We start from the raw sequence: 114,293 nt of genomic DNA on the forward strand, positions 1-114,293 counted from the left end.
CCCACCCCCCACCACGCCTCCACCATCAGGACACCAATGACCATGTTGACAGCATGATGAATAATGAACTAATGCTGCTGGATTACTCACCCAACCGCAACACTCACGCAACAGTCATAATGAATTCATTTAGGGAGCCACGTCTACAACAGCCAGAGCATCAGTTTGGCACGCGGCTGCAGGAAACTATAAACTCACAACTCAAAACGCTCACAACACACAACACAACCGCCCGTGCACTGAAAGACACGTGTCAGTGAGCCGGCGCTTGAGAGCGTGCACGGCGATGTTAGGGGGGTAACTTCCAAATAAAAAAAAAAAAGTAAGAATTACTGCTGCTGAGTTGGCAACTTGTGAATAACTTCCTTCAATCGTGCACGTCTCTGCGAGCACGCAAACGCACCGCCGGGTGTTTCCTCTTCTTCTCTCCCTCTTTTTTTTTTTTTCATTTGAAACTTCGCAGGATTGTTCTGCAGAACCGCGAGACGGGTTGTCACATAAAGTGTCAGAGTGTCTGGTCGCTTTTCTTACCTGGTGGAGTTTCACCACAGCGGAGGAGAAAAAGCAGACTGCCGGTGTCAGGCGGAGAGGAGGAACAACTAAGGAGAAACTCACTCACTTACTCTCTCTCTCTCTCTCTCTCTCTCTCTCTATCCCATACACACTCTCTCCCTCCCTCTCTGTCTTTACACACACACACACACACACACACACACAAGAACATCAAAAGTCAGTCTCTCTCCCTCAGCTCCCCCACAGTGTCCCCCCCCTCCTCACTTCTCTTTCTTTTTTCCTCCTGTGATCATCTCCTGTACTTCCCCCCCTCCTTCCCCATCCACCCTCTCCTCAAAACTCCACATCCATCACTCTTACTTAAGAGAGTGCCGACTCCTGCACCTTCATCCCAGAAGTTTTATGACGGAGAGCTGCATACATGTGGCACAGAGGAGCTGTCGCCACCCAAACACAAATTTAGGTCGACTCTCGCTCTTTTCTCAGCTTGGTCCACATTTTTTTTTTTACTTCACAGTGTCCATGACTCAGATTCTGGAAGAGGAACTAACTCCTTTTCCTTTCATTTGTCCCATGCCTTCCAAATCCTGCATGCCAGAAATAACCACATTATATCACTTTCTCATAAACTCCCACTGTAGTTCTTAAATCACACCGTGGAAGCTGCTTTTATATCTGCTGTCATTCACATAAACCTGCCACATTTTCTCCGCTCTGTGTCTCTCTGTTGTAGTGTAAAAGCACAAGAAAAATCTGCTTGTTAAAGTTAATGTTTCACTCAAATATCTCATCTGTAAATTGAAGGAACAATCCACTCTGAAAAAAAAAGAAAAGGAGTACATGCTCTTCTCCAGACGTTCTCGCAATGAATTCAGCAGCTGCGGCTCTAACATCTGGGTGTCACGGGTGCCCAGAGGACCAGCCTGCCAGTGGGGACATACATGAAATCATGGCTCCATGAACAAGCATTATCATTCTTTGGCAAAGCCTAGTTACTAACTGGTGTGAATTATAAAAACCAGCAGCACAGAAAACTGCCTGCATGCTCATTTTAATTAGTATATAAAATTAAAACTGAACAACTTTTGCGAAAATGACAGCTGTGATTGATTTATTGGTTAGAGCCCAGGTGCAAAGAGAGGGTGTGTAAATTCAGGTTCAGTATGAGAGGAGGAAAAAAACAAAAAAACAACATCTACTGAGAGGGATCACACAGCTTACAAGCTGCATGTTTGGGCAACTTTAGGACTAAAAATAGAAGGGCACAGAGAGGTCTTACTAAAACAGGAAGCGCTAACCACTTTTCTCAATGGACCATAGTGCATCGTAGCATTAAATAATTATCTTTCCCGTCTTTTTGTTATTTCTGTCTCAGCCCAAAACAAGCCCCCAGGAGCAGTCGTGCTGGGCTGCGAGCCTTATTGTATTATCAGAATTTGATGCACGAAGACCAACAAAGTTTCAGAAGTTATTGCACGGGATTCGAGTGTGCAGGGAGTCAGCAGGATGTTTGCTCACATCGATATGTTAAGATAAGATAAGATAAGATAATGGGACGCCATATTCATTTTGGGGTTTTTTTTCTATCTATCTGTGACGTAAACCAAAAACCTCAAATATGTAGGTAACAACTTCCTCTGACAATCTGTTGAAAGGCAAACTGGGGAAATGCAGTAGAGAGTTCTGCTGCAGGAATCATCAAAGTAAAAATCTTCCTACCCTAAGGTATATTATAGTTTAAGATAAACCGAGGGGGATTTCCATTCCTTACATCCATAAGCAGACGTCTGTGATCTTATGTCAGTCTGGAACAAAGTCACTCATTGCTTTTTGGTTGCCTTGGCCTGGAGCCACCTTGTACTTAGCGCTCTCATTGGTTGAAACCCACACAGAAGGCCGGCTGTGATGGTTAAAACTGCATCGTAAAAATCATTTGTTACCAGCTGCACTTTAGCTGCCTCAGAGAATTCCTGCAGCATGCTTCAGCCTGGATACAAGTCCTCCAAGTCCATCCGCCTAATGGACTAAAGGATGTTGTCGAGGGTTGTTTGTGGCAGGAACTAACCACATTTCTGTCGTCTGTCTCTTCTAGCCTAGAAACAGCAGCAAGAGAGCAACAGGTCTATATATTTGTGGTTAAACACAAGTTTACATGTCTGCATATACTTACACTTCCTCTCCCAAATTTCCCACTTCACCCTGCTTCCACATCCCTCCCGCTCTCCAGTCTAGCTATCCATCACCTGGGCTTTCCTCCTTTCACTCAGGGCTTTGGCTGTGTCCTGGCTGTGTTCTGCTTGTTCTGTTTCCTGTCGGCCTGCTCAGCTCGGTGAGCAGTCAGCCAGCCAGCCAGACGCCACAGAGGTGAAAAGACAAAATAGAGCAAACACTTGAAGAATAACAATGAAATCCCTGTGTGTGGTAGGAGCTTGTATTTCTCTAGTGAGGACAAAATGTCCTCACGGCACTTGAATTATTAGGAAAAACATCCAAAGAGAGGATATTTGTCTTCGTCTGCTTCTCACTGCTTTTATGGATTAGTGTGGAAGAAGCTGCCCGAGGCCTATAACCATCAAGAGCCCTACAATTTCTGCAAATTACTTTCTATACTGATGCAATGGCCCTCATATTATATATGCTATTAGCAACCCTGTAGATATGAGGGCCTGTATTGATGTAATATATCTAAAGTGACACAGTATTATAGGAGTTTTATGCATTACAAGATTACATACTTAAACTATATCATAGGGTACTAATTGCCATGATTTTCTCTTCTTTTTTGCAAGAGTTTTAGGGTTAGAATTTATTCAAGTGTTTCATCACTTGAAGCTCAGACCAGGTCAATTTCCAGGTCAATAAGGGGCCCGTCATTTGTTAATCAGGTTGTGTTTGAGACTTGGATTGGTGTAAGAGTGGTGTTTAATTTAATGTGTGTGTAATGCATGTGCAGATCGAGGTAAAGATGTGTACATGTTTTGCAGAGCTTCAGTAACTCTACTCCTGTCAGTCGAACAGCAGTAGATGAAAACAGATGGTTTATATTAGACACATACACACACAGCCTTGTTTTACTGTAGTTGTGGGGACCTGGCATTGACATACTATATTCTCTAGCCCCTTGCCTTTACCTTAACTGTCACAACTGAACGTCTGACCCTAACACTAACCCTAAAACCAAACAGCCATTTAAACTTGTAGGGTCCAGTCTCCCTGTTTCTGGAACCCATGAATATAGTAAAACATGTCCCCACACAAACACATGAACGAGCACACACAAACATGTACTATTGATCGACAGGATCTGTATCTCTCTCTATGGGGGGTAAACCATGGAGGAGACCACCTATGAACATGGCCTTCAGTGAAACTTAACAACACAATACAGCTGACATATGCAATGACTATATTGACTGTGTGTGTGTGTTTGTGTGTGTGTGTGTGTGTGTGTGTGTGTGTGTGTGTGTGTGTGTGTGTCTCTGAGTGCGCAAAAAGAGTAGAAGTTGCAATAATTCAGAAAAGACTTTGGTCTCTTTTGTAAAATGAAATATAAGACGTGTCAAATTTCACACAGCAAATCACTAGACCTCACACACACACACACACACACACACACACACAGATAGATAGAGGAAGTTAAAATCCAATAAAAACAGTGAGATACATCAAACACTAAATATAAAGTGCAGACAAAAAGTGAGGGCATGACATTAAAAGTCTGTCCGTCTCAGCCGAGCAGGTTTACAGCGCTTGGAAATGTGATTTTCACACCATTTGTTTTAGTTTGTGGTTGTCTGGGCCTTTGATGTGAAGGGAGTGGCTCGTGTTCTCCTCACAAAGGGTGACCAGGGGAGAAACTCTGAGCTCTGGCAGTGGTCTTTCACATATACACAGTTTCTGATTCACTTTACAACCACATGTCTGCAGCTGCAGGCCACTCAGCAGCTGCACTGGTGCAGTTAGGGCTTACGCAGCATTTTATATCAACAGGGTTTGACAGAAAACAACCCGGCTTCATCGTCATGCTTCAGCCCCACTGGCAAGATGGGTACTTGATGAATTTTAATTTTTTATTAATGGAGCATAAGAGTTACTTTTTACTTTTTTATTTTATAGTAATGAAAAAAAAGATTAAATATTCATTTGTAACCCCTTAAAAAAGGAATAAATTTGATTCATTTCTGACACAAACAGGAACATTCAGTTCAGGAATTCAACAGCAACTCAAAAGTCACAAAACTTCAGATGCTTTTTTCCCCCACTGATGATTCAAAATGACAGGAGACTAAAACATCAGAACAACCATAACACAGCGTGCACAGGGTGTATTACTTAAAGGCAGCTCGGTGCCTTTTGAGGGAAGGAAGGCTGCACTCACTCACTCCTGATTTAGCCATCTAACTCTGCAGTCACTAATCTATTGGCTCACTGACCTGTTGTTACTAGAGCTCCAGAGAGAAGCCTGAGAGAAGAGATGTAAAACTACATTGTAATGAGTTTTGGTTCTTAAAACCACAAATATATCTTCTTATGCATCAACACTTCAAATGTTACACTGTAAAAGTGTAACATATGAGACCTTTAATGCAACAAAATGATCAAATAAACTAATAATTTCATGGGTTGATGAAACCTGGTGTACCTCTCCTTTAACATCCTGTCTTGTGCAGCTGTCCAGCTACAGTAGTAAAAATCATTACTGAGAAATATTCAATATTCACGTTGTAATATCAAGTTTCAGAGTGATGTGAGTGAGGCTGAATGTGTGTTCCCCGGAGCAACTCCACATGTCAAAAGTATTCACAGTTCATCTGGTACCTTGTTGAAGGAATATAAAACTTTCATAGTGCTTCCTGTCTCTCTGTCACATTGTCTTTTGTTCTGCGTCTCTGTCTCTCTGCTTGTCTTTGTCTCTTAACATCTTTACCAGAGTTTTTCTTTTTTTTCTTCTCTTTTTTTTTTCTTAAGTAGTTGTGTCATCTCCCAGCTCGGCGTGACACCGTTGGGTCCCATCTGTCGAAACTCAACACGGAAGAAGATGAGAGAGATGGCGGGAGAGACCTGAGAGTGAGCAGTGTGTGTGTGATGAATACAACTCAAATTGTGTCTGCAGCCTCTCTCTCACTTTGTCTCTCTTACACATCTCTCTTGCCTGCATGTGTTTGTGTGTGAGAGAGTGTGTGTGCATGGCTGAGAGCAATACACTTGTTAAAAGCTAAGAAGTAATTCTGTGAATCCGAAAGCAACAGAGGAGCAGCGAGAGCGTAGCTATAGGTCTAACTTAAATAGACACAAACACACACTTTATTTATGTAATTTTTTGGTTCCCCTTGACTTTATACCAACTCTCTAAAATGGTCTGTTACTTAAATTCTAAAATATATAATCTTCTTTAGCTTCTAAAGGTTTTTAAGGCTTTTAAAGGGAAGGTGTTCAAATATAGAAATATAGATACACGCACGTAAAGCCAGGAGATTCTGAGAATATGTAATGCATAAAAGTGGCATCCACACACACACACACACACACACACCTGTTTTTATTTGCCCATTGTTCACATTATGTCTTTCTCTGTTTCACTTTTTCTACCTACGCCCCTTTATCTTCCTTCCCTTTGCATCAGCTCAAGCTGAATTGTACTTGTATTTTGTTTGGATGATTTTGCAGCACGCAGCTTGAGTCCAATGCCAGTGCTCATTGTCAGTGCAGGAGGAAGTTGTGCCCTCCATTTAGCGAGATCACCTGTACTAAGTTCAGTCATTTTTATGTGCGTTTGGTGCCTAAATCGAAACCACAGATGGGAGTCTGGATGTGAACCCTGGTGTGACATTTGTGCGCTTTGTACTACAGCCAATAGCCCGACCACCTCCTGGCAACACCTGCTGTTAATAAATGTAGCGTCGCATTCATTAAAAAAGAAAACCTTCCCTCTGGACACAATCCAGCCAGCGATTATGTTTCCAGCATGTATTTGCTGTTGCAGCTTAGTTGTATAAAAATATAATTTCTAGGCGATAAAGTTGGACACGGTGAGCGGGTATGAATAAGTGAGCCAACCAAGAACAATATCAGGGTAGCACATTTATACGGTGGGACAGACAGAACGTAAGTACCGCTGGGATCAATGGGGTAAGGCAGTTTTTTATTCAGATGCTGGGGTCTGCCGTACAACTTACACTGACAAAGGGAGTGATGAAATCAAGGGCTTTGAAAAGGAGGAGGTAGGAAGCAGTTCCCAGATGAGACCTGATTATCACCTGGTAGAGAGAGAAGTGTTACTCTGGGGTAGAAAGGATAAACCAAAGAACTGGATTGTTGTTATCAAGTCTGTGTTGATTAAAAATGTGTTGTGATTCTTCATCATATACCTGCAACCGGTTCTCCCAAGATCCCTTGGACCGGCTGTTCTGTTAATATTTAAATACCCCTCGACCTGACATTGTAAGTGCTGTATAGATGAGAACAGACGGCAGATGGAATGAGGTCGTTTTTGCAGTGGAGCCTCACAGAATCATTGACTGTAATCCAGGGTTTTGCAGAATTATCCAAACTCAAAGTCGTGTCGAACAGTAGGCTTTCTCTCCGTACCTCAAACAGGTTGTTTCACAGCTAGAGTTTCGGTTTGCCACCATGACGCAATGAATGACTCTGATTAACTGCTACAGTCTCAGATTCAGCCCTAACTGTGTACTGTATCGTCTCGGTGACTCTGTTGGTTCTCATCTGTCCTCTGTTTGCTTCAGCAGCTTTATTGGTTCACATACCTGTGGTTTTCTGCAAATAGCCTCTCTTAAGTTGAAGTACGGCAGGATCTGCGTGATCAATGCATGAAAAAAGTGTGTCCACCATGACTGATCAGATATGCAAAACCTGCTGATCTCACCTGCCACTTCACAGCATGGAATAAAGTCAAAGAATAAACCTTTACTCAGGACAAATCATTAATTGAGGGAGTTTTGTTGTGCAGAAAGGTTTTTTTTGTGAATTTTTAATCTTCATTTGTGAAATGTGCTTGAAGGACAACACAAATGCATTACTCTTAAATCTCGTGTTGTGCTTTAAAAGATCATGAACGTTCTGTAGACATCATCCACACATCCATACTAAATACCTTCTACTATTTGTGGCTTAGAAACAGACTTTTTGCATTAGATTCTGTGTCTCATTTCATGTAAGCTCTGTGTCAGTGTCTGTCTATGTCTTATTCATAACGCTTCTCTCTCCCTCTCCCTCTCTCTCTCTCTCTCTCGCTCTCCCTGACGAGTTTCCATTGCATTGAACACGTTCTGAGGAAAGGGAAGTGTTTTGTATCCCCCCCGTCTCCAATAACTCTGCGTTTATGAGTCAGACACATAAACCTTGGAGCAACCTTCTGTGCACCGCTCTGCTAAAACTCCATTAGCTCAGGCCAAATTTGGATAGATACATGAAATTAAAATTTTATATACTTCACTTTTGCCCTTTCACTTTAGTTTTAATTAAACTGTAAGTCTTAGAGGAATATACACTGAACTGGGAAATGTGAAAAGGGGGTTGAAACCATGCATAACTGCCCTGGCAATCTTCCCTGGATGAGTAGAGGTGAGATAACTTGATCACTTTAAATTACAGTTCTCATTTTGACATGCAGTATTTTCATTATTTAGCTTTCTATTAGAATTATCTTTAAGTTAAAGGTAGAGAGTAATGTCGTGTAGTCGTGGTTTGTTTTGTTCCCCTTCCAAATAAAACCTGTTAAAAACAGATTGATCAGTTGCATTGTAAACGCCAAAACTACAACAATAAGAATGAGGTTGCAAAAAGAAACAGACTTCTTTTTATTTCTCGACTGTTCTGAGGTCTCACTCAACACTGTGTAGCATGTAGCACTCTCTCATCCGGTCTCTCTCTCTTTTCACTGTCTTTTTACACCCGGCATTTTCCTTCTTCCTTCTCGTTCTCACTCTATTATCTTCCTCACTCTTTCAATCCAATTTTCTCCTCTTCCTTCCGTCTGTCATCTCATGTCCTCCCTGCTCTCCATCCCCACTCCCTCACATCATTTAGGTCTTTTCATCTCCCGGTCATGCTGTCTATTTGATTGGAGCTTGCCTTGATGGACTTTTTCCCATTCTGTGGCTTTGGGGTCATTTTCAGTCTATCTGTTTCATTCCCATATCCTCCTCTTATATTCCTAATTTTCAGCTTTTTTTTCAAGTAACTTTGAATCCTCTTTCCTCTAGGTCACCCTCTTCCTCCTCTTTCTCTCGGTTTTCCTGCCTTTTATTCTTTTTTGTGCGCTGCTATCTACCTTCTCCCTCTTGCTGTGCTGTCACCGTTTCTTTCTTCTCTTATTCCGACTCATATTTCTGTTCCCACAGCTTTCTACACTTTTTTGTGCTTTTGCCTGTTTTTGTATTCCTCAGCCTCCCACTGCTATTCTCTCCCATGACCAAATGCTCATATGTCACTCTCCCACTCATGTTCATATAGCCTACTCTTTGCATTTTATAATAAGAGACTTGTCAGTCAGTCTGTTTCACAACCGATGGCATCATCACTCTTCTTAAAATTGCAAACTGAAGATAATTTTATGAGTCCTGCAAGGGTAGGCAGGAAGCATATGTTGCATTAGCTTTAATTAGTGTCAAAAGAAGTGAGGAAATGATCTCATGTTGCAGTATGCCCCCTGTCTGCTGGTCTAAGACTTTGGTCTGGAGTGACTCAGCAACAGTTCCAGGTAACGGCAGCTCAGAGTTTCCACTCGTCAAAAACGAAGCATTTTTATCATATTAACACGCTAAATAAAAACATGTTAATGGGCTACTAGTATGTATCAAGGCCAGGTCTCTGAGGAGCGGTTTTGAAGCTCAGAGCGGGCTGCCCCGCCGTTGCCATTTTGGCAGTACCTGACTGCATCTAACTCTTGGGTAATCCAAATAGGGGCAAAGAGGTAGAGAAAGCATACACTCACACATGTCAGGCAAATGGGCACACCCTAAATTATGCATAACTTTAGGCCAGTGAGTTAGTTTAACCCCCCCCCCCCCATACATTCGTCATGCAGAGGGAAATTAGTTGTAGAGACCAAAAACAGTTTTTTCTACCAGGCTGTAAACATGTTTATTTCTGCTGTAAAGTTGGGCATTTTACCATGAAAGTCTGTGGGGATTTACTTGGTTTTGGAGCCAGCTTCAAGCGGTCATTCAAGGAACTAAAGTTTTTGGCACTTACATGTTGGCTTCATTTTTCATCCCCATATTGCCACATGGTGGGAAACTCCTCTTCTCTCTCTGGATTGTGGGACAACAGCATCTATAAACACACACACACACACACACACACACACACACACACACACACACACACACACACACACACACACACACACACACACACACACACACACACACACACACACACACACACACAGAACTAAAATGTTGTATTAGAACAAGAAAATTCAGAAGACTTGCTCTATTTTGTTTCTGTATTCCTGTATTAATACTTTGTCTAAAGCTCAGTTATTATGATGCAGCACAGAGCTGGTACTCAGACGTATTCTTCCTTTTTCTAACCATCTGCAGCCTCATCTGTATATCCCACATAAGCCTCCAGTTTCTCTAAAGCCACGTCCACTGATGATTAACCTGACAACTGTTTTTTACTCCATGTATTTTTGCCTCCCATCCACTGTATACAAAGCTGAGCAACTTCAAACCCTTTGGATTGCCATGTAATTACACATATGTGATTATCATAAGATTTAGGATCTAGGACCAGTAAACATTTCAATAAATCCATTGTTATTGCTTTTAGAAAAAGTCTGAAAATGCTGCAGCCAATGGGAAAATGTTTGCCATGTAAAGTTCACTTACTAATTGATCCAAATTAGTGTGTCCAACTCCAAAACATCAAGTCCCTTTGCTTTTCCTCCTCCACTTACTTCCTCTTTATAGTGGTAAACAGCAGGCAGTTACCATGAGCTGCGGCTCTTCAAAGCCTTGATTAAATGTCAGTTTCAGAGGGAGTGGATGTGGGTCAAGCTAATCAGAGCTCTTCATGCATTCGTAAGAAAATATAATGAGGTTTCTCCATCTTTGCCTGTCTCTTATTATCTCTCACTCCTTCTCTTTTGTCGGCTTCTCTCTCCTCTGATGTCTCTTTTCCCTCTTCGTCTTTGTTTTGGTTTTTCTTGTTGCACCAATTGGAAAAGAAAACGCTTCCCTAAATATAAACATAACAAAAAAAATGTGTTTACTTCCTTCAAATTTCTGACTTTCACTGCTGCACACAAACAAAATTACAGTGCTCTTTTTATGAGTCACCCATGTGCCTGTGTTTCTGAGTGTGTTCAGTGTTAGACTGTGATTTTCCGCTGGCTAGTTTGGGTCATGTATTTGATTTTTGCATGTGTGTCTGTGCTGTGGTTTGCTCAGGGCATAAAGCCCACGCAAGTACTTTAAAGATCTCTGGCAAAGTATCCATTCCTTCTTTTCTGTTGTCATTGTTCTCTCTGCTCACTCGCTGTTTGCGCTTTTATTATATTGGCATGACATGCATACATCAATAAACTCCCCTTTTCTTTTTCTAGGCAGTACAGGAAATTCAATGGCATCATGGTCACCACGGTGGGTCTCCAGTGCCAGTCAGTAGACGGAGACAGCTTGGGCAACGACTCACACCTGATCTCCATTAACCTGGTTATAAATACACAAGCTGTGTCCCGTTTGGGGGGGCTAGGCCTCCTCCTCCTTCAAAGTCTTCATTTCAAGGCTGAAAATGTCATAATTGCTTTACAAGGTTATTCCATACACAAGGGTCCTCCAAATGGTTCTGAGAAATGCAGCCTTGTTTTGAACTTGTAGGAGACACCCAGAAGAGGCGCAGATCCAACTTATACTGGCCCTGAAACGCAGCTACAGTCTTATGTCACTTACTATTTAGGAAAGTTTTTAAGCTCACGTTAGAAAAATGCACAGAGCAGCTCATCAGAAAACCATCCACAAAAACACTAGGGACACTAAACCCTGATTAAAAGAGCTGTAGTGGCTGAAGGTTTATGGTTTCACTTTACTTTCCTATGGTTACGCCATGTTCAGACCAATCATAGTGAAACATGCCTTCACCAACACGGCCCCTTATACTGATTTCATGCTGGACTGTTTTCTTTCTGACTGCGTGCTTGGCTTGTATCTTGATCTATGCTGAATACTTAACCATCTGAACGGCCTTCAGTGTCACCTTCACTAAGCTGTTAATGACGTGTCGCTTGTGCTGATGAAGTTTCTATCAAGATTTCCTGCTTCTTCACATTTTTGTAGCTAGCTACGAACTTCAGTAACTTCAATGGGTTTCACCGCTCAGGGTTCATTTCTACAGAGCTACAACAAGATAATAACATATAACTATCGTATAGACATGTAGATATATTTTGGGGTTGTAAGCTACAGCTTCTAAGGCGATGGTGGCTACAGCATAGACTGTGTAGCTTTGCAGTGACCCCTTAGTGGACACTTAGAAATCCCCCTTTAGCTATTGGGACACTGTAAAAGCCTCAGGGGAAATGCAGTTATTTATTGCCAACAAAATTAGTGTTTTATCTTTGTGTTAAAATCTTATTTAAATACATTTCAAATTTAGTCTCATATTTTAGCTTTTCAGGGAAACAAAACTTTCCACCAAAACTTCTGATGCGTTGCAGGAATTTGTTGGAGGCTAGCTGAGACAGAAGGCATGACTTCAGGTCTTTATGAGCACAGATATTGTTCATAGCCTGTGGGAAATGCGTGCTTCAAAGTCCTGCCTCTTTCCCCATCCTGTCTTTAGTAATACTTTTGTTTCTCCTTCTGTTTTCGTATTTCCTGCTGGACCTCTGCACACACTCAACACCCACCTCCCACATCCTCCCTCTCTCCTAGTGTAACCACTTCTCCCAAGATAAATCTCAACCACAATGAAAACACACAGCCTTCAGCTGTTTAACCCATCATTGCAAAGCAGGAGTGGGAGAGGAGCCCAAGGGAGCAGTGGAGAGATGGAGGAGGGGAAGGAAAAAAAAAAAAAGCAGAAAAGTTTTTTCCCCCTTTGAAGAATTATATTTAAAAAAAAAAGCTTTTTGGCTGTTTTTTTTTTTGTCATGGCACCACAACAGGCATTACAGTAGTGAGTCAAAAGTAATGTGATTTGACAACAATGGTAAGTCCAGTGGCCTAAAATCACAACATGGAGGTTGCAGCTGTTGAAGGTCTCTTATTCCTGAGTACACACAATCTTACAACATTTCATCTTTGTCAAAGATCATCTCAGTGATTCAGATAAAATACATCTCATGTAATGGTAAATTCCAGAAATGAAAGAGCAAATGAAAACTACCCCTGCTTGATGGTGTTTATCTTTTCATCGCAGTCAGATTTGACCCTTCAGTAGATGTGGACAAAACATGGACATAATATAGATATTTCTGATCAAATATTACTCCAATACAAGTGAAAGTTATTCAGTCAAATCTTTACTTGACTTTAAGTACTAGAGTACGCTTTTTTTTTTAAGGACATTTTCTCATGTCAACTCATTGTTGTATTATTCCACAGTGTACTACAGAACCTAATGACTCTGAAACAAGCCATTGAATGCACTGATTTATTTGTAGAAGTACAAGATACAAAGCCAATAGAAATGGCCATAAAAACACAATTGAACCAACAAAGGGACAAACATTGACATTTTCATATTTCTTATTATTTTGTAAGTGTACTGGGGTCAAAGCCAAAAGTTTCCAAAAAAAAAAAGAAAAAAAAATGCAAGTAAAGTACACATACATGAAAAACATATAAGTACAGTACTAGTACTAAGTAAAAGTACTTAGTTACTGTGCACCCCCGCCCATCAGGTTGTTTGTGTTCCATTAAATTAATCGAACTGCTTGTGTGCGCCATTGATCTTGAACAAAGCTTTCCATTTGACGTACAGTCTCTGTGTATCCCTGACAGAGTTATTAGGTTGTATGAAAGACTTAATAAGGCGGAATAATATGCCGACACTGGAGTTTCACAGCTGTCAGTTTTGGAGAGGGCCATTAACCTTAATCAATCCAGCGAAAGTTAAATGTCTATCTACTCCATGGATGGCAACGTCAGCTGGTTAGTTTGTTTTTTCCATTGCTGCTGTCCACAGTGTTACATCTTCACAAGTATCCGATTGATTGCCATGAAATTTGGCTCACACATTCTTCCCCAGGAAATGAGTCCATGTAAACATCAGAGGCTCTGGATTGATGCTGACATAGCATAGCAACATGCTAAATGTTTGCATAAACAGAAAGGAGGCCAGCAGCTCATGTTTTGCCCCAGGTAAACCCTGCACAGGTCACCAGTCTATTACTGGGCTAAATGACAAAAACACTCCCATAAAACTATGACCTTCTTGTGAACACAGCTGTATGAGCTGCTTTGTTGTGACTATGAATAACAAACAGGAAGTTCCGAGACGACCACAAACACAATCACACAGAGAAACAAGTAGGCCTACAGCGCAAACTGTTGATGAGTGGAAGAGAAGAAGAGGCAGCAAAGACAGATTTGACCTTCACCACTTCAGCAGCAGTAGTGGAAAAGAATACTGCAGACAATTAAATGATGCTTGTAAAGTGCACTTTACAGGAATTCTCTGCTCAACACCACAAATCTAAAACAGAAGACTGGTAATTCAATAACAGTAGTACTTATCAACAGTGTTAGAGAGGGGAAGAGCCTAGTCAGCATTGTGCTGGCACAGCCTGTCGCTTTGTTATGAAGTGCCTGGCCAAAAATGAAAAAACAAATACTTTCTGTTTGTTTTTTGATGCTTCAATACAAATCAAATTTTACGCTGGCACCTCCGAAACCATATGCTCACATGACATGAGCTCTTGCCTTCTACCACCCAATATGTTACCAGACTAACTACCAGCCGTATAAATGGAAACATATACAATCTTAAATAGTATTGCAAATTTACTTGATTAAACTGCATTAAAAAGTTTAGTTTGCTTTAAGCTGTATATGTACATGCACTTGTTCAGCTCTGTGTGTTTTTGTTTACTTTCCAGAAAACACAACCCTATGTGTCATGTCATTTGATTCAGTTACTTAATGGAGATTTGTTAATTGTCTTTTCTTCCCAGATAGCAAAATGAAACCTCTGGCCCAACATACACCTGGGGCCTCGGCCCGAGTCTGGCCCATATACTTCCACATCTGGGCAGACTGGTTATTTCTCTGTGTGTGCCTCAGAATTCTTCCAGATGTGGAAGTAGCATCTTACAATCATGCTGTATATGGGCCAGATTTGGGCCGTGGTACCAGGTGTATACTGGGCCAGAAGAAAACAATCATGTGGCACAAGTATGGGCCGGATTTATTTTGCTATCTGGGTTACGTTTTCTTAGATGAGGTAACATCTTTGCTATGATAAAAAAAAAGGAAATGAGTGCTATCTGCAATAATGACAGGAGCACACTGCTGTACTGCATAGTACTGTTCCTCTGCTTATTAGCAGTGCTTTGCAAATGGCTGCAGACATTCTAGTAGAGAAATGATCACAGAATTGTTTCTGTACGGGATGAATGAAATGTGCCCCATTTAACCTGATATAAATGACCAAGCCGTTGTTTGTACCCAGTGTCAGAACCTCAGTGAAATTATTTTTAATAATATGAGCTTACTTATAATAGTCGACTTAAATCGTGTTTATTCCCCTTTCTTTAGAAAGCCCTAAAGTTGCTACAACATTAAAAGGCCAAGTAATGAGATGCCTCTTTTCCATGAGTTGGAAGGGATGCAGAGTTTTACAGTGTTTTAAAATGTATCCATCACATCCTGGGCACTTGAACATCTTCTTAGTAGTGCTGCAATATTTGCATCTCTGCTGCTGTTGTGATCACCTTCTTGTTTTACCATTTAAAAATGTCTCGTGTTGTGTTGTGCATGTGCTTAAATCATGCCTTACGTTTGCCAAATTAATTGGTGATACATGAAATCTCTTCAGAAAATCTATTCAGATATATATATATATATTCTGTATCACTGTAAAGTGCAAATTGTATGGTCAGATTTATTATATTTATAGGTTACATGCAGCCATGTAGAATTATTATGGAAAACGCAGCACCAGGATCCTTTGTACCGCATGTGCAAAGGTGTGGTGAATGTTGATCTAGGAGGTTTAAATTCCCATTTTGTAAGACCGTGTACTTAGCACTAGAAATGTTGCATTTACCCAGTGAACCCAAGGCTCTATTACAGACAGACTCCTATTCGAATCATTTATATATCTGCTCTTTCTATCTTTCTCTGCTCTTTTATTCTTCTGTTACCAAAGAAATCCTTGAAAAAAATGTTCTTCTTAGCTAGGTTTTTGTATCAAGCTGCACTTCAACCAGAGCATGTTGTTGTAATTCCTATTTGATTAGTGAAGGTGATAAATTAGTTGATAAGATAATAAAACAAAATTTCCAAATAATTTAACAATGAATGCAACTTGTGCCACTTTCTCAAAAGCTTATGGTCATGGTCAAGTAAACAACAGCCTCCCTTTACGCTCCCGTGTCTTTCTTCGAGTTATGATGATAAATGCACTACATCTTAGCCTGCATCCATGGCATGTACTTAGTTGTTCCATGACTGTGAAAAATTTGTCTGTAAATCCTATTGTGCATGAGGACACTGCTTTACAGTACTGCAAGGCCAGTGTTCACGGTTCAGCAAGTGCAGTGAAGATGTTTTAATCTAGCAGCCCCGAGGACAGCAAGTAAACTACTGGATGGAGATTAAGTGGATTTCATTTTGCTGTGGACAAAGTTATTACCACACACAAACACTCGCACACCCACACAAGCACTAGCTGTATCTGCAGCGTTAAGACTGGGCAGAATGTATTCTGTGGTCTGACCGTGTTGATGAAGACGCATGCGATGGGGTTAACCGCCGACTGTTTCTGAGCAGGTATAAAATGCACGTGGAGGTCAACACAGTTTATGCACTGGGCATTTCACAGAGCATGGCTGGATATTTTGTGTCAATGTTCATTTATTCAAACCAATTATAAAAAAAAAAAAAAAAAAAAAAAAAAATCAGATTTGAATTCTTCCCCAAAAGCACTTAAGTGTGTTTGTTTACTTTGGACCAGCTGTTAAGAGTTTGATATCGCTATTTCAGTTGTGCAATGCAAAATATGTTTCAGTGTCCAAGACCTACTTGGTCGAGGTTTTGAGGTCAGAGAGGCTGTTTAGAATCGCCAAATACTTGAGGGCGTCTTAGGGCGTTTTCAGACTTGGCCTAAAAACTTGAATGTTTTCTTGGAAACGAGAGGTTTGTTCTCCATGCTGATTGGAAATTAATGTTCAGTCGTCCCCTTATCGGCAGCTATGATTCATACTGGGCAGAGTTATGCGTGACACATTCAAACAATCATGCTACACAGCTATGTAGTGGTAGTGTAGTTTGATTTGGTAAATGGATTGCACTTACGTAGTGCTTTTCTGGTCTCACTGGATGTGGACCCACAAAGCCGTCTGAGGTGAGGGTCAGGTTCAGAGGTTTAATCAGTCCAAAATCGATACACGGGTGATCAGTCAATCTGGCATGCAAAAATCTATGGTTAAAAAGCAGGCAATATCACATAAACACGAGGGACTACACGAGAGAATGCTGGGACGCTCACATGGGGGTAAAGACGATCTGGCTACTAATGATGGGAAGATGAGGACTAATATACTCTTAAGGCGGGTGAGACAATGAGACACAGGTGAAACACATTAGGGCGGGGCAGGTAATCACACAGGAGGGAAACTTGACAGGATGTGGGATCTGAAACGAGACAAGACAATGGTTACCAAAATAAAACAGGAAACACAGGGAAACATTAAAGACAAGGAACCATGAACTCAAGTCACTTGACCGGTCATGACAATCGACCACTCAAAGCGCTTTACAATGGCAGCCACATTCACACCTTTTTCTACCTACCGATCATACAAGTTCTTTATATTCATGCAACATGTTAGGTCTGTTGTGTGTGTATATAATAAATATTAAGGATAGATATGAACATGCTAAAATAAATACAGTATTAGGCAATGGATCCTGAACCCGCTGGTTCTGGAAAGAAAAACACAATGCCGGGGGCATTCATCCGTGTTTTGCTTCTTTGCCGTTGAATGCGGTTTCTTGTCGGAGAGGTTCTTCAGGATGGAGATAAACTTCTCTTTCTAGGCGCTTCAGACGTCTCTGCCTTTCTTTTTTTCTTTTTCTTTTTTTTAAGTTGGGAGCTGTAGCGTAACTTCAAGCTCAGGAGGAAGCTCTTCTTCTCTGTGGGACTGAGCGCAGACTAGACGCGCCACTGACTCACACAGCATCTAGTGTGTGTAGGTGGTATTACAATACGGTCCGGGGTGCGGCTAGTTGGTTAGCATGCTCTTCAGTAGATACCTCTGAAATACAACAGATGGTGGTCTTGGTCATGACATCATAAATGTGGCTCCTTCACATACTCTTGATGGTGTTCGTTCATTTTTTTTGAACATTTTAAACCAAAATTCTGGGCAGATCTTATACGTTGCACTTTTAAATTGAATGCTGCAGCCAGTTCGTTCAAAACACGCAACCTTTACTTTGAAGACGAGCTGTTTCTGTTTCCGGCTCACGCAAAGTGTTAACAGCGTTGAAGCAGCATCGGCTAATGAAGAACGAGCTCACAAATGTCAACATACATTTACATGAAGCATAAGTAGGACAATGAAATTAGGCAATAACCCTCCAAGCTGGCATTTTTCATTATAAAACGTGCAACTGTAACTGGTGACTTGTGCCTAAAATTGAAACTTTCTTGGTTTCCAGTCAAGAATAAATCACCTTCGTTTTATTTTACAAGTCAAATTAATACATGACAACTCAGTCTGCAATAAACTTTTAAGAAGCAGTCTATGAAACAAAACTGTCCTGTGGAACACTTAAAAGAAACATATAATTTTGGTAATACCAGCAAGTGCTTTACTGCCTACAATCATTTTCCAATCAATTCCTTCAGGCTACAATAATAGGTTAGGTTAAAATCACTATTTAACTACTTACTTAAGAATGTGAAATGTCAGAATAATTGTAGAGAGAATGATTTATTTCAGCTTTCATACAATCCCAGGGAGCAAGAAGTTTACAGACACTTTGTGATTATGGCATAGCCTTTAAATTGTTTAACTTGGGTCAAATGTCTCAGGTAGCTTTCCACAAGCTTCTCAGAATAAGTTGCTGAATTTTGGCCCATTCCTTCTGACAGAACTGGTGAACTGAGTTTGGGTTGTAGGCCTCCTTGCTTGCATAGGCCTTTTCAATTCTGCACAATTTTCTATTGGAATGAAGTCAGGGCTTTCTGATGGCCACTCCATTGCCTCCTGTTGTTCTCAAGCCATTTTGCCACACCTTTGGAAGCACGCTTGGAGTGATTGTCCATTTGAAAGAACCATTTCCGACCGCGCATTAACTTCCTGGCTGATGTTTTGAAATGTTGCTTCAATATATCCACATAATTGTCCTTCCTCATGATGCCATCTATATTTATGAAGTACACCAGTCCCTCAAACAAACAATTGTTGGAAAAATTACTTGTGTCAAACTATATGCCCAAAAATAGATGCCCTTACAGATGTGGAAAAACTATAGATAACATGAAATCTTCCAAGTGGTTACAAACGAGTTTTAAGTTTATGCAAACGTCTGACTTCAACTGTACATGAGGGGTTGAGTGTTTGCAGAGTGCTCTTTGTTTGCTCTGTCTGAGCTTAGTGTGAGATTTATGAATTTGTGAAACTAAAGGCTGGGATTGGAATAGATTGGGTTTAGTGTTTAGAGAGAACTCTTTTCGATTTCTCTGCCTGAGATCAAAAAGAGGCACAGAAGTTGAGAAAATCTAAGAATTATTTCAGAGCTTGACAGGAAGTCATTTGAAATTTAAAAGGAGAGTAATTTTTTTTGTGAGTCTTTTTCTCCTGGAGAAATAAAACTGAGGACAGGAGAAATAAGCTATGGCCTCATTTTAGGTTTCTCTCAGATCTCATAGCTGTCTAGGAGAAATAAATGAAACACCTTTAAGATCTCTTTTCTGATTTTCCTTTCCTCTGGGCAGTCTCCCCTTGTTATAATGAATCCAGTATTTTGATATTAGATAAAAAAAAGGTCTTACTTTCTGGACTTTAAACACCAAATGTACCAAAATGATTGGCCTTGTGTTAAGAAATGTATGGGTGTAGCTCAGTGGTAGAGCATTTGACTGCAGTTCAATAGATTCCCAGTTCATTTTCTAAAAACACGCTGTATAAGGCTTTCGTAGTTCCGACCTCTTTGACTTTTCTTTGACTGGACACTGAATGCCATAATTGCTCCCAATCAAGTGTTCAGCAAAAATTGAATTGCTTCAGACAGTAGCCTCTGTGGCGTAGGTTTAGTAACAACATTTGCCAATTGTGAGTCAGAAGACAAAACAAGTCTAATAAAGGTTCTCAGTCAAGACGGGATAGAGCTAACTAAAAGGTCAAAGTCAAATCTGATATAATTTTGAGCGCAGCAGAGAGGTGTAAAATCCAAGCAGAGTGCAGCATCTCAAGGTAGCACTGCTATAAGGTCCATCGTCTTTGCTTTCTCTGTTGGAAAACGATGACTCATGCAAAGTGATACTGCAGCTCATCATGTGTAAAGAGATGCTTGCTCAGCAAAAAGTATAAATTCTTGGCTTGGCCTGTTCTTGGCTTGCTGATATTTTCTGGGTGTTTCTCTAAACATGACAGGATTGGCCCCTATGTCTATTGTCTCATGCTGCACCACAGTTATCAGAGGACCAGTGGCTCCAAAGCTATTTATCAAGTCTTATCTTACATGGATAATCACAGTGATACATTACGCCTTCACCAAATGTTTCTGTTTGATACGTCTCTCGCGACTATAAAGATATAGTGGCGTTTTCTTCATAATCAACCTTCAACTAGTAGGTCACCTCATGTCCATTCATTTCCCAAACAGCTGACTGACCAGAGAAAAAACATCTGTGGACAATCATCAGTGTCTCTGGCCGAGAAAAGTCGGTCACAGCTTGTTTTTTTGCAGCTGGCAGTCACTTCTCCACTCTCCATAGTTTCCCTACTGATATAATGTTGTTTTTCACATAAAAATTCTGCCAGTTTAAAATGGAAGAGAAGTAGATTCCAGACTTCCAAAGACATCCTCAGATTTTTTTTTTTACTTCACAGTAATAAACATCTCAAAAACAATGTATGGAGATGGTTTCTGCCCATTACTGTAGTCAGCTGCAAGCTTTTTAAAGGATTTTTCCTTAATTTAGATTATAGCTACTTGATTTGTGCCTGTAACAGTAGCTCATCATGTTAACAAAACAATGAAATATTGTGAAATCCAATGCAAAAAAGTCCCTCCAGCATGAGTTTTACTGTTCTTTGGTTTCAAATCATGTCACTCACACAACAAAACAAAGAATGTGGGGAAATATTGCTCTGGAAGGGCTTTTAGATGGCGATGATGCTCCAATGTTTCGTGTTTGTTCATATCGATTGTAAATATTGAGGTCACTGTCTAAAAAGATTTGAGTAAAGACAAGACATTATTGTGTTCTGTTGGCTGGAATGAAGTCCGCTCCATCTGTCATACTTACTGTTTTCATAGGAAAAGCAAAACATAAGGGCAGCAAGATGGCCGACGTCCATAATTTAATCAACATCCCACGCCAAGTCTGCCGCCCTTATTCCTTCTGGCTCTCTCCTCTGCACGATTTTTGTAATCCCTTCCCTGCTTTGGACTGCACTCATTTTCCTGATAAATGTACTGACTGATGGCTTTACTGGTCCACAGTAGCCTATATGTGGATGGATTGCCGAATTGTTTGACTATAACTGATTAGCTGACTGGAGAAGAAGAGATTAAGGAGGCTGCGGACCATCCCTCTGTATACATCTTCTTTCTGGCTCTCTCCTCTGCGCTGTCACTGGCTGTCAGTCAGTGACCTGAAAACTCCTCCAAGGCAGTGTGCGGAGACTCAGCTCATGATGCAGGGAAACAAACCGAGATACTGCATCGTTTCCGTTTACCTCCAAGGGAAATAATGTTTACGATCTTGCAGAGTTGATAGTGACACGTTTTCAGAGAGGCGTCATACTTTAAGAGGGTAAACAGACGGCAGAACCTTTTTTAAGAGCTCTGGGGATATGTGAGTGTTGTCGTCTGGGAGGCAGAGAAAGTCTGAATTTTCTTTTCTTTTTTATGTTTTTAAATACATCCTACGACTTCAGCTCAGTGGCCCAGTTTGATACACTTGTCATCTCTTATAGACACGCTGGAAAACCACATACAACCGCTTCATTCTTTGTACATCTCTGTGGACTGGATTACATTTGCAGGAATCAAAATGGGGCAGTCCTTTGGCACTTTGAAATTCTTTGTCTGACAATGTTTTTGTATATAATTCATCATTTTGATTTATGATTTCTGACCCAGTGGCCTAATGGATAAGGCATCAGCCTCCGGAGCTGGGGATTGTGGGTTCAAGTCCCACCTGGGTTGAAAAGCATCACATTTAATGTTTCGATCTCACATTAATATCAAAAAGTTGCCTTACTTGTCACTTACCATTTGTGTTCACCGGCGCCCTCAGATGGTTGCCAAAGGGAAGAAACCATTTGAATTTCAAGACCGAGCAATTTCATTTAATCCTTTGGATGTTTAAGAAATGAACCTGCTATTTTGGAATCTAAAATGTCGCTCACAACATTCTCCGTATAAAACTGTGAAGGTCATAATAAGCATTGAACATTACTAGGTGGGCTACTGCCATGATGGATGGTCTCTGTGGCCCCCAGAGGCCAGTTTGAGCACTGTAGTTATGCTTCATAGAGCAGAACTGTCATTATGGTTTACAGCCTAATAAAATATCAATTACAGTGAAAATGGGAACTTCCAAATATTGAAGAATCCCCTGAGGATTTGGGCTCATTTCCAGAGTGAAAAAGATGAGCAGGAGAGAGGAGAAGTTAATGAGACGCAGAGGAGAACAGGGAAGATTGGAAGGAATACTAGATAGATAGATAGATAGATGGATAGATAGATAGATAGATAGATAGATAGATAGATAGATAGATAGATAGATAGATAGATAGATAGATAGATAGATAGATAGATAGATGGATAGAGCTAGTTTGTAGAATCTAATCAGACTTCTAAGAATAAACCCTCTTTGCCCCATTTTTGTTTACAGATCACAATGACTCATGAGCATCCAGCCACAGGGAGGGATGCCAAGGTCTGGCACCTGCTCCCAGTCCCTTTGAGAATATTGCTGTTGATAATAAAATCAGCTGAAAAGAAAAATTGCCTCTCCTCGGACGTGGTGATTCATAGACCCCAAAAGTAACCAGTTACACTCTGAAAAGCGGCTTTTGAACAAGAACATTAAACCTTATACCTGCAAACCTGCGAAGGTGTCTCCTGAAATCAGGTGCCAGAGGACGAAGCGTTACCTCGGCTGCAGCTACTTATATTTCCACAAGAGGGAGCTGTCAGTTAGAGATTGATGCACTGTGTAAATGGAGCAGTTTTTAAACATGCTGGGATTAATGGCACTGGTGATACAGACTGAAATAGCTCAGCAACCATTGGATAAACTGCCATGAAAGTTTGTAGAGACATTTATTGTCCCCAGACGTGCATCCAATTTTCCTCTAGTGCTACCTGCAGGTCAACTTTATCCCTTGTCCTCAGAAATTTCTTAACATGTACTTAATTTACTGGCACAAAATTTGGTGCAGACATTCATGGTTCCCAGATGATGCATCCTACTGATTTTGGTGATCTCCGACATTTGCTCTTATGCCACCAGTAGGTTGATATTTGTGTTTTTTGCTACATATCTAAGCAATTATTAAATGGATTGCAGTGACATTTGGTACAGATATTCATGCCAGGAAAAACTGTAATAACTTGGATGATCCCTGAACGTTTCATGGTGTCATTACCATTACCTAGTATCGTTTCAATTACTATGTAAAAACTACAAAAACTAACGACGTTCCCATCAGCCTTAGCTGCAAAGTTTTTAGTGCTAATTAGCACTAACGTGTTGAACTAAGATGGGGAATACAGTAAACATATAACAACTGTGAGACATCAGCAAGTGGGCATTGTCATTTTGAACATGTTAGCAGACTGACATTAGCATTTAGCTCAAAGCACTGCTGTGCCTAAGTAAAGTCTCAGACAGCTGCTAACATGGCTGTAGACTGGTCTTGGTGTATTTCATACTCACTCCCTGCCAAACATGCCAACGAACACTGTACATTGCAAATTTGATTATTAAAACAAATGCATATTTTATTATGGGAAAGTGCTTCAAGTTCAGTATCTTCAAAATTTAGATGATTCAATTTGAAAAAGGGTGGATTACATTCATTTTGTGCAAAGTACCTCCTATCATTACATTTCAGTCAATTCTGAAAACGGAGCTTTTCTTAATAATTTCTTAGAACATTTGAGCTTAATTCTTTTACTTGAGTCCTGTTATCATTATGACTAATATTTCATTTTTTATTTGTTATTTTGGCATGTTTCCTGTTACTGTATGCTGTATATCACTTTATAAAATCAGTTATGAAAGGTGCCACATAAATATTATTTACTGTATCACTTTATGACTTTAGAATGAAGCCTTTCCAACTTTACCATTTTGCTGTACGGCTGAGAAGCAATCTCCAATCATCTTCCAGTGCCTTTTATCCTCATTTGGATAATGTCTTGAGTTTGCACCAGGGTGACGAGGATATTGATGTAGCAGAAGATCCTCAATGACTCAGGGGGTGCTGATGACGTGCTTGATCCAGTCGGTGAGTCTGGTGATGCGAGTGTAGACGCCATAGTAGTCTGGACGCCCACAGCCTTTGCCCCAGCTCACCACTCCGGCCAGGAACCAGCGACCCGACGGCTCCTGGCAAACCAAGGGGCCACCGGAGTCTCCCTGACAGAGACAATCAATGTTAAAGGAGCAGGGAGTGAGACTCTAATGGCTCCACAGCAGAAAATGACCATAATAATTGACAAGGCTGATGGTCAATAATGGTGACTCAGCTATGACATCACCTGGTGCTTGGATGTCTGGCTTTCAAACTCATTCATGACCTTTTTCTGGGGAACATAAATTCACATTTACATTTAAATGCAATACCTGCCAGGGTCTGTTGGATGGTTTAAAATTTTAATTTCTTTCATTAAATCAGTTTTAATTTTGCCTTCTGGCAGATTTAAATCCAAAAAGATAAAGCGGGACACATATACCCTGAGTAGATCATTCTACTCATTACACACACTGACATTTAAATTTCAGTGCATTCATTTACTTTTTTTGGACACTTGGTGGCAGCACAACAACCTCTAAACACAACACTGACAGACAGTATTGTCACCTTACGGAGGTGAATGTGTTAGCAAACAGCTGCCTTTTTTAGGCACCTATCAGATACAGAGCAACATTAGCATATGGAGTTGTGTTTGTTTTCACCCAACAAATACAAGTCCAATACTCTCCATCTATTCAGCTCTATTTTGACTCCCAATTTTTCCTGCTGGGTGCTCGTTTTGGCAAGTGACTTTTTAGAGCTTTTTCACTGAAAGCAGGTGTCTGCTTCAGCTCCTGAGACCCCGCATCCTCATATGAGGACATGCTTCACCTGCACATCGCTGCACCTTGTACTTCATTCTGCTTAACTTAGACCTGTTGTCCTCATTCATAGACACTTCTGCTACCAACTAGTGGTAGCAAAAGCACAATACACTTATCAGTGAAAAAACAAGATGGCGGCCATCTCAGCCAAGTCACGCTACAGCCGATCCCGAAACAAAAAGTGAACAGAGTACAAAACCTCATCAAATTTTATGGTTAAAACTTCATTATTTATACTCAGTAATGTCTTTAGTTTGATATGGCATGGGAATTTGACAAATCTTAGCAATAGTAAGAAACTACAACGCTGTTAAACATGAAGTACTCGTTTGAGGACATTGGTAATTTATTACTGATCATTCAGATCATTAGATGTAAAAGTAAGGAAACATAGCTCAAGATTTGTGAAGAAACCAACAGTTTACAAGAGTATAAATAGTTCTTGCATGTCCTACAAATTAGTATGACATTGATTTGTATTTCTCTTTATCTAATGTGATACATTTCCAGGGTATTATTTCATATTGATTCATTCATATTTCATATGTCAAGAGCAGGACAGTTGCTGAATGCAATATTAGGTGACAACTTTGAGGTGGAGGATTTGTCTGATGGTGATGCTGATGATTGTGTTGTGGATGAAGATTACATTCCACCTGAATATATTCACCCTGACCCAGAATCTGATCAGCAGATGACAGTGACGGTGAGGCACAACTCCGTCCACATGCACCTAAACATGTACAGAGATCTAAAGGACATATTCTCAAAGGCTGGGGTTTGGGAGCCTTGGTCGGCAAACGTCTAGCTAAAACTCTGGTTGCTGGTATAAAAGTATACTGTGACTGGTTCTTTACAAGCATGAAAGCTGTGGATTCTATCCTGAAGAAGCAGGTGTACCTGACCTACTAGTGGTGAGTTTTCCTTGCTCCATACTCCACACTAGGAATGTGCTTTTGTCTGTTACACCTATTGACTGTATGAATACGTCGTATAGATCTCTGTAAATGTTTAGATGCATGTGGACAGAGTTATGTCTCACTGTCACTATCATCTGCTGATCAGATTCTGGGAAATTAACTATTTTATCATTTGCTACACATTGGTGATTTTACTGTATTATACAGTACAATCAGTAAAACCATAACAATAGATGTGCAGGCTGGAAAAACAAAAAAGTGAGTTTTATGATGCTTAAAAAAAATGGGATGGAATAAAAGAGCATTATATGTTTTGTTTGTTGTATGTATTGTATGTGTTTTTTCTGTACCTGACAGGCATCTTTCTCTCCACTGCGGTAACCGGCGCAAAGCATTCTGGGAGTGACCAAGTGGCCATAGGAGCGAACACAGGCTTCCTCGCTGACCAGGTGAACATCCACCTTCTGAAGCACGTTACTGGCACTGCCTGGAGGAGGTCAGAGGGGAAAGGTCAACAGGATCATCCTCTTTTCATCCTTTATTTGTACGTTAGAGACGATGCATTTACATAAAGCCTAAAGACTGCATTCATCTGCCCTGCATTCATTTGATTAGTCTACAACAAGCCAACACTGATGTCTTCACTGCTCAGTTTTGACTCACCTACTGAATGTCATTTCCATATTTCCACAGTGAAATGTCACAGACTGCAGTAATACAGAATTCACAGCTTTATCTGAACTCAGTCTGTAGTTAACCCAGAAAAACATCCTCTAAAAGTCATGTCAATTTCTACATGAAACTTTGGGTGCCCGAAGATATGATTTCAACACATGTTGGCCTAAAGCAGCCTTAACCATTAGGTTCGTCATGATACCAGATACCAGAAACCACAACCCACACACATCACTCTATCTTCTCCTGTCTGTACAATTTTAATTAGTTAATGTTAGCTCCGTTGTCATAATAGCATAACAGCACCCACTCTGCTCCACCATCTGTAACATCACAAAAACTCCCCACATATTCCTTTCAGAGTGACTCTGAATAAATTGGGCTTTTCAAAAACTGCACAAATCATATAAGGTCACTTCCTGTGAAAATAATGCAGTGGAAAAAAGGTTTTACACTCCCCCTAACTTTATATGATAACAACATTCTTTGTGAGTCAAAAGCACCAAATAAAAGGGCACTTTCAAATTGTAAAGACTTGTAAAGACTACATAGTTATTTTAAGTGTCTCTTTACGAGGCGTGATGTTGTGTTGCCTTATGCCTACACATACCAAAGCCTGAGGTTAAATGGAAATTATTATAATGCAGGGTTAAAAAAAAAACTAATTCCTTTACCTTTTGCAGATGCCAGCTTTGTAACATTGCAAGTCTTTGCAAATAGTTTGGGGATTTGTTGAAGTATTTACTGTGAGCATAGAAATATAAATTATCATGATGTAAATATTAGCATTTGAACTAAAAATTTAATTGTGCTGAAAAACCAAGCTAGTTTGTTTCTTCAGCTAAAGTGTTAAAAAAGAGTTCTGATAACTAACTTAATTACAGTGTTACTGTGCTGGTCACACTTAGCCTTGTGTTTCTTAATTGGAAACACTTTACACATCGCTAAATTTAAAGGGTTGGCACTACACAAAGTAGTTCTAACATAGAGATGTTATTAAATTAAATATTTACACCCACTAAATGGTAGTTGTAGCTGTGTGTAGCTAAATGAACTGACAAAACTTTAGCTTGCTAATACAGGCTTACATGTTACGATAGAAAAGTAAAAGTGCAAATATGCTTATAATCATGTTAAATCATGTTAATGGTTTTAAATATGATCTTACAAAACTAAGAGTTTAAAAAACTGCAAAAACATTATGCTAATAACATCAGACTATAACATCAAAATAAATAACTCAATAGCATAGGTTAGCATAATAAGATATTTGTGTCTTATTCTTAACAGCATGAATACTATTAACTCTGAAACACATATTTGTTCACGTCTGCCAATATAAATAAAATTGTAATTGGCTTTTAAGTCTAATAAATTGTTCAACCTCTAAAAGTCTTAATGTAATTTTGCTAGTTATGCTTCCGGTAGTGACGCTACAATGACTTTCTAATTACACAGTTGATTGCTTTTGATTGGACGGCACTAAAGACGTTTCCTAGCAACCGATTTAGATATTAAGACAGTCTTTAAGTTGTAATGGTGCGACCTGATCAAATAAATCACTAGTTTGAAGCTAGCTGGTAGATACTAGCACTGCTAGTAGTAATTGTGGTTTTAATACTAAGACCGCGTGTCTATCCTCTCTCCACATCACCCAAAGACCCCCATCTCTCTCTCTCCCTCCTCACCCCCCTCACGGAGAGCCCCCCAGCCAGTGACCCAGCAGAGCAGGCCCGGCTCCAGCTGGTGGGTAGGCGGGGGCAGGCAGGCGGGTCGGGCATGTCCAGCCAGCAGCACCGAGGCGGGCCGGTCCAGCTTCAACAGGGCGAGGTCGTAGTCGTGGGACTCGTCGTCGTAGTATTGGTGAAGATGGATCCGCTGAACTCGCGCCACCTCCTCTGTGGAGCCGCTGCGTCTGAGGAGGAGTTTACCCAGGTAGACTGTCCACATCGAGGGGGAGTAGAGACTGTAGGAGCAGGAAGAGAAAAAAGACCCACTCTCTATTTTACAATCAAAGGCCTCCTCATCCAAAATTGAAGATTCACTGAACGCTGCACAAGCTTTTAATCGCTGCACAGAAAAAATGAAGTAGAAAAGTCTTGTTAATCCTATACAGGATGTTGCAGTTATAGTTTTGGCCGGGATCCAGCCAACTGATTCTGGCTTTGAGCCAGACAGGCCTGGACAGCAAAGGCACAACAGCAGTACTGAACATAAAGGAGTTTTGGAGGAAAGAGAAAGGCATACATGATTTATAAAAAAAGTGCTAATGTGCTAAAACTGCTTAATCAGATTCAGTGAAGAGAATTAAAGGCTTTTAATTTTTGCTCGATTAAGTGCCTCAGCTTATGTTTGTTTTGGAAGCACTTCAGCCACAGTCATCCAACCACTTCCTCCTCTCTCTTCCTGCACCTACCGGTCGTCATAGAAACAGTGGGCGGCAGACACCACCCACTGGCTGGAGATCAGTGCCCCCCCACAGATGTGGGAACCCCGCACCTGCAGGCTGGCCTGCCATGGCCACTCCCCCTCTGAGGCGTTGGTCCCCCCGACAATACGACTGGAGAACTGCCTCAGGCCGCAGTCTGAACACACACACACAGAAATATTAAAACACACAGATGCTAATATGGACAGCGAGTATTTGCTAAATGCAGAATATGAACTGTAAATGAAATCAGCTTAGTTGTATTGAAATAAAATTAGAAAACAAGACCAAAATGCTTGCGAGGGTTACTGAAAAAAAGTTCACGTGTTATGTGTGTTGTTTTGTGTGTGTGTGCATATTTATCATTATTATAATTATATTATATCTAGTATGTCTAATTCTTCTTACACCCAGCGGGGATACAAAAGAAAAGTAAATAAAAACACGAGAGAAAGACTAATCTTATCAGATTTTGTTAAATTATTTAATTCCATTTTTATTAAAAAGCAGATTGACTTTGAATTTAAGAAAATCTCGAAAGAGAGCATGAAGGCATCTTAAAAATAAAAAAATGTAAAGTCAAAATACAGACAAAATTGAATGAAACCAGTATAAAAACAAAAACTCAGTGTGTGTGTGTGTGTGTGTGTGTGTGTCTCACCACACTGTTTTTCATCAGAGGCGTCCGGGCAGTCGGTGACAGAGTCACACTCTGGGTTTGGCTTCTTCAGACACGTTCCATCAGCACACACATAGGTCTTATCTGTGCACTGCACACCTGAACACACACACACAAATCATGAGACAAGATATATAGCTCTTCCATAAAAAGAAATCTGCTCCATTGCAGCTGTAACAGATGTCTTTGCTGCGTGTCCCAGAGCCATGACCTCTACAAAATATTCTGTACAGTAGATCGTGATAAAGTTACCATTAGTACAGTTCATCTCGTCTGAGGCTTCAGGGCAGTCCGGGTGTTGGTCACACACCTTGTAGTAGTCAACACATTGGCTGTCCTCTGGACACTGGTACTGAGCCGCACACACTGAAACACACACACGCACGCACGCACACACACACGCACACACGGAAATGCATCAGATTTTACACATGTAATACATGTCCACATATTTGATAACATTTAGTCATATGAACCAAATTATTGGGGGAGTTGTCAGTGTATAAATGGGTAACCAGATACAGTGCATGCTAGCACATTAGCAAAGAATTCTGAGGTGTTTATATCACATGATAAATGTTTTTAATACATAGAAATAGGCCCATCAAATCAGATTAGCATCAGCATAAGGCAGCTTGTTTTCATGAGCAGCAGCATGGTGACAATCCTCATGTTACATGTTTAAACAGTTCAGCCCTTAGCCATTTCTGTTACATAAAACTGGATTAGGTGTCACAAGTGGTATCACAAGTGGCGTGGTGGAACACTGTGGTTTGGTTCACCCCTGAAAACCCTGTGTTGTTGAATCACAGTGGTCACAATTCATCCATTATGGAAAAATCTAAAATAAGCTCAGCATTATTTGACTGAGTAAATTGCTTTAACATATAAAAGCACCAGGCGCCACTGACTTTAGGTGGCTGCCGTTCTACTGCACCACCATGTCTCAATTTTCTGTCTCAACAGAAAACAATGTACAACAAATTATGTGTAAATCAGTTAATTTAAAGCATAAAATAAATACCACAGTTTCTCTCATCAAGTCCATTGGGACAGTCCTTGATTCCATCACAGGCAGGAACACATAGGCCATTAATAGTGCACAGAAACTGGCCTGGGCAAGCTACGAAACATACAAACACACACGCAATCAAATAATATGCTCATGAACAGAAGTGAAACAAAGTAGAAACATTAACTTAACAGTTAATTTAGCCAAATGCCTTGGCTGTCTCTCTCTCCTGCATCCACATCTTACGATCTGTAAGGTTGAAGACGCTGAAGCGCAGCTGAAGGCCCGGCCCTGTGAGTGACACCTCGGACGTCATGACAACAGTTGCTGTCATGGAGAGCAGGTAAAGGCGTTCGCTATATGGCTGCAGACCCCTGGTACCACACAGTCTGAGAAAGGGACAGAGACGCTGAAATCAAATGGAAACTCCAGTTATGTTTCCCTGCAGGGGCAACAGGAAGGCTGTGGTGGAGGACCACAGGTGTCATAAGTGTTGTTTAAATAACTTAAGCAAAATATTGGACTCTCTGTTTGGTCAAGGCTGCCATAACAAACCTTTCCTGAATAAACAGAGGTTAAAAAGCACAAATTTATCAGTTTGAAAAGAAATAAATAAGTAAAATGCCTCTATTGAAATAAAGAAAATGGCCACATATGGAATGCTGCTGCCCCCTGTTGATCAGTATGGAATAGAACAACATGATCATATGAACTTAACATTTTGAACACAGTATTTTTTTTTTTTTTTACTGTTAATTAAGTCATTTTGTGTTTTTTTATATATGATAAAACCAACTGAAATGTCTGCACATCATGACCTGAATTTTAATATGCACCAATTTTTCCTGTCAGACACCAAACCACATACAGGTGACATCTATAAATACACATTTATTTTGTCGACAATTTTGCAGTTGATCAATATCTTGTCTATATATTAAGTAAGTCGGCACATATTGAGGGATTTTTATATATAGTTTGTGTCGGTTGTTCTCTTTCAGAGGTTTAGCACCTGTGCGCTACACAGATAAAAATCCTCAAAAACATGTTTATCAGTGAGTCACACAATTATGTGCTGGTACAGAATTAAAATAACACTGGACAGATGTATTTTCTGGTGAACGTGTGCAACTGTGCAATTGATTAGGTTTTTTAATAATTGGAAATTTGACCAACTGGAGTCGAGAATCTACTGAGATAAAAATGTAGCTAAAATTGACTTCTAATCTGCTTTGCTTTTATTTTCTGCCCCCTTTTCCCATTTGGCTGTTGTCAGTGTTGCTCTCAGATTTCAGTCTCAGTGAGGCTCAGGATTCTGCTCAACCAAACAATTAGGATTAATCAGACTGGACCGAACAAAGATGCTCGACAGCCGACAGTTCCCACGGATCAGCAAGACTCATCATGGCAGAGCCTACCTGCGGTTATGGATGAGCCACTGTCCCTGGGTACAGGCTTGGTTGTAGCTGGCTCTGCTCAGTTCGTAGCCCTCAAACTCCAGAGACAGGCCCATCCCTACACTGGGCATCTGACCACACACACACACGACAGGAAATGAAAAATACAATGAGGAGCAAACACATGCAAACACCTTCACACACACAACTCTTATAACAGTTGTGCATCAATGCAACAATCATTGAATCAATCAGGAAGTGTAAGACATATGGATGACGGAGTGTATTACGATAAAGCTCCAGGTGCAGTTGGTATCAGGGGGGTAGTAGCTGGGGAAAAAAGGCGTCCTCAGTGTCCCCTGGACCCCTGATACTGGCTTCAGCTCTATAGTGGAGTTACAGTCTGGGAAAGAAATAAGCAGAGAGAAATACTTCAATCCACAACACAAATCCATTCTACAGGATGGAAAATATAAGATACGAAATCAGAGGAAAATGTTAATCTTGAACTCTGTGGCATCGAGGCCTGGGATTGACCGATCTCCATTTGCTACTGAGAACAGAGCCTGCTTGTTTTGCTAACTAGGCTATATTGTGTTTTTTTTGACTAGGCTGTATTTATGGCTGAGTTTAGTTAAACTTAAGTGGGTGCAGCCACCGAATAAACACTAAATGGAAAGATTTACAGCTTTCCTCCAATCCAAAACAGAAATAACATGCACGACAGTGATGGAAGGTCAGCTCAGCTGGCTAGTTTGCAAGCTTCCTTACACAAGGAATGTCAGCTGGGTAAACTAATGGAGATATCTTGGTAGTCAATTGCAAGGTAATATGTTTAACCATGCTAGTGGCATGATCTCAGTGTTGGTCTTTTTCTCAGTCTACCACTTTGGTCCAGCCCGAGTTATCACAAAAACCACTGAAGTGTTTGGCACAAAATTTTGTTCAGATGTTTGTGTTTCCCAAATGACGTATCCCACAGAATTTTTTGATCCTGGGACTTTCCCTCGATTGCTTCCATGTGATATACATTTGTAGTTTTGTGGTTTTCCCTCTTACACCTTTTACTTGGCTTAAATCTAATAATAGAAAAAAATCTGTGGTCATATCCCACTGAGGTTGAATTTAACAAATTTTCTCTCTCCTTTCAGTCTGTTCATGCAACATCGAATGCAACGTTTTTGAACTAGTTAAGAAGGCCTGAGCGTTTAGGTGGTCTCACCCTGGCGGTCCCAGGCCTGTGCAGACAAAGAGAAGGGGTCCTTGTAGTTGTACAGACCCTGTTTCCAAACCACCGTCATCCACTCGCCTGAAGACAGGACATTGACCACACGCTCATGTCTGCTGCAGCCATACACACTGAAAGGACAGAGGGAACGATGGACAACAGGAGAGACAGTTGGTGTGTTTAATAAATAAACAGGGTAAATTTATCCCTTACACAAGATGAGAACATTTCTTTAAAGGTGGACAATAGTGGCCCATCAATATTCAGCAGCGGGCAGGTATTGGACTTATATAGTAATTATCTAATTCTGTGTAGGAAACTCACGATGTGATGAGATAAGTATCAGTGGGGGTGAGGGAGTTGTACACCGCCAGCCTGTCTCGACACTCTGGCAGCAGCCACTCCATTTGAAGCTCCAGCTGGGAGCCGGGGGCAGCCTGGAGGTGCCACAGGCAGGAGGAACACTGTGTGTCCGGGCCACGGAGAGCCATGGGGCTTCTGGACACCACCTTCTGGTAGCGGTAACAGTCTTAGGGAAACAATGCCAAAGAAATTATTGTAAGCACTGAATTGGTCTTATGTAGGATCTGAGTTGAGGATTAATAGCATCACGTTACAGTACATTTTGCCATGATTTTATATATGTAGTTACTGAATTGTTCTTGCTTTCAAATTTATCTGTATGTTGAAGCAGTGTGCCAGGGCTGTAGTAAGAGAAATATTCAATATATCAAGAGTTTGGAGGGTGGTGTCTTTTTAGAATAAATTGCATTTGCTATATAAGAACACAAACAAAAGTACAAGGAATTTATTAAACAGTGCGTTTGTCTACTCAAGCTGTGAATTTTAGCATACTTGGCTAACTAGCTTATTCCCTGCAAACCTATATTTCTTTGAAGGCCAGGAGGTAGCTATCATTGCCTAGATTTTGTTTTCTTTCATTCATTACGTTAGAGGGAGTCGTCACTATGAGGGAGCTAGTACCAAAGGTTTAAGCTAATGATAGCTTTGGTTTAAACTGATGATAGTGGCTCTGCTTTGCTGTGTATTTGATTTGGGTAAATTTGCAAATTATACTGAATTTAACTTTATGTAACTTTAATGTTTGTGGCTTAGTGATTCTAACTTTCTACCTATAAACGCCATCTACCATTACCCACATGGCCAAGAGTTAGCATATCTTAGCTACCTATGTCTTTTTGTAAGTTTTAGGTGACATTTCTAAAAAGCCTAGCTGAGGACTGACACATGCACCATATGGGAACAAAGATGCTAGCATCGGAGGGCTTAAGCTATCACCTGTCCTGCTTTACCACACGCCAATAGTGTAGTCTACTTTATTTTAGTGGGTATACTGCAGGTTTGCTACCACCCAGTTTTGGTGCAGTTCTCACCTGGGAACTGATTCACCTGGTACCCTAAAGATTTTCTTTGATCCAATAGTTCAATCATATGTCATCAATATGTTTTACTCCTTCCGTTTTAAAAATGTAACACGTTTACTCAGAGTACATTTTCACTGACTTACTTGCTTTAGTGACTTTCTTCATTTCAGATGTTGTTTACATGCTATTCCGATCTGCTAGTTTCTTTAGCTTAGCATTCAGCGCTAGCTTCTCTCTCTCGCGCGCGGTGTGTCTTGGACCAGCAGATTAACTTGTTCATCAGAGTGTGGTGTTGTTGTAACTTCATTGTAGAAGATTATGAAGTTTATTACAACTTCCTGGTGTCTGCTGTCTTACCGTCGACACACAGCTCGGCTAGCTAACCTGAGCTGCTCTAGTCTGCGACCGTCTGTGTACACAGCAGCCTTCAGTGTGATAGGCTATTATTCGTGACGTGGCACCAATCAGATGGTGCCGTGGGCGGGACGCCGCGAAACATGTTTGTTGAGTTTACTGTCCGATCTCCGACCCGTTTTTTACAGAAACGGAATGCAGAAGTGCAATTTCTGTCACAAAACTATGTTGTTTCGTATCCTTGGGCCTTTTTAAGTGATTAAACGGATATTCTGGAGCCTTCTTAGTGGGTATACGGCGTATCACGTAGACTACACCACTGCCACAAGCTGAAATTTTCATAGTGAATTTCACCAATAAGTGATATCCTATTTTGAAATGCAAGATAATGCCATTAATTAATATATAAATAACAGTTTTAAATGTCTCATATTGTATGAAAGTGCTGTCTAATGTATTTATTAGAGTTTCTCATCTATCATCTTATAATGAAATCAAACATAAATGCATTCTAGTTTCTGCAGTTGCTTCCATGCATTCAAGTTTTGTTCAGGGAAATATATATTGTGGTGCATGCTACAGTTTAATCAAGATGAAGAAATAAAAAAGAAAAAAAAGAGAACTCATGAACAAGAAAGAAAATGAAAATAAAGTGTGATACCAAATGAAGCTTTCAAAAGTTCTATAACTTTGGAGTCGGTTTCTGTGGGGAGAAGAACAAAAACACAGAAAAGATGAATCGAAGCAAAATAAATATCAAGCACTAAATCTCTCTTTGTATCTCACTGTTTTTCTTTTTTTCTTCCCCTTATTATTTAATTTCTGTCTTACACATATACATACATATACATATACATTACACACACACTGTCTCTCCCCCTGGTCTCTTCTATTTCTCTCACCACTGACAGACAGCGAAGGGAGGTGGAGGAGGTATCCATCAAAGCTTGCCAGCTCCTGCTTCTCTGACTCTCTGTACCCCCTAAGGTCCTCCTCCAGGCTCCTGGTGACCTTCTTCAGTGTGACTCTCCCCACATGGCTGCTTGGCACAGACATCACTATCCAGAAGTGAGCCACAACACTCCCCTCCCTGCAGAAGAAAAGGTCATGATGGAGGACCAACAATCACATTTTCAGTCTTATTGAGGCGATTTGGTGCTTTGGTGCTTTACTGGTCTATTTGGTCAAAGTTATGACTGTTGCAGACTTGGATTTTACTTGAAAAAATACAGCCCACAAGCACAGACCTGAATATAGGGTACAAGCCTTCAACACAGAGTTTACTAAACTAAATTTTCAAGCATATCTTTTTCATTGATACAATACTCTAAGTAAGCTCAACCGAGTTCAAAATTATCTGCATGAATTTTTCAATCCAATCCGGTCAGAAAGTGAGTTCAAACTAAGTTTGAACCAGGGACCACTTGATAAGCTATACCCACTTATAGAACATGGTCATCACACTTATTAATTAGCAAAGCATTGATTACAGAGCATAATAAATTAAATGAATCATCAAAAAATATGAGAACAAGTGCATCTTACTCGTCTATCTCTGGCTAAAGGCATCCACTATCTGCCAAGATGTTAGCACACCTATGCAAGTTATGTCACTCCCACTTTGCCACTACTTCCCACAGTTACTATTCAACTGTACATGAAAAAGTTTGATCTGTGTACCCGAAAGCGAAGACGGTGGTGTAGTTGAAGTATCGAGAAAGACTTGAGCCTTTCATTATCTTCTCAACCTGAAAGATAGAAGAAAAAAAAACAATATCACCTTCCCTATCTTTTTGTTTTTGTGTTTTTCCAGGTAGTTTAATGTAATTTGTTTTCAGTGACATCTATCTGGAAGGATAGAAAACCTTCTCCACTCTGCAGTCCCTACAGGATGTGAGCCAAGTTATTTAGTGTACTGTACCAGTATCAAAGGAATTCATGTCCCGTGCTCACCATGGCCTTTACTCCCCTGGCCTCTTTCTTGAAGGCAGGGCTGTTGTGAGAGGACAAATCAGCAGAGAAGTTCCTGTTGAGGATGGTTACATGGGCTGTGTACTGCTGCTGGACATGAGGCTCCAGCATCCAAACCTTGTACTCTGTTGGAGAGAAAGGTGTAAAGATTAGCACAGCAGTAAGTAAGAAGACTAGTGGTTTACAGCCATCCTAGTCGCTCTGTGGGGCTAATGTCAATGTGCCAACAAGCTCACAATGTCAGTGGTAACATGCTGATATTTAGAACATAACATGTTCAACATCCTCTGTGTGTTAGCATGCTAACATTTACTAATAAGCACAAAACACTATTCAGCTGAGGGTGATGGGAATGCCATCAGTTAGGCAATATATTGGAAAAATTTTAACCTGATGATGGTGCTAGATGAAAAGTTATTACAATTCATCCTCAGTGGAACAAGAGTCCAAAACTTGTTGAGATGTTGAAAAAATTGTACAGTTGTTAAGCTTGTGGTGGCTCAAGTGGAAAAACTAACAAAACATCTAGTAAACATGAATGTCTGTACAAAATTTCATAGTAATCCACTGAACAGTAATTGAGATAATGAAAGTGGCTGAGAACGAGAGAGAAGTGCTCACCCAGGAAGTACCAAGCCAGTGTGGCTCCTGCGACAATGAGGATAATGATGATGATGATGAGGAAGGCCAGGAGACACTTGCAGGACCGAGTCTTGCTAATGGGTGGAGCCACAGCTTGTGTACCAGCTTCTACCTGTGGAGAGAACAAACTAAAGCTCACTGCGGCCTCTAGAGAATTTCTGCTTTCAGTCAACACACAGTATGGCCTCTAAAGCTGCTTTTGAGCTAAACACACAGGTGACTTTTTAGGGTTAGGAGTGTTCATATCTGCAGTATATAAAATCCAATCGGAGGTGTTTTTTTTCATGCAGTGTCTGAGTGAGGGCACATCAGGGCAAACAGGGCACTCAGTCGATGGTTTCCCAGTGGGTCATGTTTAGCCACAGGGTTGTCAGGCTGTACATTTTCTCTCCCAGGGTGAACTCTATCCTCAAACACAACAATATGCTCTAACAAGGAATTACATTTCTCATTTCCCACAATTAAGCAACCAATGATTTAGTTATGGTATATTTTATTCCTTATTCCTATTATTCTGGTGTCTGTCCTTGTATATGTTATGTTATACTATTTACAACTGGGATGGTCCAATACAAAACAGCATTTTAATGTAAAAGTATGAGTTTTGCAGAAGGGAGTCCCTACATACTGAACTATAAAAGACATTCTGAAATAATTTGAACCACCGAAGTCGATGACAGGGACAGATGTACAACAGATGTTGACAGATGTACTCTAACAAAGCAGACATTTTATAGCTGCAACCTTTAGCCTTGAGCTAACAACTTTGAGCTTGAATCAACTCTAGATACAGTACCTTTAGTTTTGGTTTATTTGTCATTCAGTCTGTGAAGCCATGATGAACCCAAAGCCGTATTATTGCAAATTCTGTACGGAGGTTTCAGTCTCTAGCGGAGTCTATAATCAACAGTCAATCAAAACAAGCACTCCATTTGGCCTGCTTACATAGAATTCTGTTAAATACCGGTTTGCCCTAAAAACTTGTTTTTTCATGGAGAAATCTAAATTTGCTGGGTGATAAATCAGACTGCAAATGCATTTCTGTATTAGCATTACTGACCCCATTCCTCAGAGAAGCACTTGTGACCTCCTGTCCCTGGTCACATGAAACTGACTTCTTAGAGCCGTGTCCGAGCGCCATTGGATCACTCCACATCCTTTGTTCCTTGAGAAACCATCTTCATGAATTTCCAACTTAATAGCTTTTATCAAGCATCTCTAGAAGTCACGCAACCTGACATGTTGCTCTGACAGACAGAGAACGGCTCCCTCTCTGTTTGTAAGTCCAAAGGTAAAAAGAAAAAAACAGTCAATATTTCCCAAAGCTCATTTGGATCTGCTCAGTAGTAGGTTAGGAGTTATCTCAGAATACATCCACAAACTCGCAACTGATGGTTTGATCATAAATGCCGTGGAGCACTTTCACGTCTGCAAGGAGCAGCACTGAGTCAGGTAGGCAGCAGGTACACTGATGTCACTAACCATCACCTAGCAACAGTGATGCTCCGAGTCAACTCCCCTGCACAGATAAATCTGATGGGAATAATGCGGGGTTTGGCTATTTACGTACCCAACTCATTTCCCAGAGTTCATCTCACTTTCCATGCAAACATGAAATCCCAATGGGCTATAAACAGAGACAGAGAGAGAGAGAGAGAGAGAGAGAGAGGGAGCCTGACTTTGAGACAGAGATTTGGGTATTGTGTATGTTACCTGCAGGTTTTGAAAAGTCTTGTAAAGACCGTATACAGTTCCTTAAAAAATACTGTCTGTAACGAAGCGTGTCATTGTCACTTAATGGTAAATATTTTGAAGATTACCATAGAAGTAATTTTTAGATACTTTTCCTCTATAGCCTACTGTACATTTGATACGTTTACTGTCAGTTCAGAAAAAATAATCCCGATACTTCAACCATGAAGGTGAAACGTGAAGATGTAAAGGTAGAACAATGGACTGTTAGCTCTTAGCTTTGACGTTAGCTGAACATCTCGTCTACCTGCCTCACTCCCATCAGTGGCTCCTGTCCTCAAGTCTCTTTGCCAGCGGTGACGCTGTAGATAAATGTAAGTAGCAGTAGCTAACTATCTAGCTTGTTCAATACACTTTACTTTTGTACCTTATGAGTTTCCTAATTAGACTGTGTCAAGTATCTACAGATGAATAATAATTAAACAGTGTTGGCTCGTTTCCAACTTTTGCCTTAAGTTACAGTTTCGCTAACAAACATTAGTTAGCTAAACTGTAAATTAAGGTAGCTAGCTGATAGCACTCCCTATCATTTCCAGTGTTGGCTTAATTGGCATTTCATTACCAATATAAACAAACACTGATGCTCATTAATGAGCATTGATACAATGGAGGGTTAGTTATTGTAGAAATACGTTTTCACGTCAATATAGAGTTTATTATTTCATTTTAATTTGTGTGGCTGTGGTGGTTTGGTTAGTCTTTTACCTTTTTGCTATTAGCTTCTATAATAGGCACCCCTTTGTTTTCACTCAGGAATTCAGTAATTAAACAATATTAAAAATGTGTGCTGAAAGCTAATTAGCATTGGTGGAAAGTAATTAAGTACATTTATACAATGTCCATTTTATGCTACTTTGTACTTCTACTCCCCTACATATCAGAGGGAAATATTGTACTTTCTACTGAACTACATTCATTTGACAGCTAACGAGATACTGTAACACTTCAGTTCACTGATTGAAAGCAGGTAGATAGTTTATTTCCATTTTATGTTGAATTCAACTACAGACAATATTATAAGGATTATGGCTCACATTGAGCAAAGTTGTCTTCTTCAGCATGTACATTACATTACTGCATACAGTGTAGAGTGAAAACAGCAACAAATCAAGTGACATGGCAGGTGAGTGGCAAAAGGGAACTTTTTGACTGTTCATCCACAAAAACCTTTGTCCTTTTATTGACATTTGCTTTTATTAAGAAAGAAATAAAGGGTTAAAAAAGATTTTTAAAAAAAAAAAAAAACAATGTTTAATATAGCTGCCACACCAATATAAATCAGTAAAATTAATATTTATGGTGACCTTATAGCTCTCCTTTAGAGTTTCGGACCTTTAGTGGTGCAATGAAGTATGAGTAGGTCTTTGTATTGTTTATACATCTTGTTGAACACACACATGAGCCATGAGCACAGGAGAGACTCAATAAAACAATTCTGTTGACTGCAGCCTGTACTAACAGTCAGCCAGTGGGTACAGTATCAATGCACTGTTAAAAGAGGAGAAGAAGAATACTGCAAGCCTGAGTAAAAAGGTCTCTAAACATTCAAAAATAAATGCTGTGCAAAGGCTTTACGAGGTAGGAAATACATTCAACATGTTTGACAAGATACCTTAATGATTAAAAAACATAAAAAAATAACCTAGCTATTCTTGGTGGTCTAAGGTTAAGTAACAAATAACACTAACATTTTATGGTTCGGTATAGCTTTTTCCATCAGACACAATCCTCTTATATCTACAGTCATCAGTGAGTCTGACCTCTGACCTCTGACCCCCGATCCCGCTGATGGAATTTAAAAAAAACAGGAGCAGACACATAAACTAATGTTGGTCAAATCAGCATCATTGTACTTACAGAGCGGCCATTTTAATGTTCACCAGTGACATTTATGGATCCTTATAAAACAAGTAGAAAATGCCTCAAGAGCTACAGTAACAGTTGATCTTCACGATATTAATCATACAATATCATGGTCTCTACGGCTCTCGCAATGAGCAAAACGAAATACACATATTTTTCATTTTTTTCCCCCAATGTTTAAAGGGGCTATTTGTCAGTTTTCTCTGCTGCCAAACGTGGTTTCTTGCCAGGAGCAGGTTGTGGTGATTGTCGCATGACAAGAGCTTCTGCCATTATTGTCTTTATAATAATATGAGTCATTCTCATTAAAAAATGAGATGGGCTGGGGGTAGCTGGTTAGCGTGCTAACTTCAGTAGAAGACATGATAGAGACAAGACAAGAGATAGAGGCAAGGTGTTGATTTCCACAGATAGAGAAAGCTCTTGGAGAGTAAAGTAAGTAGTAAATGAGGTTTGATGCTGAACTTGCAGATTTTCTTCTAGACTGGAAAGTAAACAGCTGTTAATGCTAAAACTGCATATGTAGCAATAGCAAAACTAGCTAACTAATTATGTAATATTGTCATTATTTTTGTTTACTTATGTTGTCTCATCAAGCTAAGGAACTCAGCATGCAGGTAAATAAATGATAACTATTCATCATAAATATGTTTTATGAGAGTACAGGGAAAAAAATCTAATCATTAAATCAAACCTTCTTTCAGGGACATTGAACACTTAATAAATGTATAAAATGCTATGATGTTACGTACTGCTGAGAATGATTAACAAGCATGAGGTAACTGAATGAATCCAGCTGGTCAATAATCCTCCGTGTGCTTCATATCATATTCTACCTCATTTACCGTTTACTACATACTGCAGAGATATCTGTTTTTAACTCTCTTCCTGTCTCGCTGGCATATATCCATCACCAGAAGGTTCCATTGACCTGGACATTGTCATCAGAGCGATCCCCTCCAGTTTGTGACTTGGACTTGAAGGTTGTAGAGGTGGACTCATATCTGTCCCAGAGAACTTCAAAGGTAGTTGTGGGAAAGAAGACAAGGCGCATGGTAAAGTACAGGGAAGAGTCAGAGGAAACTGGAAGCTTGTGGATTCAATGGACTTATCAAAGTCCTCCAGGCTCTCCTCATGACTCACCTGCTCTTCGCTCCCACTACAAACCCCTGAATCCATGCTGGGCAGCTCAGGGCTGCAAGGAGGCATCCTCTGGACTTGCTCATAATCAGAACAAACCTGAATACACTGCTGACCAAAAAGGCTTCCACTGCCTCCAAACAGCATCTTGAAACCTACTTTTCCATCCCCTCCCTCTCTCTCCTGCTTTTTGTCCTCTGACCCCTCATCATGGCTGTCAGTCGCACCAATGCTATCTGCTTCCAGACTCTCTTGACTAACGTCTTCGCCACTGCACATACCTGAGTCAAGACTCTCTTGACTAACGTCTTCGCCACTGAACATACCTGAGTCAAGACTCTGGAGCCTGAAGCGCTCGACCGGCGGTTTCTCATAGTCTGAAATGACCTGCACTGGCTCACTGTTGTTGTTGCCTTTGGAAAGCAACTGCTGGATCTCCAGTTCTTTCTTTCTTTCTTCCTCCCTAACCTCTTCTGCAGTTTTACCATCAACCTGACTACCAACAGACCCATTAGGTGTATCAGCGGCACAGGGCTCCACATTCCCTGTGGTGGACGAGGAGACCGGAGGAGTAGCACACAGGTGGGAGTAACTGGGATTGGAGAAGCTGGAACTGGTCGACTCATAGCCATTCTCGCTTTTCATCTTCTCCAGCAGTGCCGCCTCTTTCTTGCACCGTGTGACAGCATCCGCAGTGGAGGTTACCTCTACAGAGATGATATCCTCCGGTTTCAAGGAGAGAAAGAGTTTGCTGGTCGAGTGAGGGCTCAACCAATTCTGGAGGGGAAAAGATAAAAGGTGGGAGATGAAGAGCAGGAATTGGAAAGATTAAAAATAAAGAATAAATTAAATCTGCACTAGACAATAAGATTGTAAAACTGGGTAAATATTGTTCCTTTGGATTATAAATGTGCCTGATGATTAGTTTTTCTGTCTGGTTTCACATCTCACGTTGGCTGTAAATCTTGCTGTTTCATGTCATGATGTTCTCTAGTGTGCTACAGTGAAAACTGCACTAACTGATATTTTCATATTAACAGCAGATCAGATGATAATGTGTAATGTCAGAGCATGTGATGATAGTGACGAACCTGCAGAAGCACTGTACAGTTCCCCTCAGCTTTATGGAGCATTTTAACGCCTTTCAGCTCATTGTTTTGGTTTTCTGATTTGCAAATTTAGAGACAAATTTTGGTTCACTCTCATTGCTATTATTGCAGCTGTCAGGTGTTTTCATGATAGAAAACTCTGGTAAGCCTTAAAGAGCTGTTACCGACTGAACGGAGAAGAAAATTGAACATCTAGCTCAAGAGTCAGATGCTTTTCAAAGAAGGTCTACGTTAATGCTATTGATGCACTTTGTCTCCTAAATGCTGCTTGTGCCTACAACTTACAGCAGCCTTAATATGTTGTAATTGGCAACACATTAAAACAAGTGATGAAAAATAAGAAAAATATTTCATAGGCTCACCTGGAAATTCATATTCTTCAGGGAGGATTTTCTTGGGTCTGGTATGGGCGAACCTTTGATCTTCTCGTAAACCCTAAAAGACAAAATAACATAAACTTTAATCAGAGCTGTCGGATAAAACATATTTTTCTTGAACACAAAAGATCAGAATAGAAATATCTCTTGTCTTCTCACCAGGTGCCTTTGTCATTCCTCAAGAGTATGACAGCCAGAAAGAAGGCAAACCCTGCGCCTGCGATGATCATGCCCCATATCTTCGCGGCAACACCTGACAAACACAGGACAGAGCACGTCACCCAGATTAGCTAAGAGGTAAACATTCTGTATTTATACCACTGTAAATGACAAATGTTGGTTTTATTCATTCAAAATGCAAATAAGCTTATTTTCCATGTGATATAAGATAAACATCTGTTCCTGTTTGAACATGTATTGTTCATCCAACTGGTTTCCTTCTCAGGAATTTAAAGCAGAGCCATGAACAAATCTCCAGATGTAAAAGCGTATGGTATTGGTAAAATGTTGCTTTCCACTGATTACATTTGTAAAACTAAACCAATTAATTTTGTTCATATTTAACAACATTTACCTGATAGTGGTGGTGGTGGTTTTGGTCTACCTTCAGGTGACACCCATGATGCAGTGGGGCTCCAGTCACTCCAGATTGATCCGACCCGTTCTTCAGCCTTCACTCGAACACGTGCCTCGTACCTCTCTCCTTTTATAAGCAGGTCGGGGTCCAGCTCTATCTCGCACTCTGTCTTGTGCTCCAAATTGCAAAGGTTTTTTTTTTCCTGCACAGAGGGATCCTGACAAAGGAGACACAAATGTGGATCTTTAACAGGCTGATTCACACAAGACACAGATTATGTGTATAAGTCATTTAACATACACAACACACACTCATTTCATGTTCAAATTGCATTCTTTGTATTGGGAGGGATCCTGACAAAGAAGACACAAATTTAATGGCTGATTGTCATGTCTGTTCTTTTACTGCTGCTTGTGTAAATCATTTAACATACATACACACTCATTTCATCAATTCATATATTTCATGTATTAAATTTGGGGTAGGCACATGGCAAAAATAAATCCGGCCCATACTTGGGTTCCAAGGCCCGAATATGGCCCATGTACAGCATGATTGTCTAATATTTCTGAGACCAGAGCATAACAGCTGGACTGTGCCCAGATGTGGAAGTATGTGGGCCAGACTCAGGCCTAAGACCAAGGCATATGTTGGGCCAGAAGTTTCATTTTGGTATCTGGGTTCCTTCAGCATATTGTAATTCAAGTGGTCTGAAAGCAAACTAGATGTCTGTACTTCCTCTCGATTTTTTTTTTTCAGGCTTTATTAAATCTAGCACGTGATGGACCAATCAGAGATCTTTTCAGAGAGAGAGAGCATTCATTGGCTGCTCCATAAATGTTTGTGCACATCCCCTCAGATGGAAGTGTGCGTCATTATTGGGGAAGCGTTTCATTGATGGAGAGAAATGGCTGTACCTCTTCCGTACAGGTAACAGGCTGCTATCATCATTCTCCTCTTATAAATAATTATGTTGTAGTAGTTGGTTGTGTTGATAGATTAAAAGCAGGTGATGAGTGGCGATGTTGAATGTTGTTAATAGTTTAGCCTTCTGCTAACCGTAGCCAGAGGCTCACAGCTATGGCTGTGTTGCTTCTTTTCTTTTCTTTTCTTTTCTTTTCTTTTCTTTTCTTTTCTTTTCTTTTCTTTTCTTTTCTTTTCTAGATTTCTATGTAGCCCAGTTTGAACACACACACAAAATGTATACACACACTCCATGACTGATCCTCTGTTTTCCACTGCAGCTGCGAGGCGTAAACGTTGAGTCTCGAATAGGGTGCAACTTGGGGAAACCAGGAAATGGTGGTAAAGTTGATATCTGGTTTTACTGGAGGGTTCAGCTTTACTGCAGGATCACACAAACATAGTTTGTTTAAGTTCAAAATGAATATCTCACAAGTTATGTCACAAAAGGTCAATATATCATTCAGTATACTCACTGTGGCAAACTGGCTTGTAGGAAATTGTATAAATTTTCTTCACATCCTCACAGATCAGATCAATGGACAATACATGGAACCACTGAAACTGAGAAAATATGAAGAAAACAATATTGCACTTAGAAAACATTCATAAAACAATACAAAATAAAGTAAGATATATAGCCAATGATAATGCTTGATTTAAGACTAGAGATAAGAGAGTTACATAGAGTTAGTTTTTCTACAGAACTTCTCAGACTCACAATGTTATCTTTGTGGAAGTACAGGGAGCACTTCTTTAGCGCTGGTCTGGAGATGTCAACAGGCTCTAGCTTACAGCAAGTGTAATATTCACGTTTCCTGAAAAAAAAAAAAGTCATGTTCAATTTCATTTTACTACTTTTGTGCACATACAGTATATTTGCATCTGCTGTAAGTACATGACTAGTTTTTCTTTTACTGACTGCTGTCCTTACTTGTTCGAAATATTCCTTTTAGCGTGTAGTGTGCACACAGCATCCGTGTGGTCGTATGCACTGTTCCACACACAAGTGATGTTACGATCGTAGTCATTGTAGCAGGTGAGATCTGTGAGAAATAATAAGACAGAGGTGAAATGCCAAGTTAGAGCTGCGACAGTGTGTGACTGTCATTTTTCAGAAGATGTTGAAATCAATTATGCAACACAAAATAACGATATAAATCAAGTTATCAAAAAAGATCACAAACTTTTATCTGGGTGGCTCGGACAGTCTGCAACCTCCATTCTGACAGTGCAGACATGAAGCAGAGCTAGAAGTAGAAACAGGAGAAGGCTTTTCTTGTTTCTCTCCATTTATCGTGTCATCAGTTGTTTTTCTTTTCTGGGAGAAATCAAATCTTCAGGATAGTTGGTTTCCAAAGCCGGTTGACTGCTTCAAGGTGTAACTCATTGCTTTCCCCCTCTTCTCATCCTGGGCAGATGGAAAGATGCAGTTGTCGACAAAATGTAGAGGAATGACATACAATATGGCTCTGCTTCTTTATTTAGTATCAATGGCCTGTTGTTTGTCAGTTTTTATCTGCACAGCCCAAAAATACCCCTGACCACAAATATGCCGAGAAACAGTAGTGACACCAACAGGTGATGGCAAAAGCAGAAATAGAAATGTTTCACATCCTGTGTGCTCTGGTTCCATATACACAGACTGAAAAACACCTGTTAGGATGTGACAGATTAATAATAAAATGTTATGCAATACTTTGGAGGGAAATTCTCTGTTAACTCAGGTTAGACCCATGTTGGAGTCAACACACATTTAATTAAATCTTTTTATCTGTAACTTTTATCTGATTTTATTTATTTCATTTCATTGACATATAGATTGAAAACAGCATCTACCTAGGTGAGATCCGGAGCCCTGCTTCACAGCACTTTGATCCACTGTGCTTAGATTTATAAAGTGTGTTTTGCTGCCCTCCATACTTAGGTTTGTCAAACCTGCTTCACCCAGCATCCCTAATTGTTACAATGTGAGAAGTTGAACCACTGGATGTCATCAAAACAGGATTAGATTCTCAGCGGGTATGTAGTTATTCCTAGATCACTGGAAGTCTATTCTTGACTTTTGGCAGCAGTAGACATACTAAAGTAATCACTTTATATCATCTTAACTAACTGCATGGCTTTAAGTGGGGCAAAATTCCACTCTTCGTTCCATACTAACCACCTACCCTGACATACCTACTACGCTTTACTTAATGTGCATGTATCCTGTCACCTCCACGCTTCTGCTATTACAGGATCTGACTGGAAACAAGGGCAGTTAATCAAATTACTTTTTTACTTTTTTTTTCAAAATTCAATTTTTGTCTCCCTAATATCTCTGTGAACACTGTCCTGTTGCTGTCAGCTGCTGAAATCAAGAAGAGAGAAGATCTAAGATGATAAAAAAAAAAGTTGATTTGCTCAAAGCAATAAGCTTAAACAGCATGTAATTTAATCTAGACTTTTTGCCCTGGGTTTTGCCTCTCAGGCTACACAGAGGTTTCCCTGCCGAGTAAAGGCTGTTGGCGCTGTACACAGCCTAAAGGAAAGACTACTTTCATCTCCTCCAATCCACAAAGAAAACTAAACAAAACTAAAAACTAAACATACGGTATGGTGAGTCCCAGCAGTTGACAACTGAAGAATGCCACAGTTAATGAATGACATCATATATCTATTAGATGTGGGTATAGAGCTCTGCTGATGACTAAGTGATGAAACTGAACAACCTAATGTAAAACAAACAGAAAAAAACAGGAAAATTCCCCCATGTTTAAACAGAGCAGCCCACCTGTTTAGGTATCACATCTTATCTTAGCACCTAGTGACATGAAACAGTGTGTGATATGTCGCCGCTTGCATGTTTTGACATTGACACACTTAATCTAAGAAATAAATATGAAATATGAAGTCAACAAAGACCTCGCTTTAGTATCTTACCTGTTGGCAAAGCTGTTCAGGATCTGCTTCAAAGCACTGGTTTCATTCCACTTGATGCCCTGTAAGAGAATATCTGGTAAATAAAGTTTTTCCTCAGAGGAAATGGCAAACAGCCACCCCCATAAAACAAAGAAATATAGAAGATAATATTCATACTCTGAAGGTAACTACTAAGAAAGTGAATCATTCAAGATCAGTCTTTCATAGGTTTGCATCCGCCCCCACACTTAAACTTGATGGTGTAAAATTACGTTTTTGTGGTAAGCATTTTAACCCTTCAGAGCAGTTTCCTCTTTTATTTGCCTTTGACTAATACATTCTGTATTTATACAACTGTAAATGACAATTGTGGGTTTTGTTCATTCAAAAAGCAAATAAGCTTATTTTCCATTTCATATAAGATAAACATCTGTTCCTGTTTGAACATGTATTGTTCATCCAACTGGTTTCCTTCTCAGGAATTTAAAGCAGAGCCATGAACAAATCTCCAGATGTAAAAGCGTGTGGTATTGGTAAAATGTTGCTTTTCACTGATTACATTTGTAAAAATAACCAATTAATTTTGTTCTTCAGAGCAGTTTCCTCTTTTATTTGCCTTTGACTAATAAATTGCATATCTTAATGGCTTTACTTGTTGTGCAGCTGTTTCTATAACTAGAAACAAAGGGGAAAAATAATAAATCCACAATGCAGTCTCGACACAGGTAGATACTTGCTACTTTGGTGTGAATACAGTCTGATGTGTGTCTCTTGTCTTTCCCAGTAGCTATCTATCTATGTACACCACAATGACATTTAAACACTGTCAAAAACAGGATGAAAAATAACTCTCTGTGTGTGTGTGTGTGTGTGTGTGTGTGTGTGTGTGTGTGTGTGTGTGTGTGTTTCATGTAGGATTCGTGGTACGTGGTTATCGCAGCCCACTGCAAACTAAACCACAAACAGCCACAGACCCACTTACAAAAACTGTCACTCTGCACAATAACAATAACACTACAATATCTTATCTTAATATATTTATCTTTTTAAAGATCTTTAGCATTTAATAGAATATATTTCTATTAAAGCAAAGATTTCTTTTTTTTACATCGTGCATACAACATTTATGTTAACAAAATTTTTTTCTTTTTCCATTTCCGTGCACGGGCGAACGTGCAAGTTTTTACTGACTCCCCCGGTCACCTGTTTATGCAATTAAATAAAGGTCAGAGTGTTTTTTCTGAGAACCAAAATGTTCCATTATTCTGACAGGTGCACTTCCTGTTCTCAAAATGACATTAATCAGATTGCAAGTCATGACCTCCTTATAATCGTTAACTTGTGTACCTTCCCAGTTGTAAACTTTATAGGAAGCAAGCAAATGTGTCAGTAGCCAGGAAGACATATTTAACAAGTCCACTTTTATCTTTGCTATGGATAAGTGTTAAAAAAGTTCTCTCTTGTTAAAAAGGTGAGAAAAGGGAAGATGAATTGAATAGATCCTCTTAAAGTCACAGTACGTATTAGATTCAGGCCTCTCTCTATTGTAAATGCTGCTTATAAGGGTCAAAATACTTAGTCCAGTCCAGTATCAATAAAAGTAGTTCTTTGTAGTTTCTGTAAGAGAAAGTGTAAACTGTAATATCAAGTCCATCCTATTGTACAGTTCTGGGTGTCTCAGATGTTCCTCAGTGGGTGCTTGAGAAAGCAATGTGGCATCTTGTGGCAGAACAAGATCAAAACCCTGAAATTTTAAAGACAAAATGGCAGTTCACACCCCAAAGGTTGCATTTAGATGGAATCCTCAGACAATCTAGCCAAGATATACATACAAGGATAATGAAAAATGGAGTAATGTTATTGTGGTGACAAGGATTACTAACTGCCTCGATAATAACAGATTACATATGATTGGATTATATTGAAAGTTATACAGGCATCACTGCCACCAGATGTTGACCAGCATCTCAAAACCAAAACAAGTGCTTCGTCTGCCACACCTCCGGCCTCAGTTCTAGTATAAGCGGCCATGAAACACAGCAAAAAGACCAACTGAATAAAGTTACCCGGCATACATGAGAGCAAACAATAAACAATTTAGCCACAACCAGTCCACGGTTGCGTTGCCGTGATATGCTCCTCAGCAATGCTAGCCGGTTCAAAAGCCAGTTCCGAGTCAAGCTAGAGCTCCTTAGCAGCTTGTAGGAATCTCCATCTTGGGAAATCCAGACCAGTATTGGCTCCACAGTCAGACTGGGAAAGAAATTCATCCTTACTTATCCGCTGGGACTGGCCTCATGAATGACACTGACGGAGCTGGCAAAGACACTGATAGAGCAGGTTGAAACCTTATGGATTTTTTGACTGGCCACCAGCCGACTGGGCCTTTTCAGCCAAAAAAAAGTGGTTTCTTCAGTGGAGAAAAATTTGGAAGGTCGCTTTTACCTCAACGCTGCTTACGGCACTGTGCCATGTTACATGTGGGTGCTGCCTGTGTGTCTATAAATGTGGGGACGACCAACAGTTTAACAGGGGGGACTAACACATACACACTGCTGCACCAGCGACCAAAACAAAAAACAGAGAGACCCACATTACCACACAAACAGGGGGTGTGCCTTCGTTCTCTGTTCGAGACGCCATTACTCCACTAAATCTTTGCATAGAAAATAGTTGTTTGCTGTTATATTATTGTTTAAAATCTCATTTACAAAACTTTTAATATTATTACAAGATCTTTGATGTGAGTGTATTCATCATGCTATGGTTGAGCAACAGTTTCATATACCTTGTGAACTGGTTCACAGCAGTGGTTAAAACTTAGTGGAAGCTTCTTTGAGGTTTCCTGTTGCACAATTTCTAATGATACATGCCTTTGCATCAGACATTAGTATTTTCCCCAGCAATGCATAGTCTAAAAGAAATTTCTGTGTAACTTGAAAACCGATTGATGATGCTAATTTAAGATGTAGCTTAAACATGTGCATGTCCTGAAATCCACTGAAATTTGTTCCAACTTGTAAATTACAATTAAATCTCAAGTGTCCACAGTCACATCCAAAGTCACTTTGTTGACCAACAAAAAAAAATCTTATCTCAAAGGAGCAATGCACCACTTGTGTCAAAAAGTCAATATACTAGCCGGAGAGCACTGCTACAATGCCCTGGAGGAGCTTTGCATAGACAAACAAATCAAACCGGGCACATGGAGTTTGAGGTGTACAGAAAGAGTCTTGACAAAAGACACAATCAAGTACCATAATGGGAAGTGCAGGATCCTAGATCCAAACCCAGGACTAAAAATCTCAGCTCCTACTTTGTCAGTTTTGACTATTCGTTTATGAATCTCCTTTTTGCAATTTCATTGGACCTTAATGGTGGTGCAATTCTAAATTGCTCAATTTCGCCTTTAACGTCATTTCAAAGTGGTAGCCTCCTGTTTTGGGGCAGTTTCTGTGCTCTGAATCAGATGGCTAAATGCTAATGCTGCAAGCTCTCTATTCTAATCGGATATCTGCCGAGACATGTTGACTATAACTTACCAACTTGTCAGTAAGCTTTTGCTCAGTCTCATAATATGATGCTGACTATAGTCAGAATTGTTCTGCTTTGGTGAGAATATGTAGCTGTTGTATAGTCAAATCAAGTCTGATGTCATGAGATTAATGACACCATTCAAAGTCATTCTGTGGAGTCCACCACCTACCTTTCCTGCATTTCTTAAGTGACCATTAGAAATTTGAGTGACTCAGTTCAGTTGACCACATCATGTAACTAGCAACTTCATAGTGGGAAAAACCTCACTGCTAGTTCTTGGCAGAACTAAAGAATTAAGATGTCTTGTCTCAGTTTGTCAGATACTATCTGCTTGATGGTTCTTTCTATTTGTAAACTCTTATCACTAAGGTGCATTTTGGTTCAGTTTATATTTATCTGTTTTCTTCTGACATTTGGACTTCCCCAAACCTAGTCCAACAGCGAAATGAAAAAGCTAACACTGTTCTCGGCCTCTCTCTTTCTGTCTTTCTTCTCTCCTTTTCATAGAGATAGAAGCAAACAACCACACAAATGAACACACACACAATAAGCACACACACAAACCACTTCCTAACCCCCTTCTCTTCCCAGAAAGCTACTGTTGTTTCTAATAAGAAGGGAAAAAAACATTTACTATCCAGTAAGTATGGTCCTCTTATCTCTTATCTTATGCTTTTCTTGGTGGTCCTGGTGCAAAGATTTCTAAAGTCACAGCCTCTAACAGCTGCCATATTGCCAGGCTAGTGTCAGTCCTTTAGATGCATTTACTTGATGCATTATGTAAGACTGGCTGCTGAGGGTGGTAGTTTTTACATGTCATACAAACATTTCAATTCATTCAACTCTTTTCTTTTTGAAAGCTACTCATGTTAGTTGAAATCATAGAATCAGCTGGAGTTTATTGACCTTCCTATCTTAATCAGTCCCTAATGACGCTTATAAGAATAAAACTAACCCACAATCATGTTTGAGTTAAATGTAGTCTGCAGGATGCAATGTTCAGAACAGCCTCAGCGTGGGAATTTGGGCATGATTGTTAACTGGGTCACCAGATCTAGACCACACAACCCAACCTTAGTCCTTTGTGATAAAGCCGAGATCCTCACTGTATGATACTAATGAACACAGTAGACTGTCTTGTTATATGGTGCTGCGAATGTAATGCATGCCAACACACATCCCTGGCAATTTACCTTGTAAGGTGAATGTTGAATTTACCTTGTCATGACCGCTACATCAAAGTTTCTACCGTAACAACAAATAACAACAGATTTGTAAAATCCTGTCACAGAGTATTATAACCCACTGTGCAGTGTTTTGGCTTCTGGTAAATCTCATCAGTCTGCTATTCCTACTGGACTTCCTCGATCATATTTTATATCTCACAAATACCTGAGGCAACATGCTGCTACCAACGCAGCCACCTGCATCGTTAATGTGCAGGGCGGTTTTTGGTGTGAACACCCACTTGTCTATCACCAAGCAAGTTAGCTAAGGTTTCAAGCAGGTATGTGAAAGTCAAAGGGCAAGAAATTTTGTTGCTCATTTAGTTATAACGCTATAACTGAATCAGTGTGGGTTGTCTGTTAAGAAATGTACATCTACTGCAACAGCAGCACGTAGCATGTAGGAGTAAGCAACATAGTCTGAAACAACAGCAGGGACAAGGCTGATCATCAGAGAAACCGTGTGGGTTTGTCAGATTGTTTAGTCAACATGTACTAGGTAGACTGCCGCAAATCTTTGGTGCAGATGTTTATGGATCAGACGTTGTATCCCAATAAATGTGGTGATTGCCTCATTATTTTACTCCAATGCTACCAGTAAGTTGACATGTTTGGAGTGAAAACTGTTGGATGGACTGTCTTGAAATTTGGTGAAAACGTTTACGGTCCCCACAGAATGAAACATACTGACCCATGACTTTTCCTCTATTGCCACCAGGTCAAAATTTCAATTTTGTGCATTGCATTTAAGTGCCATTGTGAGCATGTTAGTATGCTGACATTAGCATTCAGCTCAAAGCACAGCCTCACAGAGCTGCTAGTTTTACTGTATAGACTCTTTTTTATTTAGCAAAAAACATTTCATTTGACCTTTTAATGCCTCATGAAGTCTCTTTTGTTCTCCTCACTCCTCTGCTGTGTGACTTCTCTCAGCCTCTTACTTCCTCCATCTTCTCATAACTGCCCACACAAACCACATCTCTCATTTTCAAACAGCTTGTTGCCCACATTTCTCCGTCTCTTTGTTAACTGTTTGTTATCTTTTCCATGGGCCAGTAGTTCAAAAACACAAAAGTAGACGGTTTTAAATGGTTACTGAAATGAAACTTCTCAAATGGTATGACTATATCTCACCCTGTGAAATGTTTCTTATTGAAATTTGGCTGACATTATAAAATACAAGGTTATCTTCTGGGTTTAATATCAATCATGAGAGGTCTAAAAAGTTTGTTTTCACAATAATATACTTGTGTTTAGGGTACGTTTACAATAACAGGAATTTAATCAAACATCCAAAATATTTCATGTCTTGTTTCAATGGAAGACTTGATGATGTGACGTACAGTGACAGCTTCAGAAAAAGCTTTTAAGTTTACTTCGTAACTTCGATGTAATCATTCTACTCAGAAAAAAACTATGGCTGTGTCCTCACCACCATCACTGATGTCATCATTATCAGTTTCATTGTAAGACACGCACACATGTGTAATCTGTCTTCAAAAATACATCATGAAGAAACCGAACTCGACATTATCATCCTCTAAATCTTCAGTGTCACACCGTAGCACCATTTCCCGCCACAGACTCATTGATTCATTATTCCGGAAAAAAAGTTTGACCTGCATTAGAAAATAGCTCTTGACGAGAATTAATTCATATAAGAACCTACCTGGCTCCCGTTTCTTTGGTTCTGTCCATTTACGTTAAAAATGATTGATAAGTTGTTTCCATGTCTGTAGCCTGAGATTGTACTGAAAGGTTTTTGTTTCATGGCTTCTGTCATGATCTAAAGTGACGTATAGGGAAGCTTTCTACATGAAAAAAAAAGGTCTGTGGTTTGTGTGGTTCCCCTAAAGGTAGTATCTGGGTGTCATGTTATCCGTGTTTCAAGAAGTATGAATCAACAGGATGAAAAAACCCTTGTTAGTGTCGGTTTGTTACTTTCCGTTCTCTTTTTCCTGCTGTTCCTGTTACTCTACATTTACATATTCTCTTTAGTTACAGGCACTCCGAGTTAATCATTGCCTCTCAAATTGTTACAATCACATTTGTTGAGAAGTAACAGAAGTGTGTGCTTTCCCAAACTAGTCCTTAAAATGCCCGTAAAAATAACTCTTAAAACACCCTAACACAAACCTCTGCCTCTGCCATGTAGGGATCTTGGAGTAGAGCCAGTTGAGGTGGTTCGGGCATCTGATCAGGATCCTTCCTCGAAGCCTTTCGTTGGAGGTCTTCCAGGCATGTCCAAGTGGTAGGAGGCCCCAGGATAGACCCAGAACACAATGGACTGATTATATATCTCATCAGCCCTGGGAACGCCCCCAGGAGGAACTGGAAACATTGCTCAGGAGAAGGATGTCTCGATTACTTGACCAGACCTGCCACCAGGACCCAACCCTGCATTAGCAGCAGAAAATGGATTGATCCTTGATTTCATGCATCCATTTCCCCTTAGTTTTCAAACTTACAGGATAGCTTAAAGGTTAAGTCTATTTTAAAAGGAATTTAAAAGTGTAATTTAAAGGAAGCTCACCAATAAACACATTATATCTTGTTTGTTTGACAGGGGCCATGTGTCATGAGGAACTATTTCTTGGCTTGGAGTTTTTTTTTTTTTAATCATGAGAAGTTGCCAGACAACCAACTAATCCTTTCTCCTCCCATCACAACTATACAATGTGAGAAATGGGACATCAAATCCAGTCCACAGTGTTTCATGCTAAAATTACAAGCAGAGTAAATCATAAACTTTGTATATAAAGAAGTTATGTTGGACTTTACAAAGATGATGAACTCATAACAGTTGGACACAAACCAGCAGGAAGCAAAGACGCACACACAGGGAAAGGCAGGGAGAGAATTATGTACTAAAAAGACCTTTGGAAGACCAACTTGTTTTGTCTAAGGCAGACTATTGAAACATCGTACTGACTTAGGCTGAACTTTAGAATTAATTGTTGCACAGAATGAGTCCTGTGGATTGTGTCCGCCGTCACTTACAGTGGAGTTGTGCTATAGGAAGGGATCACTTCGCAGCCAATGTGGACAGGAGAAATTATTACAATGGCTAATAAATCTTTCACCATACATATGGGTATGTGAATGTTGTCTTAAGGTAGACTTGAAAGAATCCAAGCCCTTCCTTTTAGAAACGGGTTACGTTAACATACCTTCAATGCAATGATTAGCCCTCAGGTTGCACTTTCAACAGACTATCTTGTTGTACTGCATTAAGTTAGCCTATTAAAAGTTAAAGCGATTGTTAATAGAAAATTGGTCTAACTTCTGGTTTAATCTAAGATCCTACATGTAGTATCAGATTTTTAAATTTGCCGCCTCCTAGTGGCAGTATAAATGACAGACAGCAATGCACACTGCTGAGCCAAAATAACCATGTTGCTGTTATGCATGCTCGTGTTCACTGATAATTTGTTTTCCAGAGTTGATTCTGTGGTTAAAAAATGTGTGAACTGCGTAGTATCACATTATATATGTACCTCATGCCACAACACATTTAACTTTTTGTACACCAACATATGCAAATGGAACTTCTGCTCCAGCAACAGTAGTGCTCACATTGTGTGCAGCTGCAGCATGGATTGATTTACTGAATGGGTCTACTGCACCCAGAGCCTCTGTATGAAGTGACTTTATTTCTTGTTTGAAAGTCATAGTGCTCAAATAAAAGACATAAAATGACCAAAAATGCGAAATGATTATAAAGAGACAAGAAAATTAACTTAAAGAAGTGACCACAAGTCAGTCAGTCCATTGGTCTTTTCGTACATGAATGTTCGAAATATTTCTCAACACCCTGATTTGTATTTATATACGATATGTTGTAGTTTGACCTAATTTCCAGACAGTAAAAAGTAAATAAAGCATTTGTTATTCCGTAGGCAGGGCAATATAAATTAGATTAACTGGCAGTGTTCAAGACAGACCAGCATCTTAAGTAACTTAAATATTGAAGTTGAAGAGAAACTAACTACACATGTTGTCAGACTAGATGTCATAGAGTTCATACTACAGTTGTACTGTATGCTATGGTTAGAAAAACCGCTCTGAAACTTCACTGCCCTCAAGTGGAAAATGTTTGAATTTACCATCAACAACATTACATTGGTGCCTTTTTATCAGCTGAAAATCAGTCATTAATTGAATTTGTAGTGATAGAATAGAAATACCTTAATACAACAAGGAAAAATAAAATGCCTATAAATTAAGTTATTCTCAATGTTCTTTTTACAGTTAATTAAAAAAAATATATAAATAAAAATTTGAGACTAAATAACAAAACTGACAGTGCACTGCCCCCGTATGCTACCTCCAACTGCTCCAGTGCACTTTATGTTCACAGTAAGATAACAGAAATAATTTACGTGTCGGGTAAGAACACTAACCAGCTAGGCCAGGTCAAGACAGTTATTCCTTCTGACTGGAACAGCAGAGAGAAAAAAAACCAAAAAAAAAAACCAAGTTAACTTGTCAAAACTACACAGTAAAGACCTTTACTAAATAAATGGCTGCTTTATTAAAAAGAGGAAGGCAGGAATTTCAGCAGTGTCACTTCCCTTTTACTTTAAGATACGTCAAACAGCTGGTGGTAAAATAGTCACTTGACTTTGTGTGTCTATGTTTCGAGCAGCAAAAGTAAATAATACAGCAACTATCTTTCACTTTCAAAGGAATCAAGTTGTTTTTACGTGTTGAAATGCATGTTGATACTTCAGAAACATATCTCAGCAAAATGACTAGGTGCGAAAGTGGGTGTAGTTTTGGTTTAAAAAAAAAAACCAAATGTGAAGAGTGTTTCTCTGTTGCTGATTACCTGTTTCCTTAATTGGCTGTTTAGCTGCTCTCGATCTTCTATGTTTGTTTGAATCAACAACAAAAATGATAGAAATGTTTAAATGTGGCTGTCCTTCAGTGACAATACAGGATCTAGAGATAGATACTAGAGTTTGTGCTTTTCTAATTTGTCTTATGTACTTACCAATTTTAATGACAATGAAAACAATAATTCATCAAAGTGACCTGTTATATTCATCATGAGGCAGATGGGGTAAATGGCCCCTGCTCTGCCACAGCAACTTCGGGCCACCTTCCTCTTCCTGTAAGCTCTGGTGCTGGGTACACGTAGTCCAGGCAGAGGAGGTGGTTGAACAGAAGTGGGGGGTGGCGTATGAGCGAGGGGAGGACCAACAGCACTGGATGAGGGTCCAGGCTGCTCCTCCGGGACATTGAAGTTTAAGAGCTGTCCTTGTCCCACCTGTACCAATGATAGACCCTTTGCTGAAGGGAGAGTCTGGCCAGCACCTGGAACACACAGACAAACACAGACTGTTTTAGGATTTTTAGCTTTCATTAAAAGATAAATTACAGAACAGATTACAACACACCAACAGCTTTATGACAAACTCTTACCACTGAGTCCTCAATTTAATTCAAAGAGCTGGATGTGAATGAATGACCACCGAGTCCTCATGGTCCCTCTGGACCACATGGCCACCGGATGAGGACGGCAGAGCTGGTTGCAAATGGCCTCCACCAGGCGGCTAACACTGGCCAAGTTTGCAGGGCCCAAGTTCAGTCCAAGAAGACAACTGAAAGATAATCAGAGAGCAGTGTGTTAATACAGATCTGATATTCATTAGAGGAAACAGTGATATTTGAAGTGAATCTCACCTCTGGAGACTCTCCTTCCCAGGACAGGAGGTGTTGTTCCCCGTCGCTGCCTTGAACTGTCACCTGGGCTGCCTCTCCTGGTATCTGGTAGGGAAGACAACTCGCTATTCCTCCTGCTCTGTCTGGCAGGTGTTGCCAGGAGCTTGGAAGTACTTGGCACTGGAGCTTGAGGACAAAGGTCAAAATGGATCAAAAATTAATTTTATGTTTGCATGAAATGATAATACACAATATACTTAACCACAAGCTACGGGACACACGCATGTACCTGGGATGAACTGGTTAAGGTGGAAACCACAAGGCTGACTCCCGCCCTTTGTCAGTCTACCAGTCTCTGTGTACAGCTGCACACGTGGTGGGTCCTGAATGCAGCTGAGGTGGCGCCTCTGTGTACTCCATATGTCCTGGATGCAGAAAGAATCCAGCAAAGGAACTTCCGGGGTGACATGGAGATCCTGGACGAGGAGGGCCGTCTCCTGTTTCCTCCTCCAACAGTGGAGCCTCCACTCCTCCCAGGAGATCCTCAGGATCACCTTGGCAACAGTCAGGCCGAGCATCCTGTGCTTCCCCTCCACATTGCAAACTACCTTACAGTTTTGACACTTAAGTTAAAACAAAGACATTGAGCTTAACTTGACCGATATTGACACATTTGATACATACAACACAGATGCTTTGACAGTATATATGTTTATATATGCATGGGATATAAAGCCCCGGAGACTGCGTCCATTTTTATAAACAGTCTATGGATTCAGGTCTTTACCACAGGGCGTCACTGGCAGACATTCAAGGTAGGAACTTATCTTCGACTGTTGCCCAGCCGGCTGCTTTCAATCGGTGCACACACGAGGCGCTCACCGGATGTTGATGGATTCTCATGTTACTGTTCAGCTGTAATGGCAACTTCTGATTGATGTAGCTTGTAGATAATTAAACAAAAGTTCTTATTATTAAATCGAAAGGCCAGTGTCGTTGGTTAGGAGAGGACCGGAGCTGCTTAGCCATGATTTTAAAGGTCAGTTTAGCCGCTTAGCTCGCTAGCTAAACAACATTAGCACTGGACATAAGTGCCCTCCGACCAATGTTAGTGATTCTGCGTGTTGTTCCTAATTTCCCTCCTAGGGCCTAAACCCTCAGCCCTCAGACTTAATTGACATCAACTGCTAAGTGTTAGAGGCTCAAAATGGTCTGCAGAGAAATGGGACTGTTTTACATGTCACGTTACTTTGAAGACAGCGGTTAATGGCGGTTGTTTACCCCTTTTTTACGCTTCCGGGCGTCCCATGGTAACCACGGAAACCCCTCACAACGTTATGAACTTTGAATAATTCCCTCAGGGAAAATCAGCAGAAATGCGGATATACGGAAAGTGTGCATAAAGGGTCCAAATGGTCCGCTAGAGATCCCTCATGCCGTTGATGGTTTTACAGTGGGAACTCGCCTCAAAGTCCGTGAGTCCGTGAGGGGGGACATTGAGACTGGACCATGGCACTTCCTCGCTGCTGCGCTCTTAAAATAGGAAACTGGTGACCTGTTGCTCATTTTGCCTTGAGAGGAAATTTCAACGGATTCACATCGTCAAGTAATTAAGTTTTATAATTACCTTAATTTAACTTAAGTTAATTCATTTTGTAATTAACCAGTTAATCGAGTATTTATTACTTTATTCTTAAGAAACAGAGCAAAATCTATCTGACAATTTTATGATACACTAACTTTGATTCAAATTACAGTAATGATTAATTTATTATCTAAATTACATTGTTCATTACATGTTTTAGAGCATTGGCACCCATAGAGAAATATTCTAGGGGCTATTTACTAGTTTGTTTGTTGATTTTTCTAATATTTATTCATTTGTGATCACTTCAATTATTTTGTTGTTATTTCTTGGTAATAATCTCTTTTGTTAAGTATTAGCTAAATATATTATTTGCTTGTTTAGCGTAATTAGTATTTTGTTCATTTGGGTAACACTATGGGTACTTGGGGTTATTTAGGTAGACAGACAGGTTTAGGACCAGCATGCACCTGGGTTGGCCTTTTTTTTTTTTTTTTATCAAAGTAGCAGAGGCAGCAGGAAACATGGTCCCCTTTGCTATTCTGTTTGCTTGCTTGTTTGGATAAATAAATTAAAAGAAAAATGCAATGGCCTTATTTGGACAATGGATTCTTTTGCCTGTGTAAACCACATCCTCATGGTGCATCAGTGACCTTTTGATTTTTATGTTGTAATTAAATTAGTTTGAAGACAAATCGGCACTACAAATATATTTCCTTGTTTGAATTAGTTTGAATTTTGCTATGTACTGTTCTCCCTGCCAGATGTCAGTAAAGTGAAGAAGAAGAAGCAGCAGCAGACCCCCAGCTCAGCCACTGTGATGGAGCTGGTGAGCACCAAGCAGCACGGACTCATCAAGCAGGTCAATCGGCTGCAGGGTCGCCTGGGTCCCGGCAAAAACAAAGCCATTGTCAAAGACAAGAGGATCAAGTCTGCAGTGGGTCAGTCTACTCGTAGTCCTGCACAGCATCAGGGTTTAGAAGGAAATACATCCAAAAGTAGAATTCACAAACAGTGCTCACCTTTGCACTGTTTTATACCCATCCATGCACATGTGCTTCACAGAGACAGCACTATTTCTATGAGCTTCACATTTACAAAGACATTTTGCACTACCTCTATGAATGGTAACACTTACAGTAGTAGTATTTGATCATTTATGCCTATTTTACTCTGTTCCGTACCTTCTTATTTTTTTTCTATTGTATGTGTTAGTGGGTTTTATATATGTGGTGTAATCTACTGGATATCTGAATTTCCCCGCAGGATTAATAAAATATCTATCAAACATTATTGAAGTAGTGTGCGGCTCAGTTTTATATTAAGACTGTCGCCTCACAGCAAGAAGGTTCTGGGTCCGAGCCTGTTGGCCGGCCCCCTGTGTGTGGAAATTGCATGTTCTCCGTGGGTTCGCTCTGGGTACTCCAGCTTCCTCCCACAGTCCAAAGACATGCAGATGACTCTGAATTGCCCATAGCTGTGAATGTGAGTGTGAATTGTTGTTTGTCTCTATATATCAGCCCGGTGATAGACTGACGTGTCCAGGGTGTACCACGCCTCGGACCTTTTCACTTTTTCTTTTCAAAACCAGGGTTGTAAGCAGGTAAATAGTTTAGTTCCATTTCTGTTAAATTCAGCCTCAGACAATATTATCAGGATTATGTCGAATAATGAATATGTTGAATAAAGTTGGCTTTTTCAGCATTTACATTACATCATTGTGTGTCATCAGTGTACAGTGAAAACAATGCCCATCAATGGGGCATCCACAAAAACTTTCTGCCCTTTATTAATATTTGTATTTACATTTATATTTGCTCATTATCCAAAGCAACTTACAAGTGAGGGACATCACTAAAGCTTCAGTGCAGTACGAGGCGTTGGTGTAAGTATAAATACTAGTGCAAGAGCAAGTGTTTCTTAAGAAAAAATAAAGAGATAAGAAACAATTTACTTATTCATCTTCACAGTCAGTGCATTTTAATATAGCTGCCATACATATATAAATGAATAAAATGTATAAATATATATATATAAATTAAATATGATACATCATGACACTGAAGTTCTCCTTTGGATTTTTTGACCTTTAGTGGTGCAATCATGAATGATTGAATCACCGTATTGTTCATATGTCTTGTTGAACACACACATGAGCCATGACCACAGGAGAGAATAAAACAATTCTGTTGACTGCAGACTGCACTAAGTCGGCCAGTGGATACCAGTGCACCAGTAAAAGAGAATAAGAATACTGCAAGCTGATCAACAATCCTGCGTGTGCTTCATATTATATTCTACGACATTGACCGTTTACTACATACTGCAAAGATTTCTGTCTTTTTTTTTTTTTAACTCTCTTCCTGTCTCGCTGGCATATATCCATCACCAGAAGGTTCCATTGACCTGGACATTGTCATCAGAGCGATCCCCTCCAGTTTGTGACTTGGACTTGAAGGTTGTAGAGGTGGACTCATATCTGTTCCAGAGAACTTCAAAGGTAGTTGTGGGAAAGAAGACAAGGCGCATGGTAAAGTACAGGGAAGAGTCAGAGGAAACTGGAAGCTTGTGGATTCAATGGACTTATCAAAGTCCTCCAGGCTCTCCTCATGACTCACCTGCTCTTCGCTCCCACTACAAACCCCTGAATCCATGCTGGGCAGCTCAGGGCTGCAAGGAGGCATCCTCTGGACTTGCTCATAATCAGAACAAACCTGAATGGACCCTTTGCCAAAAAGGCTTCCACTGCCTCCAAACAGCATCTTGAAATCTACTTTTCCATCCCCTCCCTCTCTCTCCTGCTTTTTGTCCTCTGACCCCTCATCATGGCTGTCAGTCGCACCAATGCTATCTGCTTCCAGACTCTCTTGACTAACCTCTTCGCCTCTGCTCTGGTGCTCGACCAGGGGTTTCTCATAGTCTGAAATGACCTGCACTGGCTCACTGTTGTTGTTGCCTTTGGAAAGCAACTGCTGGATCTCCATTTTTTTCTTTCTTTCTTCCTCCCTAACCTCTTCTGCAGTTTTACCATTACCCTGACTACCAACAGACCCATTAGGTGTATCAGCGGCACAGGGCTCCACATTCCCTGTGGTGGACGAGGAGACCAGAGGCTGGGAGTAACTGGGGTTGGAGAAGCTGGAACTGGTCGACTCATAGCCATTCTCGCTTTTCATCTTCTCCAGCAGTGCCGCCTCTTTCTTGACACGTGTGACAGCATCCGCAGTGGAGGTTACCTCTACAGAGATGATATCCTCCGGTTTCAAGGAGAAAAAGAGTTCGCTGGTTGAGTGAGGGCTCAACCAATTCTGGAGGGGAAAAGATAAAAGGTGGGAGAGGAAGAGCAGGAATTGGAAAGATTAGAAAGGCAGAAGCCCCTTTTACACTGGAAAAAAAGTCTCCCTAACATCTGGCTTTCGTAGTCAATGTGAACGGGTACAATCGGCATTCAGTCCCAGGTCAAATGACTCCGCAATAGTCGCTGGGATTTATCGGCTGCGGCTCCAATCAGCCGTGATGTCTACATGACCCTCAGTTGAACACGCTACTTTTTGCCCCTTTTCCGTACAGTGACGTCTCTCGGAGCTCACAAACACTGTAGACAGACTTGTCACTTTCCCACCACAGCTACACTGTGCTACTGATGCTCTTTGCTTAATGTATAAATAAGCAGTTTTCTGGCAACATGTTCACCACAATAATACCACATTTAAAAATGTCAACGGCGTGCTTACATCTTGTTCTAATGTTTTGAAGATGACCAACAATATTGACTAATGCAGCTTTAATACGTTGTAATTTTGCTCTAACGCATTTTTACAAAAAGCAATAATCAAGTCTATCTTTTTGAATCAAGTGATGAACAACAAGAAAAAGATTTCATAGGCTCACCTGGAAATCCATATCCTTCAGGGAGGATTTTCCTGGGTCTGGAAGGGGCGAACCTTTGATCTTCTTGTAAACCCTAAAAGACAGAATGACATAATCTTTGAAAACATGTTTTTGTGGAACACAACAGACCAGATCTGACGACAAAAGTGACACAAATATCTCTTGTCTTCTCACCAGGTGCCTTTGTCATTCCTCAAGAGTATGACAGCCAGAAAGAAGGCAAACCCTGCGCCTGCGATGATCATGCCCCATATCTTCGCGGCAACACCTGACAAACACAGGACAGAGCACATCACCCAGATTAGCTAAGAGGTAAACATTCTGTATTTATACCACTGTAAATGACAAATGTGGGTTTTATTCATTCAAAATGCAAATAAGCTTATTTTCCATGTGATATAAGATAAACATCTGTTCCTGTTTGAACATGTATTGTTCATCCAACTGGTTTCCTTCTCAGGAATTTAAAACAGAGCCATGAACAAATCTCCAGATGTAAAAGCGTATGGTATTGGTAAAATGTTGCTTTTCACTGATTACGTTTGTTAAACTAAACCAATTAATTTTGTTCATATTTAACAACATTTACCTGATAGCAGTGGTGGTTTTGGTCTACCTTCAGGTGACACCCATGATGCAGTGGGGCTCCAGTCACTCCAGGTTGACTTGACCCAGTTTACATCAGCCTTCACTCGAACGCGTGCCTCGTACCTCTCTCCTTTTATAAGCAGGTCGGGGTCCAGCTCTGTCTCGCACTTCAAATTGCATTCTTTGTATTTTTTCTGCACAGAGGGATCCTGACAAAGGAGACACAAATGTTGATCTTTAACAGGCTGATTCACACAAGACACAGATTATGTGTATAAGTCATTTAACATACACAACACACACTCATTTCATGTATTTATGTATTAAGACGGACACAAAATGTATACACACATTCCATGACTGATCCCCTTCTTTCCACTGCAGTTCGGAGATAAAAGATTTTATTTTTCCACGGGTTATAACCCAAGAAATGGTGGTGGAGTTGATATCTGGTTTTCCTGGATGATTCAGCTTTACTGCAGGATCACACAAACATAGTTTGCTTTAGGTCACCACACATAGCTGACAAGCCACAAAAGGTCAATATATCATTCAGTATACTCACCGTGGCAAACCGGTATGTAAGAAATTGTCAAAATTTGCTTGGCAGGTTTACAGGTCAGATTAATGGAATATACATTGTCCTCGGAAAACTGAGAAATTATTGAGAAAAGAAAATTGCAATTAGAAAACATTCATGACACAATATGGAAGTAAAGATTAGAACAGGTAACTGGTTTAATGATGTGGCAGCTGATTGGTATAAATATATATATATATATGTGTGTCTGTGTGTGAGTGTGTGTGTGTGCATATAGTTTATAAATATATATAAAAACTTAAAGATCAACTGATAGTACTTGAATATCACTCTAATTTGATGAATCCTGATATTAGGTTTTTCTGAACAGGGTCTAGTAGCAGTTTTAGTGTTTGTTTTGTACAGAGTTCTTCAGACTCACAGTGGCTCTTCTATTGAAGTCCAGGGAGCACTTCTTTAGCGCTGGTCTGGAGATGTCAACAGGCTCTAGGTTACAGGAAGTGTAATATTCAAGTGTCCTGAAGAAAAAAAAAGAAAAAAGTCATGTTCATTTCATTTTACTACACTCAGCGTTACTTGTGCACATACAGTATATTTGCATCTGCTGTAAGTTGTAAGCACTAGTTTTTCTTTTACTGACTGCTGTCCTTACTTGATTGAAATATTCCTTTTAGCGTGTAGTGTGCACACAGCATCCGTGTGGTCGTATGCACTGTTCCACACACAAGTGATGCTACTATTGTAGTCATTGTAGCAGGTGAGATCTGTGAGAAATAATAAGACAGAGGTGAAATGCCAAGTTAGAGCTGCGACAGTGTGTGAACTTTTTCATTGTTGTTTTGTGTAACAGAAGATGTTGAAACCAATTATATTACAGTGAATCCGGAAAGTATTCACACCCCTTCACTTTCCCCACATTTTGTTATGTTACAGCCTACCACCCTTAGACAGGTGTGTGCCTTTCTAAATCATGTCCAATCAATTGAATTTACTACAGGTCGACTCCAATCAAGTCACTTTTGCGTGTCATAGCAAAGGGAATGAATATTTACAGTGTGTACATGCGATATTTCAGTTTTTATTTCTAACAAATTTGCAAGAATTTCTAAAAAACCTTTTTCACTTTGTCATTATGGGGTATTGTGTGTAGATTGATGAGGGAAAAAAAGGAATTTAACCCATTTTGGAATAAGGCTGTAACATAACAAAATGTGGGGAAAGTGAAGGGGTGTGAATACTTTCCAGATCCACTGTATATAAAGCAGGTTATCAAAAAAATCACAAACTTTTATCTGGGTGGCTCGGACAGTCTGCAACGTCCATTCTGACAGCGCAGACATGAAGCAGAGCTAGAAGTAGAAACAGCAGAAGGCTTTTCTTGTTTCTCTCCATTTATCGTGTCATCAGTCTTTTGTTTTCTGGGAGAAATGAAATTATCAGGATGGTTGGTTTCCAAAGCCGGTTGACTGCTTCAAGGTGTAACTCATTGCTTCCCCCCTCGCTGCTTTTTCCTCCCTCTCATCCTGTGCAGATGGAAAGATGCAGCTGTTGACAAGTTGCAAAGGGATGACAAACTCTTGCCCTGGGTTTTGCCTCTCAGGCTACACACAGGTTTCCTGAGGCTGTTGAGGTTGTAGACAGCCTCAGATAAAGACTACTTTCACCCCCTCCCTTCCTCTGAAAGCAAAGCAGTTTCTTTTTTATCTGGCGCATCAGAAACGTTTCGTGGACGCTACCTAGGTTTTTTTTTTTTGCACCCAACAGACAGCTGCATGTTGTTTCGCCTCTACTGTGTCCCCCATGTAACACAGTACAACATGCTGAAGGTGCTGTACAGTGTTGCCGGGGAAACATACCACTGTAAAAGTCCAAGAATAATGCAGCTGTCTGTGGTTGCTTAAATGAGCCTCCAGTTATGTTTACAATATACATATAGACGACAGAACACACTCTTTAGCTTTAACAAACTTGCCAGTTGACTCAAAACTCACTGTTACAGCTGTTGCCACAGATGGATTTAAAACTCTGATATACTGCTGAATACAGAGAGATATACCTGGGGCTGATAGGCTTAATCAGCACTCTACCGTTAATCTAAGAAACAAGCATGAAATATGAAGTCAACAAGGACCTCGCTTTAGCGTCTTACCTGTTGGTGAAGCTGTTCAGGATCTGCCTCAAAGCTCTGGTTTCGTTCCACTTGATGTCCTGTAAGAGAGCATCTGATAAATAAAGTTTTTCCTCTCAGGGGAAATGGTAAACAGCCACCCCCATGAATCAAATATATAGAAGATAATGGTCGTACTCTGAAGGTAACTTCTAGGAAAATGAATCATCATTCAAGTGGAGTCTTGTGGTCAAGTATGTTAACACATCAGAGCAGTTTCCCCTTTTATTTGCCTTCGACCAAGAAAAAACGGGACATTTATGGCCTTTTTTTTGTTGTGCAGCTGTTTCTATGACTAGAAACTTCTCAATAGGGAAAAACAATAAATCCTCAAGCATTTAATAGAATACATTTCTATTAAAGCAAACATTTCTTTTTTTAAAACCTGCATACAAAATTTATGTTTTTTTTTTGTATGTGTTATGTATATATTTCCATGCACAGGCGAGGTTTTTCTGAATCCCCTGGTCACCTGTTTATCAGTTTAATAAAGGTCAGAGTGTGTTTTTCTGAGAACTGAAATGTTCCATTATTTGGACGTGTGCACTTCCTGCTAACGACACTTCCTGTTCTCAAAAAGACATTAATCAGATTGAAACATGACCTCGTTATAATCATTAACTTGTGTACCTTCCCAGTTGTAAACTTTATATGAAGCAAGTAAATGTGTCAGTAGTCAGGAAGTTGACATATTTAACAAGTCCAATTTTATCTTTGCTGTGGCTAAGTGTTAAAAAAGTTGTTAAAAAGGTAAAAAAAGGGAAGATGAATTGAATAGATCCTCTTAAAGTCACAGTATGTATTAGATTCAGGCCTTTCTCTATTGTAAATGCTGCTTATAAGGGTCAAAATACTTAAGTCCAGTATCAATAACAGTAGTTCTTTGTAGTTTCTGTAACAGAAAGTTTAACTCTAACATCAAGTCCATCCTATTGTATAGTTCTGGGTGTCAAGGCTGATAGGAAAAGGACTGAGAGAGAAAGCAATAGGTCACCTTGTGGCCAAACAAGAGCTCTTATCACCAAGGTGCGTTTTGGTTCAGTTTAGATTTGTCTGTCTTCCTCTGACATGTGGGCTTCCCCTAACCAGGTCCAACGACAAAATGAAAAAGCTGACACTGTTGTCTGCCACTCTCTTTCCTCTCTTTCCTCCCCATCTTCTCTCTTTTTCATAGAGATACAAGCAAACCACGCAAACTAAACAAGCACACACAAACCACTTCCGAACCCCGTACTCTTCCCAGAAAGCTACTGTTGTTTCTAATAAAAAAAAAAAAGCCCTGTCTACTATCATCCTCCTATCTCACGCTCTCTCACACACATTTATCTTGATGATATAGGTGCAAAGATCTCCAAAGCCGCAGCTGTCCTGCAAGCATTTACATACACTATGTAGACGTGGTACATCATCATTCGTTTGTAAGGTGAACCCTGAGTTTATCTTGTGATCAGCACCACATCAAAGTTGTTCCTGTAAAATCAGATAACAACAGATTTGTCAAATCCTGTCTCAGAGTATTATAACCCACTGTGCAGTGTTTTGGCTTCTGATTAGTGTCATGGGTCTGCTACTCCTACTGGACTTCCTGGATTACATTTTATATCTCACCGATACCTGAAGCAACACATCACTACCAACGCAGCCGCCTGCATCGTGAAAGTGCAGGGCTGTTTTTGGTGTGAACACCCACTTGTTTGTCACCAATCGAGTTAGCTAAGGTTGCATTTAAGTAAAAGGGCAAGAAATGTTGTTGGTTTTGGTAATAACACGTCAATTTTAGCTTTTTGATGTTTCATTACAGAAAGTGTTTGAAACCCATGACCAAAACATACAGCCACAGTCATACATTCTGTCATTGGATGACATGGACAGAATTTTAGTGAAAACAAATTATTCCCATTTTTGCTGGGGACCCCAGGTTACCTCTTCAAGGTCCCCTGGTCCACTTTGAGAACCACTGGTTTAGTCAACATGTACTGGATGTAGATTTAGAGAAAATGTAGCGCTACCATGTATGGAGCTGCTAGTTTGGCTGTAGACTTTATTTAGCAAAAAAAAAAAAAAAAACATGTTAAAATGTTGATAGCTTATGATCTTTTATAACCCCATTAAGTGTTATCTACTTCCCATTTTCTCGCCCTGTGCTTCTCTCTCTATCTCTCTCCCTCTGTCTCTTTCAGTCAACCCAACCTTTTCTAAACCTCCCCCACAAACCACATCATTTTCAAACACTTTTTCCACACATTTCTCTGTCTCCTTCTTGTTAACATTGATATCTGTTTGAATGAAAACCTGACTGAGCATGTATGACTGTACAGTCTTTATGAGCGCATTGCCATTTTGGGTTAGTTTACCATACAAGGACTTTTATTACCTGTCCAAAACACCCAAAGTGTTTCATAACTGTCTTGTTTTAGAGGAAGACTTGAAGACGTGACGTGTAGTGACAGCTTCTCAATAAGCCTGTAAGTTTACCTCGAAACCCAAACGTAATAATTTTAATCAGAAGTATGTCGTCAACACATGTTTCTTCGATGTCATAGTGGTCATCAGTGTTGCTGTAGGACACACACGTCTACAGCTATCTAATCTGTCGCATCATGAACAAACCAAACTCGACTTTATCATCCTCTAAATCATCGTTGTCATGTCTGCTGTGGCAATATTTACCACCACGGACCCGTTCACAGAAGTTTGATCAACATCAGGTTAATTCATATGAGAACCTACCCGTCTAGCGTTGTCCTGTGGAGAACTCTTTCCATTTCTCAGCGTGTACTGATAGGGTTTGTTTCAAGACTTTTAGTCAGGATCTAAAATGACGTATAGGAAAGTTTGTCTTAGTGTGAAAGTCTGAGTAAAAAAAAAAAAACGTGGTTTCTGTGGTTTCTCAGACGGGAGTGTGAAAGTCGAGTGTGTTATCTACATTTCATGAAGTTTGAAACAAGATGAAAACCCCTTTAGTGTTGGCTCTTTTTTTTGTTGTTGGCCTGTTCTGTTACTTTACATGAAGTGCTTTAGTTTCAAGCATAATAGGAACTCTGAATTAATCACACCGTCTTAAAGAAAACGCATGGTTGGTAACTGTAATCTCCCCTCCTCTTACCACAGCTACACAGCATAAGAAATGGGAGACCAAGTCCACTCCCTAAATTTCAGCTTAATCTAATATGAGGATCAAGCAGGGTATAGTCAAAACTTAAAGAGTCTTAAAACAGATGGTCTAAGCAGGTCCTCTATTGCTGGAAAAGGCTTAGTACTCAAAACATACAAGCCGAGTGAATCTTAAACTACTTTTATGTTGGACTTTACAAAGATGAGGAACTCACAACAGTTCAATCCTTTTAGAAACAGGGGGCTTTAACATACTTTAAATGCAGTGATTTGTCAGTAATTAAAGCACAGGTGCAAATTTTAGGACTGTACTTTGTTCAACAAATTATGTTTTTCTACTGCATGAAGTTACTTTTCCATGTATTTTTATGTCTTAAAACTAGTATTGAAAAATAAAGGAAGTGAATTGTACAATATCTGATTTAATCTAACCTGTAGTGTGAGATTTTTTTGTTTTTACTTTGGCTCCCCCTAGTGGGAACGTAAAAAAACACACACACACACACACACACACACACACACACACACACACACACACACACAATAGCAGGCAACAATGCACACCTCTGAGCTAAAAGTTGTAATCTGAAATTTCAAGTTAGATTGCAAAATGAACAGTTACCCTTCACAGTGTGGTAAAAGATATATATAAATAAACAGGTTTCTGTTGCAGACTGACCATCATAAGCTGTTATGTATTTAACAAAGTTAATTAAACTCTCATTTTCATTGAACCTTTTTTTTCCGGAGTTGATTCTGTGAAACATCAGTGGGTGAAAAGGTGTGAAATGCATAGTATCACGTTATGCACGTACCTCATGCCACAGCACATTTCACTTTTTGTAAACCAACATGCACAAATGAAACTTGTGCTCCTGCAACAGCAGCGCTCACATTTCTGTTTGTGTGCAGCTGCAGCTACACTGATTATACAAGACGACCACAAAGAGATGCAAAATGACCATACATCAGTCTGTCCACGGGTTTTGATTTATTATTTTTTTTACATGAATGTTCAAAATATTTCCCAACACCCTGATTCATATTTACCTACACTTGAGTTTGACCTAATTTCCAGTGAGGAAAAAGTAAATTAAGCATTTGTTAATCTGTAGGCAGAGCACAAATTAATGCAAATGAGATTAACTGGAAGTGTTCAAGACAGACCAGCATCTTAAGTAACTTAAATATTGAAGTTGAAGAAAAACTAACTACACATGTTGCCAGACTAGATGTGATAGAGTTCATACTACAGCTGTACTGAATGCTATGTTAAAAACCGCTCTGAAACTTCACTGCCCTCAGTCGGAAACTGTTTGAATTTACCATCAACAACATTACGTTGGTGTCTTTTTATCGGCTGAAAATCAGTCATTAATTGAATTTGTAGTAATAAAATAGAAAAACCTTGATACAATGATGAAAAAAAATACTAAGTACACGTTACTAGTTCCCCAACATATATTGTCAATCTTGAAACAAGACTGTGGGAAACTGAACTTGACGGGATTCTCAATGTTCTTTTTACAGTTGATTTAAGGAGATAAGTGATATTGATTTTTGACAGTGCACTGCCCCCTGTATGTTACATACAACAACAGTTCCAGTGAGATAACAGAAAATATTTCCTTGTCGGATCAGCACACTCACCAGTTAGGGCCAGGTCAAGACGGCTACTCCCTCTGGCTGGAACAGCAGAGATAAAGAATCAGGTCGACTCCTTTTTGTGTTGTTTGTACAACATCTGTAAAAGAGAATATCTGGGGAAAACAACTCAGCAAAGACCCTTACTAAATGAACTGCCACTTTATATAAAAAGAGGAAGGCAGGAACTTAAGAGGTCTCACTTCCCATTTGTTGGGGCTGGTGGCATTTGACAAGTCATAGTCACTTGACTTTGTGTATCTACAGCAATATATGTGTGAATTTCCCAGTTGTGGGATAAATAAAGTTAATCTAATCTAATCTAATAACAACTAGCAATACAGCAACTCCCTTTACAAATTGGGTTGTTTAATTATTTATGTGTGTTGATACTTCAAAATGTGTCACAGCAAAATAACTTTTGCTGTCAAGCGGGTTGTTGCTTATTGCTTTAAAAGCAATTCAAGACTATCATGTCTAAGATGTGTTCAATGACCTAAAATATAAGAGGAATAACAAAAGGTATCATTACAAATAACATTGTTGACGGTTTGTTTTAGTTTATTTATTTATTTATTGGGTACGAATCATTTCTTTCACTGGCGGATATCTTATTTTGAAAGGAAAAGAAACACTCTTGAGGCTGTGTGTGTGTGTGTGTGTGTGTGTGTGTGTGTGTGTGTGAGTGAGTGATCATCATTGTGAATACTCAGTTTACAAGTCTGAAGTCTAATAGTCAAACTCAAAGTGCATTTTTCTACTAGCCTGCCAAATTAGACTCTGCTCTCAGATCAGTTTCGGGTCCCATTTATCAAGCCTCAAGTCTTGACAAATATACTCACATATATTTCATATTTTTTTGTATGAGACATTTCAGCAACTTTCAACTCATAGTGAATCGAAAGTGCAGCTGTGTTTTATTGCAAATGTAAACAAACCTTTTCCAGTTTCAGAACTGATTAAAAAGTCAAGTTTATTGTTCTCGTATTGCTTGCTCTTCTGCTGAGTCATCTATTGTGTGTTTGGAAGAAAGAAAAAAAACGTCCCTCAGTGATCTGTGTTTTGATTATGCATTGCTTTTTTTATGTTAAAGGAATAGTTTGACATTTTGGGAACATATCGGAAGCTAGTTTGTTTTCTTGTGGAGAATTACAGTAGATGAAAATACCACTACCACTCTTTTCTGTGACGTAAATATCAAGCAAGAGCAAACCACTGCAACACATCATTCATATGTCTGCGTGTGCAGCGTGTTTAAACGAGATATAACACGCTAATTAGAGATCCTGGTAGGTGGATTTTATCACTCTTGGACAGTCAGGCTAGCTGTTTCCCCTGTTCCCAGTCTTTGTGCTAAGCTAAGCTAACCAGCTGCTGGCTGTAGCTTCACATTTAGCGTACAGGCATGACAGCGATATCACTCTTCTAATGTAACCATGGCAAGAAAGAAAATAAGTAGTAAGTATTCCCCAGAATGTCAAACCATTCCTTTAAACCTTAACACACTTTCCCCAACAACAACAAGCTAAGAACAAACATCCTTCTTCTCTTGTCGACCAGTCCCAGTCTCATCCGGTCTTAATCAATCAAACACACTTCCTGTAATCCTCAGCCAATCACAAATGTTTCCCTCGTCCTTCAGATATGACGTGCTCGGGGGCAGCGCGGGTGTACCACTCTGACCACCCGCCGTCGTACACCGACACCCCCGGGTGCCCGCACTCGTGGGCCGCCAGCGCCACGTGACACGCAGTCACAGCCGAGCCGCATGAGACACAAAGCGGGCGACTGAGGTCCACACCCGCCCGGGCGAACAAAGCCTGGAGTTGCTCCTTGGGCAGGAAGTGACCTGATGGGGACAGGAAGGAGTGGAAGGGCAGGCTGATGGAGCCGGGGATGTGTCCGGGCTCCGTGTCTGTCAATTAGAGAGAGAGAGAAACCAGTTAGAAATGTTTAGAGGGTATTTTTTATAATTAAGGTCACTTAGCTGCCAATTATTTAGAAAGTTATTTGTGGACAAAGAGAATCTTAAGGTCTTTGACGTGCAGTTTGTGATTTTTAGATAAATCTTGATATAGCCAGGAAAGAGTCTCACTGAAATTACAGTTTGTTTCTTTGTTTGTTTTTTTGTTTGTTTGTTTTTGCAACTGCTAACTCACATTTCTCTGTGCTTTTTCACAACTCTCCATACATTCACATTGTGGACTAATCTGCAGATCACTCTTCATTACTATTACATAGAAAATGCACACAACTGCCACATCTTTCAAAAATTCACAAACTGTTTTCTCACTCAAACTCAACCACATCCAAACTTCTGTGTATTTACAGTCCATTTTTCTACATTTACAAACTATGAAAACAGTGAAAACTGTTCAATTTACATTCTAAACCCAAAATAACAAAATTACTGTAAATTAGACTGATTTGCTGCATTCTGCTGCATCTATATCTAAAAAGGAAAAAGAATAAAATGCATAAACCCCTAAATGGGACTGAGCACCTGTTTTCAGTCCCTGACGACCTCTATGAAAGACTTGTGCCAGATGAGTAAAGGGGGCGGGTACAGGCAGAATCCACAGGGTTTTGTGAATGAATGGGGCGATTCACCACAACACATGAATTCATTTCCTCACTGAAGTAGAAGGTTTATGATCAGAAATCCCTCTTGGTCACAACGAATGCTGAATGTCAGGACATTTCTGCAGAAGCTCAGGCATGCAAAAATATTCTTTCCTAGGGTTATTGCAAGAAAGGGTGAGATGTAGATAATGACATATGAATGTTTTGTGTTTTGGTTGCATTAATGCATTTTGGATGTGAGATTAGCTGTTGAGCTAAGCTGCATGCTGGTAAAGAAAACAGTGCAAAGGTTTTTACAGAAGTGTCCTGGTCATGATAGCAGCACCACACCCCAGCATCGCTCATAGTTTCTCTCTCGCACTGTCTCCTAAAATAGATCAATTGTCATCCTACTTCCCATTTCAATCTGACAGTAAACTCGTGCATTGAAACACAACTTGCAGCTGCAAGCGCTGCATGTACCAGAGCGTGCAAGAGGTCGGAGGGCATGAGAAGTGTTACATCATTCCAGCTGCAGCTCATACTCAGTCCGAGTGAACCTGTAGAAAGGGATAAGACTATGTTGAATATAAACAGAGAAAGCATGTGTTTCTGAAGTTGCATTGCGTTGAGCTTTCAGGCCCAACGTGAGATACTTACTTACTGGGACAGACACCACATCTGGCTCTTAATGTATTACTCTGTCATATGTTGACTATACTCTACCTTCAGTGAGTGGGGCTGAGCCTCATTTGAAATGTAGCGTGAGTTTTAGTACCAACACTAAAATAGTTTTTTAGTACTTTACTTTACAGAAAACTTTTTATTTAACGAAAGAAGACAAACAGAAAACATTTCTATTCAGTGGCAACAGCCAGTCTGCCAGAGGTCAAAGTTCACTGCTGACGCTGTGTTCACATGTGGACGGGCACTGTACCAGCACATCAAAGCTTTTCACTAGGTGTGTTATTGTGTATGTATGTGCAGCATGTGGGTGTGTGTACATGTGTGTGTGTGTGGGTGTGGGTGTGTGGGTGGGTGTGTGGGTGTGTGTGTGTGGGTGTGTGTGTGTGGGTGTGTGTGTGTGAAAGCATATGGGTCAGTGACTGGAGATTAAATGCATGGTTATGCAAGCATGTTCTGTCTGCTCGCTCTCCTTATGTTTGTGTTGTTCAGTGATTCAGGCCCAGCCCTTTGCCCGTGTGTTTGTCCAGAGTAAACTAGAAGCCATATACAAGGAAGTCATGTACTAAGTGGCTCATTATGGTTTTTCCATTGCATGCCAGTCCTGTGCTGAGCTGTCAGCATACTGCATATATACACATATATATATATATATAGAATAGTATACAACATACTGTCTATAAGAATGGCAATGGCAATCTTTTTTTTTCGATATTTTCATGGGCGATACAATAATTCCATTTCTGTCTCATTTGTTTGTTAAACCACCCGTCTGTCTTTGATGTGTGAAATTTCAGACAACATCGATTTTAATAAATTTTAATAAAGGTTGATCTAAATACTGTAATTACATTTTTTATAATGACACTAAAGGAGGGGCCACAAGAGATGCAATAACTACAATAAATGAAGATGTAATTATCTCCTGTGGCTCCTTTCCATCAAGTTCCTGTTAAAATAAAGTGACTGGTCTAATAAATGATTTGATCTCTTTCTCTAATGTGAATTTATAGATATTTATTATATGATGATATGATATATAGCTTGTTTTTAGAAACAAATATTGGACAGAAAATTAAAAGGCGACTTTTTTGATTCGTTTAAGTAATTTTTTAAGCCAAAATGTCAAAATGCCCTTTAAAAATACTTCTGGCTTATTGTGATAATGTGCTTTTCTTTGTCTCGTGAGAATAAATGACACATCTTTGGGAATTTACGAGTGCCGGTTGCACAAAATGAGCAATTGGATGACTAACTAGACAATGGGTCATGAACCTTTAACCAAACATGGAAGGTGAGTGTGGAATAAAATTAAGTTTCTTACCTCTAAACTTAAAAAAAAATTCTTCTCTCATTTCTTAGCAGATATGGGGCCCTCAGCCTGGGGCCCCAGACTGATGAGACACATTGATGTGTAGGCTATAACAACAACCCAGGCTGCAGTTAGCACAGGCCCCTAAACACATAAGCACTGAGGATGACGGCAATGACGAAGATAACCTGAGAAATTAGGTCTATTTCTCCCATCAGTGCTGGGAAACAGTCAGAGCATGACGCTGGATTCTGTCATTGTTTAATATCTGATTCATACACTTGTGGTACTTCCTGTCACAATATTTAGGATCGCCCCCAAGTGAGCTCATGCAGTCATGTGGTGATAGGCAGAAGGAAAAGAAGGAGTGATTTTGTTTGTAAAGCTTTTATCTCTGTCATTCCAGCAGAAAACAAGCTGAGCTGAATCTTCCAGCTGAAGTTTTTGGGTTTTGTCCATGTAATTTAGCGGTTGCCCTAAGAAGAATGAATCCAGCCTTATTGATTCCATTGATCAAGTGACATGTGCTCACTGATCACACTGTTCATTCACTAATCACATCAGAGGACGTGATATAAGAGCAGAGATGATGTCATCATACAGTGAATCAGAGAAGAAAACTGTCCGACCTTAAGTGAACCCAGTGGATGTTGTGACACGTGAGTCTGCTGGTTTTCGATGCACACAAACGCCACTGCAGCTGAATTCCTGAAAGTTGATTAGATTTAAAGGAAACCTGACAGCAACCTGGAAAATGGTTGGAATGAATATCACGAGTAATTTTTTTTTTATCTATAAAATTTCAGAATAAACTGAAAAAGCCTTTAAAATCCAAAAGGTTAATGTTCAATTTTTATTTGACTAATTTGTAGGGATCAAGACAGTTTTTGCTGGATAGGTCTCGATAAAGTGGAACATACAGGACTAAAATTGGGTTTAAGAGCCTGTATTTTTTTATTCTGATTTGATATTATAAGCCTATATACTATTATATATTATAGTTGAATCGAGGTTGCAAAAAACCTAAACAGAACATCAAGGACTTTATGGTAAACACTTACTGTCTCTGGGTTCAGGGTCCAGTCCTCTGAACCTGCCTGCCGGTCTAGCATCGACCACCTGGAACTTCTTGGTGTCCAGGTTATCCAGGATATCCTCATAGCTCTTGATCCAGGAGCGGTTCAGCGATGCCTTGAACTCGGTCGGTGCTGGTCTGACGTACTTGTCACTCACAGGTCGACCCTCCAGCTCCCAGTTCCTGAGCCCCCCGTTGAGCAGCGTGACCGCGCTGTGCCCGAACACCCGGAACATCCACCACACTCGGGGCGCTGAGAACGCGCCGAACTCGCTCGCGTCGTACACCACCACGTGCGTGTCACTGCTTATTCCCAAATTTCCAACATAATCTGAGAAAATCTTCTGTGATGGCAGCATGTGGTCCAGGGGAGAGGTTTTATCACAGCACTGGCCTATGTCAAAGAAAGCAGCACCTGGTATGTGTCTTTTTTTGAACTCACTCTTGGCGTTGCGCCGCAGTTTGGGCAAATACCAAGAGGTGTCCAAGATGCGCATTTTCCCCTGCACCTTCACGGCCTCTGCAAGCAATTTAGAGGTGACCAGAGCCCTCGCTTGAAGCGACATGGCTGATTCTGAAGAGAAAGGCAGACCTCAAAGTTTACGCTACTGTAGTTTAACTAGAGAGACCAAGTCCTGTGCCAAAGGTTGGAAACGGTAGAGAGAGCAAGGGCATTAATGGTGGAGAGAGGGAGCAAAGGAGAGCGACAAGCAACACGCCCCCTGTTCAGCCTGCAACAGCTGTATGTGAAGGGAGGCGGTGACCGTTTATAGTAATGCGATTATTCTGAAACAATCATTTAGAAATAGACCTACAGGTGAACCCATCATGCCACATTAAACTTTACCGCAGACAGGAATTATTAGTCATTAGCCTTCTAGTTTCAATTTAACAGACAAAGGAGAATCCTCTCAGTGCATTCATTCTGCTGCCACATACAGTACCATGCAAACTCGTTTCACATTGGTCGTGACACTGCAGGTCTGAGGCCCAATTTCAATTCAATTTTATTTGTATTGCACCCAATTATAACATGCATCATCTCATAGCCGAACTGCCAAAGTTTGCCCTACTATGCAGATGTTTTGCACTGCTTATGATGCAATCCGGGTTTTTGAATCTAATAAAAAAAAACTGTATCGTATTTTTTTTAATTATTATTATTATTATCATTATTATTATTATTACTATGTGCCTGCAATGCAATAGCTTTGAAGAGAGTATGAGAGCAACTCCAAGGTAAATCAACAAAGTGTATTTGCGTGTATTTGTGTACGTGTGCTGTTGTTTGATTCTTTGTGTGTGTGTGTGTGTGTGTGTGTGTGTGTGTGTGTGTGTGTGTGTGTGTGTGTGTGTACATGTCTTTCTATAATTGTGAGGACAAATTAGGTTTAAAAAACATTTTTGCGAGGTCATTTTGGACGGTCCTGACAACTTCAAAGGGCTGTTTGAAGGTTAGTAGGTTTTGGCAGTTTCTAACACACGCACACACATTACATCTCCACCGTATAGATATTAACTGTTAAAGTGGTAAACTGGTAACACAAGCTTTTTGGAGGGTCTGTGTTAGACAGCTCTACTGCCACACACAACAATACACACACGCACATTGACAGACACACACAATCAGCTGCTGCCTGAACTTTCACACAACTGACTGTGATTGGCTAATTAGACTAATTAACTTTTTTTTTTTTTTTTTTTTTACTGTTGTGCACGTTGTTCTTTTTCTAGCAAGAGAAATCACAGCAGCTTCATTGCAGATCATCTTCTGTTAGGACATGTGTGTACATGTGTGTATACATGTCTTGCTATGGTTGTGAGGACAAATTTAGGTTCAAACCATCATTGTGAGGTCACTTTGGCCAGAGTTTCAAAGAGCTTTTTGAGGGATACCAGCAGTGACTGAGGTCAGAGTCAGGATAATTCTCTACAACATGAATGAAACTCAAAGTAAAGTAAGTCCTCTGTAGAGATTGAAACGTGTGTGATGGACACGCACCAAGCAGCAGGCACATTCAACATTTTTCTAGTTATTATTATTATTATTATTATTATTATTATTATTATTGGTAGTAGCAGTAACAGCAGTGACAGCCGTTAAAAAGTAGTCGGCTCAGCGGTTAACGGCTAATAATAGCTAGGTAGGAACTTTTCTTCGACTGTTGTCCAGCCGGCTGCTTTCAATCGGTGCACACACGAGGAGCTCACCGGATGTTGATGCACTCACATGTTGCTGTTCGTCTGTTAAGGCCGCTTCTCATCGATGTAGCTTGTGGATAATTAGAAAAAAAAACTTATTATTAAATCAGGATGTCAGCGTCGTTGCTCAGGAAAGGACTGGAGCTACTTAGCGATGATATTAAAGGTCAGTTTAGCCTCTTAGCTTGCTAGCTAAGTAACGTTAGCATTGGATGTAAGTGCTCTCTGACCACTGTTCGTGACTCGTGTGGTTACATCGTTACACTTTGGTTCTAACTGTCTTAAAATAGGAAACTGGTGACCTGATGCTCATTTTGCTTTAAATTATTATCAGAATTACACTCAAAAAGTTTTAGCTCATTGGCTAACAGTTAACCAGTCACATAGTGGAATATATTGTCCTGTTTAAATTAGGTTTTCTGCCTTTCTCTATGTACTTTGCACCCTGCCAGATGTCAGTAAAGGGAAGAAGAAGAAGCAGCAACAGCAGACCCCCAGCTCAGCCACTGTGATGGAGCTGGTGAGCACCAAGCGGCAGGGAGTCACCAAGCAGGTCAAACGGCTGCAGGGTCGCCTGGGTCCGGGCAAAAGCAAAGCTACCGTCAAAGACAAGAGGATCAAGTCTGCAGTGGGTCAGTCTGCTCGTAGTCCTGCACAGCATTAGAGTTTAGAGGGAAAAACCCCCAAAAGTAGTATTCACAAATGTAATAAGCCAATTATAACTAATGTTTAAGGTGGATTTTGCACTTAATGGATGACACATGCTGTATTAAAACACCGTAAAGCTTCTCAACATTGTAGAATACCGTTGGCTCTGTGTGTGTTCTTGCTCTCTCTTTGCAGGTGTACATCAAAACCACAAGGTGCTTGTATTATAAAGCTAACAATCTTGCAGTGGCTGAGCAGCACATCCCTTTTAAAATAATAGTATAGTAAAGAAAACATTGCCATAAGACTAATTTCATCTGACAGTATTCATAGTTGATGTGATTGGAGTACTAGTGTACCTCTGGTGTTTTTTTATTATATTACAGCATCTGTTGTACCGTCTGGCACTAAACTTCCTCATCTCCTTTGGTGTTTATTGTAGAGGAGTTCAGGAAGAAGCAAGGGAAGAGCCAGATGAGTGCAAACCTCAAATACTTTATGGCTACAGGCTACAAAGCAACAGATTCTGACACTTTGAAGGTAAGAAAGGTGTCTCTGGCTTTTTAAGTAGTGTCGTTTTAAATCAGAAATTGTCAATTGGTCAAAAGTCTTATACTACAAAACCATGATTGTTTTACTTTACTTTTACTTTATATTTTTTCTGCTCTTCTTCACTGTCACTTTGTTCATTTGAGTTTGTTGACCTGCTCCTTTTCTCACCTAGATCCTGAGTCACAATTCAGGGAGACAGTCCAGGAATCGCCCTGAACGACTTGCCAAGAAGCCCAAGGAGCCGAAGTCGTTGTTCACAGAGAAGGAGTTCCAGCAGTTCCAGAAGGAATACTTTGGCAGGACTGTGGAGGAGAAGAAATAAAGTGCACACACAAAAACAAAGACACTGCAGCATCAGAGGAAACACCATGGCTGCATTTTGTGGCTCAAAGTGGATTTCTGGACCAGGTTGTGTTCTGGAGGTTGGTTTCACTTCACGTCTGAATGGAACAATAAACTTTGAGGAGAAATGCTCCTATAGGCTGAATCTATGCTGGTTGTAGGACTTTGAACACACACAGGGAATATTGGATTTACCTACCTGGGTGATAAAATGCTGTAATTTAAAACTTAAATTAGATTTCTCAAGAAAAGATACAGACACACGCAAAGTTCATTGAATTTGTTCAGTTTCTTCTCCATAATTGTAATAAATACAGATATACTGATTATTCTTCTTATTGTTAAGATGGTCTCCTCCAGTCACAATTCCAATCAGCACAGTCTATTTAATTGTTTTTTTTTTTTTTATCTTTATGTTGACATTTAAAAACACTGTATTTTTGTAAATTCACGTGTTTCTTCTGTTACTCACATCTTCATTCTGGTTGTAGTAGCAATAAACTAACTTACAAAAAGGGTTTTTGAAAATGTTTGACTTTGTATGAGTTTAGCTATGGCCACGACTCAACACGCTATTTCCAGAAAAACACTGTACACGAAGACTCTGGATGAAGTTTCAGTGGTTGAAGTTAAAGTTTTTCAGCTCCCCCTCACTTCTGTTTGTCATGACAATAACACAGTGTTGTGTAGTGCAGCAGAAAATAGTGAATGAATGAACCGTAGATGCCTTTTCCCACAAATTCAAATTAATTTGTTATTTGTTACATGTAAGCAGATGATCACATTGTCCGTTCACTGTGTGTTTGTGTGCATGATGTATGTATGCGTATGTATCAGCTTTGTTGACTTTGGAAAATATTTTTTCATTCAGCAGAACCTGTTAGAGGCGTGTTAATAACAAAAATGCAGATGCTTGACTGACCAAAAATGAATACCAGTTATGTCATAAGATGTTGATGGCTTTTGCATCTAACTGGTTCAGTATTTAAGATCAGCATTCACACCTCGATTGTGAGCGTCAGTGTGAGTGCAGCAAAGCAGAGAGACTGCAGGGTTACACGATGTCACGGGTAAGAAATTACATATTGTCATATATGTCACTTGCTTTTTCAGAGATTATGAAAGTAGCATGTGTAATACTGCTTATCTTTTTGGAGCCATGTTTATCTATATGGTCCCTGTTTCTGCTTGTAGTATAAAATGTGCAAGATATTTTTGGTGTGTTCTGAGATTTGATCAAAACTTTAAAATTAAAAAGTCAACAGCAACATGTTTTTCCAGAAACAATGCCCCTGGTCGCTTATTCATTCAAAACAAGCCATTGAAATCAGGGTGGTGCGGTGGTTAGCGCTGTCGCAGCAACAGAGTTCTGGGTTCAAACCCCGGTTGGGGCCTTTCTGTGTGGATATTGCATGTTCTCCCTGTGCCTGCGTGGATTCTCTCTGGGTACTCCGGCTTCCTCCCACAGTCCAAAAACATGCACATTAGGTTAATTGGCAACTCTGAAAAGTGCCCATAGGTGTGAATGAGAGTGTGAGTGCTTGATTTCTCTATATGTCTGCCCCGGGATAGACTGGCGACCTGTCCTGGGTGTACGCCGCCCTCGCCCAATGTCAGCTGGGAATGCCTCCAGGTCTCCCTGCGACCCTAAAAGGATAAGCGGTATAGATAATGGATGGATGGAAGCCATTGAAATCACAGTCCTATCCCTACCCATCCTACTATATACACTGATGTGCTTGGATATTGAATGTTTTTGACTATGTTGCTTTAGCAGATTAATTGAATGGTTTCCGTTGCTGTTGTTTAATTTCTAATGTTATTTCTACTGTCTAGTTATTGTGCAGAGTGAAAGTGAAACGAGATGTGAGTGTGCAAAGATGTGATCCGGCTTGTCCGACACGCTTGGCAAGATTATTTAAAATCAACCTCAGCAGACAGTGTTTACCATGATAGATACTGTAATATGGATGACTGCTCAGATTAGGAATGCAGATTAATAATGTTTTGTCTGGGTCATATTTGTGCTTCTCTAAAAACACTACAATTAAATTGATAAGAATCTACAAAGTAGTTATTTTGAAACTTTTTTCTGATACAAAGTCAGGCTTGGAACTGGACTCCAGTCTGGACTAAGTTTAATTACATAATGTATAGGCTTATCTGGGAAAATACTCATTACAGTTGTAAACTGCAGTTTTATTATCTGGATAAATGTCAAAAAAGGAATTATGAATATGGAATAATGTCCTCTGATTGGTTAAACATTTTATAATATATGTTACGGAATGTGTCATCAGATACTCCAACAGCTTCAGTGTGTAGATGAATTATGCCTCTTCTTCTTCAGGATTCAAAGCAACCAGTTCCAATGCCAAGGAACAAACTTGACAATGAGGCATCCACTCCTCAGTCTCCCACAAGATATATGAAGGTTGGTGCTCAGTAATCTATACTCTGCAAAGAGATCAAACCCACAAGTCAACTCTGTCATGTAAAGGCACATTTGTAAATCAGGATTCAACAAACTATATGGTTGAATTCTAATGATTTCTATTTATCTGATACTTCTGGATGGAATAAAACTATATCTGAAATTTGATTTCTTTAAATTTGACCAAGATTTCCTAATTAAGATTCTAACAAAAAAAATTGCATAAATAACACATTATCTATGGTCCTGGCACATACATGTATCTTCATTACAATACTTATTTGTATTTTTTAAATTCCATGCGGTACATCACAGTTTCAAACCGACATCTACGGATGTAGAGATTCAAATTGAGCAATGAAGTGTGTCTTTTACATTTCAACAGTCAGCTACTGTGACTGATGACGTATTTTGTTTTTCACTCAGGGAGGCTCAACTCCTCCACCAGTGTTGCCAAAGAAGTGGACTGTTAAAAAGAGTCCGGGAGGAAGTGAAACTGAAAATGGCGGCCCGAAAATAGTAAATGTACTGTTGTTTTAATTCAAAGCATGATGTGGGACAAAATGTACACATAAAGTAAAAAAAGTAAAAGTTAATGAAACATCTTCACATCTGAATTTGTCAGAATGCGCAGTAGTGACCCAAAATCCTAAAGGTTCGCCCTTAGTGAACGAGGATAATTTTAGGGTATTTGGGGGAATCCCAATTTGGGGAATTCTTTTGGGAAGTTGGAGAAACTTTGTACTTAGTCATTCACATATTGTAGCCAAAATCAGAAGACCATGAACTTCCAGCCACAGTCAAAAAAAAAAAGTAAAAGAAAGTATGTACAAGATCAAATTTCTTCAAACTGGCTGGTCAAGGTAATGTAGAAAAACAACCGTTAATGTTTCTGTAGTGTGTGTGAGCATAGCAGCTAGCTAGCTGGTAAAATACACAGCTACAAAATACTCTGGATTATGGATTATACTTCTAAATGTCCATTTTGGGAAAAACTCTTACTCTTCTGGAATAAAGAAAATAGTCTAATCTTCTTATTGATGTGTGTTTAAAAAATATATTTAAATGGGTAAACAAATTACTCAAATATACCCCTATTATTATGCAATAAAATCTATTCAGATGTTATAAAAAGACCAAAATCCTTAATCACATAATGGAATCATGCCCCACCAACGCCATCAAAACTGAAGGCCCTGAATTTAGATTTAAAACTACACCAGAAAAAAGGGGGAAAATTAACCATCATGTCTGTAAAAGTGAGGTAGAACAAAGACCTGTAGATTTGTAATAATAAAAATCTTCTGAAGCTCATGAGATGAGGCAGAAACGTCACGTAAGGCATGAAAAGAATGAAAATAATCCATCAGACTGCCTCTATCAGATAACTGATATGGGAAGAAAAAAAAGATCACACAGATCTAAAAACATGTTTTTGTCCTTTCACTTGGTATGCCTGGATTGTCATTTATTCTCAGGTGATTGCTGATCAATCAAATACTAATATCCATCAAGCAAAACAGTTCCGGCTGCCTCCCATGCCTCCAAGACGAGACCCTGACCATGGAGATGAAATCTTGGTAACTTTCTTTCACAACAATTACTTCACTAAAACATTATCCAGGAATACGCTGTCTTTTTAGCTGCATTGTTAATAAATGACTTCTCATCTTCTAACAGGATTCAGGCTCTCTGTTGGTATGGTGGAAGGAAAAGAAATGTGAGTAAGAGAACCAGTTTGAAAATATTAATGTTCCCAGTGAGCGTGGCATCTTTATGTTGCTAAAGTACAGTTTTATTGACTTGCAGCCTGGGATTCCCTGTGCGATGACATCATCTCTCCAAGGAAGTAAGTGCACCTCTTCAAAACACCAGATAACACCTTTTCTGTTTCTAGCCTTGAGATATAGCAGTGCATTGAACTAAATGCTAACATGTTCAAAATGAGAATTCTGACGTGCTGGGGTGTAGCAGAAATAATGTTTGCCATGTTCATTATCTCTGTATAGCGTGTTAGCATGCTAATATATTGTAATTGGCAAAGTGCCACCGAGGCTGATGGGAACATTATTATCTTTGCAGGTATTTTGGTTATAAACTCAAAGTTAAGGGGTTTCCAAGGTGATAACAATTCATCCTGAGGGTTTCATGAAAATCCAACTAATCAACCAAGTCATCCCAAGAGCCTCTCTGCTAGCATGACCAAAACACACATCAGCTGTGAACTGCTCTCTCAAACCTTCACACTTATTGCTCAGGTCAAAATTTTATACATGAAAGGTCATTTAAAAGCCTCAATACTATCCCAGTCTGGACACAAACTCAGTCTGGCTTTAGATTCAACTGGATGGATTCCTCTAATTAAAGCTCAGTTGTAATGATCCGATACAATGTTCTTATAATACTTCTCAGGATCATCGAAGTTAAAGCTGAACACCTCTATAAAGCTATCAAGACTTACATCCTTCTGCTGACTGAACACGCTGCCACCCTGAAGGAGTACACTTCGGAGCTGCAGTGCACCGCTGACAACTTAAACAAGGTAACAAAACTGATTAAATTACTACCAGTTAATTTTAGGTATGTTTGACACACAATTCAGTTGAAGTATATCAAATAAATTCCCTTTTCACTCTAAAGTATTCAAAAGGGACCAAGATCGCTGCTATTACCGGAGGAGCTACAACTGTACTGGGAGGTGTGGCAGCAGCAGCCGGAGTGATACTATCTCCTGTGACACTGGGAGCCTCACTGGCCCTGACTGTAGTCGGCGTGGGTGTGGCTGCAGCCGGTGGCGTCACTGGTGCAACAGCAGCCATCACTGACAAGGTGACAACAACAAGGTTATTTAAAGTTTGTGGTGTGGAAATAATTGTTCTGCACCCATCTATTTGAACTCGATCATACAGCCTTAAGCTCATTCTCTGCAACTGCATTCCTCTAAGAAATGTCGTCTGGCATTGACATTGCTGCACACAAAGCGATCTCAGTCCAGACTGTACTGGTCTGTGGTTCCCTGATGGTGGAACAAGCTACCAAATGCTGTCAGAGCAGGGGCGTCCCTTCTCTATCTTCAAGAATCTCTTGAAGACTGATCTCCTCTGAGAGAACCTCCTCTCCTAACACTTCTAACACCCTAACCTGCCTAACTAATACTTACTATGCATTTTCAGTGCACTTCCTTTCTTGATCTCCACGCACTTATTAAATAGATGTAGTACTTAGTACTTACGCTAAAGTTTCCTACTGCACTGACGCTTTAGTGATGTCCCTAGATGAGTAAATGTATATGTCATTTAAAGCCACTAAGTGTCAAACTTTCTCTACTTTAACGCCCCCTAATGGTATTATTAAAAAAACACACACTGGCAAACAGCAGGCCGTAGGATAAATATGCTCAGTTAATTTCCCTCAAACACAATTTTAAGCGATCAGAATAATGAAAAGGTGCTATAAGCAAACACAAAACTAACTAACTTTTTTTTAAACTTTTTTAATTAACACATCATGTGTTTAAAGCAGCTGAGTAACAGATTATGAATTCTGTTCTAACAGGTGAGCACCTCTCTCGACAAGAAGAAAATGAAAAAGATACTCCAAGAGTACATGGACCTCATGAAGGACATTATCAGCTCCTTGGAGTTTGTCAATAAGGGCATGGAGCAGCTAAAGCAGCACGATCTGTCCCTTCTCTGTAAAGCCAGGAGGGATTCGGCAAGGGTGGCCAGCATGGTAGACCTTTCTACTACAGGAGGGGCAAGTGCCGGGACAATTGCCGGGGCAAGTGCCGGGGCAAGTGCGGGGGCCTTAGAGGCTAACAGTAAGGCATTTGGGATGATTGAAGGCTTTACTCTTGCCATGGATTCCTACTACACCCAAGGAAAACATGGGGAGAAGATGAAAAAGGGCCTTGAGTCGAAGCTTGCAACTAAAATCCGCAAGCTAGCAGAAGGGCTCAATAATGGATTAGATGAGCTAATCCACATCAAGGGCTTGTTCAGTAAGCATTGTCAAGGGGTGTGAATGTTTTTTAACTGGTAGACCGTCCCCTGCCTGCTTTCATGTATGGGTTACGGTTTGATGTGATTTTTGGTTGATTATTCCAAGGGGAAAAAAAAAAGGTGAAAATGATTAATTAATGATTAATGATTAATTTTGTTAATTTTGTTTACGTGTTTATTTTAAAGACATGTTATATACTTTACAGCCCACCTTTTTTCCAGCTTTACTGCTTGTAGCTTCAGACTGTTTACTTTGACTAGATATAACTGAGATTGTGTGTATCTCTGTGGCTTTTAAATATTTGTTACTCTCACTTTGCATGATGCTCTTGCTAAGAATTTTTTCTTAAACTAATCAGTAGTAAAGTATCATATATTCACACACTAGCCTCAATGCTATGTTCATCATTTGTTCATGTGTATACAAGGAAATGTGTGCAAGATTGTAAAAAATAAAACTTTTAATAGCTGAAGATAACCACCAGAGGGCAGTCCAGTTCTTGGCCCTGTGAGCTATAGCCGGGTTCATTAAGTTTGTCCACAAGCTGCTATGAATTCACAAGAGACTGCATGTTGCTTAGGCTATACGCGGACAGATCAACAAGTAATATAGCACTATGGTGCAGGGACAGCGCCCACAAAACGAGAAAGACTGAAAATACAGTGTAACTAACTAATCTGATTATGATTTTCTTACTAGTGAAGGTTGTTTGTTAGGAACTCCATTGTCCGCAATATGGAAACTTACTTTTGCCTCACTACACAGTATTAAAAACATGACAACAGATGAGTTCCAGACAACAACGTGATTGTATGACATGATTAAAAATTACATTTTGATAAACAATTGTAAAAAAAAAAGAAAAAAAAAAAAAATCACTAGAATTAGGGTCAGGATGCAGGATAAGGTCGGCCTAAAAGTCAACACGGATTAAAATAATTGTTTTGTTTTCTTTAAGTAAGTGAGTTATGTATTACGTAATATATGTTTGAAGTTGGTATTTGCTTTCAACAGGCGCGTAAAAGACCCACAATAGTGTTCCCTTACTCAATGTTTACATTTTGCATTTGACCTATATTTGACGTAGGGAGGAAGTCGTGCTTAAGGCTCCATATGGATCTATCTTGTCAACTGTCGGGTGTAGATATGCATCTAGCCAATCAAAAACAAGACTCGAGCGGAGTAATCGCAGCGGTATGCGCGTTTGGCTACTACTACTACTACTGCTCGGCTGAAATGGGCGTTCATTATTGTTTGGAAATTCATTCTTTGAAACGGAAACTCCTCTCACTCGCGCTGCTACTTACACCGCAAGCAAACGCCCCCGTGGAGTGACACAGCGGAGGGATACACTCGGTGGTTCTTCGGCTCTGTATAAACCAGTGTGACTCCCTCCGCTCGTTCTTCGTTTCCACAACAGATCAAGTGACTATCAGCTCTCAGTAGTAGCTACCACGCGCTAAAATGGCATTGTGAAGGCGTGCGGCGGCTATCCTTGCAGTGGCAACAACCTGGCAGTGCAACGGCTAAGTGCACTGGCTATTTCTGGCAAAATGGCGTAAGTATTTTTTCCGATATTTTCCATACCCGTTCATGTCTGGTTTCTGTCGGCGTAAATATAAGGTCGACCGGCTAGTCTTGATGAAGTTAACATACCTGTTGAGTAACGGTTAGGCGCGCTCAAAATGGTTTATTCTTGAAAACAATGGGCGAATCTATAAGTCGATCCCGAGATGAGGGTTTACAGTTGGTGTGTCAGTGTCGAATTACAGTGTCAGCTGAGGTAGTCCCAGCCGGCCAACAGCCTGTGTTGTGAGCCGTTTTTGTTTTTAAATCATCGAGGCCTATCAACGGCTGTTACAGTTGTGAGAGAAACGTTTTGTAGGCAGCTCGGTTAAAGTTAACGTGTATTTCACAACAACAGTCAGGCTGTTAAATGTCTTTCAACATTGGTTGTGTTTGTGTATATTAAACTCTTGACAACGTGGCGTGTCCAAAATGGCGCGCACCGTCCTTCCCACTCAGCCCTGGGACAGATGGCTCTGTTGTGAAAATGGCGGTTGCCCTCCCACATCTCCTCTGAGGAGGGCGGAGTTACGAACCAAAGCATGACCAAATTAGGAAATGTTATCCCCCGGTGGAGGGCGGGTGTTAACCATCAACGGCGCTGTGACACTTCAGTGGAACGGATTAGCCAAAATTAGCCTCCCCTCCCCCATATGAGAGGAGTAGAAAGTCTTCACAGCGCAAGCGCACACCAACAAGAAAGTTGTACTGTTTGCATGAGGGTTGTTATAATCTGGAATTGTGTTGTTGTTTCAAGAAATGTGTATATACACTATGGGGATCTTTCATGCACACATAAGGTTGACCCACTCAGTGTTGTGAACCACGTGGCATAATGGTACTTTGGTCCCAGCTCTTTATTTGTGATTAAAGCTTGTTTGTTGTGGTGTTTTCCTTTTTAGCTGTGGACATTCAGCTCCCAAAATGTTTCCACCAATATTTAACCTCTTAATAAAGTAACACTCAAACTGAGTTGATTCCTCATTCTCTCCCCATGACATTGTTTGCATATCTGTTATCTCCTTCATCCAGGTCTCTCTCGGCAACCACCCTCAGCTTTGCTGCCGTCGACAGCAGTACCGAACCCCTCGACTTGCTAACGTCATCGGACTCGCCTTTGTTTTTATTCACCCGTTCACGGCTACCACTGACCAGCAGCAGCCATGACACTTTCCCAGCTGGCCTTGGGGGACGTGGAGGCCCTGTACTTAGGTTGGTGTTGTGATGACAGATGTTTCCAAAGCACTACCACAAATATTAGTCAATACAGGGAATGCACAGTATGAATAAACAACTGCAAAGTTTGGCTTCATGGACTTTAAGTATGGCTTTAGATGCCTATACTTAGCAGGGATGTGATCTGAAAAACGCTTTTGGTTAATCAATCTTGCATAAATAGAATAATTGTGTATTTTGTGCATAAAGTTAGATACTTATTGAGGAAGTCCTTGTCCACAGGGCCCTCATTTCTGATGGCTGACCCCATGGGGCCCCTTCTGGACCAAGATGAAGAAGAAGCTCTTTCTCCCTCCTCCTCTCTAGAGGGGAAGGCACCAGCTTCGCCCCCCCTCTCTTTATCTTCCTACGTATCCTCCCTGTCTCCCTTTCAGACCTTGTCATCCTCCCCACTCTCTTCTGCTTCCCCACCTCCCTCTCCTCCTCCCACACATCCCTCCTTGTTTCTGGGAACCAAGGCTGGAGCGGACTCGCTGTCCCTCCCCTGGCTGGGTGCCAGCGATTTGCTCCATGCCCACATTGGAGCAGATGATGGCAAAGGTGAGAGTGACTTTAAATTTTAATTTCTCACATATATGAAGAAGATAATTCTTAACAAATGTCTCAAAAAGGAACAAAAGATTGGAAGCACAGTTGAGTTGAATTAAAAAATCTATGAAAAGATGAAGAAGGGAAATTGGTGACTGAAAGAAAAGTGACTAACTAAAATAGCAGGTTAAGTAAGAAGCACATTCTTGGCATCAATCAGTTGTTCAATGAAAGAAATTGAGGGCTAGAAATGTTTCCACTGTTAGAGGTGATTGTTAGAGGGAATGTTAACTGCTCTAAGGCTCCCAGTAAATGTTTCATATGGGCGGTTTTGTGTCAGTAAAGCATTTACGGCTGCCCTGCAGGCAGCGTGTCCTAGATGCTACAATTCTGTAGTATTGGGTCACAACACAATTCCACATTACATTTCTACAGTAAAAATGGAAGTTGCCCAAAACATTAAGGACTAAAGTGTTAGTGAACATGCAAACCAAAATGTGCAAAGTCTTTGTTAAGACACTCTACACACATCCAGCACCAAAATTAAACACGTGAGTCAGTAAGTGGTAGGTGTGGTGGCCAGTGATGAACATTTATTGGTTTGCAGCCCAGGTGTGGCTCTAAGTGTGTATTTGAGCATTTTTTCACAATGACTATCCTCATTCATGTGTATAGAATTCATTGCAGGTCTTGGCATCAGTTGAAAGAGTCAAGTTCCTCCCTTACTGAATGTATTATCAAGTGTTTATGTGTCACAAACCTTACTAATACAGGGTAGGATTTGGAAAGATTAAGTTGTGCTTGGGGTCATTATTCAATAAATATTATAAATACACTGAGTATGATGTTAAAAACATGTTTTTGTATTTACTGGCAATCTGATTACCATAAAGCACCTGAAGTTATTGTTTGTATTTGTATCCCAGTTGCTATTTCATTGTGATGTTAATGAAATATTAATAAGTAAATCCTTTGTCAGCAGATGATGCCTTCACAGGCATGGATTGGATGTCAGAGAAAATTGACCTGAGTGAATTTGACTTGGATTCCCTCATTGGCTCCTGCTCATCTGAAGATTCTCCCAGCTCCCCCGAGGATCTCCTGGCCTCGCTCGACTCCCACATGGATCTGGATCTAGAGTCCTTCGACACAACCATCCCCACCTCACCTGACAGCCTGGAGCTGGGCCTGTCACTGGCCGGTATCCCCTCCCTCCCTCTGGATCTCCCTCCTCCTGGGACAGCTGAGGCCAAGAAGACAGAGATGGTTCCTGATCAGGAGGTTGATATGAAGTCTGAGCCTCCCTCCCCAGCTCCCGCTCTGTCTCCCCCCTCTCCTCAAGCCTACACATTGGAGCTAGGAAGTGAAGTGGATGTGCTGGATGCAGAGAAAACGGCTGCATCTCTCACCACCAACACCACCACCACCACCACCATCATCCCAGAACCCAGTGGAAACATTCAGACAACTACCCCCATCGTGCTGTCCATTCCCACATCTCACATTGTAGTGGTGCTCGCCAACAAAGACGAGCCTTCCCTCGTATCTCTTGCGGACCCGTCCATTAAAACCTCTCCTCGATCAAGCGACTGTGAAGACGACTCTGGAATCGAGTCAGTTGCTGGCTCACCAGCTCGCCTCCCATCTCCTCCTCCCACCCCCTCCCATACAGCTGGTTCCTCCAGGACCAAACCCTACTCCAAGCCGGAGCCCTCTACCGCTTCCTCCCCCTCGGCCAAGGTCCCCAGGGTCAAATCGGTGTCTGGTGCTCCTAAAGTGGTGGAGAAGAAACTGAAGAAGATGGAGCAGAACAAGACGGCAGCCACTCGCTACCGACAGAAGAAGAGGGTCGAGCAGGAGCTGCTGAACTCAGAGTGCGAAGAGCTGGAGAAGAAGAACAATGAGTTGGCAGAGAAGGCAGAGTCCATCAGCCGAGAGATCCAGTATCTCAAGGACCTGATGGAGGAAGTTCGTAAGCACCGCCGCGGCAAGACCAGCTCGGTGGCTTAAACACCAGGATGCTTATGTGGTACAGTCTCGCTGTTGCAGAGTAGTGATGGGGTTGTGTTTCTTGCTCCAGTGCTCACATGCTATCGCAAAGAAATGTGTTCTAGTGTTAGAATTGTATGTTTTAAGAGATTATTAGACAAATGGCATGTGAGGGTGGATGTATGAAACGCAGCATTGAACAGAGAGAAGGGAATAGCTGAAGGAAAAGTGAAGAGCCTCTGAAAGTTGAGATTATTAGTTTAGAGCAGGGGGCTGGGAGGTAGTCAGGTGAAGCATCTGTACATGCTTGTCTCTCAGTCCCCTGTTAGATCCCCATGTGTACTCCCTGCCTCACTAGCAGTACTTGTACAAACAGGCAGGGTGTATATTTGTCTTTGTAGATTAGGCATGCAAAACACAAGTCACCATAGCTCCCGGTAGTGTTGTAGACTTTCAAACCCATTGACGAGAGATTTCCCTCACACTCCCAGCATCAGACAATAGCCCGATCCCAGCCCAGCTTCAAGAAAATAACTCCTGTATCAGTAAAGTGAGAAACCACTTCAACCTTGTTACCCACCCACTCCTTTTTAATCCAGTCTCACCCCATTTTGATCTTCCTCTTAACAGCTTCAAGTCCAGAAAGGGGCCTCATGAATTCTTGATGTAACACTGTTTTCTTTTTTTTTTTTTATGTGTATATAGTTTTCTTCTCCTTTGCTTGCCGATCGTGGCTTTTGTTATTTAATGCTGGATAAAACTTGATAATGTCTCAAGTAGCTCAGTCTCTTAGCGCAGGTGTTTGGCTTGTAAAAATGCATTGCTCTTTTTTCTAATAAATATCTATCAGTACCCAAGTGATATGTGTAATGTTCTTTTTCCAACGACAATAGTTTTCTTTAAGTAGCAGAAAAGTAATGATTAGTGCTTAAACTTTTTTTTTTTTTTTTTTTAAATCTGTTAATGTGCTGACAGTATTTTAGACCTTCTACCCTGATAGTTTGACATGCTGCTGTAAGAAAAGCACAGGTGTAAATCAAATTCATGATGGTTGAATTCCATTTAGTTGCTTTGAAATGTCTTTTGAGAATATTGAAAAATGTATCCCAAATGACGTCTTTAAAACTGTCCAAAATCCAACTACACTCAGGTTACATTGATGTAAAACAGAAACACTGCAAATCTTCATGGGGGAAACAGGAATTTGTGTCATTTCTGCCTGGGGAAAAAAAACAAGATTAATTTTCTGTCTATTAACTAATTGTCTCAGCAAAAGCGAAGTCTCATCACCGTCACTAATATTTTCAGGTTTTGAAAACCACCAGCCATCACTTTTTAAATAAATAGGGTTCCTAGGTTTGGGTGAAGTAAATCTACAGGGTAGCACTGCCACCAACATTCAAAATGCTCACGTAGCCTAATTTATTATCAATACAAACATCAGTAAAAAAGGAAAGAAAGTGGTGTATCATGTTGCAATAGTTTCACAGTGCTCAGCAGAGTTGTATGAGTCACTCAGCTCCTGTCTCTTAGCTTTGTTTGATGTGTCATAGAAATTAAACACACAAGTTAAGCTGGTCTGTCAGTCACAGGGAAAGGGTGTGATCAGAAACCTGATAGTTGAGAAATGTTTCAAAAACACCTACGAACATATTTGGAGTGATTTATACTTGTATCTTATTTATTTCCAAATGCTCTAAGCAGGTGTATAAATCCACACACTGTCACTGACAGAGTTTACGTTGATGTGCTCAGCATTTCCCCAGACTTAACCTGCCAAACGAGTTCAAACTGGTCCACGCTCAGCTGCAAGAAGCTGGTGGGAGGTCGCTTGTTACCACCTGGAGCAAAAACTACAGCTCTCTGTCAGGAAGTGAGAGACGAGGGGGAAGAAAGCAAGAAAACAGCTGGGCAAATGTTTTATGAGAAGGTCATTGCAATTGTGAAACCAGACTCCAGTCTCGGGCCTGTGACAGACAGAGAGGGTGGAGGGACGGGAAGTTTTAGCGACAGATGTCTGTACGGTTTGGTCTGAGGCTCGAGTGCCACACGTGTTAACATCAACTGCCCTGTGTGTGTGACACATATTTTGGACATCAGAGCAGTTGATTGCCTCTACAACTGGTTTGAAAACTGGTTCATGAGGCATGACTGAACATAGTTTCTGTCTAAACTGTGAGGACACTCAGGCGAGTATTGGTTAATAGGATTAAAATGATGCCTGCTGGGATTGATGGGGTGGTGGGTGTGTGTTGTTCGGAGGCAGCTCAATATGATGACTAGTGTCAAGCAGCTGTGTAAATTTAGTCCTGGCAGTAAAACCACTTAAACACACACACACACACACACGCACACATACCGACAAACACCCCTCCCTGACAGATTCCTCAGTAGTGAGGCCTTGCCCTCCTGAGAAGACAGATAAGAAGAGCAGCCTGAGCTGTAGACTTAAAGGCAGATGATAAAGGCTTTTTCATTATGACTTTTATAATGGTTGCTGCAAATTAATTGCTTGGAAAATTCATTGTTATATTGAAAGTAATTGTCGATTATTAATAGCGTGCACGTAATTTCTGCTCTCTTTAATTATATATTCAAAATTTCTTCAGAATTTTCTCGTTACAGATGTACGATGCTATTTTTGATTTTTTGGTTATTTTATTTCTTAGATACGTGTCTGGACAAAAAGGGTAGATATATGAGATATGTGTTAAAGTGCCACACACTTCTCAGTGTTGAAACCTGCATTTTCACTTTGCATGAAAAGCTCAGGTGTCACTCGGCTTTATTTCATCTAAATGACTCAGGAAGACTGTGTCCCAAATCCATATTACATAGTGTGAGCTACAAACAAATTGTCATTATATACTGTTTTAGCAGGGAGTTCTTTTCAATGTGCCTTCCAATTAAATTTTACATGTCTTTCTTTGAATTTAATACTATTTTTTTGTTTTCATAAAGTACATTTAGTTTTAGTTTTTTCTAGCCTCTCAACAAAACACTCAAAAATCAAGGTTTTGACTGTTTTGAATCAACCTTTCTGTTAGCTTTCGACTGTGGACACCCTGCGACTACTTCCTCAAAACCTGCACAGCATTAGTTTGTAGTATGCATTTGGATTTATGAATAAGTACTGGTGCACATACTGTTAGTATGAAGAACAACAAAGCTAAACTGGTTGCAGCCATAAATAATGTGACTGATTACACCACTTGCCATGACATGTCATAATGTCTGTGCAAAATTTCAGCTCTGTGCTTTAATTACAACCTGTGAAAAGTGAGTGTTTCTCTTTGGTAGTAAAAAACGAAGGTAAGCATTTTCCTTGACTGTGTATGGATTTCTGAGACTTGATATCACCTGTGGCCATGGTTACAGCTTAAATTGTCTTTTCCACTTCCTCTGCTCAGCTAATATTTTAAATATTATGACATTATTGACCCTGGTGTGTGTGATGTGCAGTATATGTGCAGTGGGGTCTGAGGAGCCCCAGACGTCCTTGAGGATGTTCCGGGGGGGGGGGGTCCCCAGCAAAAATGGGATTCATTTATTTTCACTATAATTCCACTCATTCGTAATTCAATAATAGAATATAGGACTATTTTCGTCATGGGTTTCATGGGGGGGGACACACACCACTGGTCTAGGAGTAGGGAGAACATATTTTAAAAATATGTTTGATCGCCACGTGAGATATGACCTCAAGAGTCCAGGTTAGTGCTGAGGTTTACACGCATGTGGAGTCCGGTTTCTGCAAGCGACACCTCGAACATGCTATACACACACACACACACACACACACAGGTTGTTACAGAGGCTGAGAAATCTGTTTAAAAGCACTGACAACTTTTTTAAAAAAAAATTTTGACAGGAGAGATTCTCTCTCACATGAGTGAATTATGGGTGTGGTGGCTCCGAGCGAAGCAGCACAGATTATTCTTGTCACATTCTTCCGTGCTCCATAATAATCAGGATCATGGCAGTTTCATTCACTTCATTTATTCACAGCACAGTGGTGGTGAGTCATTTTGTCCCAATTAGACGAAGACAGTGTAAGACCAGAATCTGTGCATGTTCGTGTGCAGTCATGTGTCTCACTCCATGAGGGTTTTCATGACTGAGTTGGTCTGAACTAAAGCCTTGTTTTACGCACAGCACACAACAGGCTGCTTTGTGGCTGTGAAACTTAAAAGAGGAGGTCTGTGTGCTTAGGAATGCCGGAGGGGTAACACTCTTGACACTCACACCACCATGCCTGATTTTGGGTGTTGCACTCATATTTTGAAAAGAGCAAATCACTTTATTTTCAATTGAACCAGATGACTTTGTGTACTAAGCTGTTAACTAGCCGTACCTTCAGACCAGCAGCCGAGTGTAGACTGTATGGTTTCCTCTAATTTCGTTTCCTGTTCTGTAAAATCACATCTGTGCGGACGACTGCCTGGAGCCAGTCCAGTAAAACCGGTTTGACAAGGCTACGAATTGACTTGTATCCTTGTACAGTCTGCAGGTCAGTGCTCCTGAGACAGTCCTCAACTCTATTTCACACGTTACATTATAAGACTTGATGGCATTTGGCTCACCAAAGCGATGAAACCTAGTAAGGCTGTAAGGCTATTCATAGTTTGTCTACTGTAAGTCAGTAATAGCCAAGCAATCTGACACGTTCAGATATTCTGACCTCAGCCTGTTGCTAGTCTATCTCTGGCTGATATTATATAACACAACTATAACACATATACATCACGTGATGTGCATTCTTGTATAAATTAGACCTGCGGACACTGTCACATTGATGTGATACATTATGGTCAAAAGTTGCAGTTGTTCAAGTGTGTAAATGATTTTTAATTTGAATGTAAAGTCAAGCATAAAGAGCTGGACTGTGGGATTTATTATTGCGTGCAAATGGCTACCGCACGTGTTGACACACCCACGCTGCAAAGCAACAAAGTGTGCAGAGCTGCTGATTCCACGTTTCGTGTTGATGACAACCTTGACATTAAAACAACAAGGAAACACGCCACAGTCCCGGACATTGTAACAAAACAACACAGAAACACATTAAAATACACGTTCTTGATTGTTTTAAAAGCACTTCAGACTGATTTTGTCCAGGATGTCACCTTCCTACAGATCAGTTGTTTCGGGAATACACACCGTTGCAGTTTACAGTAAATGGATTTGTGTTTGGGGGTGAAGACATTTCACAAAAAGCTTAAAGTGAAAAAAAAACTGCTGAACCTCATAATTTTTTGCCTTTAACTTATGAACCATTGTCTGTATGGTTTTGATGCTACAGGTGACCAAACATTTTAGCCAATAACATTGTGAACAGTATGGCAAAGATAAATATAGTAGGTAATAGATTAAAAAAAAAGATTTTAGTTATGTACACTGAAAAAAAGTGCTGGGTTGTGTCTGTAAACACAGAGTTGGGATGATTATACTGAGTCGTAATTCTGTTATTTTCACAAACATTAGCTGCTAATGTTTGTGTCAGTTACACCGCAACACTGGCATCATTTTTCTGATGAGATGACGACGTGCCAGGCCGTCTTCGTTATTTCAGGCCACACGGTTGAAACCGACCCTTCTGTAAGTGGCTGTAGATGTTTGCTTCAAGGCTTTTCTTCGTGTTACACCAAGCGCTGTGTCCCCGCCTGGGAGTTTCTCCAACAGTTGTATTCATGCATAATAACAAGCAAATGAGTAAAATGGCATTACAGTGGCATCTTTTCTGTATATGTGTGTGCCTCTATGATTATGGGAAATTAGTACACAACAATAACAATCATTATAAAATACCTTATAGTAACCAAGTCTTTTTCAGTGTAAGTTAAAAGGAATACAATATAAGAAACACTGTATATAAAAAACTCAAATAAAACAGCTCATCTCTTCAATAAGATTATGTTTTCAGAAGATATTTAAAGGATACTGCTGACTTTAAACATTACAGCAGCTGCTACTTGAATGTGTGATTCTGAAATGTTTGATTGTACAACCAGGAACTGAAGCAGAAGATTTATATGCATAAACCTAATTAGGCTACACTGAACATAAAAGTTTGGATTAGCGCCTCTGTTTTTACTGTAAGATCAACACCAAGAATATTACTCATCTGGTGTTGAGTGGGTCTTAGACTTTTGTGAGCATTCAAGTAATGATTCAGAAGCTTTCCCACTCATGACATCATTTCTCTCTGCAGCAAATGACTGGGTCTGAATGAATATTGTATAAAAAAAAACATGGTAGTCCGTCAGACTAGTTTAAGATTAGCAGATTTGTTTCCTTTGGGGGAAATTGGTGACAGCAAAACTAATGGAAATCAAAAAGAAAATGAGTTGATATAGAAACGATGTATGCGGCAGCTCTGTCAGGCTCTGTTTGCTGACTGTGTCGGAGAAAAGGTGAAGGATGGGTTACAGGAGCTGAACTCTTTATGACACATATGCTGCCTTTTGTTAACATAACCCAGTGGAGTAAACTCATAAACGACATGTGGTTAAAGCATTAAACATATGTGGGTTTTGAGGTTAGTTATTTACAGTCAAACTAAACGAAAGGAAAAGCCCAGTCCCTTAAGATTATTTCTTTAATCCTTTCATGAACCAAGAAGCAGCTTGGGGTCTGTCTGTGGCCAGTTTTGGTTTCATCCACATCTAAGAACCTGATTCTTCCTACAGTCAGAATTTGTGTGTCAGTTTGTCATCGTTTACACGTCTTGGCTGAATTATTCCTCAGAGGTTTGTTACATCACATCCTGCATTAGTAAATGCTTTTATCACCAGTGTGTTTCTCTTCACACTTCTGTCTGGCACCAGTAAATGACACTAAATTTGGAAAACCTGAGGCAAGACTCATTTTCCCGACTGAATACACGTGTGGGTGGAGTATTTTTTTGTTTCACTGTCTTTTTTGGACATTCATTTTTATTAATTTACATAAGCTACGTCATCTCAAGTAGATTTTTACACCAGAAACACTACCTGTGCTTCGTTAAAACTGTATAAGATCACTTCCATGCCATCTAAGGAAAGATATTTTGGTATTTTTGGTACTCCACTCCTGAATTTCACCCAGTCTGACCCTCTGGCCCTGAGTGAATCATCGTGCTGGTCTTCAGCTGATATCCTCCACAGAGGATCTTTGAGCAGCTGAGCTCATTACTGAGGTCACGGGCTGCAGATTAGGAAGACAGATTTACTCCCAGAAAGTGGGACGACACATTTTCTTTCACTGAACCTCACTGTCTTTCATGTGAGACCACATACAAACCAAAGTGAAATGAATATCTAATTTTTGCCAGGTTACTGTAAATCATTTGACTAAAGAAAAGATCTATATTTTGCAGTGATGTTCCTTCTCTCTTTCTCTTAGTTCCTCAATGAGCCAATGACCTTAATGAAGATTAGGTTTACGAAGGCAGTGAAAGCTTTTGGCAGCTTGGCGTACATAGTAGTAGTAGTGTGTGTCAGCTTATATGTCTATTTTTGTGGGGACCAATGCAAGTTATTTTAGAAAGTGAGGACATTTTGTCTGGTCGTCATTTCCTCAAAGTGCTGTTGACGGTTACTACTTGGTTTGAATGTTAAAGTTAGAATTATGGATAAGTTCAGGTTAAGTGTTGAGTTAGACGGTAGTTATAATGAATGGTTAAAGATAACATTAATGAGGGTCCTCACAAGTACAAAAGTTCAGATGTATGTGTGTTTGTTTCGAGTCATTTCAAGCGATAGTAAGTGGAGAAAAGGGTGGAGATAGAGGAGAAATTGTCTGGGGGTTTTTATATAGACATTCTGCTGAAAGAGGAAGTAGCTCCTCTTCTGAGAACAAGCCAAAGATAAGAGGAATTCACACTGCTGACACAGAAAGTCTGATTACTTTGCGTAGATGAAAGATGTGTTCAACAGATATTTATGAGTCAAAAGGTTTTATTTTATCGATGGTGGTTAATTTGTGTCTGAACTTTTTCTTATTCTACCAGTGAATGATTCACTGCACTTTTGTCTGCAGCTCAAGGGCGCCCTCTGATGTCACTTCTTAAAACTGCAAAACTGCACAGATTTTGTAATTATTATATGTATATATATATATATATGTCACATTAAGAGTTTGTGGACCCAAAGCCAGAAAAACTGTTGAAAGTTATTGTTATTGACATTTCTTATTGAAGGGTGAAAATGTTGCCTGTGAAGATGTCAGAACCTTTTATCAGAATGTTATTGCACCTGTGTCAGCAGGTCAGGCGTCCTGACACAGGTCAAAATAACCCTGCAATAAGTGACGAGTCCTGTCAGGTCTTATTGATTTGTTGTATTTTTCAAAGCATTCACACTGATATCCTCGGTCAGGGGTTTCCATTAATTCTCTCATGGTTTTAGAAAAATATTTTGACCACCAAAATACCTGTTTTGTTTTTAAGTAATGTTATTGTCATGTGATTACCACTGCAGTGCAGATTTTTCAATCAAATTTCACTTCAGTACAAACACTATCATTGCACTGTCACACAATGAAAGTGTAACTTTGACAAAAATTTAAAAGACACAAATGTCACTGCTACTGAAGGGGACGCAATGGATATCCACTGTAATATAATTTTTTTATGGTATCATATTTTAGTTGCTAAATTACAAAAAATGCAGTGACTCACTTCATTATTCACTTGCATTGATTGAAATCCATTGCGTTTTATAGTCTGAGATGGTGAATCATGTCTTGTCACGTTTGCAGGCTCCTTACCACTACTCAAACAAAAAGCTGCACAGCAGTCTCAGTATGAATCATGTGTTATTATTGAACTCAGTGCATGGATCAAAATATAGAGACAGATTTAGACAAATGTATTTAATGGACCCTGGGGCATACAAGTTCTATGATCCCCAATACCTGTTACTGTAGGTCTGTGTATCAATTAATGTTTTCTTTTTTTTTTTTCTATCTTTTGTATTATGTTTAGACTATATAGGCTATTCTAGGCTATCAAGTTAGAGATAATTAGGTAAATGATCTTAGCTATTCGGCTTAGGAGGCCATCAAACTGTTGTTTCAATCAAACATTTATCAGCCAGAGGGCTAGTGCACCACTCTAGACTGCAGAAGAAGAAGAAGAAGAAGAAGAAGAAGAAGAAGAAGAAGAAGAAGAAGAAGAAGAAGAAGAAGAAGAAGAAAAAGAAAAAGAAAGGAGGAAGGAGGAAGTAGAAAGAAATGGAAAGTTGTCAGGCTGGATATGGGAGGCATTAGCTAACAGATAACACACCCATGACACATTCACGAGTGTTTTCTGTCAGCCCATACTTTAAAATGTGGCAGTTTGGTATCTGTCAGCAGTGACGTATGTGGCGAACCGGTAACACCAGAACCGCTGTCACTGTTTTCATTGCTGTTTGTGCTTATTACGCGAAACTTTACTACGAGCCGAGGGAAGCAGAAAACAGGTCCGTCTTCCTCCCACTTTCTACGTTACTTTATGCTGTTCACAAGGTTCATTATTAGAAGGTAGGTCAGCTCAGTATATCTGAATTCATAACATTAACTTTAGGTTAAAACAAAAACAAAAAACAACCCTGCACCCGGCAGTTTCTTGGGTGGGTTGGCTTTCGTGCCAAACTCCATTCAAAAAGTAGGTATTTTTAAGGTAGCGCCATTGTTTTCATGGTAAAACATTTGAGTTTCTTCATTAATCTGACTTTTCTCTGCGTCGTTTGAATCCACACTGTCCTTCGGGATACATAGGTTTGACTTAGTGGCTCGTATTTCACTGCAATGTCACCTTTTGATGAAGTTGGTCAACGTATGAACACAATACAACCGCATTAGCTTACTTTAGTTTTTATTTTGGACTGACTTAAACAGACCATGAATTTAAGGCAAACAGCGTGTACCAAACTGTCCAACGTAGAACAGAAAAACGTAGTTAGTAACTGAGGTTAAATTTGAAGACTGCCTGAAACCAATCAGTTTAGTTATTGTGACTAAAGGAAGCTTTTACCCATTGTCACGTGCCTGAGTCAGATGTGTGATTTCAACCAGTGGAGATATCAATCCTGAACTCACTCTCTAAAACACCATAATTGTCACTAAAGCTGGAATGATTAGTCAATCTACAAAGAATTTTAATCATTTAATAATTGATTTAGTCATTGTTAAGCTCTCTCAGATATGAGGAATTGATACTTTTCTTTGCCACACATGATAATAAGATGAATATGTTTGGGCTTTGGGATGTTGGTGTGTTTAAATAATTTTCTGGCATTTTATATACAAAATAAATGGTCAATAAAAAAATAATCTGCATATTAATCGATAATGAAAATAACCATTAGTAGCAGCCCTAATTTTCAATAGATGTTCTTGTGCATGTGCAAGATAAACTCTGCCTCATGTTGCACAGGTTTTGCAGAGAAGTTTGAGAATCTGCAGATTTGACAGATGAAGCTGTGGACCGTCTCAAAAGTGCAAAAGGATGCAATTTAAAATTACATCACATCTATATTTTCTGTAATACAACCAACAGTATTTTTTTTTCATTATAGAAACACTTGAAGAGAAGTGTCACATGATTTTTACTCAGTAGTTCCCTGTTTCTGTAAACATGGACGTGCAGTCCATCAGATTAAAGTTTTAATAAGAGATGAACAAGAAAGGCTTTTTTATCAAGCCTTGAAACTGAAGGTGTAGAGATTTCTACTTATTGTGCTAATACAGTTGTACGTCTTATAATATTAATTAAACTTCAAATTCATAGATTACACACAAGAGGTTATTGTAAAAACATAGACTTTTAAAGCCTGAATACTAAAATCAAAACAGATATGTGTTGTTATTTCCCTAAATAATTGAACTGTTATCTTACTTCTATCTCTCATGGTCTTCTCCCCTGGCTTCACAGAATGTCTTCCACTCTTTCCCGTCACGTCATCTGGGAGTCCGAGGGGCTGGTGGCGTACCTTCACCCGCGGCCCTGGACCCCTGGCTCTGTTATCCTGGAGAGCAGCACCGCTGGCAGCCCAGGAGGAAGCATCTTCCACCTGCAGGAGCCGGAGTATTTATCCTGGCTGCTGGGGGCGAGAGCTGTCGCTGAGCTGCTGTGTGACAGGTTGGGGGTTCGGAGGTGTGCGCTGGTCAGCAGACCCCACAAAGACAAACCTGCCCAGGTGAGGGCTTCTTTGACTTGTTGACAGTGCAGTGGAATCAGAGCAACTTTTTGAAGGTTTATAATGATATTTTAGGATTAAAGCTACTTTTTGCCAGTATTGATCTATGTACATTTCTGAAGCTTAGAAGTCAAGCGTTGCCGTAGAGTTTTACCCCTGTCATTTAGAGATTTTCCCTGGTGAATCATCAATAATGTTCTCACTAGGAATTACAGCTCCCATGAATCTTAGGTAGGGGTGCCCGCTCAAAGCCTTAAGGCAGATGCAGTTGTTAAAAACATTCATCCTTGTGAGAATAAGAAATGCACATATGTACTTATGAATTGTCCTATTAATTAAAAAAATATATATATAAAGTTTATTTAAAGGAGAATTATGTGGGAAAATGTTTTGATGCTTTGATTATTTTTATAGTTTGTTCATCATTTAAATTGTTCAACTTTCTGAGTAGTAAACTGCGAGCAAGAAAATAAAATAAAAAAAGTTTTGATATTTTACCACTTGCTAAGGTAAGTTTAATCAAGGCTTTAACAGACTAGACTTTAACAGAGTCCATTATTAATTGCTGCACTTCAGAAACAACCAGTGTAGCTGCTTTTGACAGAGCAACCACAGTGAATTTAGCTTACAGCTGAGTCCGACTCTGGAAAGCACCCATTTACTGAAACTGTACCACAGCCAAGATGGTCTTCAGCCCACAACAGTTTAAAACAGTGAATGTGAAAGCGTTGATGACTCCTGTGTTCATGTAAATATGAGTTTCAGTTGCGAAATACACATTTCCACAGATCAGTGTCCTCCCCCTTCATGGTCTGGATGCAGAGTGGCGTCCTCACCTGGCAGGAGAGGAGGAGCACAACGCCCACGACCCAGGGTACTGCACCTCCAAGACTGCCCCCCGATGGAGCGACTCTAGCCTAACTGACACCCAAACCAAGATTCGAGCCAAACTCCCGTTACCTGACGCCCCTCCCAATCTGACCTTCCTCGGGGACGATCCGACTCACCCTGGCTTGTTCTCGCGCATAGTTCGAGGGGAAGAGCAGCAGTGGCGGGTGTGGGAGGACGAGGGTCATGTGGCCTTTCTCACGCCTTTCCCCAACTCCCCTGGCTTTACTGTGCTGGTCCCTCGCCGACCTTTGACCTCTGATATATTCAGACTAGAAAAAGCGGACTACGAAGGACTGGTGCTGGCAACCAGGAAGGTGTCGCAGCTTCTTGAGGAGGGGTTGGGTGCCTGCGGGGTGGGGCTTATTTTTGAGGGTTTTGAGATTGATTATGCTCATGCCAAGCTGATACCACTATTTCAACCTTCATCATCTGGGGCAGGAGATGATGTCGCTAAACCCAGATCACCCCAGTTTTACCCCACTTACCCTGGATATGTGACCTCAGAAGACGGACCTGAGGCCAGCCTGGAAAGTCTGAAGGAGATTCTCACCAAAATCACTCGGATTTAAAACTAATAACCAAAGTTTGATTCCTACTTGTGTGCCTGTGTGAATCATGAAAGGAATTCCTCTGTGCTTTAGTTGAGCGAGAATAACAAAAACACAACTTAAAATGTGGCGGTCATTTTACGACGGGATCACGCGACGCAGTCATTGCTACATTATTGACGAGCGTCACAGCTGGTGTAATCAATCACAAGATGGTCTGTAGTTTTACCTCATGTCTTAGAGTGGACGGGAATGATTTAAACTGGGATACAGTGATCTGTGACTTAAATGAATGTGAGCCAGGAGCGTAAACTGGATGGCAAATGGGTTGTTCCCTAATTCCAACCTCTCTATTTCCAACCCCCCTTGCTCGGACCACACCCGTCTACGGACTTGTCCTTCATTTTGATTCCAACTACGCACCTGTAAATTTTCATGACTGTATCTTTCACGGTTGAGACGCTATATCAGTAACATCTGTCCACAGATGGACAGATAATCACCTGCCAAAGGACTCAAAACCACCTCTGTGGTAGTTCCTACTGCAGTAGGTGTATCCAGCATTTTTGTTGCCAATACTGGCTGTACTGGATAACCTGTTTTTTTAAGTGGACGTCTTATAAGTCGTGTCTTCAGACAGTCACCGAGCACAGTGATGCTGCTTGGCAGTGTATAATCAGCCGAGTAAAACGATGCCAAGTGAAGTGATTTGTTGCCAGTCGAGTGGAACATCACATTAAGAAATCAAGCGTCTGATTAAAGAATTAAATCAAAGCGGAGGCTGCAAAACCAGCAGTGTGCTTCTATCAGTTGTGCAGGAAACTGAATATGATCTCAGTCGTAAAAAGCTGCATGTGATAAACTGATTGAACCAAAATGTAAAAGTGAAGTACAGCTGATGGTTTGTACAAATGAGAAACTCTGTCCAAAATAATACAAGATGCCATATCATCAAAAATAAGTCCTGTCAGCTCATACATATTTTGAAATGTAATTTATATGATATGAGACTCATTAGTATGTGTATTTTTAAATAGTAAGCCTTTTTTATTTTAAGTATCTGTGTAAAATTTACTTTCTGAAATCAAAATACGAAATGCAAAGACAACTCTGCACCTAAGATTCTGTCACACATGTACTGTGAGATGAACACTTGTACAACTGTACTATGTATAATGAAGTTTTTTGTTAAAATAAAGACTTTTTTATATCATTCACCATATGCTGACATTTTAATAAACCACAAAAATCATCCAAAAGTATCTCAAGAAAGAGAAAACGTCAACCACAGACAAGTCATTTTATATTTTTACGAATTACCACAACACATCATTTAAATCAACAGTTTAAATCCTATTTGTCAGTATGTAAATTCTTCTTAAAATGGGAGTTGTTACTTCACAGTCATTATGCTGCATATTTGTCTTCCTTTACTAATTACAGTGTGTTATGTATTTAGTTTGTTAACCACTTATATAATCTGCCTGCCCACTCATTACATAGCTGCTAATTGGTCCCATAGCGTGTCTCTGATTATGAGGCTTAATTACTGTCTGGCTTAGTGTTTAATCAATGCTCTGTGAACCAGGCACTGCTCCAGGCTGTCATTAAAGTGGACAAAAAGATGTATGGGTGCGTTAATGAGAGGAGGTTTTATACCGGTTTCCATAGGAACAAACTCGGCTCGTCAAGGAATAATCTACATTGGTACAAATTATTTGTATTTGATCTTTTGGAGTACCCAGCAGCCTTATCTACTGTTACTGTAGTTAATGATTTTTTTTTCCTCTGGGGATGTTGTGTGAACTTAATGGAAACCAGTTGCTGGTTGCACAATAGTAAATCTTCCTGGTCAAGGTAAAAAAAAAAAGAGAGTTGCTCCTTACGTTTTATCTAACAGGCTGCCCAGCAAACTGTGTAAGAGATAGAAAGCTTGCAATACCCTCAATTTATGCATTTTATGATGATTATTTTCACTGTCACACCTCCCTAATGATAAAAAATAATCAGATGCTGTGTTCTGTTTTCAGATAATCTACCAACAAAATATGTTTCAGCTTTCTGGTAAATTTTTACTGTTTGTAACGTAATAAATTAATTAACTTAAATATGTGTTTAAACATAGTGTAAATCACCTGAATTCCACAACCAGTTACTGCTACACTTTTACTACACTTTTGCTACACTTAGTTGCAGTTAGCGTTAGCGTTGGGCCAGAAGTTTCACTTTGCTATCCAGGGTGTGCGCTCTCAGTCATGACGAGATTTAACTTCAATTAGTTTGTTATATTGGTGAAAATAAAATTATGCATAATAATCTTCTGCATAATAAAAACAGATGCTAAAAAAATCAGATGTCAGTCAGTTAACATTTTTGGAGATATAGGTGGCTTGATTACACCTTGGCATCATGTGGCTGCTTAGACAAACTCCGCCCACAGCAACTGCCGTCCACACGCTCCATCTTTGTAATGTAGAGAAGAGGCTCGATGCTGCAGCTCAGGTCCATGATGGAGAACACGCTGATGCTGATCTGGCAGCGAAACGCCACAAACGAGTAGTACGACACAAAGGGCATGAGCGCCACAGGCGGCAGGTAGTTGACCACGATGATGGCCAGGATGATCAGCACCATCTTAAAGGCCTTCTTCTTCACCGGATGCATCTCCTCCTTTCCCGCCACAGAGCGGCGGAGAACCCAGATGACTGAGATGTTGCAGAAGACCATGACCGCAAAGGCGAAGAGAATCACACCGCTGAAGACCTCGTTGACACTCATGACTCCCAGGGTGCACTTGGTGAGGCCATAAGCCAGGACGAGACCCCAGACCACCACAGAAATGCCAATGCGGATCTTGTTGTCACGGATACCAGTGAACAATACTGGATGGACCACTGCAATGTAGCGGTCCAGGCAAATACACACCTGGGGCAGGAGACCAGTGAAAAAATTTAATCTTACAGTGAACTTCAGTTAATTTTTAAAAGTAGTTTTAATAGAACGGAAACCTGCTTGAAGGAGTTGAATCAAAATTACTGAACTTGAATTTTAACTGATAAAAAACCGAAGAAGACTTTTTGATAAATGTCAGAACACGTTTTCCAGACATTGATCCAAGTCAAAAAATTGTACTAAATTAAGATTTAAATATCCAAATCTCTAATTCTGCCTTGAGACAAAATACCTTTAAGAGATTTCTGTGTAAAGTTTTTTTTTTAATCTTTAAAAAAAAAGATGTTATGATCTGATAATGGTGCAATTTGGATCAATTTCATATGATTTACCATTATGTATGAAACTTATGTTGACAGTCTTATCAGCTGTATTACATTTAAAATAGTGCAGCAAAAACATGTCCATATTAGTTAAGTATTAGACATAGTAACTCACCAGAAAGAGTGGTGCTACATCTTTGATCCCGTATGCGAACCTCTGAAAGTACCAGATACGACTGTCACCCAGCAGCAGCCGGTTGGCCATCTCTATGGGTGTCATCAGGCAGAAGTAGGCGTCCAGGATGGCCAGGTTGAAGATGAAGATGTCAGAGGTGGAGGCGTCACTCTTCTTAGTGGCGATCTGCCAGATGACCAGGACGTTACAGGGAGTCCCCAGAGCCAGATTGAACACCTTGACCCCAAAGTAGAAAATGAAGCCATAAGGGGCCACGGCACACACTGGGAACTGGTACCATGGTGGAGTTATATGGTGGCCACTGACAGTAGTAGAGTTCACATAGAGGTTGGTGGGCGGATTCTGCGTAGTGTTGAACATTGCGGGGGAAAAGGTTGATGCTGGACGAAGAGGCTAGCTGCGAACGAGAAAAAAATTATGTGGAGTAAAGGGTTACTTTAAAGAAACCATATTTTATTTCTGCACAGTTTGACCCCTAAAGAATGCCAGTTAAATGGTTTAGTCCAAACGCTACCATCGAAATCATGACAATTACAGTATGTCTTTGCTTGTGATCTAAAAATCGCAGCTTATCTTACCTTAAATGATTCACAGTGTCGAACAGTTCTGGTGTGCTTCACCAACTGCAAAACTCCTCTGCATGTAGCACCAGATCATCAGGACTAAGGGCTTTTAAAAACGATCCACAAGGACTAATGCCATTTTTGGATTGGGCCAGTCTCAAGGATGTCGGTTATCGCTCAACAACATGGTGACTGACTGAAGCTGTGATTGGGCAGTAATGCAAAGATGCCAAGATGTCTTCAGTGATTGGATGCATACAAAGGGGCGTGTTTAGGTTGAAACTGAGTCCATGTAGAGTTATACATGCTGCCAGGGCAAATAATAATGACTTTCTTGCCTTAGTCTTTGAGTAATTAATGTGTGTAGGGGACTCTGTCTTTGCCTTCAGGGCAGAACAACCCACGTGCAGAATATAGTACTGCCAAGGCTGTAGTGTTCATTAAATTGCCTTTTAAATCCACATTTGGGAAGAATGCATGAATGTGTTTCACATGCACAAAGCAATATTCTGAGTTGTTGTTGTTGTTGTTGTTGTTGTTGTTGTTGTTACTTTTCATTTTCCCTCAATTATGACTCATGTTAGGGTGTAAAAGGGTAAACTGATCCCAGGTCTGGTCCTATGGGTACTTTAACTACAGCAGCACTTCATCTCACTGATGCAACTGTACACTGTTCAGTAAACAAGTGATGCAAGTTAAGCATTTATGAGAAATCTAATGCAAGGTGTTACTAATGTGCCCGGACTGAGAAATAAAAATAAAACCCTATTGGGAATACAAGCGACAAACACCCACTTACAGAAATTGTGCTGTGTGTTTTGTAACATTTTTCAATTACCCAATTTTACACATGATCACTTTATTTGTCAACACTACTCAACCTGTAAAACATTTGTAAAATGTCTTGACTGTGGAGGAACTTATTTATGAATAAGTAACCCAGAGCTCATTGGGGGTATTTATGTTTTCTTAGATTTGATGTCAAATATAATGTTAGCCTGCACTACAAACTTAGGGCAAAGGCACTTAACATAGAGGGTCTATTGAAAGATTATATCAAGTTGCATTATGGGAAATTAAGGATCCAGTGTTATCAAGGCCTCCATAGGTGAAACCACTGAAATTCTATATATATTATTTACTGAGGGGATTAAGTTAAACGGTACAGACAGCAAGTTGAGACCCAAGAAACCAGATTCAATATTTCTCAATGGTTGACTATGTCAACTCTCTCCAGTTGCAGTGAATATGCTGTTTAGAGCTTCAGAACTCTCCACAATACAGACGGAGATGATAATGATACACTAACTTAAAACATCCAGCTTTATATCAAATGTAACAGGCAAATAAATCAGGAGCAAAGTCACAATGGTGATTAAATATAGACATATATAAGACTGTTGCTTTCTATTGTAGTTTGTGGTTTGGGATTACTGCTACTTGCTACTTGGTATCAAGTCAAATCAAGGCTATGTTGGTTATGAGAAGGTGACTGTGGCTATTCAAATGCAGGACATGGTCTGGTTTCTGTCAGGTGGTTGTGTGTGGCCATCCATATCCATCACTATCTGTATTCATCTCTGAATGCTGGGACTCCTGGTGAAGAACACTGTTTGACTTGACTGTTAAATGTGTCTTTTCACTTAAATTACCCGCGGATTCATGAAATTATCTTTTGAATATTTGGAGAAAAACACAATTTGCCAATTTTGGGGAAGGAAGGTACATAACCACTGTAAAGAAGTATTTCCACAGTAAAGACATCCATGTCACATGTAGAGATATCTTTGATCATATCTGGACCAAGTCATTGATTTTGGAGATAACCTAAAACATAACTATAGTAATAACAAGCAAGAACTGTGCATATTTTCTGATTACAATGCCTGTACCTCCTGTTGATTAGCTTATCATAATGACTTGATGAATTAAAATGAATGTATGGGCATATCTACTCTTTGATGTAATCTGCAAATAAAATCTGCAAATAAAATAGAACTTATTAAAACATGTAAAAAAAATATCAAATACAGTGTTTTCTCAGTCTTTCTCTGAGTTAAGCAACAAGTTGTTCTAAAAGGCTGTTGAAAGTAACAGTTTTTCCCCCAAATGGATAAATGTTTGACATCAATATTGGAAATAAGGTGATACATGGCAGCATCCCTTATACCTTAAGTTATTCAGGCTCGTGCTGTACAGTCAGACATTATTCAAACTTACAGAAGGTTTATTTTACATTCTAGTGGAGATCCCAAAGTTGGGCTGATGCACAAGACATTTAAATTATGTTCGTTTGCTGGAATGGTGCTGACATAAAGAAGAGAGTCTTGGGTTTGAATATATCAGTAACTGTAAACATTATACAGGTGCAATGAAGATTAACATGCTGATCAACATTGTACTGTATGTGTGATATAGAATGTGAAATTAAATGAGTGTTTCTGATGCCTACTTAAAAGTAAATATGAAGAGAAACTGGACAGGTTAATGTTAGAAGACGCGAGTCAAAGACAAAACAAATTGTGATTATTCTATACGTCTCACTGGAGATTGTGTAACTTGAGCAAATGAGAAGCTGGGCCTCTCAGGCACATTATGCATTCTTGAAATAAAAACATTCTGTGCACAACCACGAGTCTGACAGAACAAACTTCACCAAAGCTATGACAACAGAACGATAATGATTTTAATGGGTACCATTAGAGTGAAACAGACTTTGCAGAAGAACACCTGGCGTGAGATAAATTTAAATGAAATGCAAATAAAGATGTAATATTTGTGGATACTGGTCAAAATGTTTTATTCTGAAAATATAAAACAGGATTTAGTTTTTTTGGATGTGAAGGGAGCCTCATGAGGATGTGTAGGAAACCTGAGGTTTTTATGCCTTCCTATGCTATGACATTCTCCTGCCTTGGTATACTGTGCCATTTTTGTTATATTTTATGCCTTACTATACTATAACATTTTTAATAAATTTTATGCCTTAGTATACTATGACTTTTTTTGAGGTTTTTATGCCTTACTAATCTATGCCGTCTTTATGACATTTCATACTTTACTATGAGGTTTTTTGAGATTTTTAAGCCTTACTATACTATGATGTTTTTTGAAGTTTTTATGCCTTATTATAGTATGATGTTTTATGACATTTTATGCCTTATGACATTGATATATTTTTTGAGGTACTATACTATTATTATACTAACATTTTTGTGACATTTTATGCCTTATTATACGTGATGTTTTCCTTAGTATACTATGCTGTTTTTATGACAATTTATGCCTTACTATACCATAATGTTTCTTGAGGTCTTTATGCCTTAGTACACTATGATGTTTTTATGGCTTAATATACTATGACATTTGTATGTCATTTTATGCATCATTATATGGTGATGATTTTTGAGGGTTTTTTGTCCCTTGATACACTATGACATTTTAAGCCTTACAATACTATGATGTTTTTATCACATTTTATGCCTTACTATACTATGACGTTTTTTGAGGTTTTTATGCCTTCCTATGCTATGACGTACTTATGCCTTAGTATACTATGCCGTTTTTATTATATCCTATGCCTTGCTATACTATAACGTTTTTAATTAATTTTATACCTTAAGGTACTATGACGTTTTTTGAGGTTTTCATGACTTAATATATTATGACATTTTATGCCTTACTATACTATGACATTTTTATAACTTTTTATGCCTTACTATACTATGACTTTTTATGCCTAACTATAGTATGACTTTTTATGACTTACTATACAATGACTTTTTATGACTTACTATACAATGACTTTTTAATGACTTTTTATGCCTTACTATACTGTGACTTTTTATGCCTTACTATACTTTGATGTTTTTATGACGTTTTTATGCCTTACTATACTATGTCGTTTTTATGACTTTTTATGCCTTGCTATACTATGACTTTTTATGCCTTACTATACTATGTCGTATTTATGACTTTTTATGCCTTATTATACTATGATGTTTTTATGACTTT

At 40.0% G+C, this 114,293-nt stretch overlaps 11 protein-coding genes, 1 long non-coding RNA gene and 1 other non-coding gene across 24 annotated transcripts in view; 6 read left to right on the top strand and 7 right to left on the bottom strand.

The window, feature by feature from the left end:
• Window positions 1-17,485, bottom strand: part of c1qtnf6b (C1q and TNF related 6b) — a 30,568-nt gene extending 13,083 nt beyond the window's left edge. Inside the window, exons 1-2 of one of the 3 annotated variants that reach the window (XM_087180073.1) lie at window positions 17,001-17,485; window positions 9,727-9,807 (exon numbers count right to left, since the gene is read on the bottom strand). The gene's annotated coding sequence lies outside the window, so the exon portion shown is untranslated. Of the gene's footprint in view, window positions 1-531; window positions 671-9,726; window positions 9,951-17,000 lie in introns of those variants that run through there. The other 2 variants (XM_087180072.1, XM_023429063.2) reach the window with 2 other exon arrangements.
• Window positions 17,486-22,018: 4,533 nt separating this feature from the next.
• On the top strand, window positions 22,019-22,091 carry trnar-ccg (transfer RNA arginine (anticodon CCG)). Its single transcript has one exon. It is a non-coding gene; the product is annotated as a tRNA-Arg (tRNA).
• A 1,777-nt stretch (window positions 22,092-23,868) lies between these two features.
• On the bottom strand, window positions 23,869-39,395 carry tmprss6 (transmembrane serine protease 6). Of its 2 annotated transcripts, XM_023429029.2 has the most exons (18): window positions 38,988-39,392; window positions 37,907-38,039; window positions 37,268-37,410; window positions 36,995-37,062; window positions 36,217-36,404; window positions 35,976-36,017; window positions 33,900-34,104; window positions 33,570-33,706; window positions 32,638-32,750; window positions 32,369-32,478; window positions 31,197-31,339; window positions 30,963-31,061; window positions 30,191-30,304; window positions 29,921-30,037; window positions 29,248-29,416; window positions 28,520-28,797; window positions 26,507-26,643; window positions 23,869-24,534 (listed from the first exon to the last, which is right to left on the bottom strand). In XM_023429029.2, exons 1-18 carry the CDS (start codon window positions 39,081-39,083, stop codon window positions 24,370-24,372), a joined length of 2,457 nt encoding a protein of 818 aa, XP_023284797.1. In that variant the 5' UTR covers window positions 39,084-39,392; the 3' UTR covers window positions 23,869-24,369. The 2 variants fall into 2 exon arrangements, with proteins under 2 accessions (XP_023284797.1, XP_023284798.1); XM_023429030.2 differs by lacking the exon at window positions 35,976-36,017 and having other exon boundaries at window positions 38,988-39,395.
• A 1,241-nt stretch (window positions 39,396-40,636) lies between these two features.
• LOC111671820 (uncharacterized) lies at window positions 40,637-55,658 on the bottom strand. Of its 2 annotated transcripts, none has more exons than XM_023429034.2 (11): window positions 55,512-55,658; window positions 48,634-48,692; window positions 46,896-47,119; window positions 46,643-46,754; window positions 46,430-46,526; window positions 46,185-46,272; window positions 45,957-46,090; window positions 44,743-44,962; window positions 44,328-44,421; window positions 44,154-44,226; window positions 40,637-43,459 (listed from the first exon to the last, which is right to left on the bottom strand). In XM_023429034.2, the coding sequence occupies exons 3-11, from the start codon at window positions 46,999-47,001 to the stop codon at window positions 42,419-42,421; spliced, it is 1,965 nt and encodes a 654-aa protein (XP_023284802.1). In that variant the 5' UTR covers window positions 47,002-47,119; window positions 48,634-48,692; window positions 55,512-55,658; the 3' UTR covers window positions 40,637-42,418. The 2 variants fall into 2 exon arrangements, with proteins under 2 accessions (XP_023284802.1, XP_087036188.1); XM_087180062.1 differs by lacking the exon at window positions 55,512-55,658 and adding an exon at window positions 55,045-55,151.
• Window positions 55,659-57,008: 1,350 nt separating this feature from the next.
• LOC111671835 (uncharacterized) lies at window positions 57,009-59,932 on the bottom strand. The gene is made up of 4 exons (XM_087180066.1): window positions 59,332-59,932; window positions 59,064-59,228; window positions 58,803-58,981; window positions 57,009-58,694 (listed from the first exon to the last, which is right to left on the bottom strand). The coding sequence occupies exons 1-3, from the start codon at window positions 59,618-59,620 to the stop codon at window positions 58,965-58,967; spliced, it is 471 nt and encodes a 156-aa protein (XP_087036192.1). The 5' UTR covers window positions 59,621-59,932; the 3' UTR covers window positions 57,009-58,694; window positions 58,803-58,964.
• Window positions 59,933-60,513: 581 nt separating this feature from the next.
• LOC111671849 (uncharacterized) lies at window positions 60,514-64,781 on the top strand. The gene is made up of 3 exons (XR_002761976.2): window positions 60,514-60,648; window positions 61,392-61,568; window positions 64,696-64,781. It is a non-coding gene; the product is annotated as an uncharacterized LOC111671849 (long non-coding RNA).
• Window positions 62,577-72,877, bottom strand: LOC111671822 (uncharacterized). Of its 2 annotated transcripts, none has more exons than XM_087180063.1 (11): window positions 72,579-72,877; window positions 67,797-67,855; window positions 66,934-67,170; window positions 66,300-66,411; window positions 66,069-66,165; window positions 65,672-65,759; window positions 65,458-65,582; window positions 65,108-65,315; window positions 64,693-64,786; window positions 64,519-64,591; window positions 62,577-63,935 (listed from the first exon to the last, which is right to left on the bottom strand). In XM_087180063.1, the coding sequence occupies exons 3-11, from the start codon at window positions 67,037-67,039 to the stop codon at window positions 62,979-62,981; spliced, it is 1,860 nt and encodes a 619-aa protein (XP_087036189.1). In that variant the 5' UTR covers window positions 67,040-67,170; window positions 67,797-67,855; window positions 72,579-72,877; the 3' UTR covers window positions 62,577-62,978. The 2 variants fall into 2 exon arrangements, with proteins under 2 accessions (XP_087036189.1, XP_023284805.1); XM_023429037.2 differs by lacking the exon at window positions 72,579-72,877 and adding an exon at window positions 70,545-71,181.
• A 245-nt stretch (window positions 72,878-73,122) lies between these two features.
• LOC147817802 (3-mercaptopyruvate sulfurtransferase-like) lies at window positions 73,123-78,865 on the bottom strand. Of its 2 annotated transcripts, XM_087180064.1 has the most exons (3): window positions 78,192-78,865; window positions 77,760-77,838; window positions 73,123-74,487 (listed from the first exon to the last, which is right to left on the bottom strand). In XM_087180064.1, exons 1-3 carry the CDS (start codon window positions 78,769-78,771, stop codon window positions 74,211-74,213), a joined length of 936 nt encoding a protein of 311 aa, XP_087036190.1. In that variant the 5' UTR covers window positions 78,772-78,865; the 3' UTR covers window positions 73,123-74,210. The 2 variants fall into 2 exon arrangements, with proteins under 2 accessions (XP_087036190.1, XP_087036191.1); XM_087180065.1 differs by lacking the exon at window positions 77,760-77,838.
• Window positions 78,866-80,389: 1,524 nt separating this feature from the next.
• rps19bp1 (ribosomal protein S19 binding protein 1) lies at window positions 80,390-82,467 on the top strand. The gene is made up of 4 exons (XM_023429068.2): window positions 80,390-80,573; window positions 80,860-81,039; window positions 81,498-81,595; window positions 81,780-82,467. Exons 1-4 carry the CDS (start codon window positions 80,519-80,521, stop codon window positions 81,927-81,929), a joined length of 483 nt encoding a protein of 160 aa, XP_023284836.1. The 5' UTR covers window positions 80,390-80,518; the 3' UTR covers window positions 81,930-82,467.
• A 141-nt stretch (window positions 82,468-82,608) lies between these two features.
• LOC111671830 (uncharacterized) lies at window positions 82,609-88,862 on the top strand. 3 transcript variants are annotated; one of them, XM_023429051.2, is made up of 9 exons: window positions 82,609-83,019; window positions 84,300-84,383; window positions 84,810-84,908; window positions 85,862-85,963; window positions 86,064-86,103; window positions 86,193-86,232; window positions 86,796-86,925; window positions 87,024-87,212; window positions 87,939-88,862. In XM_023429051.2, the coding sequence occupies exons 1-9, from the start codon at window positions 83,011-83,013 to the stop codon at window positions 88,404-88,406; spliced, it is 1,161 nt and encodes a 386-aa protein (XP_023284819.1). In that variant the 5' UTR covers window positions 82,609-83,010; the 3' UTR covers window positions 88,407-88,862. The 3 variants fall into 3 exon arrangements, with proteins under 3 accessions (XP_023284819.1, XP_023284820.1, XP_023284821.1); XM_023429052.2 differs by having other exon boundaries at window positions 84,810-84,902; XM_023429053.2 differs by lacking the exon at window positions 84,810-84,908.
• Window positions 88,863-89,769: 907 nt separating this feature from the next.
• atf4a (activating transcription factor 4a) lies at window positions 89,770-94,561 on the top strand. 2 transcript variants are annotated; one of them, XM_023429048.2, is made up of 4 exons: window positions 89,770-89,943; window positions 90,984-91,163; window positions 91,410-91,727; window positions 92,695-94,561. In XM_023429048.2, exons 2-4 carry the CDS (start codon window positions 91,115-91,117, stop codon window positions 93,723-93,725), a joined length of 1,398 nt encoding a protein of 465 aa, XP_023284816.1. In that variant the 5' UTR covers window positions 89,770-89,943; window positions 90,984-91,114; the 3' UTR covers window positions 93,726-94,561. The 2 variants fall into 2 exon arrangements, with proteins under 2 accessions (XP_023284816.1, XP_023284817.1); XM_023429049.2 differs by having other exon boundaries at window positions 92,698-94,561.
• Window positions 94,562-102,812: 8,251 nt separating this feature from the next.
• Window positions 102,813-107,522, top strand: LOC111671833 (uncharacterized). Of its 3 annotated transcripts, none has more exons than XM_023429057.2 (3): window positions 102,813-103,208; window positions 104,602-104,866; window positions 105,655-107,522. In XM_023429057.2, the coding sequence occupies exons 1-3, from the start codon at window positions 103,180-103,182 to the stop codon at window positions 106,324-106,326; spliced, it is 966 nt and encodes a 321-aa protein (XP_023284825.1). In that variant the 5' UTR covers window positions 102,813-103,179; the 3' UTR covers window positions 106,327-107,522. The 3 variants fall into 3 exon arrangements, with proteins under 3 accessions (XP_023284825.1, XP_023284824.1, XP_023284826.1); XM_023429056.2 differs by having other exon boundaries at window positions 102,813-103,147; XM_023429058.2 differs by lacking the exon at window positions 102,813-103,208 and adding an exon at window positions 103,214-103,332.
• Window positions 107,523-108,699: 1,177 nt separating this feature from the next.
• Window positions 108,700-110,076, bottom strand: LOC111671873 (G protein-coupled receptor 4). Its single transcript, XM_023429105.2, has 2 exons — window positions 109,696-110,076; window positions 108,700-109,230 (listed from the first exon to the last, which is right to left on the bottom strand). The coding sequence occupies exons 1-2, from the start codon at window positions 110,074-110,076 to the stop codon at window positions 108,700-108,702; spliced, it is 912 nt and encodes a 303-aa protein (XP_023284873.1).
• Between the last annotated feature and the right edge of the window lie 4,217 nt (window positions 110,077-114,293).

The sequence above is a fragment of the Seriola lalandi genome, unplaced genomic scaffold (genome assembly GCF_002814215.2).
Source record: "Seriola lalandi dorsalis isolate HSWRI2012SDOR001 ecotype SW California unplaced genomic scaffold, Sedor1 jcf7180002054887, whole genome shotgun sequence".
Lineage (NCBI taxonomy): Eukaryota > Metazoa > Chordata > Actinopteri > Carangiformes > Carangidae > Seriola > Seriola lalandi.

Coding starts and splice junctions, on each gene's coding strand:
- LOC111671873 (XM_023429105.2), bottom strand. CDS start 110,076: ATGTTCAACACTACGCAGAATCCGCCCACCAACCTCTATGTGAACTCT. Junction 109,231..109,695: donor ATGTAGCACCACTCTTTCTG/GTGAGTTACTAT, acceptor CTCCTGCCCCAG/GTGTGTATTTGCCTGGACCG.
- LOC111671820 (XM_023429034.2), bottom strand. CDS start 47,001: ATGGAGAGAAACAAGAAAAGCCTTCTCCTGTTTCTACTTCTAGCTCTG. Junction 46,755..46,895: donor TCCGAGCCACCCAGATAAAA/GTTTGTGATCTT, acceptor TATTTCTCACAG/ATCTCACCTGCTACAATGAC. Junction 46,527..46,642: donor AAAAGGAATATTTCGAACAA/GTAAGGACAGCA, acceptor TTTTTTTTTCAG/GAAACGTGAATATTACACTT.
- LOC111671833 (XM_023429056.2), top strand. CDS start 103,047: ATGTGGCGAACCGGTAACACCAGAACCGCTGTCACTGTTTTCATTGCT. Junction 103,148..104,601: donor CCGAGGGAAGCAGAAAACAG/GTCCGTCTTCCT, acceptor CTGGCTTCACAG/AATGTCTTCCACTCTTTCCC. Junction 104,867..105,654: donor ACAAAGACAAACCTGCCCAG/GTGAGGGCTTCT, acceptor ACATTTCCACAG/ATCAGTGTCCTCCCCCTTCA.
- atf4a (XM_023429048.2), top strand. CDS start 91,115: ATGACACTTTCCCAGCTGGCCTTGGGGGACGTGGAGGCCCTGTACTTA. Junction 91,164..91,409: donor CGTGGAGGCCCTGTACTTAG/GTTGGTGTTGTG, acceptor CCTTGTCCACAG/GGCCCTCATTTCTGATGGCT. Junction 91,728..92,694: donor TGGAGCAGATGATGGCAAAG/GTGAGAGTGACT, acceptor ATCCTTTGTCAG/CAGATGATGCCTTCACAGGC.
- LOC147817802 (XM_087180064.1), bottom strand. CDS start 78,771: ATGTCGCTTCAAGCGAGGGCTCTGGTCACCTCTAAATTGCTTGCAGAG. Junction 77,839..78,191: donor GGACCCTGAACCCAGAGACA/GTAAGTGTTTAC, acceptor ATCAACTTTCAG/GAATTCAGCTGCAGTGGCGT. Junction 74,488..77,759: donor ATCCACTGGGTTCACTTAAG/GTCGGACAGTTT, acceptor TCTAATTGACAG/ACACGGAGCCCGGACACATC.
- LOC111671830 (XM_023429051.2), top strand. Junction 86,104..86,192: donor ATGGTGGAAGGAAAAGAAAT/GTGAGTAAGAGA, acceptor ATTGACTTGCAG/CCTGGGATTCCCTGTGCGAT. Junction 86,926..87,023: donor CCGCTGACAACTTAAACAAG/GTAACAAAACTG, acceptor TTCACTCTAAAG/TATTCAAAAGGGACCAAGAT.
- tmprss6 (XM_023429029.2), bottom strand. CDS start 39,083: ATGTGGAGTGATCCAATGGCGCTCGGACACGGCTCTAAGAAGTCAGTT. Junction 33,707..33,899: donor GATACTTATCTCATCACATC/GTGAGTTTCCTA, acceptor CTGTCCTTTCAG/TGTGTATGGCTGCAGCAGAC. Junction 31,340..32,368: donor TGGCTCATCCATAACCGCAG/GTAGGCTCTGCC, acceptor TCCCTTTCTCAG/ACTGTGTGGTACCAGGGGTC.
- rps19bp1 (XM_023429068.2), top strand. CDS start 80,519: ATGTCAGCGTCGTTGCTCAGGAAAGGACTGGAGCTACTTAGCGATGAT. Junction 81,040..81,497: donor GAGGATCAAGTCTGCAGTGG/GTCAGTCTGCTC, acceptor TGTTTATTGTAG/AGGAGTTCAGGAAGAAGCAA. Junction 81,596..81,779: donor CAGATTCTGACACTTTGAAG/GTAAGAAAGGTG, acceptor TTTCTCACCTAG/ATCCTGAGTCACAATTCAGG.
- LOC111671822 (XM_087180063.1), bottom strand. CDS start 67,039: ATGGAGAGAAACAAGAAAAGCCTTCTGCTGTTTCTACTTCTAGCTCTG. Junction 64,592..64,692: donor AGGAATGACAAAGGCACCTG/GTGAGAAGACAA, acceptor TCTGTCTTTTAG/GGTTTACAAGAAGATCAAAG. Junction 63,936..64,518: donor TGAAGGATATGGATTTCCAG/GTGAGCCTATGA, acceptor TTTCCCCTCCAG/AATTGGTTGAGCCCTCACTC.
- LOC111671835 (XM_087180066.1), bottom strand. CDS start 59,620: ATGCTCGGCCTGACTGTTGCCAAGGTGATCCTGAGGATCTCCTGGGAG. Junction 59,229..59,331: donor CCTTAACCAGTTCATCCCAG/GTACATGCGTGT, acceptor TTTGTCCTCAAG/CTCCAGTGCCAAGTACTTCC.